Here is a 136,213-nt window from a genome sequence, read left to right as displayed (position 1 = left end):
CATTACTATAGATCCTGAGAACTCCGTTCTATTCCACTTTATTTAGGGATACACAGGATATCTGCTTTCACACAAACATTGCTGGTGTGTTCTCTTTGTGCACAGCATAGCCTGCTGGACACGACAGCGAAAAACCCAGACTTGCTCTGTGCAGAAACTGCACGTGGTGATTACCGCAAGGGCAAAAAACTTGGCTTAAATTCCAACTTAAAAAAAAAAGGTATCTTAAGCTCCTATGCAGTGCCAGATGGCCCTGAGTTTTGCTAGACATACTTGAGATGGTCAAAGTATCCAACAGTTTCATAACAGGAATAGAGATGCTGGGACTGTGGGGGTTTTGGAACTACCAGGAGAGAGGACTCAAGAACCCTTTTGCCCCACCCCGACTGTTTTATCCAATAGACCATGGCATAATTTACTTTTTGGCTTCTTCAAAGCCGTTATTCAAGTATTAATTGAGTTCCAGCTCTGTGGATGGTATTATTTTTGATGCTGAAATAATTTTTTGAGTATGTCATAGTCCCTGGCTTTAGGAGCATACACTGAGGCTGGAAAAATATGTTTTGGGAAGCCACCAACTCACAATATGAGGGAAAAAACAAGAAGACAAAATGAGTGACAAAAATATAGAAAAAGAGATGACTAGATATGCAGTTAGTTAAGAAAAGGAAGGGTTTGAGCTGGGTCCAGTAGGATGGTTGAGACTTGGATTGGTATTTTGGAAAAGGAAAAAAATAAGTTGGATTTGGTCATGTGGGGTCTGCCTTAGCAAAGTATTAAACACCAGAACTTGAACTTTATTTATCCTGATACTTGCTTAGCTCAGGAGGGCCCAGGAAGACACACATCATTCTACAGCGAGGTCTTGGTCACAACTCAGCTACGGGTTACCCACAGCAGTACCCTCCATGGAGTTATCTGCCCCAGAACTTCCTGCCTACCCATCAAGGATTCCTACAACTCCTCTTCCCAACTCTTCTCTTCCCATTAGAGAATCATGGGTAGAACTTTTTGCTTATTTTTAAAACTTTCCATTATGGGAAATTTTAAACATATAGAAAAGTTGGGAAAATATCTAATGAACTTTAATGAATAGTGATCACTCACCTTCAATAGTAACATCTGGTCCATCTTGTTTCACCTACAACCAACCCCTCCCCCTTCAAAAGCAACAAAAACCTGGATTATTTTCAAGCAAATTCCAGATACAATATTACTTTATCCATAAATAGTTCTATAAGCATTTAAGAATCCTCTGTTGGGGGGCGCCTGGGGTGGCTCAGTCAGTTGAGCACCTGACTCTTGGTTTCCCCTCAGGTTATGATCTCACGATTTGGTGAGTTTGAGCCTGGCATCAGGCTCTGTGCTGACAGCATGGAGCCTGCTTGGGATTCTCTCCTTCTCTCTCTGCCTCTCCCCTGCTCACGCTGTCTCTGTATCTCTCAAAAATAAATAAATACACTTAAAAAAAAAAGAATCCTTTTTTTGGTAAAGTCTTATCACTACATAATGATGATAGGCAGTTGAGTATATAAATATAAAAGATAAATTTTTTGTTATATGATCATAATATTATCATAAGGAGACAATAATTCCTTAATATCAAATATCCATTCATTGTTTAAATTTTCCTGATCATCTCATAACTTTTTGAGGCTCATTTGTTCAAATCAGAAAATAAAAATACACAATAAAAACATTAAAAATTTCTTAATGTTATTGTCTCCCCTGAAAAAGTTAGCAATTCCTTCATCTAACTTGTTAAAATACCCGGTTACTTATTAATATCATCTAATAACTGTTCAGTGTTCAATTTTCCCTAATTATTCCCAAAGAGTCTCATACGTAGTTGGTTTGTTTGAACCAGGATTCAAAAAAAATGTTTATACTGCATTTAGTGTGAGTTTCTAAAGTTTCTGTTAAACTTTGATGGTTTCTTTTCCCTCTCCTTTCTTCTTGCCATTTATTTGTGGAAGAAATTGGGTCGCTTATACTCTAGAGTTTCCGAAATTCTGGACTTGGCTGATTCCATCTCCATGTAACATGTTTCTCTATCCCATGCATTTCCTATCACATGGGAGTTAGATCTAGAGGCTTGTTCTAGGCCTTTTAGTGGGCAGAGCTAATAAATACATATTTTTAAAAGTAAAATAAATCGGGGCACCCGGGTGGCTCAGTTGGTTGAGCATCAGACTTCAGCTCAGGTCATGACCTCACGGTCTGTGAGTTCAAGCCCCGCATCAGGCTCTGTGCCAACAGCTCAGAGCCTGGAGCCCGCTTCGGATGCTCTATCTCTCTCTCTCTGTCAAAAATAAATAAACATTAAAAAAAAGTTTAAAATAAATCATGAATTCATACTGATTTTTTCAATTCAGTTACAAGATTACAGAGTTTTTACTTAATTTGTTTAGTTTTATACTGATGTCACTTAAATAAAAAATCTTGTTTCCTTGGGACCCCTGGGTGGCTCAGTCAGTTGAACATCTGGCTCTTGATTTCAGCTCAGGTCATAATTTCATGGTCATGAGATTGAGCCCTGCATGGGGCTCTGAGCTGGACGTGGAGCCTGTTTAAGATTCTCTCTCTTTCTTCCTCTGCCTTTCTCCAACTCACATGAGCGCTCTCTCTTGCTTGCTCTCTCTCAAAAAAAAAAAAAAAAAAAATCTTGGTTCCTAGTGACATTAACATAATTTGATTTGGCTCCAGGAGAGTAACTTTAACAAACCACTGTATATATCACAGTAGGTATATACAGTCAAAAACCTATTTTTAGGTTTCTTAAGAATTGTTTTTTTCAGGGCACCTTGGTGGCTCATTTGGTTAAGCCTCTGACTTTGGCTTAGGTCTTGGTCTCATAGTTTGTGAGTTTAAGCCCCAAGTTGGGCTCTATGCTGACAGATCGGAGCCTGGAACCTGCTTCAGATTCTGTGTCTCCCCCTCTCTCTGCTCCTCCCCAGCTCACACTCTGTCCCTCTGTCTCTCTCAAAAATAAATATTTAGAAAAAAGAAAAAAGAATTATTTTTTCCATGTTGTTATGCCACCAACCTGATATACAGTTAGATTTTTTACTTATTTTCCATTTTTAGGTACTGCTTTTTAAAATTTGTTTTAAATTATGTACATTACTTACACGGGTTCCAAAGTCAAAATCATATTCAGAAAAATATTCCTTCCTTCCATAGGTGACACTTTACTTTAAAAAATATTTTTAATATATTTTCTTAATATTTTATTCATTTTTGAGAGAGAGGGAGAGAGAGAGCGTGGGAGGGGCAGAGACAGAGGGAGACACAGAATCCAAAGCAGGCTCCAGGCTCTGAGCTGTCAGTACAGAGCCCAACACAGGGCTTGAACCCACAAACTGTGAGGTCATGACCTGAGCCTAAGTCGGGCACTCAACTGACCGAGTCACCCAAGCGCCTTGACGCTTTACTTTTTTAAATTTATTTTTTATTTTTGTAAATGGGGGGTGGGGCAGAGGGACAGGGAGAGAGAATCTTAAGCAGGCTCTATGACCAGTGCAGAGCCCAATGTGGGACTCCATCCCACAACCCTGGGATGACCTGAACCGAAATCAACAGTCAGATGCTCAACCAACTGAGCCACCCAGGTGCCCTGGTGACACTTTATTAAAATTAGTTTTAGAGGAACTTCTAGTATGACAGCATGAGGTGCCTATGGGCCCATTCCCCAGGAAAACTGGTTAAAATGATAAAAACAAAATCACTTCAAGTCTCTGGAAATAGTCCTAAGGACATTCAGCAAATGAAGAAACATTTATTCAAAAATTCTACCAAAATTCAGCAGAAACAGTGAGAGTTTATAGTATTTGAACTGAGACCTGTTTCCCCCCTTTTCTCTCCCAAATCAGTGAGACTGAACCTCTGCGCCAGACTGGCACAACCAATAACACAAGACTCCTTGTCCTCCCAGCTCACAGTCAGGGGGCTGTCTTCCAGGAAGGGCTAGCATATCGGTGTTTCTCATGCTGCCCCCAGCTACTGGTTGGTGAAGCTAAATTCTAGGCAAGTGTAGCGAAGAGGCAGGATGGAGGCTTTGGCTTAGATGTGGCTTAGCAAGAGTACAAGGGTCCTGATTGCCCTTGGCCTGGCTCATAAAGTGGTGGTTCCATGAGGGAGAGGCCAACCAAGACCTGAGGTCTCTACTCCACTCCTCAAGGGCCCAGTTCCTAAATTGGGGATGTCACTGAGTGAGTAGCATGCCATTGTCTCCAGTTCCAGAGCCTTGGCAAAGATGCTTTGCCTGGGGGGAGAAGCAGACCTAAAATCTACCTGTTAGGGGAATTAGGTGGCTCAATAGGTTGAGCATCCAACTCTTGATATGGGCTCAGGTCAGAATCTTACGGTCATGGGATGGAGCCCTGTGTTGGGTTCCATGCTCAGCATGGAGCCTGCTTGAGATTCTTTCTCCCCCTCTCTCTCTGCCCCTCCCCTGCTTACACTCGCTGTAAGAAAAAAAATAATAAAACGTGTATTTTGGGGCACCTGGGTGGCTTAGTTGTTTAATGTCTGACTTTGGCTCAGGTCGTGATCTCAGTTTGTGAGTTCGAGCCCCACATCAGGCTCTCTGCTGTCAGCACAGAGCCCACTTCACATCCTCTGTCCCCGTCTCTGTGCCCCTCACCCAGTCATTCTCTCTCTCTCTAAATAAACTTTTTAAAAAATGCATCTTTTAATCTCTTCCACCGTGTTAGTTTCACTTGCAATAGAGTGTGGAGACATTCAAGCTTAAGGGCACTTACAAAATGAATGGAAATGATGGTGAAAGGGAACTGGGAGGATATTGGTAGAATCATTAGACATACAGGCTAAATTGTCAGCAGCTAGTTTTCCTAATAAGGGACAGTGGGCACAAGACAATGGAAGGAGCCTACCTGAGGTCAGAACAAAATTCAAATAGTAAGAGAAACTGTCCCTTCAAAGGAACTCAAATTTGATTGCTTTAGTCTGTGGGGCAATCTATGCCCTGGATATTGTTGAAAATAATAAAGCAATCAGCTGGCAATCAGAAAGCTTAACAGATTGGTATAGTTAGGGAAAGAGACAAAGAGAGCCCTGTCAAAACACTGTCAGCCCAGGATGACAGTGGGCCTAAAAAGACTGTGTCTCCGAAGGGCAAATATCAGAGGCTTAACTCTGTAGGCAGACGGGGTTAGGGGAAATAGGCTCCAATAAAGGAATCCAGCAGTCATTAAACAAATAAGCAAGCAAATAACAATAACAAGTTTCAGAAGTGGTAGGTGGGCAATACCCAGACTTGCTACAATATATTATCTAAAATGTGCATTCTCCAACAACAAAAAAAACAATGTGAGAAATATAAAGAAAGTGGAAACTATGACCTGTATAATAGAAAGCAGGCAACAGAAACCGCCTGTGAGAGTGACCCAGGTGTTAGATTTATCAGACGAAGCTATCCAAGTAGCCGTTACAAATATGTTCAAAGAACTAAAAGAAATCATGATTAAAGAAGCAAAGGGGGCACCTGGGTGGCTCAGTCAGTTAAGCATCTGACTTCGGCTCAGGTCACGACCTCATGGTTCCTGGGTTTGAACCCCACATCGGGCTCTGTGGTGACAGCTCAGAGCCTGGAGCCTGCTTCAGAGTGTGTGTCTCCTTCTCTTTCTGCCCCTCCCCCACTCACATTGTCTGTCTGTCTGTCTTTCTCTCTCTCTCAAGAAGCAAATACATTGAAGCAAATACATGTGAAAAAGCAAAAAGCATCAGTAAAGATGCACTCCTTGCAGCAAGTTATTTTTGGAAGGAAGTTCCAAATAGCACATCTCCTTGGCTACCACAACCCTGTATCGGGATACAAATTTCTTCCTCATTCCTTTTTACAGTTATCTAATACTGAATGGATTATACTATAGTTTATTCAGCCAGTCTTCTGGGTTGTTTACAGTCTTTTGCTATAATATGTGTATAAGTTATTTATTTTTTTTATTTTTGCAAGTGTATCTTTGACATAGATTCCTACAAGTGGGATGGCTCAACTAGTAACTACATGTATAATTTTGCTAGACAATGCCAGCATTACTGCTCTGGGTGTTGTGTCATTTGCCTCGCATTAGCAACGTATCAGAGTACCTTTATCCTCAGAGCCTCACCACCATTAATGTTATCAAAGTTTGGGGTTTTTGCCAATCTCACATCTTAGTGTAGTTGAAATTTGCATTTATCTTTCAACTCATGCTATGTTGGGTATGTTTTCATAAGTTTAAGGGTCATTTGCATTTTTTTCTGTGAACATTTTGTGCATATCTTCTGTTCAGTTTTTTTTTATTTTAATGGTCTTTTTCTTCTGAATTTTTAGGTGCTTTCTATATATTAGGGATACTAACTCTTTAACTATGATATACGGTGCAAATATTTTCCAAATTTGTCATTTGTCTTTTTACATCGCTTAACAGCATGAACTTTTGAGTCAAAAGACAGTTTGAGTCTGGATTTTTTGTGTCTGCTCTTGCCTCAAACCTTTGTTACAAAGACTAAATGGCATTTGTTGAAAATGCTTTGTAAAGTGTTATTCAAATGTGAGTCATTCCAAAGTGATACCTAGCACATCTAATAATATGATTTATACAGGTAGGAGAAAGGTGCCTTCTCTTTTTTCTCTCATTCTCTGGTTAGAGGTAACCTTGATGTAATATAATAGTGGTCTTCTCAAATCAGTAAACTAACCTACCTATCATTACATCTACAACTGTAACTGACCTGAAATTAAGGGGGAAGGTTAATGACTCTAATCACAAATTCGTAAAAGCAGTGGGCAAGTTTCAGAGGCCACAAAGTGATAACATGGCAGACTCTGTGACTTTATTTTTATCATTCAAATTATATTTAGAAACTTTTTTGCTCATCATTCAATTATTTGAAATCAAGCACTGCTTAAACCTATATAGAGAAGGAGCCCCGAACTGGGTGAGAAAGAGATTTTGAGACTGCAAAATACATACAAGACATGACCCAGCTCTTGACTTGCTCAAAGTATTGTTGGATGGGCAAATATGAACATACTTATAAGTAGTTGACATCTTAATTGGATGTCAATCAGAATTATTGGTTATAAGCATAGAACCAATTTTGGCTAATTTAAATTACAGAATGAAAGCAGAGTGGAGAGCCCACAAAATTGACAGAAACCATGAACTAATGGAAGCAGCAGAAACCACATGCAAGGTCTTGCCTCAGTATCCTCTTAGGGCACTGCCATTGACCAACCATCACTTGATACTTGACCACTGTTCTTGGCAGCCATGAGGTAGGGCAATGGAAGATCTTCCCCCACCGGCTTTGGCTTCCATAGAGGAAGAAAGCACATTCTATCTACCCTGCAACACTATACATACAGGGGAGGTGATAAGTTCCGTGGAGAAAAATAGGGAGGAGAGAGAATGCTGGGGAGTTTGGGCTGCAATTTTTAAAAGGGTAAGTTAGAGGGGTGCCTGGGAGGCTCAGTTGGTTAAGTGTCTGACTTCGGCTCAGGTCATTATCTTGTGGCTCATGAGTTCAAGCCCTGCGTCGGGCTCTGTGCTGACAACTGGGAGCCTGGAGCCTGCTTCGGATTCTGTATCTCCCTCTCCTGCTCCTCCTCCACCCACACTCTGTCTCTGTCTCTCAAAAATGAATAAACATTAAAAAGAAAAAAAAGGTGAGTTAGAGAAAGCCTCACTGAGAAGTGACATCTGAGCAAAGACCTAAAGAAGCAAGGAGAGCAAGTAGAGAAGAAGCAAGAAGAAGCAAGTAGAGAAGATGATGTCAAGAATGTTCTTGCAGAGGATGCAGCAAATGCCAAGTTCTGTCTGGAGTTTGCTTGGGTGCTCAAGACAAGTATGGCTGAATTAGAGCAAGAGAGCAGGGAGGGTAGCAGGTGAGGTCAGAGAAGTAGGAAGTGGTGGTGGAGGCAGTGGTGGGTGATCACGTGGGACCTTTTGTGGCACCATAAGGACTTCAGTTTTGCTGTTTAGGGTTTTGAACAGAGAAGTGACTCCATTTTATGTTTAAAAGGGTCCCTCGGGGGCGCCTGGGTGGCTCAGTCGGTTGAACGTCCGACTCTTGATTTTGGTTCAGGTCATAATCTCAAGGTTCATGAGTTTGAGCCCCGCATTGGGCTCTGTGCTCACAGCACGGAGTCTGCTTTGGATCCTCTGTCTCCCTCTCTCTCTCAAAAATAAACAAATGTTTAAAAAAAAATTAAAAACAACCACCACAGAAAAAGAATATATTTAAGGATAGAGCCAACAAGAATCGCTGATGGATTTGATGTAAGGTATGAGAGAAAGAGATGGGAGTCCAGGATAACTCCAGGGCTTTTGGCTTGAGACACTTAGGTAAAATTGGAGACGGGGAAGAGAAGGCTTGGGGGAGGAAGAACAGAAGTTCTTGGCCTGACCATTGTGGTCAGAGTGGCCCTGCCTGACGCTGACGTCCTGTGAGCTGGGTAACGTTCAACAGGAGAAGACGGAGGCCTAGCCATGAGCTCCTAGCCACAGCGAGGCCAGCCAACGAGGTGGGGCCAGCTTCTGGATGTCAGGAGCTGCTGTTTCTCTCACCTTCTCAAGGTACCTGGGGAGATGGAGGAAGGGGAACTTGGGACATTCCCTTCTGTTGGGTTTTTCTATGAGACAGGAAGCAAGGCTGTCTGCCACGAGTGGGGATGCAGGAAGATGTCCGAGGTCTGATGCAGGGAAGGTGTCAGCCACTGGATGCCCATCTTAAAGTTAGTGATGATGACTGAGTGAGACAGCCAGCATGACTGTAATTTTCTGCAGCCACGTTCTGCTGTGTGGGCTGTGCTCAGAGTAGATGAAGAGTAGTTGACATAGTGTCAGATGCAAGAGGTCTGAATCCTAGCTTTGCCATTTTGGTAGCTACGTGACCTGCAGGGCTCTGTACCTGAGAGTCTACATCTGCAAAACAGGAAAAATAGTAGTACCTACACCTCGGAAGGTTGTTTTGAAGGTTAAATGAGTAAATAGATATCAGGTACTTAGAACAGTGCCTGGCTTAAGGTAAGCACTCAGTACGTATTAGCTGTTCCACCATTTCTGCCCTTTATCACAAAATCAATGTACAATCTTTCCTGACTTGGTGTTCTAACATTTGGGTCTTGCAATGTGTATGTAGTGGGGGAGAAGGGATAAGGAACAATTCCGTTAGTGCTATGATTAAATAAGGAGATAAAGTAGGAAGCTGAACAAAAGGAAAAGTTGGTGAACATGAGTAGTGCTCCACGTGTGAATCTAGAGCTAGGCCCAGAGCGCTCCCAAGGGAGCAGGTGTTCTGGGGTGTGTGTGTTTTAAGGTTTAAGATAATACCGAGTTTTGAAAGTGCCTCTAAAAACAAGGTCATAACACATTTTTTATGCATGGGAAGTTTTACTAAGAAAATACACACATCTCATTACAATTTATGTACCTCAAAAGAGAAAAAACAATTCACATCATTATGGAGTGTTTACAGATTCCTGAAACCATCTGTAATAAGTCAGTCTGGTATAACACTCTACACAAGGCTTTCCCCTTAAACTGGTAATTCCCTTAAGCAATTACCACAAGATTATCCCATCCTTTTATCTTAAATGCACAGGTGGGAAAGGCTAAGCGGTCACTTTTGTAATGCATGATTCCCTTGAAATTAGTAATTCATGCTTGGGAGGTTATCAAAGGGAACACAGTATCAATTGCAAAAATATGGTTTTAATTTCAGTTAATTTTAAAGGTCATTAGGCAAAGTATAATAAAACATTAGGCAGAAATGCTACTTTGTCAAATATTTAGCTAAAATAGGCCTAAGAAATTACTTATTCCACACATACATTTTTATATTTCTACTTTTTAACTCTTAGCTTTTTCTCCCCGTCACTTTTTTTTTTTTTTTTAAGCAAGCTCCACACCCAATTCTGGACTTGAACTCATGACCCAAGATCAAGAGTCACATGCTCTACTGACGGAGCCAGCCAAGCACCCCAACTGTTCTCAGTTTTTAATGGAAGAAGTTACGCATATTATTGGCATATATACATGCCTATAATACAATAGTTATCAGTGTATCAAAATATCATTGCCTCAAGATATGGAAATATATCTCACAATTCAAATTCACATTGGCAGAGGCACCAAGTGTATAAGCATTATTGAAACTGTTTGGATAGCAGTGATAGCAATTGGTGGTTCTGGAAAGATTATCAAATCAAAAGTGTTAGTGAACTAGCTCTTGAGAATCTTTGATATAAGTTATCAAATTCAAAACCAAATCTTTTATGGTTACATCCAGTACTTAAAATGCTGAAGACTAACACAACAGTGTTATATTGTATTTGAGTTATATACGGGAACAAAGTAAAAATCAAGTGAACTGATAAAACACATTTAAAAGGACCTAAGTCTAATCTTAGAAGAACATGTGAGTTTTCATCTGAAATAACAGTTCTTGGAGACAACGTATTTAAGATCCAGATAAAATCACCCGTCACAGAGGCCCTTCTTCCTTGAGAGGGGCTGAGGTTAAGAGCCCTGACTCTGCTACTCACCAGCTAGGACCTTGCACAAGGCATTGAACCTCCCTGTGCCTGTGGCCTTTCTAAAACAGGTGCAGTGACAGGAGGTGATTTGCAAATGAAGTATGCTGATGCCTATTAGATGCTTATGAGGAGACCAGGTACTATCCATAAAATTGGCTTTAGCATTATTTGTTAACTGTACATACCTAACATGTTGGTGACATTCAATGACTCTGTAGGAATCAATGACTTATTAGGATATACACTTAAAATCAGAAAAATGTACACTTAAAACGTACTGGGGAATATTTGTACATAAATATACAAAGCATCCGAAAGTCATCTGGCTTAATTTGTATGTTTTATGCAACTAAATTATGAACACATTTCCTCATCATGTATCATAATATATCGTGTTACTTTTCTGAGAGGCACCATTTTCCTTATCCAAGAAGGGAAATAATTATTGTTTTAAAATCTAATCACCAGTTTACCTGAGTAACTCCTGGCAAGAATCATGCACGAAGAGTCATGTCCTAATCAGGTCCGGCTGAATGTATTAAAATTTGAAACAAAGCATTGAGCTTTTACTCTGCTTCCATTAAAACATTCTCATTTCAGGGGCGCCTGGGTGGCGCAGTCGGTTAAGCGTCCGACATCAGCCAGGTCACGATCTCACGGTCCGTGAGTTCGAGCCCCGCGTCGGGCTCTGGGCTGATGGCTCAGAGCCTGGAGCCTGTTTCCGATTCTGTGTCTCCCTCTCTCTCTGCCCCTCCCCCGTTCATGCTCTGTCTCTCTCTGTCCCAAAAATAAATAAACGTTGAAAAAAAAAATTAAAAAAAAAAAAAAAATTCTCATTTCAGATGAGGGGGAAGTTGTCTATAGTCAAATTATCTTGGCTATTTTAAATATTAAATATGTTACTTTATTTAAGCTTGGCTGTAGAGGACTTATTTCATCTTAACATTTAGATGCACATTAAAGTACAAATCACAAATCAGTTGAGAGCCAACGTAGATAATGATTCTGTGTTCTCTCCTATAAAGTCAGCAATGTGCCAGTCCCTGAATATGTGTGGTCGTGTTTTGGATGGAAACACGATATTGGTGCTATTTCACTGTTTAGGGTAGTCCCTCTAAATGGAATCCCAGCAGAGAGCTTTGAGATTTCTATCAGTGTCCTTAAGTGTTATTTACACTCAACAGAGAGGATTCCATTTTGGTGAATTCAACAGAACCCTGAAGCTGTTCAAGAGTATGAAGTTCTTTTTGAAAGCTACTGAGTGGCTTGGGGAAAAAAGCTACAGGAGTATTTGGATGAAGTGTTCTTTCTAAGGCAAGACTTTTCTCACTCCTCTACCACCCGTTTGAGTTTTCTCAGTTATCTGAGGGCAGTAAATATATTATGCTCTGTGCCCCTTAATAACTATGCTTTGGTCTTAATTCATTAGCAACTTCTTTGCAAAAAGGAGAATGCAGAATCTTATTTCTGCAGAAGCTGATAATTTAAGGAAAGAAAAGACAAAGGATAAGTCGTATCATAAGGCAACCAACAGAGAAGAAACAATTACCCATTTCATTGCTAATCTTAAAAAAAATTTTTTTTTAACATTTATTATTTTTGAGAGTGAGAGAGACAGAGCGTGAGCAGGGGAGGGGTAGAGAGAGAGGGAGACACAGAATCGGAAGCAGGTTCCAGGCTCTGAGCTGTCAGCACAGAGCCCGATGTGGGGCTCAAACTCACAAACTGTGAGATCATGACCTGAGCCGAAGTTGGATGCTTACCCGACTGAGCCACCTAGGCGCCCCAGATAGCTAATCTTTTCATAAGTGAAAACTGGCTGCTAGGTTTTACTTAACACGCGCATTTAAAAACTATACTTCAGGGTTACCTGGGTGGGTCAGTTGGTTAAGCGTCTGACTTCAGCTCAGGTCATGATCTAACAGTTTGTAAGTTCAAGCCCTGTGTCGGGCTTTGGGGTGACAACATTGAGCCTGCCTCACATTTTCTGTCTCCCTCTCTCTCTGCCCCTCCCCTGCTCACTCTCACTCTCTCTCAAAAATAAACAAACATTAGGACTTTTTCTAAAACTTAGAAAAATAAAAAAAAAACTATACTTCAGAATTGAACAGTATTCTACTTATATATTTTCAGAAAAATCTGTTTAAAAGTTCTATATTAATTCCTGTCCTTATAAACATCCCACAAAAACTCTACATAAGTGGATGAAAACAATTACATGGAAGGACATAATTCCAGTTATCTTTTTTTATATAAAGTATGTACTATATGAGCACTAAACAAACTGCACATCACACTCAAAACTCTGGAAGAAAGCCACTCAATGCCTTCTCTGTGCCAGCAGCCTAGACATCACCTGGGAGATGGCAAGAAATACAGACTCTCAGGCCCCACCCCAGAGCCACTGCATCAGCGGGAGCCATCAGTTACCTCTCCAGATAATTCAGATGTACACTTGAAGACAACGGTTGGGAGGCAGGGCACATGTGTGCCAGAATCCCCTGGGGACCTGCTGAAAATACACCTGCCAAGGCTGTCCCTGGTGGTCCAGGGGACCTGGAAGGAAGGGGCAGAGGCATATGTATTGTAAAGAAGCTTCAGGGTGGAGGTGCCTGGCTGGCTCGGTCGGAGGAGTGTGCCACTCTTGATCTCAGGGCCCTTAGTTCAAGCCCCACGTTGGGTGTAGCGATTACTTAAAAACTTAAACAAACACACAAACAAACAAACAAAAAAGCTTCAGGGTAATTCTGAAGCAGCTTCCTGGTTAAGACATCATCCTTTAAAAAGATTTTAACCAAATCTCGAACATGTTCATCATTATACCCCTACTACTTACGCAGGCTGTTTCATACCATGGGTGCTGGTGCCAGATTAGACTGTGTTCTCACTTTCCCTACTGGGTAGTGTCTGACAGACTAAGCTTACAGAATTTCTTCTCTATTCAAAAGAATGAGGTTTTAAAAATAATTACCTTCTTGTTAGGTAACAGATTCCATAGAAGGTCTGAATGTTTGTTTCTTTTCCAATTTGATGCCATAATGCCACCAACCCCCTTCCACTATCCTAATAGCTCCTGGCTAGATTCTTAAAATTTTTTCTTCAAAGCACATCCAGTAATTGTTACTTTGTTGGTAAATACTACATGAGAATAGGTTGCTTTTAATATATATTCCAACGTGTATTTATTAAAAGCAACCTGTTCTCATGTGTTACCAACCACTATTTTACTGGTTATATGTATATAATTTCTCTTTTAAATAAGCAGGCTATATACCAGTTGGCCTTGTTTTTTCCTTGAAGTATAATTTCCATGAAGACTATACTAGAAAAAAAAAAGACTATACTAGACATATTTACTAAGCTTCGTAAAATTACTTTAATTCGGCATATGGTCCTGCCTTCAATAAGCACTAGGCAAAAAACAGGATTTGTAATTATTATGCTTGTAATGTTAAACTCAAGAATAGTATTTTGGGGGGTGATTTTGTTTTGACAAAGGTAACAAGAAAAACATAAACCTTTCATCTTTAACTAACAGAAACAAATTGTGACCTGGTTGCTTATTTTAGAAAACAGATTTATTTAACACACTTCTGACTTCACTCACCTGTTAAATGGATTAATCAATTGCATTTTTCCATACTCCAAATGGCAATGCCATTTCAAGCATTCTTAAAATGTTGAATTATATTCAAAATTAGTATCAATCAATCTCTACCTATAGATAGAAGGAAATATGAGCATAATAATTAAGCCCTTTTTTCCAAGGACCGTGGAGAGAAATACCAAATAATGTCCACCCTCATATGAAGCTAATTTGTAGTTAATATTCTAGAATGAGCATTTAAAAGTTCCTTCAAAGCAACTATGTTAGGCACACATAAAGTAATACTACTAATTCTCAAAATGCTTTTGGGTTTTGCTTTAGATCTCTCCAATACAGGGGCACCTGGGTGGCTCAGTTGGTTAAGTGTCCAACTCTTGATTTCCACTCAGGTCATGATCTCAGGCTTCGTGAGTTCAAGTCCCATGTCCGCACTGACAAAGCGGAGTCTGCTTGGAATTCCCTCTTTCTCCCTCCCTCTCTGACCCTACCCTGCTCACTGTCTCTGAAAATAAACAAACAAATTTAAAAACCCAAAAAACAACAAATACCTCTCCAATACACCACGTAAGAAAACTGGCTTCACTAGCCAATTGTTACCCATTTTAATTGGGATTAAAAATGGCATTTCCTGGTAAGAACACCAACCTTATTTATCCCCACTTAGATCTAAACTAATTAAATTAATTAAAAAATTAATTCCATCTTCAGTAGAGAGAGCTGTCACTAATGGTATTCAAAGGAATGTATCACAGAAACATTCCAAAATTATCTAAGTGATAAAAAGCACCATACTGGAATAGGGGATACAGCTTCTCCAGTTAAGTATGCTTCTTTGGTTGTGAAACATATGACTAATTTGTTAAGGGTTACATGATGTCACTTATAATTTATGCATTATATCCCTTCCTTTCAATCATCTAGAAATAAATAAAATGAAAATAGGTATTTTTCATCATAAGCAAACCTAAATTTCTAGTGGGCAATAAAATCGCATCACTGAAGCAAATTAAATTTAGGGTATTACCTTTATTAAATAAAAAAGTTACACTATGATTTTTATACACTATTGAAAACAATGACTATTTTGTTTATTTGTCTAAAGGCAGCAATACTTCCCACTTCTCTCTCATGATGTTAAAGCTTCAAATTAGGTCCAGAAAATAAATAACAGGGTAGATTTTTCACATTTCTCTAGATTTATCAACTCGAAAGGGATTTCAGAGCATAAAGATAAAATGAGGCAGACAAAAAGAAGACTTGCAGATACTGACAGTTTGTCCTCAGAATTTGGTTAAATTTGGCTTCTTAAAATTCTATACTCCTATCCACAGAAGTAAATTTCGATTCTAGGACTGGGGAGAGAAGATCATTACTATAATAGTAAATAGCGAATACTTTGGCAAGCAGGAATAAGAGCACAAGTGAAGACATTGATAAATACATTTGGAACATCTCTTTGATGTGGTATGAGCTACAAATCAGAATGAAAGCATTATGGTTATTTGATTGCAGGGTCCTGGTGGGCGTTAACAATATAGCCAACACATCTACCCTCTACAGAAGTATAAATTCATGAAAAGAATAAGTCAAGCAGAGCAGTGGGGGAAAATAAAACACAGGAAAAAACCATAAATTTGAGAACATTCTCTCTTTTTGTCTGAAAAAAACGGGTTCCCTGAAGCATGGAAAGTATTTCTCAGTGGGTATGCTTCTATTCTGTTATCAGGGGAGGGCTTAATGCAGATTCTGGCCAATCATAAACATCTGGCAGCAACGAATCATATTCACTTCGCCATATTCTTTCTCTAATGTACTTGGCCTTGTCCTCAGGTTCTGGGTATCGAAAAGCCATTTTGTTAGCATACAGGTATTCTGTAACCTGAAAAATAAGTAAGATTACTGTGTAGGCTCTGAATATCAACCTGATTGAGAGAAAAGGTACTATTCAAACACAGAGAAATGAATTTAGAAGAGTGACGTTTTTCTTTTTTCAAAGTACAAAACAACATTACTTTGACTCATTTCAAACATTTGGAAACTATTAAAAGCTTAAAAGATGAAATAAAAATTATCTCCAATCTCACTGTAAGTCTGATGTGTTTTAAAGTCACCCCTCCCCCCCCAATATTGGCATTTCCTTCATACTTCAATCTAACAAATAATTTTAAGCTCTACTCTGTGTCAGTCAAGTAGACCTACTTGGGTAGCCTGCCCAGCCCATGTCCTTCTCCCTATTTTCAAATGGGGTGTAGGAGACTCTACTTCCTACCCACAGGTGACTGGACTCCGGTGAAAACCTAACCCACAATGAGCCAGGTAGTTTTTGCTCTAGAATCTGGATTAAGAGACACAGAAATTATTATAAATCAGGTGTTGGGCACTGAACTGTAAGGTCAAGTAAAGTTAGGGCTGAAACTACACATGGAAACTCACTACCACCATCATGGAGTGCCAACCATGTTCTATGTGCTTTACATGGACATTTCATTTAATCCTCACAAGAATCCTATGAGGTAAGTACTGATAGTATTATTTTCATTTTACATATGAGGACACTGAAGTATGAGGAGTTTAAGTAACTTGCCCAAGACAGTTAAAAGAGAGCTGAGTTTTAAACCCAAAGCATTCTGATTATAGATCCCAGGCCCTATACGGTTAAGCTAGATTACCTCCCACGTCACTTGGCTTGAATGGATTTCTGGTATTTGTAACCAAGTCACACACCATGACTGGTGATGAGGATAAACGCTCTGAGCCTCAATTTTGATGTAAAATGAGGTAGTACAAAAAGCTTCCTCACAGGATATAGCTCAGTGCCTGTGAAATAGTCAATTCTCAAGTCACGGTTTCATTTTAACTTAAAAAACAATGTAGTGGCAAAGAGTAAAAAAATACTTAAACAATTATGCCTTCCTCCTCCTAGTCTAGTTCCCATTCTAAATGGTGATCATTATTGAAGTTTATTTCAGCTCTCTAAGAAAAAAAACTTAACAAAAACGGAAGGTTATTAAAAATAAGCTTTCATCCCAGGGGCTCAACCTTCCTGTATTTTGCGATGAAAATATGTTTCAATTATTTTCTGGTCTATTGTAAGAAACATATTTGTACCCACGGAAAAGACCGGGGCAAGGCAGGAGATCAGAGTGAGTTCTCCTTGGTCAGGTAGGAATGCAGTAGGTGACTGGTAGCTATAGAGAGATGCTCAGTGGCTGTGGGTTGGGGTGGGGGACAGAAACAAAGCACTGCCTAGTCTCCTGATCCCTTGCTCTTAAAAAGGAAAGCCTCAGTGAAGGACAAAATTCTCTACTCTAGGGAAGGGGAAGAGACATGATATGGGGGCTGTACTCCTGTGCCAACTCCTAAACACAGGTATCTCCTATTTCATACGACCTTCCATCTGGGCACGACGGTAACCTCTTGACTGACTGATACGTTCCCAAATCTTTCCCACGTGTAATATCATTCTATAAATTCTAAAGCTGAACTCTTTCCATCCTAGTTCTGGGCTCTAAAATCCTCAGTTGTTTTGCAACAGTAAGGTATTCAGACTCTTTAGCCTGGCATTCATGTATGTGTACAAGCTGGCCTTAAGATAACTTTCAAATCCTGTCTTATGCCATTTTCCTACCTATACTTTAGATTCCAGCTCAACTGGAGTGGCTGTTTTTATTTTTTAGAATTTTATTTTTAAATAATTTCTACACACAACCATGGGGCTTGAACTCATGACTCTGAGACCAAGAGTCGCACACTCTACCGAATGAGCCAGCCAGGTGCCCCTGGATTGGCTGTTATTTCTTAAACATATCATCCTTTACTCTAATGCCCAACCTTTGTTTAGTTTATGAGTACTAAAATAATGCAAAAATAACATTTATAGTCAAAGGGGTAAAAATCTTAGGATCATCAGTATACAGTAAAAAATGTGGTTGATAAATTCCGCATCTAATCTTGATGTTTAAGAAAATTTTAGTAATCTGGGAATGAAGCCTACTTCTTTAAAAAGATGAAAGAATATTTATTTCAACCAAAAGCTAGTATCACATTCAATATTAAAATATAAGGATGTTCTTATCAACTGAGTTGCTTAGAACTGATCTTAAGGGTAAAAAAAAAAAAGAGCAATACATATAAATTAAGAATACAATTGCTTGCAATTGATTTAAAACTCAAAATTCCAAAAGAGTTAATTAAGAGACCATTAAAAGAATAAAAACTGGGGACGCCTGGGTGGCTTGGTAGGTTAAACTTCTGACTCTTGATTTCAGCTCAAGTCATGATCTCCAGTTCGTGAGATGGAGCAGCACAGGGCCCATTTGGGATTCTCTCTCTTCCTCTCTCTGCCCTTCCCCGACTCAGGCTCTCTCTCTCAGAATAAATAAACTTTAAAAAAAAAAAGAATTAAGATTGTTCAACCAACTAGTTATCAAGTAAATTCATAAAAATTAATACCTCCCCTATATGGCAGAAATGACTAGCAAGGAAACAGATATGGAAAGAAAAACTTTGTTCGTTATAAAGAACCCAAAATTTTAAATATCCAGGAAAATAAGTATTCAGCAATGTACCACATTTATAGAAGAAAACAACAAAATGATATTGAAAGACTTAAAAAAAAAGAAAAAGATTGTGGTGAGTGAAAAGAGACACTGATGGGGAAGAAGAGTCAATACTAAAAGACAACTGTACCAATTTAATTTATAATATGATAGTTTCCTATGTAGTTGCAGGGTTTTCTTTGAACTCAAAAACTGATCGAAAAATTCATCCAAAAAAATGCACAGTTTAAACAAATCCTAAAAAACCATAATGATGGGAAGGAACTATATAGTATAAAATAATACATATTATAGGGGCGCCTGGGTGGCACAGTCGGTTAAGCGTCCGACTTCAGCCAGGTCACGATCTCGCGGTCCGTGAGTTCGAGCCCCGCGTCAGGCTCTGGACTGATGGCTGGGAGCCTGGAGCCTGTTTCCGATTCTGTGTCTCCCTCTCTCTCTGCCCCTCCCCCGTTCATGCTCTGTCTCTCTCTGTCCCAAAAATAAATAAAAAACGTTGAAAAAAAAATTAAAAAAAAAATAATACATATTATATATGCCACAATAACAATTATTTTTCTTAAGGTTTTAAGACTGTTTTTAAGTAATCTCTACGCCCAACTCACAACTGCCATATCAAGAGTCTGTGGGGCTCAAACTCACAACCGCCAGATCAGGAGTCACATGCTCTACCGACTGAGCCAGCCAGGCACCCCACATACCACAATAATTTTAACAGTGCCTAGTAATAGGCCAATATAGTTAGCAACAGACTCTCAAGATATGAGGACTGTATGTTAATAAAAGGACCATTCTCCATTAATTGGTGCTGGGGCAACTGGTTAACTACTCCGAAAAAAATGTTTCTCTATCTCACATCATATTCTAAAATAATTCTGAGGGGTTAAAAAGTTTTATGTTATTAAAACATGCAGGTAGATATTTATATGATTTTGGGAGTGGGGGAAGGCATTAACATCCATAAAGGGTGAAGAAACAATCCACAGAGTAGACACATCATTCCATAAAAAAAACTTTTGAAATATGGCATTCCACAAGTTAAAATAAATGGCAAACGGGAAAATACCTGCACCACAGCCAAGAGGAGGATCACGACACTTAATATATACAGAGCCTTTATAAGTTAGTATTAGAAAGAAAACAACCAGTACAATATAAAAACAAGCAAAAGTCGAGGTGACTAGGTGGCTGAGTTGGTTAAGCGTCTGACTTTGGCTCAGGTTATGATCTCACAGTTCATGAGTTCGAGCCCTGTGTCAGGCTCTGTGCTGACAGCTTGGAGCCTGGAATCTGCTTCAGATTTTGTGTCTCCCTCTCTCTGCCTCTTCCTCCCTCCCTCCCTCCCTCCCTCCCTCTCTCAAAAATAAATAAACGTTAAAAAAGATTTTTAAAAACGAGATATAATTCTCCACCTATTAAGTATCTATGATTAAAAAAACACTAAGTATTGGCAAAAGTGTGGGAAAACAGATGTATTTCATATGTAATATGTACAATGTAAACTGATACTTTTTTCCTGAAGATATATGATGGTAATTCATATCAGAAGCCTTAGCATAGTAATACTTTTTGTTCTTATGATTAGACATTTATCTTACACAATCACAAATGTGTGCAAAAATTTATCTAAGGATGTTCATTACAATATTTCTAACAAAATGAGAAATGCTTAAAGTCCAAAAATACAGAAATGGTTAAACAAATTATGATATACCAACAAAGAGAACACCATGCAGCATTATTAACAGTCATACAGGAGAATTACTACTGATTTACATGGGAAAAGCTTTACAATATACTTAATGGAGAAAGTGCAGTGAAGAACCAATTATAAAAACAGTCACAGGTGACTGCATGTGTGTGCAGATGTATGCATGTGTTTGGGAAGAAGAAAGACTAGAAGATAACAAATCCAGAATAATAATGTGGGTTACATCCTGGCAGAAAGAATATGGGTCACCTAAAATTTCTTCTTTGTACTCTTGAAATGTTTCAAACTTGTCTCTGTAAACTTGTGCTACTTGCGGGGCGCCTGGGTGGCGCAGTCGGTTAAACGTCCGACTTCAGCCAGGTCACGATCTCGTGGTCCGGGAGTTCGAGCCCCGCGTCGGGCTCTGGGCTGATGGCTCAGAGCCTGGAGCCTGTTTCCGATTCTGTGTCTCCCTCTCTCTCTGCCCCTCCCCCGTTCAAGCTCTGTCTCTCTCTGTCCCCAAAATAAATAAACGTTGAAAAAAAAAATTTTTTAAAAACTTGTGCTACTTGCATAAGAATACACCATTAAAATTTATGTGAGGACGTATAAATTAATACTTACCTTAATAGCAATGTTAATAGAAACTTCCTGAATATCAGCAAGTGGTGGGTAAAGTCTCCCTTGAGCTAGCTCTTTATCTGTCAATTGATTTGCCAGTGCCTGAAGAGAAAGACAGCATTTTATTTTTGTTTAAATAACACAGAATAAGGATCTAATAAAATGGGAAAGGGGTTTGGGGAGCAGTAAATCATACAGGTATCATAATTCTCCTTACTTTTATCAGGAATATGCTTAAAGCACTGCAGAAATTAAAACTGTTCACCACTAAACAATAAATAACCAGATTTAAAGGCTTATTGACAAATTCTTCTTAACACAAAGTTTGGCATAATTACAACAGCTGCTATGAAAACAGACATTAAGGGGCGCCTGGGTGGCTCAGTCGGTTAAGCGTCCGACTTCAGCTCAGGTCACGATCTCACGGTCCGTGAGTTCAAGCCCCGCGTCAGGCTCTGGGCTAATGATGGCCCAGAGCCTGGAGCCTGCTTCCGATTCTGTGTCTCCCTCTCTCTCTGACCCTCCCCCGTTCATGCTGTCTCTGTCTCAAAAATAAATAAACGTTAAAAAAAAAAAAATTAAAAAAAAAAAAAAAAAAAAAGAAAACAGACATTAAAATTTGTATTAACACGAGTTCTTCAAAACTCATATTGCAGTCTGGCACTCCAAAAGGCCAGCACACTCCAAATAAACCAGTATTTGTCCATTAAAAAAATGAAGGTGCCATAGTATATCACTTTCAGATGTATATACTACATATATATGTATATTCACTACACACACACACACACACACACATATACATACTATACATATACTATACAGGTACAGTACATGTCATAAGTATGAAAGGATTCGTAACTTGCAATCAAACATCTAAAACATCATGATAAAAATGAATTTTATGCAAACGTAGATGGGCAAGTCACAAAATCAACAGATGAAGAACTTCCTTTCCATTCATAAGGCGGATTTGACCCATTCTCTATCTCTCTGATTTTAATTAGGATCCATTCATCTTTATAACTCATCCTTTATAAAACAGCCAAACAATATTTAGTATGTGTGCTGCCAAAGTGAGCACTGCCAAACACTATTTAAAGCATTTACCTTTGCAGCTTCTAGGAAAACATGGTCACTAATATGCCGGGTATTACAGAGAATAACAGCTAAAGCCACACCTAGAAAACATTATAAATAGTTTATTTAGTAAGGTCACTTTTCAAATTACGAAAGGAGCCAAATAAATTCCCACACTTAAAGCAAATTAATGGTAACCCACTTCCCCCAGACGGACCCCCAAAACAAAGCAGCCAAGAGAAAACAGAAATCTGAGAGTTAAAAATCAAGTGATCTTTGTTAACTGTTACAATTCTTATTTACCAGAACAATTTTAGAAATAGCAAATGGCTTTTCTCAATTTAACAGTTAGCAAAATTACAACGCATACAATTCATCAACACTTGTTACAAGAAACATCAATCCCAGCCCACCTCTAAACACCTTTCCACTTCTTAGACGTTACTATGGACTTCTATAGAGGCAATTACTTTCCATTCTTTTAGTTGATTATTTTAATGTTTCTCTCTCTCACTCTTCAACAGCTTGCTTGAATTTCTCCTGACTGACTTCTGAGTTTTAGAGATCACTGATTCCTTCCTGCAGGAAATAAGTGTGTTGGCTTTCCTTCACATTTCCAGCCTCCTCCCTTCTTCCCACATGGTTAGGGCACAACTTTGGCTGAACCAATATTGTTTATGTTATTAGGACTTCATAAGTGTTACTTGCAGCTGAGCCATTATTAACACCCTGTCATGATTATTTCTCCTCTCCTGCATAACCTTTTGTTTTCCCTGAAGTTACTGTCCGGCTGTTCTCCTTGTTTTAGATTTTCTGTACTTAAAATCACTTCATCCTGAAACACTCATTCAACTGCCTAAATCATGAAGTGTTTCAGCTCCCGGACATAGTCTCTTCTTTCATCCTCTAGAAGAAACCTGTGCTGAAGCTCCCATCTGGTATGGCTGCTATGCATCCCAGACGCAGAGTTGGCATCTTGGAAAAACCCCGATTTTCATGGGGACTCCCTTTGCTTCTGAGTTCACTTCCTAAATCCCTCTTCTTCCTAGTTGTTTGTTACTTCCCTTTTTGGTAGGATACATTCTCCTGTAGTTTTCTGAAGATGCTCCCTCTCCTCTCCCCTCCTTTTTTCTGCTACTTTCTACTTATTTGATAGCTTCTTTGGGTTTACAATTCTAGTTTGGAAATAATTTCCTATCAGAATTGTAAGCATTATTCCAACACCTTCTAGCTGCCAGCTAGATTGAGCTGATTGAGAAATCAGTGCCAATTTGATTCTCGATCCTTTTCAGTAATTATCTTTTAGCTGCATCTCAGGAAGTATTAGGATCTTTTTTCATACCGAATGCTCTGTAATTTCCCAGCGATGTGCCTTGAGGTTCATGACTTTCACACACCACGTTTGGCACTCAGTGGGAGGGCCTTCCTATCTAGAAACTTGGATCTTTCAGTTTGGGGAACTGTTCATGAAGTTTTTCATAATTTTCTTCCCTCCATTTATCTGTTGTCTTTCTAAAATTTCTATTTTCTGATATTGTACTTCCGGGACTAGTCTGCTAATTATCCTTCTTTTATTTTCTACCCCTTGTTCTTTGCTCTATTTCTAAGTGACTTCCTCAGCTTTTTCTTTCTTTCTTTATTTTAATGTTTATTTATTTTTGAGAGCAAGTGGGAGAGAGGCAGAGAGAGACAGAGACCCAGAATCCTGAGCTGGTTCTGTCCTATCAGCACAGAGCCCAAAATGGGGCTTGAACTCATGAACTGTAAGATCATGACCTGAGCCGAAATCAAGAGTCAAACGCTTAACCAACTGAGCCACCCAGGAGCCCCCTTAGCTTTTTCTTATAATCCTTCTGCTATCAAACTTTTCATTTTCAAGCACTCATTTTTGTTTCTAATTAAAAAAAAATAAAATTTTGTCTTGTTTCTGGAACATAATATTTTTGTCTCCATTGATAGTTTTTTAACTTTCCTTCTCCCCACCTAATCCCTGCTTCTTTCTAAAAGGCTTTTTTTTTTCTTGTTTATTTGGTCTCTTTTATGAAATACATTGTTCATATAAGAGATTTTCCTCAGCTGATTAGTAATCTTTGAGTGTTTCTCATATGAGGGTTAGGCACTAGAATGATGGTAGCTCTGAGGCGAGGATGGGGTTTGCCCACTCCGAGAATCACTGCGGTGGCTTGGCTTTTAATCACCCTACTTTCTGGCACCTCTGTCCTCAACTGTGTCTGGCGTCTTCCAGTCTAGAAATTCTCAGTTTTACACTATTCAAAAGGTATCCCAACAGTCTTCACCAGAGTGGGGAAGCACAGTTATCTAATTACCCAAGGATGAGAAGAAAATCAGGTGGTTAATAGCTTCCTTATTTAATCCAGCCTCTAGATAATATATATATTTTAGAAAGTAGAGCATTTGTTCTATCTACAGTTAATGTTGTTACTTAAATATCTGGGGCAACATCTATACTCTTCTTATATTTTTCTTTTCGATTCCACATTCCTTTTTTTCCTCTTTATTCTTGACTTTCAGATTTTTAAAAAAAATTTTTAAATATATTTTATTTTTGAGAGGGAGAGTGCAAGCGGGGGAGGAACAGAGAGAGAGGGAGACTCAGAATCCGAAGCAGGCTCCAGGCTCTGAGCTGTCAGCACAGAGCCCCACGCGGAGCTCAAACTCATGAACTGCGAGATCATGACCTGAGCCAAAGTTGGACGCTTAACTGACTAAGCCACCTAGGCTCCCCTCAGATTTTTAAAAATCATTTCATTTCCTCCTCAAAGGTTCTCTCACCATAGCTGGGAAGTTTTTCTAGTCTTCTAGTGATTATCCTAAAATTTATAACATGCACCCGTATGAAAATTCTACGTCAATCTCTAATTTACCCTCCTGACACAAGGCAAGTCCCTCATAACAGTTTAACTCTACTTAACCGACAAGTTATGTATTACTGTTGCTCCTTTCAAGTAAATCTTTTTCCTCTGGCTGCATTCAGTCTTCACTTTGTTGTTGTCTGCTAAAGCCTCACAATGATGTTCCCGGATGTGGCCGCCTTTTTTATTTATCCCACATGGGTTTCACTGAGCATCCTGAATATGTGTATTGACATCATTCATCAGGTTCTAAGAAATTCTCAGCCATGAAGCCTACCAATATTGCCTCTGATTCATTCTCATGCCCATCTTCTAGGGCTTCAATAAACCACATCAATTAAAGATATGCATCTGTTTTTCTATATTTTCCTCTTTGTTTGGTCTCTGGATCATTTCTTCTGGCCTATCTTACCATTTAATTCTCTTTGCTCTAATCTGCTATAAGCCCCATTCACTGAGTTCTTAAAATTTATTTTTCAATGCTAGAATTTAGTGTTACTTGGCTCAATTTTTCGAATTTGGTTTTATCTCCATAAACTAATACTAAGCATATTTGCTTCAGAGCACCTGTTTGATATCTAGAATTCCAGAGTTTTCCTGTTGTTTCTGCTCCTTTTGCCTTGTGCTGTCTTATCTCTTTACATGAATTTTTAACTGGGAGTGTATTTCAAAATTTGTGAAAGGAACTTGAAGACTAGGGTGGTGTTATCTTGTTCCACAGAAGATTTCTGTTTGCTTCTGCCAGGCACGTGTAGATGCCGGTAGGCCAGAATAAAGGCCTGAGGTTTTCTAGATCATCCATGTGATAGTGCAAATATACCCCTATTCCAAGGTACAGCTTTAGGGTTTCAGCCCACTAGTGGTTCACTAGAATCCCTTCCTTGGCAGGTGCCGGATGCGAACACTGGTCTTCCCTTTATGGAAAGTACTGCTTTACTGCTCAGCCCCTTCTTGCTGATCAGAGAGTGCTTCCAGCGTAAGACTCCTTCACATGCTGGTTTTCTGAGCTCTAGTTCTCTCCCTAATCTTGACCCAGAATTCCCCTGAGATCAAGAGTTGCATGTTCTACTGACTGAGCTAGCCCGGTGCCCCACAAAAAAACAAAAACAAAAAACAAAAAACTTTTGAATGAATGAATGCCACAGAAATCCCCCACATTACAGTCAACATTTTGTTAGCCTTTTGACTATTTTCAGGTTTTATTTTTGTTGTTATTTCATCCAGTTATAATTACTGGACTAGGTAATTCAAATATTATTGGAGCCTTACATGTTTACTTGCTTTATAAACAGACTTTTGTCTTCTTGTTTTGTTTTTTTTTTTAAATCATTTTATTTCTCATCCGTCCTCACCACTTCAAGTTTTTTTTTTTTTAATGTTTGTTTATTATTTAGAGACAGAGATAGAGCATGAGCATGGGAAGGGCAGAGAGAGAGGGAGACAGAGAATCCAAAGCAGGTTCCAGGCTCTGAGTGGTCTGCACAGAGCCCAACATGGGGCTCGAACTCACAAACCTTGAGATCGTGACCTGAGCCAAAGTCGGACGCTTAACCAACTGAGCCACCCAGGCTCCCCTGTCTTGTTGTTTTAAAGCCCGTTTTTACCACCACTACCAATTTATTTTTACATCTATATTTATAGTGCTAATAATGGTTATTAATAAAGTTAGGACTTTGTAGTGCTGTATAAAATAATCAATTGCCAAATTCCTTACTAGTTAAATAAGATACAGAAAATGACTTTGTTAAAATGAACAGAAAGGTATTCTTTTCCATGTTCTTATGCTTTTATGCCACAGAAATATTGTTGGATAGAACAGATTGATTTTGAATATTATCAAGTTTGAGAAAGAGATCACTGGTGATGGGAGAGTTTCTACTACAGATACTAGGTCTCCAGAGATAAGCAGGGTAGACCTCTAGACATAAAACTGCCACATGGAAGGAAAAGGAGGAAAAGCGCTGGGATATTCACAGGCTAAAAGTCTTTGACAACAGTTGTAACATGATTGCTTGACGCCAGCCCATGTACACTAAAAACCTACCTGTCATGAAATCTTAGAGTCTGCTCTCAGCTCTTCAGGGAGAGGCCCACAAGGAGAAAGACACACGTACAAGGGAAATTCAGATCAAATCCCTATCATAGTCTCTCATTAAAATGAATGAACTAAGGATCACCAGAAATTTATAGAAAATGAACAGCACAAAAGAAGAAATATTTAAAAGAATCTTAGCCCTTAGGAGATATTTGAAGGGATACTGCAACCTTTAAAAAAAAAATAAAAGTGGATATTAAAAAAAAGAGTGATTTTAGGACAAGAAAAAGGTATTGGGAATAAAAAAGGTATTTGAACCTACTAAACTGATGACATGTGATATTAAACACTGTTAATTTCATGTGGTTATGATACTAGTACTATGGTGATATTTAAATTAAAAAATTACTTTTTCAGAGATATATAGTGAAGTAGTTATGAACAAAATTATATAACATCTCTGATTTGCTTTAAAATAACCCAGTGAGGAAGGCACGGGTGGGAATATATGGTTACCTGTTGATAACTGCTGAGGTGTGGGAGACTAGAGCATGGAACTTTGTTCTTCCCTCTGCTTTTGTGTATGTTTGAAAATTCTTATAATAAAAAAGATTTTGGGGTTTTTTGGTTATTTTTATTTTGTTATATTTACATTTGGTTATTTTTATTTTGTTATATATTTGGTTATATATAACATTTATTTTATATTGTTATTGTGTTATTTTATCTTAAGCAGGCTCCACACCCCATGTGGGGCTTGGACTCACGACCCTGAGATCAAGAGGTGCATGCTCTACTGATTGAGCCAGCCAGGTACCCCACAAAAAAAGACTTGAAACATACACTAAAAGTGCTAAAAACAGATGAATGAATGAATGCCACAGAAATCCCCCACATTACGGAATAAAAAAGGCAGAGGTGAATATGTGAAATAAAATTTACAACTCAAGAACAATAGAGGGATTTGACCGCGGTCTAACATAAGCTCTGTAAGAGGAAAACAGCAACAATGGAAGGGAAAAATGAGAAAAACAAAAAGTTACAAAAAATCCTCTGGAAAAGATATAGTGAACTGGCCCACACACATACATGTATAATAAATGGAAATTAAGCCTAAACCTGGATGCATCCTGGTAAGCTTTCAGAAATCTAAAGAGAAAATTTTAAATATTTTTAGGAAGAAAAAGCTAGTATGCATGAAGAAATGAGAATCTTAATGACATCAAATTTCTCAACAGCAACACTGGCCACTAAAAGGAGAAATATTTTCAAAGATCTGAGAGAATGGACTTTCAGTCTACAAATCTCTACCCAACCAAACTATCAAGTGAGAAGACAAAATAAAGACATTTTAAGATACGTAAAAACTCGGGAACATTTCATCCATGCTCAACAAAAACACTTACTCAAAAATGCATTCCAAAAAGTGAGACCAAGACAGAAATAGGACATATGCGTGTGAGAGAGGACAATAACATGGGGCACAAGAAGTAGTCAACTGTGGAGCACAATCTAGGAGAAACGAAGAAAGCTAACAGGAAATTAAAGAAAGATTCCCTATACTTGACACCTGAAAGACTTTTGAGTTTCAAACATTTTGTAATATAGAATTATGTATTCACATCATACTTGTTTAGACATAAATGATCCATAATCATGTAATTTTAAAATCAATCCATAGACAAAGCACAGAAAACAACAGAACATAATGTAAATGTCCAAAAACCCTCTCTACAGTGTAGAAATACTAACTGACCAAAATTGAGAGATGGAATAAGAACAGATAAGAAAGCTAAGTACCAGATTTTTCAACTGTGGCAAACTAATAAAAACGGTCTTGGGGTGGCTGGGTGGCTGTCAGTTAAAGTTAAATGTCCGACTTTGACTCAGGTCATGATCTAGTGATTCTTGAGTTCAAGCCCTACGTCAGGCTCTGTGCTGACAGCTCAGAGCCTGGAGCCTGCTTCAGATTCTCTGTCTCCTTCTCTCTCTGCCCCTCTCCCACCCACACTCCTATCTCTCTCTCTCTAAGATAAACATTAAAAAATTAAAAAAAAAAAAGTCTTAAGTTGTTATCAAAAGGTCTTTAAATATGTTCTATAAAAATAAAGGTAACTACTCTAAAAACTAAAAATAGTAATACAAATTCAGAGGTATAGAGAAGCAGCAAGGTATTAGGAGGTATGTGGACACTACTATATTTTACAGTTGGGAAGTTCATACATACTGTCTATAGCTGGAATCAAGATAAGGGAAGAGAAGTGTATCAGTGACGATGGTAACCATCAGAAAAACTCAAAGCAAACCACTGACAATGGTTATAGCTGAGAAGTATGATAACGAGGCACCAAGAGAACACATGGGCTCTTTCCATAATTTGGCTGTTGTTGACAATGCTGTTATAAACACCGGGGTGCACGAATCCCTTTGAATTAGTATTTTTGCATTCTTTGGGTAAATACTAGTAGTACAATTGCTGGACCGTAGGGTAGTTTGATTTTCTACTTTTTGAGGAACCTCCACAGTGCTTTCCAGAGTGGCTCTACCAGTTTGCATTCCTACCAATAGTGCAATGGGGTTCCCTTTTCTCCATATTCTCACCAACATCTATTGTTTCTTGTGTTGTTGATTTTAGCCATTCTGACAGGTGTGAGGTGATATCTCATTGTGGTTTTGACTTGTCTTTTCCTGATGATCAGTGATGTTGAGCATCTTTTCATGTATCTATTGGCCATCTTCTTTTGAAAAGTATCTATTCATGTCCATTTTTAAATTGGGTTGTTTTTTGGGTGTTGGGTTTTATACATTCTTTACATATTTTGGATTCTAACCCTTTATCAGATATGTCATTTGCAAATATCTTCTCCTATTCCATAAGTTGCCTATTGACTGATGAATGGATAAAGATGATGTGAAACACACACACACACACACACACACACACACACACACACACACACACAGGAATATTACTCAGCCATAAAAAAGAAATGAAATCTTGCCATTTGCCAACAACATGGATGGAACTAGAATTATGCTAAGCAAAATAAGTCAGTTAGAGAAAGACAAACACCATATGATTTCACTCATCTGTGGAATTCAAGAAACAAAACAAATGAGCAAAGGGGAAAAAAGAGAGAGATAGAGGCAAACCAAGAAACAGACTCTTAACCATAGAGAACAAACTGATGGTTACCAGAAGGGAGGTGAGTAGAGGGATGGGTTAAATAGGTGATGGGGATTAGGGAGGGCACATGTCATGATGGGTACCCAGTGTTGTATGGAAGTGTTCAATCACTATATTGCACACCTGAAACTAGTATTACACTGCATGTTAAGTGCAATTTAGATAAAAACTTAAAAAAAAAAAAGGAGGTACCAAAGGGAGACAAAGAGGCTTAAATAATTTTAAAACATTCTGTTCCTTCTGCATTTTTATATACCATGTAGTACATGATTTCTGTAATAAAAACAAATGTAATGAACAATATGAATACATTTATAGGGTAAATAAAGCAAGTTGGATTTGCTGAATTCCTTGAGTTTACCTGTACAAACATACCAAAATTCTGTAAACACTATCGTTCATTTTATTCTTAAATTCTAAGGAATTTGGAGAACTAGTTAATGTAATTAACTATTGATCTTTAACATAAATAACGGTGGCATTTACCTGGAAAAATATATACATTGTTTCCTTGGCCTGGTGTAAATACTTGCCCGTCATTGAGTTTCACTGGCTCAAATGGACTGCCACTGGCAAACAAACACCTTCCCTGTTAAGAAATGAAACAACTTAAATTTGTAACTTCATTTGGACTAAAATATTGAGGTGAATCAAAACAAAGTTAAATCCTGTACTAAAACAGACCAATATATTCTTTGTGAACAGACATAATTTATTATATAACATAATACTTCCACTAAAATTCTTATTAGATGGGTGCCTGGGTGGCTCAGCTGGTTAAGCGTCTGACTCTTGATTTTGGTTCAGGTCATGATCTCATAGTTCACGGGATCGCGCCCCGTATAGGGGTCTGTGATGACAGTGCAGAGGCTGCTTGGGATTGTCTCTTTCCCTTTCTCTCTGCCCCTCCTCCTGCTTGCTCGCGCGCGCTCTCTCTCTCTCTCTCTCTCTCTCAAAATAAATAAATAAATAAATATTTAAAAAATTCTTATTAGAATGATGTGTGGTTTTTTTTTTTTTAATGTTAGAGAGAGGCAGAGAGAGAAAGAGCACAAGTAGGGGAGAGGGCAGAGGGAGAGAGGGAATCTGAAGCAGTCTCGACATTGGGGTTTGATCCCATGACTCTGGGATCATGACCTGAGACAAAATTGAGAGTCAGACACCAACCGACTGAGCCACCCAGGCACCCCTAGAATGAGGTTTCATGCATCACACACATTCAAATAAAGTTGAAAACTGCCCATTAATAAACTAAAAATCCTGACACTTCTTTTTCCTTTTAAAATGTAGATGGGCCAACAAATGCTATCCTGAATAATAAAGATTGCTGTAAACACCTGTGAATGAAGTGGAACACATCAAAAATTAAATTGTGACCACTGACTGTCCATCTGCTGTTTTTTGGCTCTGTTCCAGGTGCTTTCTATGAGTTAACTCAGTATAGCCTGTGTAAGAAACCTTCTGGGATTATCATCTCCATCTTACTGATATATAAAAAAAAAATCTCATAAAACTATGGCTTAGATGTCCAAGTGCTTTGTAAAAAGTCATGCATCACAACTGCAGCAGTTACATTTGAATCCAGACTTTTTTTTTTTTATAACTCTAAAGCCCATGGTCTTTCCATTCTGCTATAATGCCCGAATATTCAGTTCACACAAAGGTGTATGGTATACCCACACTATTACCCCAGAAAAATATGGCATGTTGCCTTGTTGAAGAAAAATAAATCTCCAAATTTGTTGTGTCACTTCTAGTACTATGCTCAACAATGGTATACAATGTTACCAGCATACTCAATATTTCTTTAAAAAATTTTTTTAAATGTTTGTTTATTTTTGAGGGGGTGGGGAGGAGAAGGGGCAGGGAGCGAAAGGGAGACACAGAATCTGAAGCAGGCTCCAGGCTCTGAGCTGTCAGCACTCTGACGCAGGGCTCAAACCCACAAACCGTGAGATCATGACCTGAGCCAACATCAGACGCTCAACTGACTGGGCCACCCAAGCACCCTGAATATTCACTATTTCTAAGAGAGAATTAGATGCCCATGAAATTGAAGAGCACCTGAAAGTGAATTTGTAAATCCTTTAAATATCATTTCCCTGTGCCAAATCTTACCTGCCCCACTCCTCCTTGGCAAAACAAAACAAAACAAAACAAAACAAACAACTTGGAATACTTGAGGTATGACTAAAGTAGATCATGTTTAATTAGCTACTTGGATTAAAGAAAAGGAGATTTATAGAAAGCTAAACTATCTCCACACAGTAGGATGGACAAACTGACATGGCACCTGAACACTGGGCAGAATAAGAAGCGTTTAGACAACGCTATTGTCTTCTTTTCTCCAGATCTAAAAGTGTGTATTATACCGTTATACCAATGGTGTAATGATTATTCTTTGAAGTATAGTGGATCCTCAGATTTAACACTCAAGAATTTGACCCTTTGGATCATATGAGCAGATACTTGTAACTGGGAATATAACCCTGTGGCAGTGTTAAAGAATTCAAAAGAACTAAATCTTAAACAATTTGGATGAAAGTAAAAATGTGTTCCCGACAGCTGTCAGATGACTGAGAACAATGGCCCTCATAAAGACAAACACTGACAGTGAAGATGCGTTTGAAGAGGGTAAAAAGAATTGTTTTATGAAACATGAGGGCAGGAAAGCAGAATTTATTTATGAATTGACTATTTCTATAATACACCTTTGTACGTCTGTGTCACTAAATAATTAGAAAAATAATCAAACAGAAATTCTACAAAGAAAAATACAATAAAATTAAGAATCTAACTGCAGATTAGCATAGCTAAAAAAAGAATATGCCAACTGGAAGATAAAGTCAAAGAAAATCACCAGATTAAAACACAGTATGCAGACAGGATGGTGTATATATAAACTAATGTAGTAGATATAAGAGATATGGTGAAAAGGTCTGACAATCACACAACTGGAGTCCCACAAGAAGAGAGAGAGAAGGCAGCCAAATCAGAGATACTGCCAAGAGACCACAAGAGAGGGCAGCATCAAGATAAAGAGCTCATAGTCCCAGGCGGAATAAATACAAAGAAAAACACACCCATGCCCAATGTGGTAAAACCCAAGACAAAATGGTATATCAAAAGGAAAACAAATCAGAAAACAAGAGAATAATATCTTCAAAGTGCTAAAATAAAGTCCCTGTCAACTTTTACTTCTATGCACAGTGAAAATATCCTTCAAAATGAAGGCAAAATAAAGCAATTATCAAGAGAATTCATCAGACCCACACTCAAGGAAAGTTCTTCTGGTAGAAGGAAAATGATCCAAGATAAAAGCACACACATACAGGAAGGACAAAATGGCAACAGAAGATATCAAAATGTATCGAAATGAATATTTTGTGTTTAGAATCATAATGTCTTTTGGGGTTTAAAACATAGAGTTAAAATGCACAACAATGGGGCCCCTGAATGGCTCAGTTCATTAAGCATCTGACTCTTAATATCCGCTCAGGTTGTGTACTCGCCATTTTGAGATTGAGCCCTGCAACAGGCTCTGCATTCAGTTGGGCTCTGCACCTGCTTGGGATTCTCTTACTCCCTCTCTCTCAAAATAAATAAATAAACATTAAAAAATAATAATAAATAAAACACACAAGACCCACAAGACATGAGGGTATTAAAATGGAAATATAAGGTAACTGCTTTCAAGAATTCAAACAAGCAATAATATAAGAATTTGACAATTCATGGGTGCATACTGGAATCTCTAGAGTAACCATGAAAAGAATTATACAAGAATGTATAACTAACAGGCTACTAGAGGGAAAATAACAGACCAGACCAATTCATGTAGTTGTCATCAGTACCTCTGTAAGTGTATATGCTTCTTCAGCTGTGCATTCAGCCTTTGCTGTAGGATTGCTCAATGCAAATATTACAGGCCTTTCGTTGATATCAGCCATGGCTTTGATTACATCAGGGGTGAAAAGCCGGCCAGCTCCTGCAACTCCTATGACATATAAAGGGGGGGGGGGGGGGAAGCAATTTCATTATAGTTAAAATAAAACAATTCTTATCAACATCATTTCTACAATAGGTTTAATACGACAAAAGCACAGGTAAACTCCCATCACAAAGACAGATTTTGTATAGCTGAGAAAATGCCATGGGAACAAAATCTTGAATCTGAAAACAACAATAAAATTCTAAAAGCTTTCACTGAAATACTCAGTTTGCCCCAAAAATAGTGAATTGCAGGAAATAAGAGTATGAGAGTACCTCCAACTCTAATTAAGAAGATAAAACTTGCTACAACATGGAGGAACCCTGAGGACATTATGCTAAGTAAAATAAGCCAGTCACAAAAGGACAAACGCTGTAGGATTCCACTTACATGAGGTACCTAGAGTAGTCAAATTCATCAAAACAAAAAGTAGAACGGTGATTGCCAGGGGCCGGGGGCAAGTATTTGTTTAATGGGTATGGAGTTTCAGTTTTGCAAGACGCGGAGTTCTGGAGCCTGGCTGCACAGCAACGTGAATGCACCTAACATATCCAACTGTACGTTTAAAAATCGTTATGATGGCAAATTTTACATTATGTGTATTTTACCGCAGTTACAAATGAATTTTAAAAAGATAAAAACTTGCATCTCAAATGTTAAACTTTCAAACTCCGGTATTCATTACAAAATACCAGAAATCCAGAAGGGATACCAAATCATCTTGACTAAAGCAATCTATTTTCTTGATGGAATTTAATGGCCTTTTTATTAAGCTCCTATACTGTATTAGGCCTCTGGGATATAAAAATGAGTATAACGCTGCTTATAATTGAGAAAAAAAACAAGTAAAGAGAAAATGAGAAAACCTGTAACAGGTGCCAACAAGTACGCACTGTTAAGAGGAGGACCCGGCCCATGACAGGACGCTGGGGATGACCAAGCAGTGCCTCAGCTGAGTACTCTTCCAGTTCATCCAGTAAAGAGACTTCAATAGTCAAAATAATTAATTTTCAATTCTGTTTTATAAACTGATATGTAATAAAGAGAAATACTGATCTGGAGACCAAAGTTTTAGCACCTGCTCTGTCACTCCTGGATATATGAAATATTCACAAATCTTGGGCAGGTTGTTTAACATCTCTGTGCTTGTTTTTCCTATGTACAATAGGAATTTATATTCAGTGTTTCTCCATGTGGAGGTGTGTGAACATATTTTTAGGAGTCCGTGAGTTCTAAAATAATTAAACCTTTAAAATTTTTGTTTTCTTGACCCTCCAGAGATAGACTGAATGGACAGATTCTTAGGTTTCCATATAGGGTTTTGAGAGAAGTTGGATGATCGTCAAGATGTCCTCTTGCTCTAAAACAATTATGAGTTCTAATCAATGAAGAAGCTAATGGCCATAGAAACTTACTGTTTGTGACTGGTTTACTATTTAAAATTCTACAGGGCCTCTTCAAGAAAGTGATAAAATTATTTAAAAATTATAGATTCAAATATTACAGCTGTAAACGAAATGAAATTGCTCCTCTTTTAAAAACTTTTACATTTTCGGGGCACCTGGGTGGTTCAGTCAGTTAAGCATCCCACTCTTGATCTTGGCTCAGGCCACGATCTCACAGTTCATGAGTTTGAGCCCCAAGTCAGGCTCTGCACAGATGGCGTGGAGCCTGCTTGGGATACTGTCAATCTCTCTCTCTCTCTGCCCCAACCCCTCGTGTTTTTTCTCTCTGCCTCTCTCTCAAAATAAATAAATAAACTTAAAAAAAAAAAAAAGACTTTTACATTGTCTGCTATGAACTCAGTGCCATTCTGGCATAGTCGGATGTCAGCTATGCAATGCCTGACTTTCAAAACATACCAAAGCTTTCTGCTTTGTTGCCAATGCAAAGCTTTGACTCTGCATAGGACTTTCTTGGTTCAGTCTGTCAGGTGACCTTGGTCTTTTTTCAGGTTTTGAGTGCAGCGGTCAGTCACACCAACTCTAAAAGCAAAGCATGATAAATCGCACAGCTTCGAGCACTTAAAAGTACAAGCAACATCTGTTAACTGAACTTTACACACTATGACCAAAAGGCTACCACAGAAAAAAAACATTATATGCTGAAAGCTAAATAAAATGGGTCATTTCATTTTTAGTGCTCTTGCGTGATAGTTATGACCAGCAACATAGAGTTAAGTGATACAATGATTTGTCAACAACTCCACTTACCAATTATAGCTGAAGGCTTGAGTATGTTTACTGCATCTTCAAAAGTATCAGGTATATGCTCTGGGGCTGAGTGAGCAAAGGGCTCCTGATGACTCTCGATTTTAGCTTTTCGTCCCTGAATTTTTGGGAAAAATACAGTATTTTTTAGTAAATGCTTACCGAGAATTAATCGAAAAGACATCATTATGAGTCACATATTGTTTCTATAATACGAATGTCTTTTCATTCTCATTTACTTTCCTCTTCAACCTCTATCTTGCAATTCTATCTTTGCAGTGTCCACAAAACCCACATATAAAACATAAATCCAATCTTGTCATAATCAAAAACTTCCTAGTCCCTCTCAAAAACTCATTTACTTTGTTAAGTGCTTCTAAATCCAATATGGCACAAAGGCTTATAATACCCTATCCAGGTTAGATGCATTTTGGAATTCAGAATTTTTCACATTTTAGAAACGTATTATGGTAATATAGCAAATATTACAAATCTTCCCACCGTGGACACCCCAAAGTGAACAACACTTATGAACAGTACTACCAATACCCTCTCTGGTTTTGCTACCAGGTAAGTTCAAGTCAGTCAGATCTGTTACCAATTTCAGAAAAAACTTTGGGGTTTCAGAGCTTTTAGGAATCTAGACATCATGGACTAGTTGTACTGACAAGAGTTCTGAAGCAAGAGGAACAGGGAATTCTGGCTCAGGACGGCTGAATTAAGAACATGCTTTCCTCCACGAATCCCAGGCCAAAAACTAGAACAATGAAATCCTTAGTAGTATTACAAGGCCACCAGAGGTACCACTGACAAACCAGAACAATGAAGAATTTCTCAGTATTGAAAGCAGGCAAAAACACATAGAATGCAAAAACCAACCAGGCTGAGAAATCCATACCCTTATTTTGGCAAAAGAGAAGACCCTGACGCAGAGGTGAAACTTTGCATCAGAATTCCAGAATAGCCCCAGAGAAGAACTAGCAAGGTTTGGGAAAAGCAACACACCGCCATCGGTTGGCTGGGAAGTTAATTAAAGGACTGACATCTAGCCTCAACAGATCCAGGTTTTCAGAACAGTGGCCTCCTGTGCTCGCTCTCCACTATGGGGGTTCAACAGGAAACTCTCAAAGTCTCAATAAGGAGGGCAGTGTTTGGGTCACCAAGAGAGACTGGACACCTATGAGTTTTACACATAGGTCAAGCTATCCACACACCCTAAAAGAAAAATAGACTTTGAACTTGTGGATACAGAGGGATTCTCACTGGTGCTAACCAATACCATATTCATTCTTGAGCTGACTTGTTTATTAAAGAGAATCACAAAACATCTGTGAAAACCAACACCACAAAAAGAAGCATCAAACTGGGTACCAGTAAAAATATGTATTCTGCCAACAGCTTTCTAAAAGCACAAGGTTTATAATCCTTGTATTTGACATGTAAGCAAATACGGTGGCTATAGCTCACTTGGGAGGCAGCACAGTCCAATGGTTAAGAGCACAGGCCTCACAGGCTGCTCGGATGTGACTCTTACACACAACTTAAATTGATGACCTTGGAAAAGTCACCTGCCCTTTCAAACCGCAGTTTCCTCATCTGTAAAATTTCACAGAATTTTTCAGAAGATTAAATGACATAATACCTGTAGAGTCTTACCACAATGTCTGCTGCATTTTAACCTACTATTTAAAATTATGTATAATTTAAGCACTCAAAACTTTTCATTCATACACTTCTTCATTTTATTTTTTGTACGAATAGTTGTGAGCACTAATTAAGAAGGCAAGATTTTTTTTTTTTTAATTTTTTTTTTCAACGTTTATTTATTTTTGGGACAGAGAGAGACAGAGCATGAACGGGGGAGGGGCAGAGAGAGAGGGAGACACAGAATCGGAAACAGGCTCCAGGCTCCGAGCCATCAGCCCAGAGCCGGACGCGGGGCTCGAACTCACGGACCGCGAGATCGTGACCTGGCTGAAGTCGGACGCTTAACCGACTGCGCCACCCAGGCGCCCCAAGAAGGCAAGATTTCATACGATAGTTGTGAGCACTAATTAAGTAGGCAAGATTTCAGAACTGAAACAAAGCACACGGAAATAAACTTGCTCCAAAGATATGTATTTCAAGTAACTGAGGTATGTCATTATATATAACAAAAATACAATAGCATTGTGTACTGGACACAATGTACTGTGTTGTGTACTGGACAGCATTGTGTACTGGACACAAAGGTTCAACTATGAAACAGTTTACCTACATTATAATGTGTTACACAGTATAAGATACAAGGCATTTCTTAAGCTACTAAAAATGGCAATCAATGTTAGGAAGGCAGGCAGGTCCAAAGGATACTAAATTAATCTGGGATAGAAGCTTCTTATTATCCATGAACGGGCTTCAAGAAAACGTCCGTGGACATGTTAGACTGCTACAAGGGATTATGATCTCCAAATGGTTAAAGAATTTCTGCTCAAATGTCAGATGTCCTGCTAACAATTTAATTAGAAACTTCTGAGTTCCCATATAAAGCCTAGTTTTAGAAAGGTCAAGTACAATCTTATTTGTATGGCTACTTGCTTTCTTAAGACTCAGAGAACAAAGCAAGAAAGAAAATGTCCATGCCAACATGGAGATTATGATTTAAATAAAAAGCAAGAGTCTTTATAAAAGACAAAAAGTAGACTGGAGGCACCTGGGTGGCTCAGTCAAACATCCAAATCTTGATTTCAGCTTAGGTCACAATCTCACAGTTCCTGGGATCAAGCCCCACGTTGGGCTCCATGCTGACAGTGTAGAGCCTGCTTGGGATTCTCTCCCTCTCCCTCTCTCTCTCTCTGTACTCCCCCTACTCACGAGCATGCACTCTCTTTCCCTCTCTCAAAATAAATAAACTTAAAAACAAAAAAACATGGGAGGATTTCTGTTGAGAATATACTGGAAGGTCCCCAACTGGTACAATCTGGACAGTTCAGTGCAATACAGTATTTTAAGAATTGGTAATATTTTAAAAATCAAACTAAAAACACCATTGTAACAACATTCTTTTGCTTCTCCAAGATTTAATTGCCTTACCTTAAATAATAAACCAAACTTGTCAACCATCCAAATTTTCTTTTGTGCCTCTTCTTCTGAGAGGCCATTTTCTACCATGGCCATAACGATGAGATTTGCAATTCCAAGAGCAGCCTGTCCAACAAAATATAAATTTTAAAATTAAAGATGAGGGTAAGGCACAATGCTTGAGTTACTTTATATATGAGGATTATGTGTTATGAGGAATATTTGTTTTATTCTTCTCTAATAAACCACACAAAAGTAGATTTGCTATAATATTCTCTCTAATCATATTTTATTATTTTTTTTTTAATTTTTTTTTCAACGTTTATTTATTTTTGGGACAGAGAGAGACAGAGTATGAACCGGGGAGGGGCAGAGAGAGAGGGAGACACAGAATCGGAAACAGGCTCCAGGCTCTGAGCCATCAGCCCAGAGCCCGACGCGGGGCTCGAACTCCCGGACCGCGAGATGGTGACCTGGCTGAAGTCGGACGCTTAACCGACTGCGCCACCCAGGCGCCCCTCTCTAATCATATTTTAAATGATCTACTTTATAATAGAGATCTTCAATTCACACAAGATCTCAACAAAATGAAAAGTTCATTATGCCCCATTTGCCAATTCTAAAGGATGATGTTGATTTTAAACTCTAAAAGCTTACAAAAACTTACCTCTCCTGCTCCAAGAAATAAGATTTTGTGTTCTGAGAACGACTTCCCAATAACTTTTTGTGCTGCGAGAAGACCTGCTAAAGCTACTGCAGCCGTCCCTGTGTGGAAAAGAAAGATTTCTTAGAATAAAAAAGGGGCATGTTAAAAACCTTTAAAGAAAGTAGGGGGTCAAAAACCTAAGGTTTTCTTTTTTGCTTTACCTTGAATATCATCATTGAAGGTGCAATACTTCTCTCGATATTTTCTCAAGAATCTGAATGCATTATGATTTCCAAAGTCTTCAAACTGAATAAGTGTGTTCTGTCCATATCTAAAAACAGCGAAACCCATAATGGCTGTGTTGAAAATACCACCATTAGATAGCTTTTCTAATATTCTTTATCATCCCATTTAAAAATAATGTATCCCTTAAATGGGCAACTGGCAAATTTCAGAGAGCCTGTGAAAAACTGGAGTCGAAATGTAGAAATCTACTACTCATTCAGAAAAATTTATGAGGTGGACCTATGGGATAGTCACTGGCATAAACTATATCCAAGTGTTACCAAGCACATACAAGCATGAAATAACTTCCTAAAAAGAAAGGGATTTTACCTCTGAGTCTCATAAAGTAATTATTTGACATGTATATTCTCACTGTACTAGCAGTTAAACAGCAACACAGGAGAGTATATTAAGGAAGAGTTTATATTAAATAAGAAATTAAAAAATAATTTCTGTACGAGTTCACTGGCATTCAAAAAAAAAGACATCAATCATCTTGGTGAGGTGGGGTAAGGGAAGGCTTGAAGAGGCGAGGAGACTTCATTTGGGCCCTGAAAGAACAAAAAGTAAAGAAGCAGGAAGAAAAACAAGGTGCGTTTTGGTGAACCTGAATTGTCAACAATCAGGCTATATATTTCAGGGTTTATATGAAAGAATAAGGAGAAGTTGGTTAAGGTAGGCTGGGGCCAGATAAGGGAGAATCCTAAATGCACAATCAGAGAATGGGACTTTGTTGTGGATCCAAGGTAAAATCACTGAAGGCTGCAGGGAAGGGAAGACCCGTTAGGAAGGACAGACCTGCCAGTGACGTGTAACACACACTGGTGTGTGGAGAAGCAGGAAGCAGCCAGGAGGCTACTATGGTATAAGGACAAGAGAATCTGAAGGAAAAACCACGGGAAGTTAAAGGGACAATTTTAAGACATTAGAATGAGCAAAATGAACTTGATAAGGGCCACCTGGGAAGTCAGGGAAACGCCATTAAAATGCCAAAGCAATCTGGATGACTACGAAGGTACTATTTATTGTCCAAGGTAGGGAAGTGAGGAGACGGGGAGGAGGTGGCAATTTCCGGGAAGATGAAACGTTTAGTTTTAGGTATGTCAACTTTGACTAGGGAAAGGCATTAATTTTTAGTATCTTCTATGTACTAGCAATTTAAAAGGTAGGGCAGGGCTAGTATCATAAAGAGTTTGAACTTTACCCCCAAACAACAGGAAACTACTGAGAGATTTCAAGCAAAAGAATGACATGATGAAGTGCACATTTTTAAAAGATTAGCAGAGGGAGCCTGGGTGGCTCAGTCAGTTAAGCGGCCAACTTCGGCTCAGGTTATGATCTCCAGGCTGGTGGGTTCGAGTCCCACGTTGGGCCCTATGCTGACAGCTCGGAGCCTGGAGCCTGCTTCAGATTCTGTGTCTCCCTCTCTCTCTGCCCCTCCCCTCCTTGTACTCTGTCTTTCTCTCTCTCAAAAATTAAAAAAAAAAAAATTAAAAAAAAAATAATAAAAGAGTAGCAGAGAGATAAGGTGGAGATGAAATGAAGAGGAGAGAAACTGAAGGAAGGCTTAGAAGCCTCCCGGAGAAAGATGAGGATGTGCAGAAAGGCTGTGGCAATGGAAAAGAGGAGACGTATCTCTGAGGCATTTACATGGTAGTACCACCTGGGTCTGAGGACTGACAGACACTATAGAGGGCTGATGGAGAAGGAGGGAAGAGTCAAAGATAAGAGCAAAAGCTAAGTTTTGGCCAGAGGGTAAACGTTGCTGCCATTAATAGAAGCTGGCTAAAGAGAAGACAGGCAGCTTGCTAGGGGAAGGAGTGGTTTTGGACACAAATATGAAGTAGCAACAAAATGTCTAGATGGGATGTTAGAAATGCAGGCCTCAGAGAGAGGTGGGACTAGAGGTAAGTTCAGGAGTCACATGCCTGAAGGTCATGGCTTACATGACTCAAAGAGAAAAGAACTATGAATGTATCCCCACTTAATAGAAGAGAGCAAGAAGAACCAGTACAGATGACAAAAGACAGAAAGAGGTGAGAGAAAGACCAAGTTAGGAAAGCCTTTCAGTAATTGAGAGAAGAGAGAATTTCAAAGATGAAGCAGTAGAAAACCTGGTCAGATGCTGCAGAGGTGGAGAGACAGGAGGAGCAATGGTCAGCAAATTTATTACTCTTTTTTTAATGTTTATTTATTTGAGAGGGAAAGAGAGGGAGAGAGAGAGCGCAAGTAGGGGAGGGGCAGAGAGAGAGGCAGACAGAAGGTCTGACAGCAGAGAGCCAGATGCTGGGCCCGAACTCATGAACCATGAGATCATGACTTGCGCTGAAGTCAAGTGCTTAACGGACTGAGCCACCCAGGAGCCCCAATTATCAGCAAATAATTTTTAAAAATTTTTTAACGTTTATTTATTTTTGAGAGAGAGAATGAGCAGGGTTGGGGCAGAGAGAGAGGGAGACACAGAATCTGAAGCAGGCTCCAGGTTCTGAGTTGTCAGCACAGAGCCCGACCCAGGGCTCAAACTTGTCAACCACGAGATCATGACCTGAGCTGAAGTCTGATGCTCAACTGGCTGAGCCACCCGCACCCCAGATCAGCAAGTTTAAAACACAAAAGCTGCACGAGAGTCCCAGGAACGATGCAAGTGAGCCCGGAGGCCAAGGGGTGGGAGAACTGGACAGGAGGGTCTGGCAGAAGCAGGGAATACAGACTTCCTACAGCAGGTCCAATAACTCAGGAAAGCAAGGCAGAGTATAAAGGGTGTCACCAGCATCAGAATCTAAGCAGACAGAACAGAACCCAAATTCTCAAATATTTAATCTCCTTGTACCCATCTTCAAAAGAGATAAAGGAAAAGAAAACTGTGGTTCCTTTCTTTTATTAATTAAAGATTCTTCCATTTACTCAACCTTTTAAAAAATACCTGTCAGTAATGGCTTTCATAAACTCATCAATCAGGTCATCATAGCGCTGTGATCGATCTCTTTTCTGATATAAGCCCATGTAAAACGGATCTTTTAAGAGTGCCTACAAAATAGACCAAATGTAAACATAAAATCATTTTGTTACATCACCAGTTTAAACATACTCTATAAAGCAAAAATTGCAAAATAAAAAAATTACTATCGTAATTTTTAAAAATTCATTACATTTTCTTCAAGAATCTCTTAATAGGCTTAATTTACTGTTATCTGTATAAATATCAAAAGCACAGTTCAAGACAGACTAGCTTTAATCACAACATTTTCCCATCTTATATTATCTTCAAAAGAAGAATATAATAAAACTTTTGTTTTTTAAATATGAGAGAAAGATCAAAGGGGAAAAATTGTTTTACTCACTGGATTATCAGTTCCTACATCAATACACACAGGCAGGCATCTATCAGGCCGTATTCCAGCACAAGCTGTATACAAACAGAGTTTTCCTACTGGGATCCCCATTCCATACACACCCAGATCTCCAAGACCCAGAATTCTCTCTCCATCAGTCACCACAACGGCCTTAATTACAAAAAATACATATAAATTAAAAGTTGCCAAAAATGGGGTACTAAAGCATTTGAAAAAAAGAGTCTCTTCGTATATTTTCACTCTTTTAAAAACAAAATTGTTTCTTGATTAACTTCCAACATAAACCAACCAAGCATACTTAAAACTGTAGGACTTTAGAATCTAGGTATAAAAATGAGAATGAACTAGGTCTGATTTTCCTCTGTCTTTGGTTTAGGAACAGAATGCTTCTGACTGGAGAGTCAACTTATATATCTTCACAAAGACTAAACCAGGGACAGGCAGGCAAACTTCGGACAGAGATTAACCAGAAGAGAAAATCAAGTTTAGAAATGAACAACATGCTACTCCCACATAATAACGTAGGCCAAACAAGAAAAACCTTAGCAACAGTGTGTGGGGGGCTGAGGGGAGATCCAGAATACAAAATATACCTACCAAGTTTTAAGATGATACTGTGAGTAATTATCTGACCAAATTTTTTCTAGATTACTACAACTAATAATTATTCATTAAAGATTATTTTGGTGAGGAAGACATGTTATAAAGGCAAGTAAGGTTACTGCCTATAATAAGCACTAAAGCCTACCAAAAGATCTTAATAAGTCATCAGATTTTGTTTTATGAAAGACAGCCAGACTGATGAAAATTTATATCTATTACAATTGAAACTCAAAGAGTTTTATATTTGCTACGGATCTAAATCTACCTGGGATTTAGAAGAAAACAGGTGTAATAAATCCTCTCACCACCCACCAAAATGAAAGTTTTTTATGGCATTTAATGTATTTTCTCTACCGGCAATAACATTAATTGAAACAGAAAAGGAATAAAAAGAAGGCAAGAAACACCAGTGGTAGTGACAGGTTCACAGTGTGAACTAGTTCCAATTTCTTTCCCAGGGTAAACTCCGTACTGGTCACCCATTTTGTAAGTATTACTATCCTGATCTCCTCAGGGCACTAAATCTGCATGTATGTAAATGCAAAGTAAATCAGAGCAACAATGAAAACTGTTCTTGGAAATTCAGATAACTTACAAAGAAAGAAAATACATTGTGAAGAGGAAGGTTGTGCTATTAGTACCTTAACATGATTTTCTGGCCAGTTATCCACAATTGATCTAACATGACCTCTGTCTGAGATTGAAATAAATAATCCCCTGCAACAGAACAAAAACACCTTTGCATTTCACAACAGTTTTTTGCTTTCTACTAAGTTTTTGTTCATAATTGGAATATTTAGATATTGTAATAAAACATCAAGACACAGTATCATTTCCAAGCAGATTTTGCTAAATCACACTGGATTATTTTCAAATATTTTCAACTATTTCAAACTATAATTGCATTGCTCACACAGTAGCTGCAACAAAGATGATTATTATACGATGTGATGGTGTTACCCAAGAAGGAATGTTTCCACATCTCATATTCAAATAAACTCCAGACACCTCCAGTAAAAGGCAGTACAAAAATAAACCACTAATGCAGGAGAGCATAATAAAGCTACATACACTCTGATTCAAACTCACTAAAACTGAAAATTTGAAATATGAAGCAGCAGGAAGGGAGAGAAGAAAACTACAGTAAATAACTTCACACAAAAGAGGATGTCCTTGAAGCATTAGGAAAAAGTGAAGTTATTTTAAACACTCAGCGTATTGTTATCCAATTGAGATAAATAATCCAGATTTTTAAAAAGGAAGAGAGGTAGGGAGAAGGGGATGGGGGAGAAACATAGGTTGTAGAAAATGAGTCAGGCAGATGTGAGGGTCAACAGGTCCCCAGTGCCTTCAAACTGGTTCTTACACTTAACTTTCTCATTGGTACCTATCTCAGCTTTGGCATTATTATCCCATCTCAAATCAGTTTAAACAGTTTCTCAACTACAGCTGCTTAACAGAGTTGTCTGATGAACTTTTTAAAAAAATGCCAGGGGTCCCACCTCCAGAGATCCTGATTTAACTGGCCTGGAGTTTAGGTCAGTTAAACAACCAAGATTTACTGATGATCTTCAATGCAAAAACAAAAAACAAAAAAACACCCCTGCAGCACTATACTGCATAATGGACACACAGTACCTGTCCTCACCCAAAAACCATGCTCTTTATGCTTCGAGTCCATTCTGAGTGCTGGGTACACATCAGAACCACAGCAAGAGCTTTTATGAAATACCTACACAGAGGCCCAACTCCAGATTGAATGAATCAGAATCTCTAGGTGGGGCCTAGGCATCAGTATTTTTTAACTTTATCTTAATCCTTTAATCTGGATTGAGAAACACTATTCTAAATGAAAAAGAAATGTAAAAGAGCTGAACAGCTGGGTTAACATAAGAAATGCTTAAGACTTGGGGCGCCTGGATGGCTCAGTCAGTTAAGCATCTGACTTCAGCTCGGGTCATGATCTCACGGTTTGTGAGTTTGAGCCCCGCGTTGGGCTCTGTGCTGACGGCTCAGAGCCTGGAGCCTGCTTCGGATTCTGTGTCTCCCTCTCTCTCTGTCCCTCCCTGACTAGTGCTCTGTCTCTCTCGGTCTCTCAAAAATAATAAATGTAAAAAGAAAAAGAAAAAAAAGAAATGCTTAAGACTCATTAACTGATGGCAGCACATAGGACAGAACAAGACAATGTGTTTGTTCTCCAAGGGTCTTCCAGGGAATACCTGCAGCACCATCGCCAACCACGGTCATTAAAATCCAGACCTTCAGACCTTTCTCTTTGTCAGCAGAATCTTGGGAACGGGAAGGAGAGGAAGGTTGGCATGGATCAACATTTTAAGTCCCACAGGTGTTCTGTATGCACATTAAGGTCTGAACGCCACCAGGCTAGATGAGGGGAGAGTGAAGGTCAATGCTATCCTGCACTGTCTGAATTTGTACATTTGTATCAACGTGTAAGCAGGACATGGGAAAGGTGTGAGGACTGAAGAAAAGGACAGGTTAGAGGAACATGACAAGAAAACACAAATTAATCAAAAATTTGTAAAGAATTGTCCCATCAGTTCCTCATCTGACCTTCTCAGCTGCTCTCTGAGAGGTGCTAGGATCCCTATTTCATATGAAAACAGATTCAGAAGGAGAAAGTGACTTATTGAAAGACTTAAGTAGATGCCCATTCCAGTACTCTTTCTACTTAAAATAGCTGAGGTGTCACAACTATTTGAAATTAAAATTCGTACAAATTCTAAAAGAAAAAACAAACAACACAAATTAAAAAAAAAAAAAAAGAGAGAGAGAGAAAGAATCTCTTAATTTGGGCAGATCATCAAAATGATATTCATGATAATTCTGGAGAATCTGCCACGAAAATTAAGATTACATCCCCCTTTTTTGGTACAGAAATGCACAGTTCTAACAACCAAAATAAGTTACAGAAGGTTAGAAATGAATGTTGCTATTTCTACAAAAACAAAAGATATCAACATGCTGGATTTTTATTAATCCCTTTTTGTCCAAATTAAGCTTTTGTGAGGTGGGAAGGTGGTTGACCTAAGACTGCATATATAAAAGAGAAATGTAAGAGGGGTTGGGGGTGCAATTTTCCCTATACAATAATCTTTGCAAATATAGTTATAAAAATAAGCCTTACTTAGGTCTTCTAAAGATGTGTCCATATTGGGAGCAGGCAAGACCGACTGTTGGTGTGTATACAATTGGCATCAGACTTTCGATATCATCTTGCAAAATTCTATAAAACAATTTTTCATTTCTTTCCTGTATTCCCATTATGTAGATGTATCTGAAATTAAGCACAGTAAATAAGGTCTACATCAGTCAGCATTTATACTTAGAGTTCTGGCCTTTGAAAGTCATATGCAAACATCAAAAACTGAGGACTCCCTTCCCTGCCAGAAAACAAAACCCTGAATTATCACTGTTGAACACCCAGGACAAAGATTAACAAAAGTAAAAATGCACTTAAATTATAGATGCTGATGATGACAAAGGAGAAGAGGAGGAGGAGAACAGCAGAAACAACAGCTAACATCTACTGAACCCTTACTGAGAGTCAGGCTCTATACCAGGAACTAGAAATGCAAAGACTATCCTTATGGAACTAATGTTCAAAGTGACTAACATGTAAATACGGAAGCAAAATAAAGTGGCATTCATTCAAATATTTACTAAGTACTATGTGCCAGGCACTATTTTGGACTCCCAGGATGTAAAAAGTGACCTCTGTCCTTGTGGAGTTATAATCCAATAGGCTTAATGGCATTATCAGGTCTATATAAAGCATAGAGGTAGCATAAAGGCAATGGTCAACTCATATACACATATAAACAGTGGCTTTTCAAGAATAAAGTTTAAAAACTGGAAAATGTTGGCCTGAAAAAAAAAAAAACCAGCGATGGGGCATCTCGCTCAGTCAGAAGAGCATGCAACTCTTGATCTTGGGGTCATGAATTTGAGCCCCATGTTGGGTGTAGAGATTACTATAAAAAATAAACTTAAAAACATTAAGTCATAGATGCTTTTATTATTAAAAAAAACAGTGGTCACCCTGAATTAAATATGTGTAAAACAGACGCATTACTTTTTACTCAAACTTGTTCCTCTTCCTGTTATCACCTGACCAAATGGAATCCAAGATCCCATTCTTGATTTCTCCCTCTCTCACTCTACCTTACCCTAGTCTAATAAAGCAACAGCCCTCCAGAGTCCACCTACTAAATAATTTTCAAATATATCTATTTCCCCCTCTCCACCCTCACCCCATCCAAGCTAGCATCATTTCTCACCTGGGCTACCTCAAGAACTTTCTTAACTGGTCTGTATACACACGGTTTTGCTCCCCTGCTCCAATCTAGTCTTCTCTTAAAAAAAAAAATAACTCTTATTATTTCTATTCTCTTTGAATGCTTTCCAAACACCCATTAAATAGGCTAATGCTTCTAAACTAGTTAGCAACACCTGCGCCTACTTTCCAGCCACATGTTCATACTGAACTTACTTCAGTTTCTCAAATACACCCATGTCTTACTTTGGTGTTGCTACATACAACGCAACTTCTGAACATCCCCTATGCATGCAAAGTCCCTACTTACTCTCCCCGAATGCAGCTCAGGTGGCACACTCTCCCTTGGTGCCCGTTCCCCTCCCCCACCACACAGACACAGATTTTCCTCTTTTCAGATCCCTTAATACCCTACTCCCTCCTCTGCAACTCTCACTCTACTTCCTGACTCTGTCTTCCCTCCAGCCTGGATGGTATCATGAGTTAGGGACTATTGCTTTATATACCTCTGTATCTCCAGTAACTAGCAAAGTAAGTGGAATATAACTGGTGTGCAAATATTTGGTGAATAATCAGGGAGAAGTGATTCTATTTAGAAGAGAAATAGTATTTTCTATGCAGCTACCACAGGCAGAAATAATACCAATAGGTAGAAGTTAAAGGGACGGAGATTGCTCCTCAGTCCAGGGGAGAAAACAGACAAGACTGAGTAGCTCTGTGAAACAGACAGCAGAGACCTATCAGGCACTTGTGATTCACTTTCACCTCCATCTAAGTTTGGTCCCTCCTCTGAGTGCTCCATGCTGGATCTTGTCCTCACCTAGGACTACTACAGCTCAGAAATTCTGATTACCACTAAGGCAACCCTCTCCCCTGTGGCTAGCTATCCGTTGCCCCTACTTCCCAGTTCTTTGAGAGATCTCTGGCTCCTGGATCCCTCTGTTTTCTCCCGCTCTATTAGCTCCTCCCTGGCTCCTCTTCTTTCCCCACTCTGGATCCCATGATCAAGCCTCTCACTCTGAACAAATCTTCACCATTTTGGAACACCCCTGTACCTTTATCACTGCACTCCCCTTCCACAGTGTCTGTCTTTTCCAGCCATGGACTCCCTGAAGGAAAGGGTGGAATTTCTCATTCCTGTAGTTCTAGAGCTTAAAACAATGCCTGACACATAACAGCCCTGAATGAATACTAGCTGAATAAATTAATGTAGTATCTTTGCCAGCCCAGCAAACCCCAAACCTGAATTAAGCTACATTTCACCTTTTCCATGTAAAAATAACACTGCTGGGCAGAATGACATCAATACAAACAAGATTAAGCCACTAAGTCTTCAGGGCTTTCCCATCCCTTTAATATGTCCTTGTTCAGCTACACTCTTTGGCTAAATGGCTATTCTAAACATATATCTCTTTCCTCACCAATTCTATTCAACCTTGGCCCTTTTAAATCTTAGCCACAACCTCCATATTCGACATCATAGCGAAAATCAAGGTCAACAAGGCAGGATGAGATCTCACAACCTCTGCCCTACCACCTGCATAGCTTATCCATATTGTACCTGTATTTATCTTTGCTCTTGCCCCAGAAAATGACCTGTTCTTTTTTCTTGTCCAAGGCCAGCCTCTACCTCTGCCCTCGACCCTACACCCTCTACCTCTGCACTCAACGCACTGTTCTCGCTTTGTACTTGACCCTATTCCCTCTACCTCTGTACTTTTCTTGTGCAAGGTCAGCCTCCACCTCTGTCCTCGACCTTATGCCTTCTACCTCTGCACTCAGCCCCATCCTCTCCATCTTTGCACTTGACTCTATGTCCCTTCCAGTTCTCTGGGATCTTGTTCTATCAGTTACCCTTTCTTCTGGGCTCACTCCTCACAGCATGAGCACCTTCAACTTCCTTCTAGCTTGAAATATACCTCCTTAACCCCGAGTCCTGCTTTACTTACTGGTGAGAAACCACTCTCACCAGTCACCAAACAATAATATCCTGTATTTAACAAACCCAGAAGATATTTTTAATTCTGCATTCAGACTGATCCCTCTACCCATAATATTTTGCCTTTCTTTCTCATTTTGCCTGCCACGTGTAATATACTATTTAAAACACAGCTCAGGAATCACTTCTTCCAGGAAACTTTAATGGATTCCCCAAATCCGGCTAGGAGTCCCTATTTTGTGCTTTCAGAATGTTCTCTGCATGTACGTTTTTCTCACTGTCCTGCACACAGTAGTATAGAGTACAATGACCATCACAGTATAATATCTATTGATGAGCTCCTAGAAGGCAGGGCTGTGTATTACTGGGGTGACAATACATTCTAGTTTTCCTGGGACAGTTTCAGTTACTCCTCTTTTTCACTCCTCTGGATTGGATGATATATTATATGGTCACCTACCTTTTACCTACTTTACACTCTCAGTGGCCAGTACAGTGGCAAACACAAAGTAGATGATTAATAAAAGATGTTGGATAGAAAGGATACAAGTCAGATAATAGCTTTTGTTTCTAACATTCCATTCAAGTCTGAAATGCTCTGTGATTTTAAGCTTAAAAATAGATTTCTGCTAAATTTTACAATAGCAAACACAAACATTCAATGAAATAAAGGAAACATAATCATTATAAAAATAATAGTTAACTGACTAAAATGCAAACTTCATCTTGAGACTACATATATTCCATATGCAATAATAACCATAATGCTCCCAATTTTTCTGATCAGGACATCAATAAAAAAAACCAAACATCTCAGGCACCTGGGTGGCTCAGTCAGTTAAGCATCTGACTTTGGCTCAGGTCATGATCTCACAGTTCGTGGGTTTGAGCCCCACATCAGGCTCAGCACTGATAGTGTGGAACCTGCTTGGGATTCTCGCTCTCTCCTGGCTTTCTGCCCCTCCCCTGCTTGTGCTTTCTCTCATAATAAAATAAACTTAAAACAATTATCTCCTTTAAAAAAAAAAAACAATGAAACATCTAATCAACTCTTACTTTTCCAAAGGGCTATTCAATTTTTTCACGTTTTTATGAAATCGTAAAGCTTGAATATCTTGTGTCTCTATTTTGGGAGGTAGAAGTCCTTGGAGACCAAGCATTTGTCGTTCTTGTAATGTAAACGCCATTCCCTACAAAGGAGAAAAGAATTAAAAATTATTGCTTACTGAGGTTGCAATGGTGCTATCTATCCAACAAAATGTAATTTCAATGTAAATTTTTAAAAAATAAGTAAGATACCATTTTGCCCAGACTGTCATAAGTATTTAAGATTGATCATCTCTAGTATCAGTGAGGGTGTGGTAAAAGAGTTATTCTCACATACCATTGCTAGAAATGTAAACAGGTTTAAGCTTTTTAGAAGACAACTTAAAAACATTCTTAAATTTTAATGCACATACTCTACAAGAGAGCAATTCTACTTTCAGACAGCCATCATAGAGAAATAGTCATACATAAAGAAACATATAAAAAAGATTAGTTATAGTACTGTTTCTAGTTCTCTTGACTATTACAAACTAACTAAAAGCCCATGAATTATGGAACAGTTTAAGGAACCTATGGTATTTCCTGGTATGGAAAACACAGATCTCCAATTATGTAGTACAAGTATCTCCCAGACCCATAGTTAAGAAAAAAAAAAAAGCAAGTTTCAAATCAAACACACTCACTGTTAACTGTTATATTCAGAAACTCCCCATAAAATAAATCATATACACAGATCCATACATACATTAGAAATGAAATTAACAGAATACAGCTTAAAAGAACACAAACCAAACTGATAACAGAAGCTCCTTCCACTAGAAAGCAGTGAGGCTGAGCTGACAAAGAGCAAGCAGGGAATGATACTTAGGAAAAAATTAACCTATGTCATATGAAAATCTTTTTCAATTTCTGATATTCAGCTGTGTGTTAACTTCTTTTTATCAAAGTGATGTCTGTAAAAACGCCAGAGTAAGGACTTCCAAAAATCTTTTCCTCCATAAAAGCAACAAGAATACTGGCCAAATGACCAGAATAAACTTTTTCAGAATTCTGGAAACTAACCAAAGGCCTCAGCAATCAGGGAACATTTTATTCAAGAGAAGCAGCTGAATTTTCATAAGAAAAGCAGGATTCATGACATTTTTATTTGCCTTATTCCTATGTTTCCCTCCCCAGCTCCACAGAAGCCTAGAAAACAGCAATCACTATGAAATAATCACTTTGAAAAATAGAGTCTAGCGGTTGGAGATTTTTCTACAGCCCCATCCCCAGGAAAGCTGCCATTATTTCAGTGGAAGACCCCACTTGCAAATCTGTCTTTATTTAACCTTATATGGAGCTCACCCAGTGTGAACAGCTTTTTCTCCAGAAGAGTGTCCTGAAAACAATCTGAGGCAATTATTTAACATGGCAGCTGCCTAAGGCAGTAGATAACAGCTGAGGAAACAACAGGCTAACCAAAAAACTGAAAAGGAGAAGCTGAAGAACAAAATGTCCATGGAGTGGGAGTGGGGGCAGTGGTTGAAAAGCTTGACATATTCCTAAGAATCTAGAAGGTCATCATGCACAAACTGTAGGCAAGTCCAGGAAGGATCTGAGAAGGCCCTTAGCTCCCACCTCTGGCTAACCTGGAGGCTCCATGTAAGCAGGAAATAAAGGCTAATGTGTAGTTGTAACCTGCTTGAACACTAAAGACACACTCCAACATGTACACTGAACCCTTAGGTATTTAAGTCTCTGTCTAATCATGAGTTGACTACTTAGCTAATGATGCAGACTTTAGTGGGCCTAGCAAACAAGAATAAGGACTTTAAAGAAGTAGTTCAATTATATTTCACACGCAGAAAAAAAATTAGTTCAGAAATGTCACTAAATAGACAACAGCAACATAACAAGCCCTGGGAGGAATATCTGGTTTCCAGAGCAGCCACATTCTTTAATATGTCCAGTTTTCAACAAAAATTATAAGGCATACACAAAGACTAAGTCTGGCTCATATACAGGAAAAAGGGTACCTAATAGAAACTGTCCCTGAGGAAGCTCAAACATTGTACTAAACAAAGACTCTAGTTATTTTGAATATATTCAAAGAACTAAAGGACACCACATCTAAAGAAGTAAAGGGAAGTAAGAGAATGATACCTCACTAACTACAGAATATCACTGAAAAAATAGAAACTATAAAAAAGAACCAAACATAGAAGTTCTGGAATTGGAAGTACAATAACTAAAATAAAGTTCAGAGGGGTTAAGCAGCAGATTTGAGCAGGTGGAAGAAAGAATCAGTCAACTTAAAGATAAGTCAATTGAGATTCTCCAGTTGAGAAACAAAGAAAAATCAATGAGTAAATATGAACAGAGCTTCAGAGACTGGTGGGACACTAGTAAGTGTGCCAACATATGTATAACAGGAGTCCCAGAAGGCAAGGAAAGAAAAGGACAAAAGGATATTTGAAGAAATAATGGCCAAAAGCTTCTCAAATTTGATGAGAAACACGAACCCTAGAAGAAACACATATCCTAGAAACTCAACAGTTCCAATCAGAAAAAACTCAAAGAGATCTATACCTAGCCACACATATTCAAACTGTTGAAAGACAAGGACAAAAGAAGAAACCTGAAAGCACAGAGAAGTGACTCATCATGTACCGGGGATCCTTAAAAAGAGGAACAGCTAATTTCTTATCAGAATCCACAGAGGCCATAAGGCAGTAGGATGACATATTCAAAGTGCTGAAAGAAAAAATACAAAACAAAAACGTGTCAACCGAGAATTTCTAAGTCTTTACAAAATTATCCAAAACTGAAGGAAAAATTAAGATATTTTCAAATAAAAATAGAGAACTCATTGCTAGCAGGCCTGTCTCACAAGAAATACCAAAGACAGTCCTTTAAGCTAAAATGAAGACACTAGACAGTAACTTAAATCTACTCGAAGAAATAAGGAACATGGGTAAGATAATCATACAGGTAAATATAAAAGTCAACATAGGGGCTCCTGGGTGGCTCAGTCAGTTGACCATCCAACTCTTGATTTCGGTTCAGGTCCTGATCTCATGGTCGTGGGACTGAGCCCCACACTGGGCTCTGCACTGAACTTGGAGCCTGCTTAGGACTCTCTCTCTCTCTCTCTCTCTCTCTCTCTCTCCCTCTCTGCCCCTCTTCCTCGTGCTCTCTAAAATAAAATTTTAAAAATGTTTTAAAAAAAGAAATAAATATAAATCTGTATTGATGATCACACAATGCATAAGCACATGCTTTGTATGACAGACCAGCACTGAAGGAAAGGACAGAACTATACAGCAACAGCTTTTGTGTACTATTAAAATTAAGTTGGAATCAAACTGAACTAAGTTGTTATAAAGATGATAATTGTGATCCCCAGGGCAAACCACTAAGAAAACAACTCAGGAAAAGGCAGTGGAAGAAATGACAAGGGAATTAGATTGGTATACTTGAAAATATCAATTTACCACAAAGGAAGGGAACAATGGCAGAATAGAGGAACAAAAAAGACATTTAGAAAACAAATGGCAAAATGGCAGACTAAACTGTATCTTATCAACCATTAGATAATGTAAATGGATTAAAATCTACAATAAGAAGGCAGGGATTGGCAACTTTATGCTGTCTATAGCAAAAATACAATTAGGTAGAAAGTAAAAAGATGGAACACGATATACCATGTAAACAATAACCCAAACAGATTTTGAAATAAACACTGTTACTAGAGAAGGACATTTTATAATGACAAAAGGGTCAATCCATTAAGAAGATATAACAATTACAAACATATATACATTTGTAAAAGAGGTCCAGAATACTTGAAGGAAAAACTGACAGGATCCAAGAAAGAAAGACAAGTTGGAGACTTTAATACCTCGCTTCCAATAATGGAGAAAACACCTACACAGAAAATCGGCCAAGAAAATATAAGACCTGAATAGCACTATAAAGCAACTAGACCTGACAGACATGTATGGAACCCTCCACACAACAGCAGCAAGATACACATTCTTCAAAACAAGTGCACATGGAATATTCTCCAGGACTGTATGTTAAACTATAAGTCTCCATAAATTTTAAAGGATTTATGAAATCATCCAAAGTCTGATCTCCAACCATAATGCAATGAGATTAAAAATCAATAATCAAAGGAAATTTGGGGAATTCACAAATATTTGGATTTTAAACAACAAACTCATAAATGACTAACTGATCAAAGAAGAAATCACAAAGGAAATTAGAAGATATTCTGAGATGAATTAAAACACATATACCAAAGCAAACCAAACAACCACACACACCAAAACTTAGGACTTAGGGAATGCAGCAAAAGCAATGTTTACAGGGAAATTTAGAGCTGTAAACACCCACATTAAAAAGGCAGAAAGAGGGGCGCCTGGGTGGCGCAGTCGGTTAAGCGTCCGACTTCAGCCAGGTCACGATCTCACGGTCCGTGAGTTCGAGCCCCGCATCTGGCTCTGGGCTGATGGCTCAGAGCCTGGAGCCTGTTTCCGATTCTGTGTCTCCCTCTCTCTCTGCCCCTCCCTCGTTCATGCTCTGTCTCTCTCTGTCCCAAAAATAAATAAACGTTGAAAAAAAAAAATTAAAAAAAAAAAAAAGGCAGAAAGATCTCAAATCAATCATCTAAGCTTCTACCTTAAAAAACTAGGGGGGAGAGAAAGAGCAAACTAAACCTGAAGCAAGGAGGAAGGAAGTATTAAAGATTAGAGCCAAAATAAGTGAAATAGAAAATAGAAAAAACAACTGGAAAAATAAATCAGTTAACCCAAAGGTTGGCTCTTTAAAAAGATCTATAAAACTGACAAAGCTTCACCTATATTGGAAAAAGAGAAAAGAGACAAGACTTAAATCACTAAATCCTTTGCAACTCATGTTTCTCCTTATAAGATTTCACCTAAGGCTGGGAAATATAAAAGATGTAAAACCCAAACTATCACTCTTACTTTCTTTTCCAACTCTAGTACAAGACAAAAGTGGAAAAGCTAAACTTTATTTATTTTGAAAATTATTTATTTATTTAAGTAAGTAATCTCTGCACCCAGCGTGAAGCTCTAACTCATGATCCCAAGATCAAGAGTCACATGCTCCGCCGACTGAGCCAGCTAGTCGGCTCCCCTAAACTTTAGCCGACCCTAAACTTTAGATTTAAATGAATTAATGAGTTCACTTAGAAGTGCCTATCCTAGTGCCAAAGACAAATGAGTTGGCTATACAAGGTGTCCCTGCCTATCTCCTATCTAGGTTTAAGGGACACTCAAAAGCATTTTATTTATAATGCAAGGTCGAAGTTAAAATGATTTAAAACATTTTTATATGTTGAGTATTTACGTTAGTAGTTGATCAAATGCCTTAATTTTCTAGCCTGGTATTAATAAGTGAAGCAAGTCTGCAAAGATGACATTAGCTTAAAATGAATGCCTTGATTAGTTCTTTAACAGTCAGCCTCTCCCTCTCCATTTCTCAATGCCACCTGTTCCACCAAGTCTGCCCTTTTCTCATCTATGCAACAGCAATACCCTGCCATTAACACAGTAGAAGTGTACCTCCTTTGACCAATCCTGAAAGATCCCCTGAGCTTTTTCCTGTAGACACACCTAGTTTTCTCACATAAGTCAATATTGATAAAAATCTGTTAACTAGACTTGAGTGTTACAAGTAAACACTGGGGAGACATAAAAGGCCCCTTCTATATCTTTCCTTCCAAATACAATCAGAATAATCTGTTAGGGATTAGGAAATTACCAAATACGTACTTATAAAACTGATAACTAGTAACTAATGATTCATAATGTCAAAATTGAAAATTATATTCAATAATAGGGTCATGGCTAACTAAATTACAAAACATCCCCTGGAGGGGGTAACTCACATTTATAAAGCATTTACAGTGCCTAAAGTAGCTTTAGAATTTTCCTTTTTCTCCATGGCAGTCTAGATAAAGAAACTGTAGGTATAACCTTACACCGAAGATAACACAGCATGTAAGAGTCAAGGGGGTCTCTCTTTAGTCTTAATGATTCCAAACCTATCTACTAAATTATGATGCAGCCATATATAAAAGGCTTACGAAGCATCATGGAGATTATTTATAATACACTCTTCCCAGTAGTAAAATGGCATATAAAATTGTATACTACAATCTCAAAGGTAAATATACTTTTAAGGGGATTTGGCAAAATAAAAACAGATGATGTACTGGGGTAGTAGGAATGCAATTTTTCATTAGTCATAATATGATTATTATTTACACAAACAATAAAAATTTGAATTAGTTTACCTATTAGACATATAGCCAGGGGAAGTTAAAATAAAAACAAACAAAAACCCCCACAGAACTAATAACCATAAAGCCAGAGCTCCAGGTACAAAACTGGGAAGTGCAAACTTCCTACAACAAAGGATACAGAGATGAGTTTCAAAAAATTATCTAGAAAGTTAGGCAATCAGTCAGTTAAGCATCTGACTCTTGCTTTTGGCTCAGATCATGAATTTGCAGTCCGTGGAATGAGCCGCCTGTCAGGCTCTGAGCTCACAGCATGGAATCTGCTTGGGATTCTCTCTCCTTCTCCCTCTGCTCCTCCCCTGCTTTCTCTCTCTCTCTCTCTCTCAAGTAAAATTTAAAAAATAAGTTAAGTAAATAAATAGCCAAATGAGCATGAGGACGGAAGGAGAAATCCAATCTTAAACTTGCACAGCCTTTTGAACATTTCAGGATATTGAACCAGCCCTGCATCCCAGGTATAAATCCCACTTGGTCATGGTGAAAAAAATTTGTAATGCTTTCTGAACATTTCAAAATGCTATATTACCTAATGATTTAAGGGTGAAGACTCGGGTCTGGAGAGGTTAAGTGAAGAGCCAAAGTTTCATGGCTACCAAATTCAAATTAACACCTAAAGTCCTGCTTATAACCTAGCACAGTGACGTTCACTGTCCTTTAAAGTATAAGGACTTTGGGGCGCCCGGGTGGCTCAGTTGGTTGGGCTTCCAACTTCAGCTCAGGTCATGATCTCACAGCTTGTGAGTTCAAGCCCCACGTCGGGCTCTGTGCTGACAGCTCAGAGCCTGGAGCCTGCTTCCGATTCTGTGTCTCCCTCTTTCTCTCTACCCCTCCCCTGCTCATGCTCTGTCTCTCTCTTCTCAAAAATAAATAAAAACATAAAAAAATTTTTTTAAGTATAAGGACTTTAAAAAATTTCATAAAGAATTTCATATTCATACCAGAATAGGCAAATCTATAGGAAGAGAAAACAGATTAGTGGCTGCCAGGGGCTGAGGAGGGGAAAGGGGAAATGGGGAGTGACTGCTGAATGGGTTCTGGGTTTCCATTTCCGGTGAAGGATGCATGACTCTGAACGTACTTAATGTGACTGACCTGTCAATTTTAAATGGTTAAAACTGTAAATTGTATACTATTTACCACAATGAAAAAGTCTTACAGACATAATAACAGGTATGCTTTTAGTAGACAGTGATTCCAGACATCTTAAAAGATTACAATCTTTTTTGATTTATTTTTTTAATTGTTCAATTCATCCTTTCAATTTCTGGGATGTGTTTTTTTTTTTAAGTTTATTTATTTATTTTGAGAGAGAGAGAGATAGAGACAGAGAGAGAGAGAGAGAGAGAGAGAGAGAGAGAGAGAGAGAGAATTCAAAGCAGGCTCTGGACTTAGTGCAGGGCCCAATGCAGGGTTCAAACCCATGAACCCTGATTTTGTGACCTGAGCTGAAGTTTGATGGTTAACTGAGTCACTCAGGCGCCCCGCTGGGATGTGTTAAAAGATTACAATCTTAAAAGAATTCAGTACTGCCTTATATTACTATTTTATTAATCGCAGCAGCAACATACTCTTAAGACATTTAGTCTACAATGTTTGAAGCACATACCTGATTTCTTTTAAGTCCCCAAGGACTTCATGACCCTCAAATTGGGAATCACAGTCTATGTTCCTTCTTAAACACACACGACAAAATAACTCTTTCTGATGCTTACAGGGCTTCCAAAAGTGATCTTTCAATGAGATAACCACACAGATGCTATCCAACCTTAGAGATTTCAGAGGGCCAGAGCATTAGATTTTATTTTCTGTACAGAAGTACCGTAATGCATTTTAGACTACCCTCCTCCTTAAAATTAATTTGCCACTTAATGTATTTTATAAATTTCTTATAATCTCCTCACAGTACATTTTAAATAGTTTCTGTAAGGATAAAAATAAAATAAAACCAACATACTTAGCAACTGTTTACTGTACTCATGGCATTGTAAAAAATTTAAGAAATTTTGAATGGTCCCTATCCCCAAAGGAACCTGAAATATAGTTAGGAATATAAATTCATGAAAACGCAACGACCATCAACTACTTCAAGGACAGCTTAAGACATGAAAGGAAGCACGCAGCAAGATACATTGATTACTTGCCACAGGAACAGGAAGATAAAAACCGCTACAGGGTTTCAGAGAAAGGAGAGATTATTCCAGTCTATGGTGGTATGAAAAGGCTCTACAGGAGAACTGGATTTGAGTGAGTTGCATCTTGGAGAGCAAGCAAGATTTGGGGAAGTGAGGCCAAAAAAAAAAAAAAAAAAGAGAGAGAATCAGAACATCCCTCATTAAGCTTCATTTAATTCACCACTGCCTACAGAATTCTCATTTCTGTGCAAGGTACCAAAAATGCAAAGATAAGGCGCTCTGCGTGACCCTTGATCAAACTTCCTCTTGCAGGCCTGAAATCCTTCAAAACATATACTGTACAATTAATTATGCCTAACCCCCACCAGAGGAAATAAACGGGACTGGCAAATTTCTGATGACCATTGTTTTAAAATAAATCACAACTTAATCTGCATGCACCCTTCCCAAGAGGTAACTCTCCATATTACAATAAATCCAATGTATCCTCTTACAAGCTTTCTGTAAGAAATCTTTTTTCAGAACTATGTGTATTTCCTAATTAATATCACCACTAAAAAATAGAGAGGGACTTGCCCACTGAACACACTTTGGGTACAGAATTAAGGCAAGACTAGGTATCAATAATGCCTGCCACTTCTGCCCCAAGAGTTGTAAAGAGGGTCAGAAGTCTCCCCACTTTGAAGTAGCACTATGAGGGGCGCCTGGGTGGCGCAGTCGGTTAAGCGTCCGACTTCAGCCAGGTCACGATCTCACGGTCCGTGAGTTCGAGTCCCGCGTCAGGCTCTGGGCTGATGGCTCAGAGCCTGGAGCCTGCTTCAGATTCTGTGTCTCCCTCTCTCTCTGCCCCTCCCCCGTTCATGCTCTGTCTCTCTCTGTCCCAAAAATAAATAAACGTTGAAGTAGCACTATGAGATTACGGGGCAAAAGCACTTGTACACAATGATTTTTGTCCAAAAAGCTGGTTGGAGGTACGGTAGGGGTGGACATTAGATGAAATTTTATTTTACAATTTTGACTCCATCTTCCAAGGGCTCAATTAGATTGGTCCAGGGTAAGTACCTGATTTGAGCTGGGTAAATCTAAATATCCCACCCTGGCTAAAAATCCTGGCTAACTGCTATTCTAGGGATTTTTTTGAGCTGAAACTAAGAAATAAAGTCAATCTTTTTCTGGTGGTAGAAGTTGTGAGGGGTGAAACTGGGAGCCATAATGCAGCCACAATTCTTGCCACATGGAGAAAAGGGAAAAGTCATGCAGAAAAAGCAAATACCTCTGAATACTTTTAGGATAAAGCTACAAAATACAAAAAGTTCATGCTTTATCAGTCTGAAATATATCAAACTTTTTCCAGGAAGAGAGAAAATGTTATGTTAGTATTAAAGTTACTAGCCTTGTTTGTTCTTGGGTTCAACATGAGTGGCTTGCCTTTCTCTTTTATGTGCAAATGACGACGTGCCAGAGTACAAGGAGCAGCAACTACTCTGATCCGGGACAACATCTTTCCTTTCACCTGGGAAAAAAGAAGCAAATAAACTTTTCAGAGAACTGCATGCACATCAGGTATCAGTTTTCAAAAGCAGATATAGAAAGCCTAATTTTCCACACTTGATAAAGCTTTTTCAAAGTACATTTATGTTTCTACAGGTTGCAACGGTTGTAAAAGAGTAATAGTTGGGTGAAGGCAAAGACTGACCCTGGTTACTCATCATTGCCATTTCGTATATATGGTACACTACAAAATGTGCTAAACACTTATTCTTTTTCTAATCTACCCAAGTGTGACAAGGAATGTATCTCCCATTTATGGGACCAAAAAATGGAGAGATTAAGAAACAAGGTAACATCTAGTAAACATGTAAATGGGTGTGGGAGTCTAGGCTGAAGGTGGAAAAGTTAAGTAACAGAAAAGCCTGGAGCGTAAACATTTAGAGGAAGAGAAGCTATTCAAATTCTTAACCTAGGGGCACCTGGGTGGCTCTGTCGGTTATGAGGCCTACTTCTGCTAGGCTCAGGTCGTGATCTTGCAGTACATGAGTTTGAGCCCCTCCTCGGGCTCTGTGCTGAAAGCTCAGAGCCTGGAGTCTGCTTCGGATTCTGTGCCTCCCTTTCTCTCTGCCCCTCCCCTGCTCACACACACTCTCTCTCTAAAAAATAAACATTTAAAAAAACAAAAAAAAATAAAAAACAAATTCTTAACCTAGATGTAGGACTTTAATGTACTAATATAATATTAGTATAATACTATACTTATTTTTATGTAATAATTATATATTATGTGTTATGGATTATGTAATGTACTAAATATTTTGTTTTCAAAAACCCTGTTATTTAACATAGAAAAACATGCAAATTGGCTAGAAAACATGCTTTTACCCTTTCCTGTCCATCACAAACACATAGGAATTTTTCAAAATGGAAAATTCTACATAATACATTAAACATTAAATGACAGGAATGTAATAGATTCTTCTGCATATCAATTCTCCCACCAAAAATCAACCTGCAATGCCCATGTATCGTAATTATTACAAATCATTGCAATGATCCCGCAATAAGTTCTTAGTGGAATTTGTAGTTTTTGAGAAATCAAGGGTTTGTATGGGGGGTGCAGCAAACCGTTTATATTGGGATTATTTTTTAAGTGAAGTGAAATTCACATAACAAAACTTGCCATTTTCAAGTGAATAATTTGGAGGGATTTAGAAAAGCTATAATGTTGTGCAACCCCACATCTAGTTCCAAAATATCATCACTATCCCAGCAGAAAACACTGTACCCATTAAGCAGCTTTTCCCCTCCCCCAGTGCCCATAAACCACCAATCTGCTTACTGTCTTTATGGATTTACCTATTCTGGGTATTTCATATAAATGTAGTGTATAAGTACGGCCACAAAAACAAGAAATCTATATGATTATAAGAACATCAAAAATCATGAGAGATGGGGATGGGGGGATGGGAGGATAGGACAGATGTTTAAAGGTACAAACCTGCAGTGAGAGCCTTAAGAGATAGTAACTCCTAGAGATCTAATACATGATATAGTGAATATAGACAACAATGCTGTATTATAATCATCAAACTTGCTAGGAGACTACATCTTAATTGTTTCAACCACCAAAGAGAAATGATATAACGTTAGAAGCAATAAATATCACTACAATGGCAATCATACTACAATATATAAATATATCAAATTAACATGTTGTACATCTTAACTTTATACAGTGTTTTATGTCAAATATACTTCAATAATAATAGTAATAAAGAATTACAAGAGATATACAACAAAATAATTGGGCCACTTTAAAAAGTTAATGTCCTGAAAGACAAACACTAAGGATCTACTGCAATTTAAAGAAGACTAAACATATGACAACTAGATGCAAAACCTAAATCCAAAAAAAATGCTATAAAGGACATTTATTGGGACAACTGGCAAAACTGAAACATGTACCATAGCTTACATAAAAGTTTTGTAAAATTTTAAATTTCCTGAATTTGATAACCATATGTAAGAGACACCTGTGTTTCAAAAACACACAGTGAACTATTAAGGGGCCAAGAAGTATGATGTATGCAACTAAAGCCTTTCAAGTTATTTCAAATTAAATTTTAAAAAGACAGAAATTGAAATGGTAGCATTGATCATGTGTTTGTGTGGCTCTTCCAGGAGAGACAGCATTATGTGTCACGATTAAAACTTTAGTACCAGAAGACTGAACTAGTATTTGCAGTATATTGGTGAGGTAGGCACATCTAAAATAATATGGAATACTTTTTACTTTAAATCAAAGAAAATCTGAAAAAAAAAAAGCATTTTGTAATCAGCACTTGTTGTATAATAAGAAATGTATTTGGTTTTGTCCCCAGTTTCTGGAACAGAGTTCCTAAAAATCTTTGGAATTTTCTGCATGATAGGAGTATTTTCTGTTATTCATAAGCCACCCATTTTGAGGTGACCCAGGGTGGACCACTACAAAGCCTCAGGGAAGAGCTGGTCACCAGAAACACCAAGCGATTAGAGAGCAGGAATTTTCAGCCCCACTCCGGAACCTCCAGAAAAGGGAAGTGGGCAGGGGCTAGAGACTCGTGAAGAAGGAGATCTGCCAAGCTTTCAGGTTGAACACACCTAGGTGCTGGGGGTTGGCACACTCAGGGAAGGCAGGGAAGCCCCACATCCTCCCCCGACTCCCATCGATACCCAGTTCTACGGATCTCTTCCATCTGTTCCTGAGTTGCATCCTTCTATAATAAACCGGTAAAGGCAAATAAAGTATCTCTCTGAGTTCAATGTGCCATTATAAAATCATCCAATTTGAGGAGGGGTTTGTGGGAAGCCTCAGTTTATAGGTCAGAAGTATAGGTCACAATCTGGACTTCCAATTGGCATCTGAAGTAGGGACATCTTTTGCGACTGAACTCTTAACCTGTGGGATGTGACGCTATCTGCATTTGGACAGCGTCAGAATGAGGTTAAATTAAAGGACACCCAGTCAGCATCTGCTGAGAACTGGTGAATTGCTGGGTGTGGGGGGAAAAAATCCCATGTTTGGTGGCCAGAAGAATTGAGTCTGCAAGTAAGGAGAATTAGTTTCTCCTTTCAGAAGTTAAGATCAGCACTCTAATACATGACATCTACTTTCAACTCCTGGTTAAAGTTTTGCTATCAAACACTGAATTTAGTCTGTTTAATAAAGATAATACCACCTGTCAAATCTACCTTACAGATAATTTTGATGATCAAATGAGAGAATATATCCAAAAAATATATAGATGTTATATCACTTACTTTATTAGTAAGTGATAGTAAAATAAAATATAAAAGTAATTTTAACAGTGTCTTTAAAACAGCAGGCATGAGGGGCGCCTGGGTGGCGCAGTCGGTTAAGCGTCCGACTTCAGCCAGGTCACGATCTTGCGGTCCGGGAGTTCGAGCCCCGCGTCGGGCTCTGGGCTGATGGCTCGGAGCCTGGAGCCTGTTTCCGATTCTGTGTCTCCCTCTCTCTCTGCCCCTCCCCCGTTCATGCTCTGCCAAAATTAGAACCAAGGACTAAGAGACAGGTAGCCTTAATATCATCTGGGGAGGCAACAAGATAAAATGTTACGTTATGCAGATGTGATGGAAGGAGAGTGAAGTAAAAAAAGGAACCAAAAGGCAGGGCTTCCAATTTTTAATCAACATGCAAAATCAAGCTGCCTGCTTATGTGAGTTTCTGGGATACTGAGATATGCCTGTGGTTTCTCCCCTGGTGTGTCATTCACATGGCCTTGCCCCGGAACTTACTCTCTGCTGTTTACAAACTGGACTGGGACAGAAACTGCTAGGTCACTGGCTGCGGGAGACTACTCACCTTAGCCTCTTACTTGGGGTCAAAGGAAGCAATGCAAAGGAGACCGAAATTAGACAGAGGTCATGACTGGGGGCAACGAGGACAAGTTTTGTAGTCAGACCCAAGTCTGAATCTGGACTCAGCTCATCACCATTTTGCAATCAGTGGTGTCACCCAGGCATTCCCAAATGGTCTCTGAATTGGTGTTCATCTGGGACACGTTTTTCACGGGTCTGTGGCCAAATGAGAAAAATTGGGACAATGCAATATAGTCGTTCATAAAACAAAACTTATGGTCTTTGTTTTTGTGTTCTAATCATGATCTTCATACCTTTTTAGTGATAAAAAAAATGTTCTTTCTTTTATGAAAAGATGGGCATTGTAGACTATGGTAGTTTTTAAAAAGGTCCTTAACCTTGACAGAATTAAAAGTTGGCAGTCTATGTCTGGTCCCAACTGTCCCCCTGTGCATGCTTGCCCAAGAAGTCCCAAAGCCTGGGAACCACCACCTTACAAGTCTTACTTCTCTTATCAATGAACTAGCGGAGGGCAAACTCTATTGGGCAGAGCTGTGTGTAGTAATCAGGTATTTATAAAGTGTCAAGCAATTAGATCTTTATCATCATCATTAAGAGCCTGACTACTTGACGTGAAGGTTTATTTAATAAAATCCATATCCAGGCAGGTCAGCAGTAGTCAAAGACAAGCTCTGGGTTCAACTACCAGATTTAAATCCAGGGTTGGCCAGTGCTAGCTCTGTGATTTTGAATAAGTCTGTTGCAGTCTTCTCATCACTCAAGTGGGGATGATAAACAAAAGGACCTACTAAACAGTACCATTTTAAGATTTAAATTAGGTAATCCATGTAAGATGCTTATCACAGTGCCCTCCAAGTGCTTCAATGTTAGTTACCTAAGCACTACTAGTGGTAGTAAGAGACTAAGGTGGTCAGAAGGTGCCTCCCGAATGCCTGTGAGTTTCTGCATCAACATCTTCTGGTGTGAAATCCTTACTAAGAGGCTGTAAGGATGATCATGGTTAGCATTTATTTATACGACTTCAAATGAAATCTCTAGGTCAATAATAAGAATGTGGATGGCATACACGTCCAGGCAACATCAAATGTCATCCTAAACAACATCTACAGAATCAATATAGTATTTTTCATTACTTTTGAAATTTGTACATGTTGATCAACAGAAATGATATGCAGCCATACAATCAAAATGGTGACTTTAAAATAAAAGTTAACTTTTAATAAAATAGGTTTTTAGAAAATCATATGTTAGAGTGATTTTGACATTTAGTACGAATTTTGTCCTCCCTCTAAAATTAATCCTCAGTAAACTATTACAGGTTTCAACATTACTTGTTTTAAAATATTATTAAGTTTGTCAAAAAATTCGCCAACATAAATTAGAATTTTAGTTTAACTTAATATAAATTTTAATATAGTTGAGAAGAGCTTATTTTTATAGGAAATTAAATATAGTTTATGGCATTATAGAAATTGATTTACAAAAGAAATTCTCAAATGGTAAATGAGTTTTTCTTTTATGAATTTTTTAACGTGTTTTCATAACAAATGTATGAAAGAAAAAACATTACACATAAACACCTTCTAAGGGTGAAATCTGTAAATGCTTCTTTCTCAGGAATAACTACTGAGCAAGGGTATATTTAATTCTCAAGAGAATGAAGAACTTCTACAAAAGCATAGCCCAATATTCCCTATTAACCTATGATAAAGGTTATAGCAGCATATCTGGCCGTTATGCCTAACTTCTCATTAAGTCTTTATAACTACCATAAAAGAGTCAGATATAGGTTACAAGTCAGAGTTCAAACCTAATTAAAGGTTCAATATTAGAAGCCAAGAGTTAAACTGTTTTTTTCTCTATATTTCTGCAAACCATGTAACATAGTAACATGTAACTCAATTAGTTTTAGTAATTACACAGTAGATTCTATACTTATCTATATTTTGTATAACTACTAGAATTAGTATACACACACACACACACACACACACACGCTCATACAATACAAGGACAGCTGAGGAGGGGTAAATGTGGGCAACCATTTCTTCTCTAACTTCCAGGATGCCTGGAAACTAAAGAATAAATTTATGAGTGAAGAATAAATTTTAAAATTAAAATTCATGAGTACAACTTTGCAACTAGCTCAACAACATGAACAATGCTTAAGAAGCATACAAGGCAAGGTTAAGAGGGGGCTGGAGCTGTTATGGTAAATTGCCTGATTCTGCTTGAGTTCAAATCCAGGCTTTGCTACCTAAAACTCGGGATCTTGCGCAAGTTACTTAACCTTCTTAAGCCTGAGTTTATTCATTTGTAAAGGGGAAATAACAGTACCAACCTCAAAGTTATTTTGAAATGACTCACGTAGAGAGTAGTGTCCAGACCGTAAATGACAATCAATAGTGCTTCCATTGCTACCAATAGCAACACTAAAAGAAACAACAATGCTATTATTTTGCCAGAAGTGATTGCCACAAGCATCAGGAAGGTAAATCTGATAGGAGGTAACACTACGTTTTGTAAGGAAGCACTACTGTTAAGATTTTTATTTTGAAAAAAAAAATGTATTGTTTTGATTATGCTTCTCATTAAAAGGCAACAAGCTTTCTGGAATTATTTTCGTAAGAAAGAAAGTCAATTCCAGGATCGAAAATGTAACACCACCACACGAGCAGAAGTGGTTACCACCAGCGTCAAAGGAACACCTGCCAGTCCTGGTCTACTTATGACATTTTGCCTGACAGAACTGTTCCAATCTTAGAACTTTCTAGCTCCTAACAAACTTCCTTTAAAGCGAGGAACGAACTAACACACACACACACACACACACACACACACACACACACACACGAACGAGCGCGCGCGCGCACACACACACACACACACACACACACACAGCGCCTAACTCCTGTCATTAATTCATCCCTGCAGAAAGACATTGGTAATAGGTGTCTAGCCACAAAATCGGGTGTTCAAAGGGCGCGGAAGGGAGCGATGCTCGGGTTCTGGAGGCCACAGGATCTCACTCCGGGGCGGGAAGGGGGCCACCCTGGGACCAGCGAGTCTAGAAACGGGGAAGTCGCGCCCCAAAACCGTGTCCGGGGAAGAGCCGCGGACGCTGGAACTGGGGACCGCTTCAACCTGACCACTCCCCCGCCCTCAGCCCCGACCCCAAGAACCCCTTCCCATTGCCTCGCCCCGCCCATCCGCTAAACGGGTCCATGCCGGCCGCACCCACGGAAGCCGGCCGCAGGTCCGCAAACGGCTTCACTGGCCGGACAGGAGGAGGCCGGCGCCCGCTCCCCTCTAGGAACTCCCGCCCTGGCCCCGCAGTGCCAAGCCTCCCGCGACGGCGCGCCACGCGAAGCCTTACCCCAAGTCTCGCCCCGCGACAGGTGGTGCTGCCGGCGGAGAGGCCGCGGCCCTGCTGCCCACCCAGGCGATGCTCAGCTGCGGCCGAGTCTGGCCCTCCCCTTCCCGAGCTTCGCGGAGCCGGCGCTAGCTCAGGCTCGGACTGGCATGGGCGGCCAACAGCCGGCAAGGCAGCCTAAGTACGGCGGCGTAATGAGCAAGGGAGTCGGGAGGCCGGCTGGCGCGGTCTGGGGCGGAAACTGACGGGCGCGCGGACCAATGCGGAGGCAGAAAGCCGGCCCGGAGGGCGGTGCTGTGGCTGAGGCTTCGCGGCCCGCGCGCCGGGGTTCCTTCCCCTGGGCGCTTTCCTCCGTCTGTTTCTTTGAGGTTTCTGTTTTGAGGCCGGGCGCGCACCCGTGTGCACTCGATCCCGAGGAATGCGAGAGGGGCGGTGTGGAGTAGGAGTCCGGAGATACAGGCGACGCCCGTCGTTCCACGAAAGGAACGGAGGCTGGTTTACGGCGGACCTCGCATCCCTGGGGCTGCGGGGATACTCGAGTTGATGGCTGCGCGGATACTCGAGTTGATGGCTGCGCGTTCGCGCGAGACGAGGCTTTGCGCAGGCGCGGGCGGGCCGGGGGATGTCGGCCGGTACCAGTCTTCCCAGTCCCCAGGAGGCGAGAGAAAGGCTGGGAGTTTGGGTCCATCCTGAACAGCCCATGGAGGCAGGCAGAGGATGAAGGAGAGATTAAGAGCTGGATACAGGTCAGGAGACTAGAGAAGCAGAAGAAGGGGAACCCAGGAAATGCGAGGCCTCCGCACTTTAGGGGCGACTTCTGTTTCTGAGCTATTTTTGTGTCTCCTCGCTCTTTTGCAGAATTCTTTGCTGCTCTCCACGCCTGTTAGCACAGTTACTGGCCCGCGAGGAATTTACCAATCCCTACCGTCACAGTCACCATAAATAGTTCAATGTTCTCAGAAGAGCACTGGAACCCTACATTGTCATCTTGAAAGCGGCAGGGACTGCACCTTAATACATGTTCACTCACGGTTATGACATTGGAGGCTATTTCTTCACTTTTTTTCAGAAAGTCTTATAACCAAAACTTCTTGGCTGTAACTGAGTTTACTTTTGAAGTATGGTAATGATAATTTTAAAGTGAAAGTATGAAGGGTAAAAAAAGTCAAGGAAGATGGAATAAGAAAACTGAGTGATGGAAATGTAAGGTAGAGAAAATTGAGCGGAAGTTGAGAAAAGTGAGTTATCCATTCTTAAACTTACAATTACGTGAAATCTGGAGCAGCCGGCCACTATGAGATGGAAGGGTGGGGCATGCTTGGAAACACCGTAGTTAGTTGATAAATGATAGATATGGCTGCTATAGTAACCATCTCAGTAAAAGAAGGACTATAAGTAACCATCACCTAAAAATAACCCTGCTCGCAAGGAATTGTCAAGAATATCAATCGGAATGAGAGAAACTTCAAAAATTACAAAAGTCATAAATGCCCCATTAATAGAGGTAAAATTGTTTTGTCTTTGAAAGACAGTTCGTCCTACATTAGAATAACCCATGGATGGGACTTGTTTTTGTTAAATTGAGGTCATTTCATTCCTTAAATGAAATACTTGTTAATGTCAATGAGGCATACACTACTGTTTCGTGGCCCACCCCAATACTTTTTTCCTCCCGAGTCCCTTTGGTGACTGGTCTGAGGCTTCTTATTCAAGACAGCATATGGCTATTGAGTACCTGAAATGTGGCTAGTCTAAATTGAGATACACACTGAGTATGAAAACAATACAAAAAAAAAATGTAAACCATGTATGTTGATTTTTTTTAATGTTTATTTCTTCTGAGGGAGATGAGGGATAGAGAGAAAGAGACGGTGTGAGAGAGAATCCCAAGCAGACTCTGTGCTGACAGCACATGGGCCTGGAACCCACGAACCACGAGATCATGACATGAGCTGAAACCAAGAGTCAGACGCTTAACTGACTGAGCCACCCAGGCACCCCTCTTGATTTTTTAAAATATTAATCACACGTCAAAATCTTTGGAGAATTTTGGTTAAATGAATTTATTATTAAAATTACTTTCCTCTCTTTTTACCTTTTTCATGTGACTACTAGAAAATGTAAAATTATATATGTAGGTCCCATTTGTGACCTGCATATATTTCTGTTGTATAGTACTAGTCCAAGAGGACCCTGTTAGAGTCACATACATGGAAGCTGCTGGGTGAGACTTCTGGAAAGCCGTTTAAAAAATAAGCTCGACTGGTATATGCCTTTGGCTTTTTTGCTTCATTCCACTTCTTACCAGAAATGTTTGGAGGCGTGGCAGTCATCATTGCACCATAAGATGACAAACGAATGGATGAAGGCTTACCCTCTAAGGGTATTGGCAGGATTAAAGAACTTGGATCCCTGAGAGTATTATTGAGCCACATTCCACCATGGTTCCTAGCCCCATATTTCTTACTTTGTGAAAAATAAGCCTCTGTTTGTATAAATCAACTCAAATAGGGTTTTCTGTTGTTTGGAGCTAAAAATAATTACTAACAATTACTATTAACATGCACGAAAATCGTGTTCCTTGCCATAGTATCTTAGTTATATACTTCTTTCTTTAGAATAGTTCATAAATCAAAAAAAGATAGCTCATAACTCAAATTGAGGATATCAAATCTAAAGTAGTAGGAGCAGTAGTAGTAGTAATGATAATAATAGATTTTCCACATATCTGTTTTCAGTCATATGGACTGAGTGCCCCAGATCTCACTGAAGGTAATATAGAACTTATAGGATATGTTCCTTTAATGTCTTCTCAAATCCAGGATTTTCTAAGTTCTCAAGTTGGCTCCAAGGGCTTCATCTGTTTGTATGATCCAGAAGTGCAATCCTTATGGTACAATAAATTAGGGGAAGGCTATGTATAGTCCTCAATTTCATTTTTGCTGGAATTAAGCAGATAATTTATTACTTAAATATTGCTTATTATAATACTCAAGCTAAATTTTACTTGGCGCTGTGAGCACAGAAATGACTGATAGGGTAAGTTATAAGAACTTAGCTTTTAAGGAGAAATTTTTGATGCTAGAAGTCAATCAAGTGGTTAGCTTTAATGGGGGGTTGGCTGAAAAGAGACAAGGGAACATTCTATATCTCAGTCTGGACGATGACTACATATGTGTACATATGTTAAAATTCATCACACCTGAGTGAGGTACTTATACACTTCAATGCATGAATTTTATCTCTACCCCAACCAATACAAAATAAACCTTTTGCATTGTGCATTGCTGTTTCTTTTGGAGTAAATGCCCCCTGTTGAAGATCCAGTACCTTCATTTTAGGCTTCTTCCTTGGTAACCTCCACTGGACCTCTTAGAAAAAGTGAGGGACCATTCCTGACTGTCCAGAGTATAGCTCACTGGGCCCTGTAGAGTTGTCAAAATGACCGTGCAGACAATACAAGCCTAGAAAGAAGGTACAAGCTCTTCCAGAAAGGATGGATTACAAAGCAGGACATCTGGTAAAACAAAGTGCCAAGGCCCAAATTAACAGGGAAGTAGGAGGAAGAAATAGGTATAGGGTTTGGTCACTAAACTAAGGGAAGGGCATAGGTATGGATAAGTTTGTATAAGTCTTGCACTGTTGTGAGCTGAAGCTGCTATTTCAGTTTGTCTTCATGTTAGCTAGTCCACTTGTGAAGTAGGAGGAGCCTTAAAGGGGCAGGCTTCCAGGACACACTTGACCAGGCGACTTCCCTAAAAACCCTTCAATAGGCAGCTTAAAGTGGAAGGTATGCCAGTTATCTCAAGATGGGCACACTCTTGCCCATCTTCCTAAAAATTAAAGGAAGATGCTTAGAGAAACTTCTGTACCAGTTGCCATGAAAATAGAGTAGCTTTATTTCATCTAAGCACCAAGTGTGTTTCCTTAAGGAAAATCCATATTATTGAGTTTTCAGAGAATTATGGAAGGTTATTCTCCTTATAATGAGAATATATGTAGTAGGGTCATTGGTTTTAGGTTGGCACATCATCTATACCAAAAGTAGATAGATTGTGCTAATCATGTGTTTAGATTTACACAACTCCATCTGCCTTAGAATAGAAAACATTAATAATGAATGCTGACTGCACCACTGGGAATTATCCTTCAATAAATTAGGGTCATTAAAAATGCAAACTCTTTAAAAATAAAAGAGAAAGTAAACTGTATATCTAAAGGCATTTGTGTCCAGTCAGCCTGGTTTGGAAGTGAGACATAAAAGCATTTGATGTTAAAAAGAAAGAAAAGAAATAAAGAAGGAAAGAAAGAAAGAAAGAAAGAAGAAAGAAAGAAAGAAAGAAGAAAGAAAGAAAGGCATTTGGTGTAGGTACTATCATTAAAAAAAAATGTGGGTTTTTTTTTAAATGTTTATTGATTCCTGAGAGAGAGAGAGAGCATGAGCAGGGGAGGGGCAAAGAGTGAGGGAGACACAGAATCCAAAGCAGGCTCCAGGCTCTGAGCTGTCAGCACACAGCCCGATGCAGGGCTCGAAACCATGAGCCATGAGATATAACCTGAGCTGAAGTCAAAGGCTTAACTGACTGAGCTACCCAAGAGCCCCCAAAACAATGTGTTTTAAAGTACAATGAAGTACTAGGGCACCTGGGTGGCTCATTCTGTTGGACATCCTACAGATCAGGTCATGATCTTGCAGTTCACAGCTTGTGAGTTCCAGCCCCGCATTGGTGCCCACTTCAGATCTTCTGCTGTCTCCCTCTTTGCCCCTTCCCTGCACATGTTCTCTCTCTCTCAAAAATAAACATTAAATGTTTTTTAAATAAAATACAATGAAGTGCCAATGATGGTAATTGCCACTTAAAAAAGTACTAACCATTTTTTATATAATTAAAATAATGTAACTTTTCAGCATATCTAAAAGACTAAACTACTACTGTAACTAAGCAGTAATTAATACCATAATAAGCCATACCTTCATTACCAAAATATTCTTAAGGAGAGTTCTAGAAACCTTTGTGAAGCACAAAGAAGGTAATATCATAGGCTTATTAACAATAGAAGAACCTCTACTCCTTAAAGAAAAATAACACTTTGGTGTTTGTGGATAATATTTTACCTCTTGATTTTTATCTAGAACTTAGGTAACCTGAAGAGAGTAAAGTTAAATTTGCTAGCATCACGTCATTGTGGCACAACCTTCTTTCTTTCTCTTTCTTTCTTTCTTTCTTTCTTCCTTCCGTCAGCACAGAGCCTGACACGGGACTCAAACTCATGAACCACAAGATCATGACCTGAACTGAAGTCAGACACTTAACCGACTGAGCCACCCAGGTGCCCCAATATCTTCCTTCTTTTATGAAGGTGATTCAGTCTTACTAATGCCACCTCTAAAATTCTCCTGGTTGTTTGGTGTTATTCATTCTAAATCCTAGTCTCTCTTCATGATTATCTAATAAGCCCTTAAGAGAGGACTGGAGGAGCGGCTAGATTGGCATCGAAAGATTGTTAGAAAAATGAAATCTATATCCCCACCCCAGACCTACTGCATCAGAATCCAACATGGTCATGCACATTAGCATTTGGGAAGCATGGAGGACCCCTGAAGTTCTAGATTCTGTGAACTCATGCTGCTGTGAATGAATTTTTATATCTAGATATGGGATAATGAGAAACCCATGACACTTTCTTTACCTTCAAGAAGTTGCTGTGCCAAGGCAAAAGCAGTTCTTTCCTTCCCACAATGAGAATATGTTATGCTTAAACCACAAGCAGTACGATTTTATTGTTCATTCATCAGATGTGTAGTTATGATCTAGGCACCAGGTAGAACATTTGCACCAAATAGAATGTATGCAAAGTCTCTGGCTGATGTCAGGGAAAAAAATCCCAGAAATGTTTGCCTTTATTATTAAAAAAATGTTCCCGGTATCTTGAGCATAACTTTACATGCAGTCCTTAATAGACCCCACATGCTTCATGGTTCTTAGACTACAGGGGATGAAAAGGTACCTCTGAGATTCTATCTCTTGGAGGCATTACAGGGACACTTTTCTATAAAGTTTTCAAGATTTCTGTGGCCAAAAGAGTAGCTATAATAGATAATAGTAATTTAAGAAAAAACATGAATTAATAACTTGGGCTTAAGTTATTTTACTCCTAATCCTAGTCAATATAGGTTACTACTAAGCAATAAATGGTGGGTTCTTTGGCACAAGAGATATCAGAATCCTAAAAACAGCTTTGATGTTGTTAAATTAAATATGTCATATCTGTTAGATCAATAAGATGTGGTCTAACCATAAAAGAAATCTCCTAGGCATGCCTTTCCTTCCATTACTGTTTGCTTTAGACTTGTTAGCATTCTGAAATGTTTCTCAAAAGTGAGTCACCCTCCACACCAAGCTGCACTCCTGGGCTGGGAATTCTTCCAGATAGCCTTACCATGGTCACTGGCTATCTCATGAATGTCTGGGGAACCCAACACCTCCCCGGAGGTTTGACTCAATACTGATGGTTCATATTAGAATTTGATCATCTTGGGGTCTGCACCAATTTCAGCAATTAATTGGAGCATTCTGGGTTTTTTTTAATTAATTAGTTTATTTATTTTGAGAAAGAGTGACAGAGAGAGTGTGTGTGCGCGTAAGCAGGAGAGGGGCAGAAAGAGAGGGAGAGAGAGAGAATCCCAAGCAGGATCCACGTTGGCCCAGGGCCCGACTCAGGGCTAGATTTCATGAACTGTGAGATTGCGACCTGAGCTGAAATCAAGAGTCAGACATTTAACCACCCAGACGCCCTAGAGCATTCTGCTTTAATAGGCATCCAAAGTGAAGTAGAATGTCTTTCCTTCATTATACTTGAACCAAAATTATATCACACAGAAGAATATAGAATAAGAGGTTAGTCCAGAATGACACAACCTTCCAAAAATTATACCTGGATTTTTTTAGAAATATTTATTTCTTTTTTAAAAAACATTTATTTTGAGAGAGAGCGAGCGAGGGAGGGGCAGAGAGGGAGAGAGAGAATCCCAAGCAGGTTCCATGCTATCAGTGCAGAGCCTGAATTGGGTCTCAATGTCACCATGAGATCATGACCTGAGCCAGAATCAAGAGTCAGATACTTAACTGAGTCACCTAAGTACCCCTCAAAATACTTTTTATCCCCAAATTTCTGGTATAATAATACATATGCTACTTTATAATACATTAAATAAAAATCTAAAGGTGGGTCTAATAACTAGTAATGATGAATATAAATGATATTTCAAAGTATCTGCAACAGCTGTAAGGTGATATGAGAAATCTGTGGTTTCTGTTAATCCTGGCAGTTTGTCGTCTTCATCCACAAACAAAATGCTAAATTCCAGTGAAGAGATAGCGAAGATAAGTATACTTTTCTCAATCCAAGTTCACCTACCACGTGTGGCTAAGAACCCTGTGTACTGGGCTGTTTTGATCTCAGTTTAGCTCAGAACTTCCTTCTATCAGTCAGCAATTTATGAGTTCAACTTCTGATACCGGGAAACAGTTTCCTGTAGCAGTTTCTTTTGTCAGATCTCCAGTTTCAAGGATATGTGGAGACATTCCCTGTCAACAGGTCTTTTGTGACTTTCAGTAAATTCTACTGCCTTTCAATTTATTGAGTGTTCCTTGGGACAGTGTTACCCGGGCATTCTGGTGGCCTGGTGAAACAAATGTGGGTTTGCCTGGTCAGTATTGCAGAGGGTGCCTTCAAGTTGAAAACTGGCCACATTTCCAGTTGGATTTCACAGAATCCAGTTTGGATTTCAGCATCCAAAGTTGATGACTTAGAAAACTCCCCTTATCATCTACTATCCCTTGTTAAGAGGAATTTGTTCACGTCTTTCCTTGTGCTAGAGGCACACATTGTGAGACACATTAAGGAAGTAATTTTATTACTGACATTCTTACTCTTGGAGTAATTGCTCTAGAATATATTTTTGAAAGCCTACCGTGATGACTTTTTTAAATGCATTTTACAATTTTTTTCTTGGTAGAAGAATGTATCCGAGTTCCTTTTGTGAAGAAAAATGACTTGTTCATTTTTTTAAACAAAAACACAAGAGAACAACTCTGCACCCTTATTAATTTATTTTTCAGTTAGTTTAAATCCTTGAGGTGTACAGCATCACACGGATTCTGTGGCCAGTGGCTTTAGCAGGAAGGTTGCTTCAGAACTGGGCTGGGACCATCCCACTGTTTCCATGAGCACTAGCTACTTTTCTCCAGATTACTCTGGTTTTATTCAGTTCACCACCAGGAGTCACTGTGCTGTTCTTTGCTTTGTACACACAAGCCCATCTCTTGCCTAGATAGAATCCAGTGTCATTTAGAACATAAACACCTTCAATTTTAAGAAGAGCTGTGTGCTCCCTCTGGTTCCAGAGACTCCAATTTATAGCCAGCAAAAATGGCTTTGGACCACAGCCTTCCAGACATATTTGTCATTTCAGGAGTCCTGCCCCCCGCACACCTCCACAGGTTCCAAGATGGCGGAGAGAGCGACGTGTCGTATTTTTATATTTCACTCACATTTTCTGAAGAAAATATGAAAAGCAACTGTCATCCTTACGTAAGTGTGGAAAAGGAATAGAATTTTATTTCATGCCAGCTGTGAAAATAACATTCAAAAAACATGCCAACAATGAGAAAAGGGAAATCAAACTGTTCAGTCATGAATTCAGCCCAGTGTGTACTTATTAGGGAGGAAAGGAGAAGTGAGAAGAAAATGTGAGAAGGAACATTCTGGAGCTCATTTTACTCTGTCCAAATGGGAGAGCTTGACTTGCCTCCAAGGTGGTAAGCCCTTTAACAAACAGCCTGCAGCTCTGCTCTCTCCTGTGAAACCAGTCCCTTCCTTATAGCCTATAGTCTGGCTTCCTTCTCCATAACTTTATTAAAACTGTGCAAAACATCCTCTTTTTTTTTTCGGTGAAATTCAAACTTTTTTTTTTTTTTTTAGTCCTCAACTTCCTTATTGTTTCGGCAAAATTTGACCCAACTGGCCTTCCCTTCCTTCTTGAAACACTTCCTTTGACTTCTTGGGCATAATACTCTGGATCGTTGGCCTCACCTTTGCTGTCTCTTCTTCCTGCTGCCGCGTTATGAAGGGTGATCCCTGAGGTTCAAAGCTAAACCAATCCACTGTGATGGTATCTGTGTCCTCTGCTGTGAATTTTCACCTTTGATCCTAGCCTTTCTTCCCCAAGCTTCCATTCACTCAGGAAACACTTTTAGAGGGCCTACTTGCTTTCAAATGAACACTTGATTAATTAATTGTCTCTACCCTGAGGGAGTGTTCAGGAGGCCGAGTGGGTAACAGGTGAAAGACTGAAGAATGAAGAGAGGTGGGAGCAGACACCTGTACAGATACTTATGTCAGTGCAATAATAGAAATGCGCATTACAGTGTATAACGGGGTTGCAGAGAAGAGACACCTACCCCATCTGGGATTGGGGTGAGGGAACTTATTCATTTTAATTCAGCAAACATTCACATTCATTAAATCAACAAATAGTAGCAAGGGCCTACTATGCATCAGTAATAAAGCCAGGTACTAAGACTGTAAGAATGAGCAAGGCAAGCCTGGTCCTTGTCTTCATGGAGCCTACAGTCTTACCAAGTGGGAGAAAGAGACATTAAATGGGTCATGCAATTTTACAATTGCGACAGGTGCTACTAAGAGGTAAGCACAAAATGCCAGAGAGCGTTTAATAGAGAGATCTAGTAAACTGAGAAATTGACGAGGGCTTTCCTGAGCTGACACTTAAGCTAGACTTCAATGAGGCTTGAAGCTGAGTAGAAAATAGGCAAAGTGAGGAAAGAGTAGTCAGGTATATGATGACTCAGAGGAAGGAGAATTTGCCAAAGGGCTGATTGAATTTGCCAAAGGGCTTTGCCAAAGGGCTAAGATGATGCGCTGAGAGGGGTAGACACACGGTGATTTGCAGGGCCTTGCAGTTAAATAGTTTAGTCTTTATCTTAAAAAAAAAAAGGCCAATAATCCAACAGTTTTTAAATTGGTAGCTGACAAGATCAAATTTCCATTCAGAAAAGGTCAGTTTGGCTACAGAGGAATAATAGACTGGAGAGGGGGCAGGAGCCAATGAGGAGAGAATCTATAGCCACGTCCTAGATGGAAGTTAGGGATGGCTTGGTCTCAGGGGCCACAATAGAGATGGGGAGAAGCAGACGTATTTGAGAAATGTGTAGGAGGCAGAAACTATGGGGCCTGGTGATTGGATGTCGGTGGTGAGGGAGAGGTATAGATAGAAACTTCACAGGAGGAGCTGCTTTTACAAGAAGGTAGAGGGACAATGGCCTAGAAGTGCTGGGATGTTGGGGGCCTAAGTGGCATGTGGCCAGGAAGCAGGACCGGGCCATTAAGGAGTCTAGTGGTAGCTGTGGCTATGACCCTGGTGCTGTCTGGAGATACCACTCTGCATGCCTCACAGCTTGCCATATCTTGTGACATAAGTATTTTTTATCTCCATGTTGGGGAGGATTATCAGGGCAGGAGGGGTGCATCTGACCTGGGTTTGAAAGGATGAGTAGGGTTAGCTCAGAGGTAGTGTGGAGGAGGAAAGCTTTTCCAGGCAGAGGGAACAGAATGGGAGAAATAGCATAGCGCAGGCAATTCAGAATTGCTAGAGTGGGCGACAGGGTTGAGAGGGGCAAGAGATGATGCTGGAGAGAAGGCAAGGCCAGACCAGGGAAGGACTATAGTGAGTTAACAAACAGTTTTATTTAAGAAAGGGAGAGACGTGGCCATTTTGGGCTTTTGAAGCCATCACTTAGGCAGCTGTGTGTATGTCAGCCAAGCAAGAAGAAAGCCCAGCCGAACACTGGGGAGGTTGTGGAGTGAACAGGTGGACTGAGTGAAGGCCTGAGCTGGGACAGTGGTACAGATGGAGCAGAGGGCAGGGGGGCTAAGGAGCCAGCCAATTGAGAGGGACCCCCCCCCCCCAGGCTTCTGGAGAAGCTCACTGGCATAGGTGGGGCCACCAGCTGAGACAGAGAACAGAGGAGTAGAAGCAGACCGAGGAGGAAAGACAATAAGTCCAGTTTTTAGCCTGTTTAATTCAAAAGCCACAAGGGTGGAGATTTCTGGAAGGCCACTGAAGAAGCAATGCATCTGAAGTTCTGTACAGTATAGAGGTGAGCATCGGATGGGTGGGTCTGGATGTCCCTACACGCAAGTAGCCATGGCAACTGGGAGAGCTTACACCTAGAAAGCTTAGGCCACTTAGGAAGTATACTTAGTGAGTACAATGGACCCAGGTTAGAGCCCCAGGCTAGTCATTTATTTGTGCACCGTCTCTCAGCTCCCCGTTCACCCTTCTACTGTGCTTCCGGGCTACGGCCAGCCTTCCTTGCCAGATGAATTCCCACTGACTTCTGCCTGTAGAGCCACTAAAGGGAAAAGGAAGGCATGAAGAAGCAGAATGGACTTTCTTCCTGCTTCTAATTGTTATCGCAGTCACCCAAGTCACAAAAGTCCCAGAGGACGGCCACAGTGCCAGTTTCAGCCTTCTTCATTCACTCCCAGCCCCAGCCGAGGTGCCTCACTCAGAGCTACTAGCATCAGTCAGCTGAGCAGCACAGACAAGGGTCTGAGTACCACGCCACAGAGCAGGGGTTTCCGAGAACTTCTGGCCCCCAGCCTTGGTGGTGAAGGACAACCTCACCTCTTCCTTTGTTCCTCAGCCATTTGGTGCAAGTGGGAATTACTGATCCCTCTGTTGCTGACTTGGGCAGAATGCTGGACCCCACCATTCCCCTTCTTATTCTTTCAGCTTTCCAGTGTTTGTGGAACCAACAATCTCTATCGAACACTCTGTCTTTGAAAGGTGGTTTTTGTTTTTCTAAATGGATACAGGGAGACCCTGAAAGGGTCTCAAAGGAGATGGGGAAGGAAGGAGAAGGAAGGCCACAAAAAGAATGGAGAGTGAGAGTGAGGACAGTGTCTCATGGAAACAGTGTAGCAGAGAGCTTCAGGAAGGAAGAAATGATAAACTTTAAAAAATGGAGGAGATGATATGATCCAGCAATACTGCTCCTGTGCAGGTATGTGAAAGAGACGAAAACAGGGTCCCAAAGAGGTATTTGTACACCTATGTCCATAGCACACAATTAGTTAAAGGTGGAAGCAACCCAGATGTCCATTAACATATGAATGGATAAACAAAATGTGGTCTGTCCATACAGTGGAATACAATTCAGTTTAGCAAGGAAGGAAATTCGGACACATGCGACAGCATGGATGAACCTTGAGGACATTATGCTAAGTGAAATAAGCTAGTCACAAAAAGACAAGAGGCATCTAGAGTAGTCAAACTCATGGAAAGTGGAAGGTGTCTTCTAGGGACGGAGGAGATTGTAGACTTGTTCAGTGGGTACAGAGGTTCAATTTTGTAAGATGGTTACCTAACAATGTGAATATACTTAACACTCTTGAACTTACCCTTAAAAATGGTTAAGACAGGGGCACCTGGGTGGCTCAGTTGAGCAGAGAGGTCCAGGAAAATTAAAATTATATGTACCAATTAGGAGGGCATTTAAGCTCTATAGGAATGTAGTTTTATTAGCTAGTTGGATGTGGAAGTCAGAATCCAGTGGGTTGAGGAGCAAGTGCGAGGTAAGGATGTAGAGACTGACTCCTCTGAGAAGTTTGGACAAGCAGGGGAAGAGAAGTTGGACAAAGGCTAAGACGATGGTGAGGTCAAGGAGGTCAAGGAGGAGATTGGGAGAAGGTTTAGAAGCTGAAAGGGGCCAGCAGAGTTGGAGAAGTGACATATGGTGCTGTGAAGAAGCAGAGTCCTGAGGGAGCAGCAGAGGCTGGGACCTGGCCTTGGGCAGAAGGGATGGCTGATTTTCTGTTGTGGGAGGGCAAGCAGGGAGGAGGGGTATGTACTGATACATTTACAGATAGCAGGGCGATGGGGAGAGCATGCGTGGTGATCTGGGGGTTTTCTCTATGAGGTAGGAGGCAACAGAGAGGGGCCTAGGCAGGGAAAGGATTGAGCGGGGTACTGAGGGCCCAGTTGACGTTGGAGATCACAGTATTCTCTGCAAGACCGAGAAATTGTTTTCCGGCAATTAGGTCAGCATGAAGGTGGATTACAACATTAAGCTAAGCTTGGGCTGTTGTCAGAGAGATGCTACAGAGGGATGGGGTGCAAGGGAATCAAAGGTGCTGGTAAGAGCAGGATCTAGAGGATCGGCCATGGAGTCTAGGGTCATTTGGGGAGATGGAGAAACCTGGAGGAAGTAATAAAAGGTTGGAAGAAAAGAAACAGATCAAGAGGCCGATGTTTCCAAAAAGTCAAAGGCATTTGTAATGGGAGTAAGAGAACTGGAAACCTGGGGGACTGGGGAGTCACAGGCAGAAAGTGGGATGTGGAGTGGAGCATTTGTCAGAGACAGTAGGATCAGCGCGATCCAGGAGGAGAAACGCACTGAAGGTCACAGGCCCGTGGAGAGACTGTGTTTATGAGTTAGGGTGGAAGGCAAGACTGAGCCAGGTCAGTACAGAACATCTCCAACTGGATGGATGTCTCACTATGACTCCTATTTGTGGGTCCAAAAATCAAACCCTCTGTGAGCCACTCCTTCCAACTGCAAATGCCACATCTCTAGTGCTGGCTTCAGCAGCACACATACTAAAATTGGAATGATACAGAGATTAGCACGGCCCCTGTGCAAATGTGACACACAGATGTAAATGCCACGTCTCTAGATCCATAATGTCATGAAGAAAACATGGGACTGGGAGTTAGGACAGCTAGATTCAAATTCCACACTAGCACCTGTTAGCCAGAGACCACAGGTGGTTCTCTCAATGACTCTTATAAAACGTACCTCTGCATGGTTGTTCTAAAGTCCATATTCAATGGGCGTGTCAAAGCACCCAAGTATACAATTAGAAATCTAATAAATGCTCAATAGATAACAATGGAATCTGAATATGATTTCTTCCTTCATCCTCTGTATTGAATGTATCACCAAGACCCTTCCCTGGCCCTTATGAATTGCTGCCCCTGCTAACTGGTCACATTTTTGTCTCCCTCCTCTTCCCAGTGCTCATCATTCTTACCAATGGCAGCCTGACTTCTCTTTCAAAAACAGCATTGTTATCATATCATGCCCCTGTGTCAGGGTAGTGGAAAGAAGCAATGAACTTCAGGAACGCCTGGGTGACTCAGGCAGTTGAGTGTCTGACTCTTGATTTCGGTTCAGGTCATGACCTCACACTGCGCTGACAGCTCTGAGCCTCCTTGGGATTCTCCCTCTCCCTCTGTGCTCATGCACATGCTCTCTTGCTCCTACCCTCTCAAAAATAAAATAGAACTTAAAAAATAAAGAGTCTAACAAGCATTTAATTCTCTCATTTTAGGTTCTTGATCTGCTGGAATCTGGGGAGGTGCAGTGTGAAACCAGCACTAGTGAAAAGTCAGGATGAGTTTCAGGATGGTCCAGAATGTCTAATGGTCCAGAAAGGGACGTAGAATCTATCCCCTATCAAGATTTGTAGCCAGGACATTATTGTTAGGGGCGAGGGGGGGGTCCTAAAATATTTTATTCATGTCTAGATGAGCCTGCTCTGTCCCTGTATCTCATACAACTCTCAGGGTACTACGAGGCTCAGATGACAAAAGGGAGGTTCTATAAAATCCAAAGTCCAGGGGCGCCTGGGTGGCGCAGTCGGTTAAGCGTCTGACTTCAGCCAGGTCACGATCTCGCGGTCCGTGAGTTCGAGCCCCGCGTCGGGCTCTGGGCTGATGGCTCAGAGCCTGGAGCCTGTTTCCGATTCTGTGTCTCCCTCTCTCTCTGCCCCTCCCCCGTTCATGCTCTGTCTCTCCCTGTCCCAAAAATAAATAAACGTTGAAAAAAAATTAAAAAAAAATAAAAAAAAATCCAAAGTCCAATATTCTCTGTTCTTTCTCCTTCCTCTTCTCCCTCTCCTGTGTCAAGGTGGGATTTCACAGCCTGACTCCCCAGACTCTCCATGAGTTGGCCTTATTTTATTCCTTCCCTATTCTACTCCCAACTTGGATGTTAATTTTTATTTTCAGATGTGTTAGTTTTTCCCTTCCCATTTGGGCTTCAGGCTCTTTTTTACTTCCTAGGGGTGCAACAAAGGCACTTGCTCAGAAGGTCTACTCATTGAGTGAATGAATTTCTCCAAATCACAGCTTTAGAGCTAGAAAGGGCCTTATGGTTCCCTAAGTTTGATGTGCTTATCACTATTCGGAGGTGGCAATGAGGCTTAAACAGATGAGTGGATGAGTCCCTTGAGGATGCACAGTGGGCAGGACCAGCTAAAACCCAGCCATCCTGGCTGCTGGGCCAGAACTCACCCTTCTGCATACCATACTAACAGGCCGGCCATCTGTCCACAAGATGGCTTTCTTTGGCATTGCGTGTGCGATGCTGGTCAAATCTCATTGTGTATTAATCAGCACCTTCATGGATGACTCACCAACTGCTCAGAGAACCATACCCCAGGGACTGAATACAAACATTTCCCTAAACCTTGCAATGTTCTAAATCTAATCTCTGCCCTCATTTGCTAGGGACCTTGAATACGTTCCTCACCCACCCAGTTTCCTTTCCTCCCCTGACTCACAAGGAATACAAAAGAGTCGGTTCTTATGTACAGTGTTGAGTAGGCATTACACAGTTTTCTGGAATAGAACTCACTTGGATTTGTAACTAAAGTTCATCCCCATATGGATTAACCTCTGGACTGAGAGCATGATTGTGTAAGAAATGATTCACATAATTTCCTGGCAGAACGTATATAAATTCAAAAAGGTTGCAAGTTGAAGTTGAAGCTATCTACCTGTAAAAAGTTGTTGACTAACATCACCACTAGCATATCAATGGATTTAACAAATATTTTATTAAGTAAGTTTATGTAAGGGAATGTGTGAGGCACTGAAAAGGGTATAAAAATCAATGGCACTTTTCTTGACCTTATAGAGTTTTATTGCGTTTGAAAGAGGAGATGGAATGCGTGCACCAGTTACTAAGTGAGAGGTAAAAAGTGCCCAGGGACATGTGTATGGAAGTGTGGTGGACCCAGAGTCCAGGGAAACATTTCAGGCAGGGAAAAGTTAGGAAGGTAGCAGGTGTAGCAGGTATCATTTTATCTGAGCCTTGAAAGATAGCTGGAGGGTTTTTTTTTTTTTTCCTTGTTTCTTTTCACAGACTATTTTTTTAAGAGCAGAGTTAGGCTCACGGCAAAATTGAAAGGAAGGTACAAGGAGTTCCTATATATGCCTATGCCTTCACATGCACAGCTTCTCCCATCATCAACAGTGCACCCCAGTGTGGTGCATTTGTTACAGTCAATGAATCTGCGTGTACATCGACACATCACAATCACCCGAAGTCCATAGTTTGCATTAGGGTTCATGCTTCGTGTGCACATTCTGTGGACTAGGAAACATGTGTAACATGTATCCACCATTATAGTGCCACAGAGTACTTTTGCTGCCCTAAAAATCCTCCGTGCTCTGCCCATTCATCCCTCTCCTTCCCCGGCCACCTCGGCAACCACTGATCTTTTTATGGTTTCCAAAGTTTTGCCTTTTTGAGGATGCCGTATAATTGGAATCATACAGGGTGTAGTCTTTTCAGATTGGCTTCTTTCACTTAGTAACATGCATTTGAGTTTCTTCCATGCTATTCATGGCTTGATAGCTTGTTTATTTTTAGTGCTGGATAATATTCCATTGTCTGGATGCACCAGTTTATTTATCCAGTCACCCACCGAAGAACGTCTTAGTTGCTTCTAAGTTTGGGCAATTATGAATAAAACTGCCAAAAGCATCTGTGTGCAGATTTTTGTGTGGATGACTGCCAGGATTTTAACAGGTAGACATGCATTGCAGACAGAGGTGAGTTTGAAATCTTAGAGCCTGTTGCACTGGCAGGAATTTAGAGTCTGAGAATGTAAGACCAGACTGGCAGGTTGGGGAGCAAACGTGGAAGTCTTGAATACCATGCTAAGTAATTTTGTCTTTGTTCTGTGAGCAATAGAGAGTTATTAAAAATGTTGAGGGTAGGGGAGTAAGAGGGAACAGTAGTGACATGATCAAAATGTGCTTTACAAGTATCATTTATTTATTTTTTATTTTTTATTTTTTGATGTCTGATCTTATTTATTTGTTCCTCTTACAACCCTCTCATTTTTGACTGGACTCAGACTTTGAGGTAGAAGCTCTCAGAGAAGACAGCCTCTGTCTCTTGGCAATCTGTCCCTGGCGCTTTTCTTTGGCCTCCTTCATTCTCTTGGCCAAAAGCTTCGCATCTTCTGCAGCCTCTTCCTTTTCTTCATGTGCTGTTTCTTCAAAGCAATGCGCCAACGAAGTTTGTGTTGGAGGACACGTGGAGTAACTAGATGCTGAATCTTGGGGCTTTGGTTCGAGGTTTCTTACCTTCTTTGTTTAGGGGCTTTCCCACAACATGCTGGTGGACATCATCTTCCTCCGAGAGACTGAAAAGCTTGCGGATTCTGCTAGCTCTTTGGAGCCCCAGGCGACGAGGCACAGTAGTATCAGTGAGTCCAAGAATATCCTTCTCCCCTTTTTTCACGATGACCAAGTTGAGAACACTGAGACTGGCATCCACAATGCAACCTGGAACAGATTTGCACTTTCTTTCTCCAGTCCTCCGTGGTCGGTAGCAGGAATGCCCCTTACTCCGCAGTAAGCGGACACGGCCATGGGTCAAGACACCGCTTCATGGGGAAGACTTGTCATTGCCACCACTGATGCAGACCCCGTAACCCTTCCATTCTTCCCCTAAAGCATCAGCAGCAACTTCTGTGGCCATTCGCTTCTCATAATGGCATGAAGTTTGCATTCATCGTCCATTGCAATGAGTTTCTGGCAGCCAGTAGCTGGGAAAGAGATGTTCAGCTTCATCGTGAGGCTGCCTACTGCCTCCGAGGCACCACAAAAAAGAGCTAGAGGTAAGTATCATTTAGAGTGATATCAGAAACTGGGTGACCAGTTAAGAGGGTAGAGCAATAGCCTAGACTAATTAAACTATTAAGAGGGCCTAACCCAGGACAATGAGCTGGGAATGGAAAGGAAAGGGTAGAGGATAGAGTCTTGCAATTCTGAGAGGAAGAGGGAGGAGTTATTATAAAGTTTTAAGACTAGTTGGTTTTTTAAAAAAAAAAAAGATGTTAAGAAAAAGGAAAGTTATCATTTTGTTTTTTGTTTTTTGTTTTTTGTTTTTTGTTGTTGGTTTTTTTTTTGGTTTTTTTTTGGTTTTTTTTTTGTCAAACAGAGTCCCGGAAACAAGAGAGTCTTAGAAATACAAACCACCAGCTTGATGGAGAGCAGCTTAGCTGTTCTGTGAGCATTGCATGCTCCTGAGCTGAAGGCCAGGCCAGAAGGAAGGGAAGAGGTAAGGTGTGGGGAGCTCTGCCTTTGGAAACAGAGGCTGGAAGCCCCTTCAGTCTATGACCTTTTGAATTCTATAAACTATACGTTGTTTATTTATAGTGAACTAATGTTTCCTGTGCCATGGGAGTCACTATAAAACCCTTCCTCGGGGGGGTGCCTGGTGGCTTAGTTGGTTAAGCGACCGACTTCAGCTCAGGTCACGATCTCACAGTTTGTGGGTTCAAGCCCCACATCAGGCTCTGTGTTGACAGCTTGGAGCCTGGAGCCTGCTTCGGATTCTGCGTCTCCCTTTCTCTCTACCTCTCCCCTGCTACATTCTGTCTCTCTCTCTCTCAAAAGAAAAAAAAAGAACCAGAAACGTTAAAAAAAAATTAAAAACAAAAACCAAAAAACCCTACCTAGGAAAACGGATTCAGTTTTCTTTGAACCCTGGGATGAAGAGGGGACACGTGGCTTCATCTCTGGAGTTTGCAGCAACGATGGAAGGAGATTCCAGCATCAGAGTTGGCTCAGAAAAGAAAGAGCCTTGGGGGCTGGGTAGTAGAAAGTTCTGTGAGGCTTCCTGACCTGGGAGGTAGGTATGTTTAGCAAGCATTGATGAAACCGTGAGGAAAAGCATACTTGGTGTGTGAAGAGGTGAAGGGTTCCATTATGGACGACTTGAGTTTGAGGTGCTGGCTCTGTGAGGCCAGTCTAGTCTTTGCGGGGGGCAGACCTGGACTGTTGGGCTCAGTGGTTGAAATCAAGCTAGGGACAAAGGAAAATAAGCGCGGAGTTGGGAGGGGTAGTCTGAGTGTGAGAATGACATGACCTCTCATCCAATCAGAGACAGAGGGTTTGCCCAACGCCCTTGCTGACTCAGGCTAAGTTGATTTGTCAAGATGGCGTCCTGGGTTAGGGAGGAATAGCCTGGCATCCCGAGCACTGGCATAGGTTTCCTTGAAGAAGAAATGCTTTGGCTGAACAAGATGTTCCAGTGATTTAGTTGTAGGAACAAATCTCCACATTTGCAGTGGAGAAAAGCTTCAGAGTCAGTCAGTTGATTGCTCTCAGAGAGGTAGTGCTTACATTCTAGGGAAGGAATTAATCTGTCTTGTTAGAGTTTAAGCTTGCCTGTGGCCATTGCATATGTCTACCTCTGACTTCTCTAAGGGTAGCAAATACTCATTCAGAAAGTGGACTTGAAAGCAACAGGTGAGGGAAGAGGCAAAGCCAGCTTATGAAGTATCACTCATAAAGATAAACATGTTCCCAGGCACCCCACCCCTCACCCCCTTCCCTGCCACTCCTTACTTGTTTAGACATAATCCCTTTCGTTGATGGGTTGGCTTTTAATTCAGGTTACTCTTCTTTCCTGCTTCCTCCCGTTCTCTTGAATACTCCCTTAAAGGTCTTTTCTATGCAGGAAGGCCTCTCCTGTATGCAATAGACTTCTTTTTTCTCCTGTTGCTTCATTCTTCCCTCAATTTACCAAAAATCTGTTCCCTGCAGAACACTCTGCTAAATGCATTTGGCTTTACGTGAACGTTTAAAGACATAATTCTTGACACCAAGGACTTTGCAGTCAAATAAAGGAAACAAGATTTTCACATAGTTTACCCTACCACAAGTGTGGAAGAAACTGGAAAGTACCATCATATATGGGGGAACAATATGGAGGAAGTTCAAAAGATTGCTTCTGCAGTAGAGATGGGGAAGACTTCCTGGAGGAGGGGGCATTTGCATCGAGTCTTGGAAAGTGGAGACAATTTAAAATAAAATGGAGCATTTTATTTGTATTATGTCAAATGTACACACTTAACAACGATCCTGTTTCTCAGTCTCATTTCAGAGGACATAAATCACAGGAAAGGGATTTGTAAAAGGAAAGCTAGTGGTAAATAAGCAGACCACAGAGAACTGCCCAGTTGTCAGCTGTCCGTTTAGATAACTATCTGGTGGTGGTGTAAGAGAAAGAATATAAATATCACTCTGAGGGATGGATGGACCCAATTACCCTTACTTTTATTTAATATACCTTCCAAAGCTGAAATTTTAGATTTTGTCATACTTATGGATGATAAAATGGTGGATTTACTCCTATCCCTATGGTGCAGAGGAGGAAGCTGGATTTATTATAACCGAGGTCACACAGAGGAATGAAAGTGGTAAGTCTGGATGACAACAGATAATCAATCCGTGACAAAGTTTTCACTGTCTGTGATGGAACGAGAAAGATAAGGAGGCTGCGATGAATTTTTTAATAAACTGAATGTATTAAGCACAAGGATTATCTTTTCTCCAGAGATTAAATTCCTGGTCTTAAAATGGCTTGTTAAAATGACGTGATGGTGATAGTTGGAAGGATGGGGGTATTAAGAATAAAAAACTCCTTCCTTGTCAAAATAAAAGGCTTCTAACTTTATGAAGATTCCACAGAAACACACTGGAGACACGGGAATTTTACTGGCCTAGGAAATCTTAAAACTAAGTGCTCAAACTGATAACCTTGCTGCTTTAAGGAGCAGAAGATGGTTTTTTTGTTGTTGTTGTTTGTTTTGTATACAGAATAAAATAAGAATGGAAAGGAACACAGAGATCATCTCCTTTGTGCAAGCTCCTCATTTACACATGAGGAATCTGCAGCCCAGAAACATCAAGCAGTTTGCCCAAAGTCACTTGTCCTTGTATTTTTATATTTTCAACTGGCCCTATTTATAGTGTTTCTGATTTGTAAGTGCTCATGATAAAAAAAAAAAAAAAGTCAATGAGCTCTTATCAGACAGGGTATTTATAATAATCTCAAATTACATATAGTAAATTTTAGGAAATTTTTGACACTGATTCCTCTGAATCTGTGCTACTATTTATAAGTACTCATGAAATAATTGTGTTTTATTGTTCTGCACTCAAGAAGGATCTTGAGAGCTTATAAGACTAGGCAAAGCATTGACCTGTCAAAATGCCCTCCCTGTGCTTTCTCACCTGTAGAAAAGCAAAGCATTCATGCCACTCATTAACTACTCTGCCCTCATAATTATTACACAAAGGGCGATATGACCTGCCCTATGGGCTTCAAAGTTTGTTGATTCATTTGGTTGGAATTTACTCACTGCCCACCCTGTGTTACACACAGTGCCAGTTTACAATGGGGATCAGTAAGACCATTCTTGTCATCCAGGAGGTGAAAATCTAATGGAGGAGTCTCAGTAGCAGATCATAGATGATGTGGGATCATAGATGATAGAGGCTGCCATTCTATGTGTTTGCACTGAGGAATGTGACTCCATGAAGATGACATTTCAGGGACATCTGTCAAAGGTGCACAAAGCAGATGGGATGGAGAGGACCCAAGAGTAAGGGTTGTCATAATCAGCATGTGATTACTGAACACCTGCCCTGGCTAAGCACAGAAGAAGGGAGGACGTGAGACTTTTCAAGGAAATGGTGTCTAGAAATTGATGACTTCTGGGATAAGGGAGACAAAGAAGAAGAGTAAGTCAAAGATGCCCCAAGTTTTGGAATTTTGAGTGCCTTTGAAACTGGTGACAGCATTAGACAAGGCAGGAGTTAGGAAGGAAGCTTCTACCTTGAGGGTAGAGGGGAGGAAACTCTTTGGGTCCCAGTATTGCTTGCTTCTTCTTAATGTGAATGTGTCTGTACTTTCAGGATTCTGTATGTCAGTGAATTCTTCCACTAGGCAATGCATGATGTTAACAGTAGCTTCTTATCTTATTAGTAATAGATCATTATATCATAGAGAAACAAAATAATCTGTTGTAAATTCTGCATTTTTCTTTTTTGACTGCCTGCATCAGGAATAGGCAAGGTGTGCATTTGTTTTGGCTAGTGGGAGAGACATACAGCCTGAGTGGAGGCAGAAACCTTTGCAGCATCCCTGTCTTCTAGAATGAGGGTAGTTCATGTCTCTAGTTCTATTCTTGGACATGAACAGCTGGAAATTTGGGTGAGGACTGCCTCGTCAAGCCGGAAGGCACATGAATTGGAACAGACCTCTAACGACAACTTTGACCGTGCTCTGACTTTTGACTGAAGAGGTATTGGGCCTGTTCCCAGATTTTAGGCCTGGAATATCAACACCCTGCAAAGTAAAGCCAAAATGTGACTATACTTCTGTCTCACCAGCAGGTATTTGATCCTGATAATCAGGCTACATTCAGGCTTTAAACCACAGGCAATTCCTAGTTCACTATGCAATTCTATAACTCTTTTATGTGTCTTCAGTGTTCTAATATATAGAGAGGACGAACAATATATACCTGCATTTATGACAATGCAGAATATATTGTTCCTAATTTTTGAGGCCCTTAAACCTAGTAAACAAGGTTCCACAAAAAATACATTAGCTAAGCTGAAAGGTATTTGCTTTCACTTTTACCAGCATCTACCCCACTGCACTGAGCTGTGAACAGTGTTTTCAATATATTGTAACTTTTGTCTCCTATAATGCTTTCTTTTATGGGAAACCCTACCCCCAGGGAATAACTCTACGAATTTGTTCTGTCTGTTTTATAAAACAGTGGTATACTGGATGTGTATCTTCAAACTGCACAGTGATAATGCTTGAAATTTATGGGGTGAGAAGTTTGAAGGTATCTGCTGAACCCTGCTTGAAGTCACCGTAGGAAAAGTGAATGTCAGTGAAAAGTAAATGTCAAAAGCAACCAGCAACTTAGGGACCCACATAACTAGAAAAGAACCCCCACCTCTTTATGTTTTTGTTTTTCAACCCAAGAACCACATAACCCATGACATAATTTGTCTTGACATTTCACGTTGCTTTTCTAAATAGTGTGTCAAAACAAATTGGTTTGTCTCTTCCAAGTTGGGGATATTGTAGAATCATTTCAGAACAATTAATACTGTAGTTATTTGGGGACATTCATGTTAGGAGCTAAACCTTCGGTATGTAGGTGAAAAGCTAATGTTTTTGACTTGGATAGGATCTTTAATCTCTGAGAAGGACATTCTGCACCTAGTACTTATGGGTAATAAACAGGATGCTAACTTACAAAGTAACATGCTGATAAACTAGAGTGGAAGAAGCAAATATCCAGCACCATGATCATACTGTTGGTATAGCCACAAGATTTACGGACAGATGGAAAAAATCTTGGGACTATTATTTTGGCACTTAAAAAATTAGTATAATGGAGGGGTAGCTGGGAGGCTCAGTTGGTTAAGCATCTGACTTGATGCTCAGGTCATGATCTCCCAGTTTGTGAGTTCAAGCCCTGCGTTGGGCTTTGTGCTGACAGCTCAGAGCCTGGAGCCTGCTTCAGATTCTGTGTCTCCTTCTCTCTCTGCCGCTCCCCTGCTCACACTCTGTCTCTTTTCTCTCTCAAAAATAAATAAACATTATAAAAAATTTTTTAATTAGTATAACTTAGCAAGTGACTGTCTAGCAGTATCTCAAATTCCTACCTGGAGGAAGCCCTTTGGTTTTTCTCAGCTACCTTCTAGCTTTGGACTAATCTCTGGGTCTCAATTTTCTTAATTATGAATAGAACTTTAGATCTTCCCTCTGCTGGAGAGTGGGAAGTGACTGTTAATGGTATGGGATGTCTTTTGGGGGTAATGAAAACGTTCTAAATTTGATTTTGGTGATGGCTTAGACTGTATTTAGAGATAGGACCTTTTTTTAAAAATATAATTTATTATCATGTTGGTTTTTTAAAATTTTTTTAATGTTTATTTATTTTTGAGAAAGAGAGAGAGAGGAGAGACACAGCGTGAGCAGGGGAGGGGCAGAGAAAATCTGTGGTACCTTGTTATGTATTGCAGCCTGCGATGCTCACTTTGATGTATCAAGTTTGTTGACCACAACACCCTTATATTTGGTTAAACGTTATTTTGAACATTCCTGCGAAGGCGTTTTTTGGATGAGATTGCGCTCAAATCAGTAGACTTTGAGTACTCTCCCTAATGTGAATGGGCCTCATCCAATCAAGAGAAGGCTTGAGTATGACAAAGCCTGACCTCCCCGCCCACGGAGGGAGAAGGAATTCTGCCAGACGACTGCCTTTTGGTTGTAATTCTTCCCTGGGTCTCCAGCCTGCTTGCCCACTCTGCAGATTTTCCACCTGCCCCTCCACGATCATGTACGCTGATTCCCTAAACTTAATCAATAAATCAGTCTCTCTGTCTCTCTCCCCTTCCTCTCCTCCACTCTTCACACACATGCGCGCGCGCGCGCGCACACACACACACACACACACACACTGTTGTTTCTTTGGAGAATCCTAATACATTGCCCTAGCAAACTCGTACCATATGTTTATTGTATCTCAATAAGGCTATTAAAAAAAACTTAGAAGGCTACATCCAAAATATTAAGAATTATTTGGTGGTAGGATTTGGAGTGTTTTAGGTTTATTTTTTGTTTAGCTTATTCGGACCTGTGATTTTTTTGTGACCATGTTGTAGAGGCCACTTTTAGGCAACAGGCTTGAGTAATGGAAACTTGAGCAAGGTGGTAGGGGCCATAGTGATCACTGTGCTGAATACCAATAGACTCATTAAGCTACCCACCTTGAAATAGCCATAGGCCCTAACTAACCAGTGGGCTACTTACGATTAGGCGCAGTTTCCAAAAAAGGGAAAATTTGATACATTCCTATACTTCCCTCATCCTGCCCGATAACTATGGCCCCTCACCCCTGCCTCCCTGCAGACAGTCTCTGCTTAGCTGTCCTGTCATGGCTGTCCTGTCTGCTGCTCCCTGGCAGTGTATTCAATTAACTTTTATCTCTTTTGTTCTGCCTTGGGTGAATTCTTTCACTGCCTGCACCGCAGGCCCCCATACAATCGGAGCCCCCCACACATGTTATGTGTATAATAATTTAAGAAAAGATTTCCATTAAGAAGAATGTTTAGAAGTAAGGTTAGGGGTGTCTGGGTGGCTCAGTTGGTTAAGCTCCCAACTTCGACTCAGGTCATGGTCTGGCAGTCCGTGAGTTTGAGCAAGGTTAGATAACACAGAACCCTGAGAACATAAGGATATGGTGGGATGCATCATAATATCACTTACTATGAAGACTTGGTTAAGAGCAAATCAAATTACATCTACTACAGTGAGAAAACCTCAGCATACAACAGAGTTAGCTTGCAATACAGCCACTAAGGTTGCTCCCTGGAGTATGAGTAATAAAGGAATTGTATTTTTCCTACCAACTCTCTTTTTCTGTCTCTTTCGGTTATTCTTTCATTCAATCAGCTAGCAAGCCTTTACTGAAGACCAACTGTGTCCAAAGAGTGCATGAAAAACCAGAGATTGAAAACAAACAAAATAGACTCGTTCTGCACTACTGTGGAGGAGACGACATGGTACAATGTGATAAGGGCTTCAATGGGGTTGGAGTCTGTGCACATGGGAGGGGCTGCTGGCTCCAGAGAGATGGGGACGAGATGAGGCCTTTCAATGTTAATTATTATTATTATTTAATACTTATTTATTTTCAAGAGAGAGAGAGAATGGAGGAGGGGCAGAGAGAAGGAGGCACAGAATCCAAAGCAGGCTCCAGGCTCTGAGCTATCAGCTCAGAGCCTGACGCAGGGCTCGAACTCACAAACCGTGACATCATGATCCGAGCTGAAGTCAGAGGCTTAACCGACTGAACCACCCAGGCTCCCCTAAGGTTAATTATTCTTATTCCATTTTTTCGTTGAATGAATGCAGGTCTGATGAGGTTAAATAATTGGCCCACATCTCTCAGGAAGGAGAAGAAAGGGATATGAAGTCCATGTTCTTTCCACTGTGCAGTGTTCTGTGTCTCTAATGCGTTGTCATGTGGGCAAGGAACCAAGCAGAATACATTGGAATATAATCAATTTGTTTTTTACTTTGAAGGACCCAGCTTTATACATTTTAATGAGTCTCAGTCTTACTTACCCTGTCCTCCTCTTCCATCAATTCTCATAATTGCTAATAATGGGAACAACAACAGCTAACATATATTGTTTCCTATGTGTCAGATGCTATCGTCAGTGCTTAGCATAGGTTCTCTTAATCACTCTGCATTACAGCCTGATGAGGTGGGCTGTGGTATTGTCCCTATTTAATAGACAGAGGAACTGAGGCTTTGATGTGAAGTGGCAAAGCTGGGATGTGATCCCAGATCTGATTCTAAGGACAAGTTTTTAACCGTTTTCATGCAGTTCTCAAAACCAGACAACTGACAGCTTAAAAACTCCTTGCCAGTTGCCAAATTTTTGAATTAGAAGAAAATCCTGGAATGTAATTGATCTTCCAGATCACATAAGAATGATGGAGAATTTGTCTTCAGTTTCTGAAGAGGAGTTCCTGAAGGGAGTTTCAGTGATTCTATTTCATCTAGAATATTATTGTGTTGCTGTATTCATCACTGGTCCACACTGAGGTTCTGGACTCTGGGTTCTCTGAGAGACAGACATTGCTCTGCTATGGTGTTTGGATTTGGGACCAAGGGGACCAAAACGGACCCTTCTGCAGATTCTTTCCGGGCAGCAGCTCGGGGGTTCCACTCCACATAAGCCACCGCTGCTCTCACTCTCTGCTCTCTTCCCTTGAAGGCCTGGACTCTCTATGAAACAAACCAGGCAAGATCCACAAGGAGCCTCTGGAGGGAATTTGTAAGGGATGGAAGAAAAGACAAGCTGCACTTCCTTGGACAGTTCTGCCCTGGCTGCCTGTTGACTGGGATGCTCTTTTCCTGACTCAAGATGGAAGTGAGCTCATGTGAGAGGGAGGCACAGAGGTCCCTGTGGCTCTGGGGGGTGGAGAAGTCAAGTCAGAGATGACTTTTGGAGTGGTGATTGCTTACTGTGAAAGCCTTCACCCCCTCACCTGTGTGCCAGGGTGCCAGGGAACTCAGGAATGCAAGCCCAGGTGGACTGGGGCTAACTGACCCAAGCTTCAGAGCTCAAGATGATATGACCTCCAGAAGCAGGGTGGGGATGCGACGAGCCCTCCAAGAAGCACTCGCACAGGCTGCAACAGAAGCCGTGGTAGAAGCTCCTTAGAGCCCTGGTCCCTTCTGGTGGAGCATGGGTATGTACCTCTTAGAGTGGGAACGGTGAGTGAGGAAGGGACCTCCTCTCTCAACCCCCTGGTTGTTCACATGTCTATGGATCATCATGGTACCATGCCCTCTGCCATGATTTGGCGCCCTTATCTAAGGGCAGGCAGAGGACTCAGGAATCCGTGGGAGGATTTATCACATGCTGGCAGGGAGATGGAAGGGTGGATGGTGCCGGGCCCAGATCTAGCAAGCTGCAGTCGCCTGGGCACAGCATGGGACACTTGGGAACTCATATTGAGCACCGAGAACTGTGATGGCTCTGGACAGTGGGGGCTCCACCCACAGAGGGACAGTGAGGATGTGGCTTGCAGGACGACCAAAGCCTCTGGTGGGGGAGGTCATTATAACAAGAGAAGGTAAGTGCTCATCACCCAAGGCCTGAAAAAGGAGCACTTGAGAGAGCAGCTTATGACGTCATCTGTGCCTGGGGCAAGGACACGGTGTAGACTTGCTCTGATTTGACTGTGAGAGAAGGGTTTGGACTGATAAGGATCTGAAGGTTCTGTTTGCTAATGACCCATGGCACCTCAGGCTTTCAAAAGACCTTTTTTGGCTATCATTTGGAGACTTTAGTGTCTAATACAGCAGGTGGAGTTTAAACCAGATGAAAGATTATGAGGCAGTCCCAATAAATGGAATGATTTATCCCTAAAAAAGAGCATTTATGGAATCTGATTAACCTTTGAGAGTCTACTGCATTTTCACAAAATTTAAATGAGGGTTTGCAGTGGTCAGTGTAGTGGACACATGGAGTCTTGGTACGCATTTGTTCAGTGAATCACCAATCAGTTCAATCCAAATCCAAATCCATACAAATCAGTTCAATTCAACAAATATTTGTTAGAGGGCTAACAAGTGCCTCCATGGGGATTAGAGCCTAGTTCTTTAACTTTCTCACTGTGACACAGTAAGATAATATTTTTTATGTTGTGACTCAATACACTCAATATAGCCCCCCAACAACTGCAACAAAAACTTGTCTTAACTGGGTGAAATGCATTCTGATATTTTCTATTATGTATATATATATATATATATATATATATTTGTTTGTTTTGTTCTGTTGTTGTTGTTTTCCTATCCTACTTCTTTTAAAAAAGCTGTTTAAGACCCACTGAGTCGATTTTGTGACCTATTAATGAGTCACAATCTGCAGTTTGGAAAAACATTAGTTGCTACATCAAGTTACTGAATTTCTAATTTCATGGTCATTGAGCTAAAAGTTGAGAGGGGGAATTCAGAAGCTGGTGATTATAAGAAGATGCCTCCTCACCTCCTAGTGTCACATAAAAGTGTTTGTCAGGGGAGACAAGTGGCCAACAGGCAAAAAAGTGAGTGATTTCCCAGGAAATTGGGAAATAAGATTTCTTTCCTTTGGCTATCTTCCCTTAAACTAGAGATCATGATAGGATGAACAAATCTGTCATCCTTGAAAACAGAAAGATTTCCCCCTACTAACAAATCTTTAATTAAAAAGTTTATAACAGGGGCGCCTGTGTGGCTCAATTGGTTAGGCTTAGGCATCTGACTCATGATTTCAGCTCAGGTCCTGATCTCATGGCTCTTGAGACTGAGCCCCGTGTGGGCTTGCCCTTCTCTCTCTTCCTCGCTCTCTGCCTCCCCACTAAAATAAATAAAGTTAGAAAAAAAAAAAGCTTATAACCTATGCAGTTTTTGACATCTGAACTAACCCCCTGAAAATATTTCCAATCCAGAAAATGCTGGTTCTGGACAAGGTCCCTGATTGATGTTAATGACTCATAGTCATAGAATTTTGACTCTACCCCACCAAGAGCTGACTATTCCTGCCTTTCTCTCCTCTTCACGTCTATCATTTCTTTTATAGAACCTGAGAAATCCTCTTCTTCTACATTATTGGCTTACAAATCTGTCTCTGTCCCAGATTATTCACTCTTGGTAGACAAAGATGGCTTCTTCTCCATCTTCATATTCTCAGAATGGGGCACAAAGTAAGTGCTCTGCGTATGTTTGTGGAATGATTGTAGATGCTGGTTCAAAGTGGTTGAAAAGGTATTGATAGGGAAAAATACAGATTAGTTAATTTATTGAAGAAAAATAAGCTACAAAAAGAGACAGAGTGGACTTTCTGAAAAACAACTTGAAATTCTAAGTGATCAGGACCCAAATAAGGTCAGGATGAGGGCATGGGACAAGGATTCCTACATAAGAAGCATACACAGTACCCTTACACGTTCTCATTTGGAATTTTGAATCATAGGCCTCAGATCTGTGAGCAATCCCAAGCAATCATCTAATCCAGCTTTCTACCTTTAAGGAGTTGTGGGTTTTTTTTTAATAGATAAAGCAAACATAGCAAAAATTTGAGATTGATACAAGTTTCATCTTAATTATCATGATGTATCTGAGAGTTCTGTAACTGACGAAAGATAACGGGCAACAAAGGACAGAGAGCAGTGCTTCACAGCCCTACAGATTACTTTTATCAAGTAGAAGGTCCATGGATCAGACCCTGTTACCAATGGCACATCCACTCCTCTCTTTACTTGCTAAAACAAATTCTTGATATTTTTCCTGGTAGTAACGTGCCTTGGTCCTGTTGATGATTCATTATTGGCCTAATCAGGTAATCCATCTTTCCTTTGCCAGATACTTGATTTTCTTGCCTCTCTTGCAATTGAAAGGAAGTGTTCATGTGGCTAGTTTGGGCCAAAGAGGAAGTGTGCTGAGGGACTTCTGGTAAGGATTTTGCTTCTCCAATAAAAGAGAAAGATGCGCGGCTGCTACTGCTCTTTCCCATTCATCCAGCCTTGAATGCGAATGATACCTGGAGATGTGGTCACAGTCCCAGACAAGCAGATGAGGCACCCGTGTGATGACAATGGCAGAGTAAGTACAGAGGTTAAAGAGGACTGAGGTCCCTGGTGGCAGGCCAGAGCAGCTGAACCAATGCTAATAACCTCAATGTGAATGTTTGTGTTATGCAAACAAATGAAACAAACCAAAAATAACTCTTGTTTGTTTCCCACAAGTGGGTTGAATATCTTGTTACTTCAAGCTGAAAGCACTCCTAATTTCTGTGGCCTATTGATATGGGGTACATCAATGACTAGACCTTTTTAGTCCTATCACAATAAATAACAAACAAACAAAAACTTAGAACAAATAGAAAAAAATTGTATTTATTTTAATGAAATGCTAATAAGGGATTTTGGGGTTTATAAAGGTCTTTCATTTATACTGATGGTGCCCACAGATCAATCTGAAAATATACACGGATCATCCTTTAAGGATCATTGAAGTGCACACTGAAAAAAATAAGAATCATGGAAAAAGGAACTGATGGTTACTGTGTTTGCCACTGGCCTGGCCCTGCACCACATGTCTTCACATTTAATCCTCACAAATCTCACAAGAGGTATTATTTTTTCCATTTTATGAATGATCTACCTGAGCTTTACCGATGTTAAAATAGCTCACCCAAGTTCACACAGTGAATCTTAGAGCCAGGAAATAGGCATAGGGAATTATTTTAATGATCTCCAAATGACTAAAATTTTCTTCATTTGCACTAAATTGAAGAGGGTCTGAGTTAGAGGAAAAAGTTAAATAATATGTAAAGAAAATGGATTTTGATTACTTAGAAGTATGTATAGTACCTCAATGAAGGTAATAAAAATCTTAGCAGATTACCTTATGAACCTTGCTTTAATAAATAGATTAAGAGGGGCGCCTGAGTGGCTCAGTTAGTTAAGCGTCTGATTTTGGCTCAGGTCATGATCTCACAGCTCTTGAGTTCGAGCCCTGCATCGGGTTCGGTGCTGACAGCTCAGAGCCTGGAACCTGCTTCGGATTCTGTGTCTCCCTCTCTCTGTGCCCCTCCCCTGCTTGTGCTCTGACCTTCTCTCTCTCTCAAAAATAAATAAGCATTAAAAAAATATATATTTAAAAAAATGAGTAGATTAAGACTTGTTTCTTAATAGTACCCCAGTTATTTTTTGGCAAAGGGTATACCTAACATACATGAAGGTGCTGAAAAAATATTTGAGCTTTTAAGATATTTAAAGTTTCCCCCCAGTTGGGGCACCTGGGTGGCTCAGTTAGTTGGGCATCTGACTTCGGCTCAGGTCATGATCTCATGGTTTGTGAGTTCAAGCCCCACGTCGGGCTCTGTGCTGACAGCTCGGAGCCAGGAGCCTGCTTCAGATTCTGTGTCTCCCTCTCTCTCTGTTCCTTCCCCGCTCACCCTCCGTCTCTTTCACTCAAAAATAAAGATTAAAAAATTTTTTTTAAAGTTTTCCCCCCATTAAATTTGCTTGTATGTTAATTGATGCTTATTTGTCAGTTGTAAAAGTTGAATTTCAGATTAAACCTTGTCTCCACAAGTTCCAATAGTGAGCGTCAATTAAAGTTTTACTACATGCAGAAATTTACTCTTTGGATAAAAATGAGCATGTATACCACATTTTCTTAATGCGTTCATCTATTGACGGACCCTTAGGTTGTTTCCAATATCTTGGGTATTGTAAATAAGGCTGCAATGAACGTGGGGTGTGGATATCTTATTGAGGTAGTGTTTCATTTCCTTCAGGTAAATCCTCAGATGTGAAATTGTTGAATCACATGGTAGCTCTATTTTTAAGTTTTTGAGGAAACTCCATCCTTTTAGAAAGCCCTGAAGTCAAAACTTGGAAGCAGATAAGATGGACGATTTTTCACTCATATTTCCTCTCAAACAACCACCTTCCAATTAACTAATTTTAAAATGTCATTGACGTGGCAGGATTTCTGTCTTTGCACAGCTGTCCCGAAGCATGTACACTGAGCAGTATGAGTTTCTCTTCATTTGGCCTCCGGCCACAACACTGCTGCCTTTCAAGACACATATCCTGAATGTGTGCGAGGACTCCTGAGTTTGAAACCTTTCCTGGTTGGTCGTGACTATTTTTTTTTAATGTTTTTATTTATTTTTGAGGCAGAGGGAGATAGAGCATGAGCAGGGGAGGGGCAGAGAGAGGGGGAGACACAGAATCTGAAGCAGGGTCCAGGCTCTGAGCTGTCAGCACAGAGCCTGACGTGGGGCTCCATCTCAAAGAGTGTGAGATCATGACCTCTGCTGAAGTCGGACGCTCAACCGACCGAGCCGCCCAGGCGCCCCAATCGTGACTATTTCGATTGCAGTAGTAAAGTCACCATGGACTAGAAAACCTTGCTCTGTTCCACCTTTAAGCATGTGGTGCTCATTCTGATTTTTACACGTTTTAGGTGGAGGAGGGTGATGCCTGGACGTGCAGGGAGGAGATAGGAGAAGCACATCACCAAAGGCTTTTTTGCTAAGCTCTCCCAAGAGAGATAAGGGCTCTCCACTCAGTATTTTGAATTTGCTTATTTGAGATATTTTATCAAAGCTGCTATAACTCTAAGCTGCTTGGTCAAGTCACACCATGAAGACAAACGTCTGATACGACAGGTCCTTGCGAGGCAACAGCAAGAAGAAGGAAAGGCTGCTTCCTGGTTCCAAAGGTCAGGCAGATTCAAGCTTTGGCCATTAAATCAATCCCAGGATGGATTTCACAAAAGCTCAGGGTGGGGTTGATACTGGGATAGTTTTGATAGATCATCCCCTTCATGGCCTTGTATAAAGCAAATGCCGTAAGGAAAATGATACTAAGGGTCCCAGGCCACTAACTCCTCCAGGACACTATCTCGGGAGGTATTCTAACTGTACGCTCAGACAGCCATCGTGTGTGTGTGAGGAGGGGTTGTGGCTTCCCACCATGATGAAGTGATGTGCCTTAGTAATACACAGGGAACACTGCTTATTACACATCCATCCACACTATCATCCTTGATAAAGAGAAGATCCTGCCAACATCAGGAGTTGCCCAACTTGAGCAGGGTCCCCAGTGTCATCCACTATTAGAAGCCATTCAGAAGTGCTGTTGCCCGAGAAGTGGCTGTGTAGATTTTTGCCCGGTAACCATCTTATACGGTGAAGGGAAAGCCTATTGTCGTAACACTTTAGTCCCCACCCGCACCCCCGCAACCTCCCTACACACAAATGAAACCAGTGCTAAATGAAATGTCTATTTACCTAAGCTACTATTGCGTTTAATTAGCTTCTGGGAAATACAAAAAATAAATACAAAAAAATTTGCCTTTTTTAGCAAGGTAACTCACTTAATTCCTGTTTTGCTTCTGTAGAGTTACATTTGAGTGTTGTGAATGCCTCAAACCAATGTTTGCTTTTGTTAAAGTGAAAGAAACACTGAAAATGTGCTGAAGATTGTAAAGATTCAGATTCAGATAAATGGGGGAGTCATTTGCTAAAAGCCCACTCTGTGGACTGTTTGTGTCCCCCCAGAATTCATATGTTGAGACCCTATGCCCAAATGCCTTTGGGAGGTGATGAGGTCATGAGAGCCCTCAGGAATAGGATTAGTGCCTTTACAAGCAGAGACAGGAGAGAGCATGCTCTCTCCCTGCCCTCAGCCATGCGAGCACATGGCAAGAAGACGGGGGTCTGCAAACCAGGAAGCAGGCCCTCACCAGACACTGTATCTGCTTGCACCTTGAGCTTGGACTTCCAGCCTCCAGAATTGTGAGAAATGTATGTTTCTTGGTAAGCCACTCCATCTATGGTAATTTGTTATGTCTGCTTGAAGGGATGAGGACACCCACTATTTGTAAAGCACTGTGCTGGGTGCCATGGGTTTGGAATGAGTTCCAGCAAAGACTGGAAGCAGGCCTTGCTTTCCACAGGCTCACAACTCAGGGTTGGGGAGGTGGGTTCCTATAATAATTTGAATACGAATTGGCTAGTGATAAAGGCCATCATAGGAATGCAAGTACATGGGGAGAAATGGATCAGGCTCTTAGGTCTGGGGCAGACTTTTGATATGATTTTTTTTAATCTTTATTTATTTTTGAGAAAGAGAGAGAGAGAACGAACAAGCAGGGCAGGTACAGAGAGAGAGAGAGAGAGAGAGAGAGAGAGAGGGAGACACAGGATCCAAAGCAGGCTGTCAGCACAGAGCCCGACGCGGGGCTCGATCCCACAAACCGTGAGATCATGAAACTGAGCCGAAGTCAGATGTTTGACTGAGCCACCCAGGCGCCCCAGTATGAAGTTTGATCAAGACCTGGAATTCGTTAGATGGGGTGGCTACAGGGAGGGTTGCATAGCCCTGGGCATGAGAAACAGACATTGAGTGTAGATATTTTCAGGGAAGTGAAAGGAGCTGAGTTGAGGTTGACTGTGTCACTGAGTTGGGAGAAAAGTGGCAGAAGAGAAGACGAGGCCACGTGGGAAGGTCAGACAGCCCGGTGGCCAGGTTATGATGCTGGCAAGCCAGGATGAGGGTGAAACCAGGAACCCTGGAGCTCAGAATGTGCTGAGACCCTTCCTCTCAGCCGCCCTTCTGCACCTGTGTACAGGTGCAAGGGGGAGTCTGCTAAAATGTTGTCCTATGTCTCTCTTGTCTTACTTTAGCCCTGGCCCTGATTGTACTGAACAAACATCAGAATGGACATTGGACATAAGAGCCCATGGCCTGCCAACCTGTGACCTCTCTGAGGGTAGGGATCATATATTTTTATCTGTATGGTCGTCTTTATATTCCCTATGCCCTAGTGTTGGGCTGAGTGCCTGGCACTGAGGAGACTCTCAATAAATGTTTATTGAATGAATAAATATTTGTTTAATGACACAGTGAGGGCAACCAAGGCAAACGAGGTAGCCGTTAAATACGGGAGCTCTAAATAATCAGTCTGCAAACAGAGATTCAGCAAGGTATAAAAGGGTATTTTTTTACAATAATATGAAAGAGAAGATCATGGAATGAATTCAGTATTTAAAATCTATGTCCCAATACGTAGAAGCACAGAACATGTGTAACTTATAATCAAAATATGTACAACTTGTAATCAGAATCAGGGTCCAGTAGCCTTCACACTGGAATAAATGCATGATTCAAATACGAAGCCCCAAAGTAGAAAACTATTCTGCAAAATCTGTAACATTCAGAGTGCTCTCCTCCTACATCCGTTCCTGAAAGGAATTTTCTTAAAGAACTAGAAATAATTCTTTTTTTTTTAAGATACAAAAGTCACTGTATTGTAAGATTTGGGATTGCTATGTTACTTAATTATACTAAGTTTTATTTCCACCCATCAAATAAACAAGTCTTTCTTTTCATCCTCTTTCTTTCTTTCTTTCTTTCTTTCTTTCTTTTGAATAATGTATGTGCAGTTTATTTTTTTTTAATGTTTATTTATTTTTGAGACAGAGAGAGACAGAGCATGAGCAGGGAAGGGACAGAGAGAGAGGGAGACATAGAATGTGAAGCAGGCTCCAGGCTCTGAGCTGTCAGCACAGAGCCCGACGCGGGGCTCGAACTCACGAACTCTGAGATCATGACCTGAGCTGAAGTCAGACGCTCAACCGACTGAGCCACCCAGGCGCCCCTGTGCAGTTTAAATAAATATTCATTTGGGGGAGTAAATTCTTGGCATAAAATCTGTAACAATGAATTCAGCTTTACTTTTATTCTAACAGAGGTTTAAATTTCAGGAACAAATAGAAAGCTAGAGTTCTCTTTCCTCTAGAGATCAAAACCAAAGAGAGAAAGACATGTAATCTCATTATTGTACACCCACTTAGGACCGTATGATGAAGGAGACACATAACGAGTAGCTTTCTAACAGATCCCTGGGTTTTTAAATAATGGGCAGGTCCGAGCACTGAGTTGACACTCAGCTAGACCTGGATCAATGAAAGACAGTGAGAGTCACGAGACTCTTGCTCTGTGATTGAACATATTAGTTGTCTGATAGAAACAAATTTCAAACAAGGACTCAGAAGGGAACATGTCCTTACAGAGCAGGGGCACAGACAGGGCCCTGCTTTCCTGACTCTCCACCAGCCTTCCTCCTTCCCCTCCTTAGTCCCTTTGTGATAAAAAACAAACAAACCAACAGAATCCAAAACACTGCAGTTTATTTTTTTTAATGTATTCTGTTGGGGAATGTGCACAGCAACTAAAAAACATTTCTTAGATTTTTCATGCTTAAAAATGCAAAGGAAAAAAAAAAGACTGAGGCATTTGTATTTTGATTATCCATGTGGATTTTGTTTTGTTTTTTTACAGAGAGAGAGAGAAAGAGAGTGTGGGGGGGAAGGGGCAGAGAAGAGAGGGAGAGAGAATGTTTTTTTTTTAAGTTTATTTATTTATTTATTTTGAGAGAGAGAGAGCATGCACATATGTGCAGGTGAGGGCAGAGAGAGAGGGAGAGAGAGAATCCCAAGCAGGCTCTGTGCTGCCATGGTGGAGCTGACCCAGGGCGTGATCCCATGAACTGTGAGATCATGACCTGAATCAAAATCAAGAGTCTGACACTTAACTGACTGAGCCACCCACGCACCCCTCCTTGTTGATTTTTTTTTCTAAAGTTTATTTATTTTGAGGGGGGAGTTGGGGGGAAGAGGAGCAGAGGAAGAAGGAGAGATTGAATCTCAAGCCTGCTCCTGTGCTGTCAGCGTGGAGCCCAAGGCAAGGCTCACTCTCACGAACCGGTGACATCTGACCTGAGCTGAAATCAAGAGTCCAACTTAACTGACTGAGCCATCCAGCCACCTCTCCCTGTTGATTTTTTAAATTGAAAGTAATAAACACTTTTGGTAATAAAATTCAAACAATGCAGAAAAGTATACAGTTGAACTAAAAGCTTTCTTTCTCGCCTATTACTCTCCTCCTAGAAGTCTCCTGTTAATGTTTTCTTGAGTGTCTTTTGAGGAAAAAAAATTGGCTTTGTCAGCATATATTTCATTTTAAAATTTACATACACTGAATTGTAATATATTCTCCTCCGTACCTTACTTTTTTCACTTAATAGTATACCTCAAACATTTCTTTGTATCAGCATACATACGTTTACTCTGTTCTTTTTATAATGTTCCCTAGTATTCCATTGTATAAAGGTACTCTAATTTATTTATTTAATCTATCCCCTGCTGATGGACATTTGCAACAATATTTTGCTATTGCAAATAATAGTAAATATCTGGCAGATAGCATAAATGTCTTAAGGAAGGGGTTCCTTTTTCTAATTTGCACAAAATCACCATAGTTCCCGGTGTAAGTGACCATCAACAGAAGTACTATGTCAAAGGGCATATGCAGAAAGACTTTTGATAGATATTGTCAACTTTCTCTCCAAAATGGTTGTACTCATAGGGACCAGTTTTGACAGATATAGTGGTGGATTCTAAGATCAAAAACTTGCTGCGTTGTTTTAAGCCATGGTCAAGGTTCATTGACCTGAAATTATAAGAAAGAGTGAGAACAGGCGTACTTAAAAGCTAGCAAAAAAAGAAAAAAAAAATCCCAGTGGGTAAGATTGGATGATTTGCTTGTTACCGACTTCCCTTTCCTTTCTGGGGACAATCCAATGTATAGTCTCTTGAAGGAACAAGGACCTAGAGCCCGCAGAGTTAATTCCTGAACATATACGTGTTGATAAAACCATCTTCTCTTGTTCTTTTCTGGAGGGCTTAAATGAGCAATATTAAGAAAGGCCCAGTAAGCTGTGATGGAGGCTGGGATTATGGGATCAAATATAGATGGTGGATGTGCCTCTGTCATGGGCTGTATAAAAGACATCCGATTACAACAGCTTCTCCAATCCCTCAAGGAAGAGTTAACTGTCCCAACAATAGACTGGATTTCTAATAACAGAAGCACAGCACATATTAAAGCACTTTTGGACATGGGTGTATTATTCTGTTAGTAAAATTGTGCCTGAAATTGTGTCATAAAATGCTTACACATTTGTCACTCAGTGGGATTCTGCCTTAAATGTACAATTGAAGGAAGAGGAAAGGCAATCTTAAGACTGTTTAAGAAGAAGGAATATACTGAGCAATGTCCGTGACAAAGAAAATGGAGACAAGGAAGGTGGGGGAGAGGGTGGAGAAGAAAGGGATGGGAGGAAGTAAGGCCTGTAGAGATGATCAGGCGAATCTACAGAACTACTGGCTGGTCAAAGCAGGAGAGGAAGCCATATATGGATACGCCAGTCCCACCAGCTAGCTTTGAGACTTTGGGCAAGCCCCCACTCACTCTGCCTGCCCCTCAGTTTCCCTACTTGTCGAGGAGGCACGAGAATGACCCCCTCCTAGGACTGAGGGGACAACCTGACAAACAGCATAAGAATGCTTTGGACTGTTAAAAGCAGGGCCAATGACGCACGGTCGAATCTGTGAGGTTGATCAGGCCTCCCAGAGTGCTGTCTATTGTCTTCAACAATAAAGTGCATGTAGCTTTCTCACTGGGCCCCTGTAAAATAGGAAACTAATGTGGGAGTCTTCAAAGTTTGCAAAACCGCATGAAATGTATCTCTAGCAATTATCAGGGGTAGATAGCCTACAAAGGTCTTATTATGTATTTCCCTCTTGTGATAAAACTGTAATTCATTCTATGTTTCATCTTCAAGGACAAAATGCAGTTTGGCCGGCCCCCGGCTCCTTTAAAGGACGGCGATGTTCCTGGGATTAGTTACATTCATCTCTTGTCAGGATGAGTGCTCTCCTCACTGCCTAGCTCAGGTAAGACAGCACAGAGCATTTTCTGCATTCAGCCGATTCTATCAAACACTGTAGTTCAACACAGTTCATTGATTGCTATAGATTTAACCAGTTAGATTGAAAGATGTTCATAGGCATTGATGATTAGTTTTTGGAAGTAGGGGCATGAGTGATGGTGTGGGCATAATTCATGTTCAGATAGGAAAAGTGTTAAGCTTGAACTTTTTAAAAAACCTTCATTGGCAGAGGGGCGCCTGGGTGGCTCAGTCAGTTAAACGTCTGACTTTGGCTGAGGTCGTGATCTCACAGTTTGTGAGTTTGAGCCCCACATTGGGTGAGCTCAAGCCCTGCCTCGGAGAGCACGAGCCCTGCTTCAGGTGAGCCCCACTTCTCTCTCTCTCTCTCCCTCTTTCTCTCTGCCCCTCACTCATTTGTTCTCTTTCAAAAAAGCCAAAAAACAAAAAAACCTTTGTTGACATTTATGCTGAATGGGCCATAAGTTGTTGTGGTTGTTGTTGTTTTTCCAGTTTCTTCTGGGAAGATGTTTCTTCAGTGCAATGATCTGTTCTTTTTTCAGTAAGGATCATCCCAGTATGGCAGGAGGAGTTTATATGGGGGTTAATCTGACCCTGAGCTCTGTAAATCCAGAGGCACATTTTTGGGGCCTTGTTCACCTGACTGAGCTCAATGACCGACGAATCAATATCTAAACTCTTTAAGTTCAGCATTACTCTCTGCACTTTTCAGCACACGCAGTACGATTTTGGGGCCACTGACCTGTGTCTAACTCCATTTTCTGGCCTGAGCCCCACACCGTAGTAATGATGGAGTGGCACGCATTGCTTCTATAAAGTGACATCTTTCAGGGACTCAGTGGCTTTTCGGATATATATACCTTTGATTGGGCTGTTTCATGGACGTTCTCAAAGTAAACACAGGGATTTTAACCTCTTGATTTGCATGATTGGTCAGGGTTTTCAGGTTCAAGAGAGTAGAGAACCATTTTCAGAGATCATCTCAGGCCACTTAAGGAGGAGTTTTAACTTATTCTTACACTGGGGCACTGATAATGACTGTCAAGTAATAAAGTCAGGAAAACAGAAGGCAGGACAGTCAGACAGTGAATTAGATGAGCAAATAACTGACAGCAACGTTCTGTCCTTAGAGGCTGCCCAGCTGGAGAGCCTGGGTATCACCTGGGTATCGCAAGGCTCCCACTTCCTTGGGCTGGAGGGTATTTGAAGCCAAGGAATAAACTCGGTGCTTCTCCCTCTGGCATTCACTTTATTCAAAGATGTGAGACAAAAAGACCATGGCTTTTATGAGAAAACAAGACAGAGATGTAGTAGAGACTGGGAAGCACACAGTGCTGAGGTTTGAGGAGAGCCGGCTCTGGGCTCTGCCATTGCTGCAGGTGGCTTCTGGAAGAGTCTGGGAAGCACAAGGCTCCCTCTCGCATTTGGGTCATCCACCTGCCTCCTGGAATGCTTTTCTTCTCTGTCTCCCTCTTCCGAACTCTGTTTCTGGTAAGTCCGGGTACAGATGCTCCTTCCTTTGCGAAGGATGTCCTGATGGACTGCCCTTTGACTCCATGCTCCTTGTCAGCTCCTCTCTACGGACACATGAGACCATGTCTCTGCTCCTCTCTCTCCTGGCTCCTGGCACAGTCTGAGTATTTTGTCACCTGGCGAGCACTGTGCCTTGTGGAAAGTAGGATCTCAATAAACATGTGAAGAATGAACAATGAATGGATGAGAAGTTGGTATTCCCAATCTGTGCCTGGGCAGGCAGCCGATTTTATTTCTTTTTGGAAGTGAAAATCAAGACAGGGTTTGGCCTGACCCAGAGGGATTTCTCAAAAGATGAGAGGGAGGAAACGAAAACCCTCCCTCTTAGGTAAGTTTCCTGCCGAGACAAGGCTCCATCACAGAAGGAGGGGCCTCTGGCGATGCTCACACTGGAGAAAAGCCATTTGATCGGTAACTATTTGTTGTAATTTCCCAAGTCTGAAGGGAGAGTGAACTGTTGATTGACTTAGTTCTGCCTGTTCCCCTTTTCGTCAGTAATGCAGACTAAGTAATTATCCTTTTTGATTTCTTTACTTACATCAGCCCCAATAATGTACTTTTGCATATAAGGAAATATTAATTAAGAATGAAAATAGGGTCATCAAACAATAAAATTAAATAATGATGGTGCATGAAGGACATCATGTCATCCGTGTATCAATATGTTGCAATCAAATTATCAAAGAAACTTCCTAATTCTCAGAAGAATTGTGCTGTGACCCAAGGCCACATTAGGAGAAGCTTAGCCCTGCTGGGCACCGTGTCCTAATGTCGCTGCTTCCCAAGTTTGTGCTGTGTCTGGAACTCTGTGGGGCCGTTGGCTGTGCCCATGCCCTTCTTGGGAAGTGTTTAACACAGCTGGAGTTGGGTCAGTAAGTTTCCCGGGCACGAGTTTGGGTTCTGCCCATTTGGCGAATGAGGAAGATGCTATTTCTCTGTCAAATATTTTAAAACCTGAATACAAAAGAAACTTTAAACATAGGGGTCGTATATAGTATCGGCTGTGTTCCTGTCCGTGCAGCGGGTAATTCAGTCCTGGTGCCCCAGTGAGATTTGGCAGGGATTTCCCTTTTCCAGCAGCCTCTGTTGCCTGATTTAATTTTATCTGCTTTTTGGTCATTCTAAGCACTATATGGATTCGTTCAGCATAAGAAAATGTCCTCCCAAGTCTTATTCCCACTTTTGGGAGCTAACTGAACTCTGGTTTTACAGAAAAGACGACGGCTAATTCGGAAGAATTAAACTTGCTCATCTTTCTCATGTGTGTGTTAATGTACCTCCAGCCCTGCGGCTGCCTCCCAGTTTCAGACAAAAGGGGGGCATCTCTCTCCCTCCTCCCCCTCCTCCTCTGTGCCCCGGGCTACCCTTCCCCGTGTTTTGTTCCGTTTTTGTTTTTGGTTTTGTTTTTTTGCCTCTTCCTCTTCGACTTTCTGCCACTTGCACGATCCAAGTCTCCCTTGCAACTGCTTTCAAACACGGCCAGGCTCAATTCTACTCTAAAAAGCACGCAAGAAAACCGGAACGCCTTTGCTTGACCTTGCTGTCTCTTCTAGTCTATTTACTGCCTTCCTTTTGCAGCAAGACATCTCAATTTCCTCTTTCCACATAGCCTCGTAGCTCTGTGGTCTGGCTTGCCTTCTCTGTCACTGTTGAAACTGCATTCTCAGAGGTCACCACGAGTGTGCAGTGGGCCCAGTCCAGAGAGGGTTTTGTATTAGCTTAATTATTCTTGTTTTCTCAAGAGCATTACTTCTCCTTCTCTCCGCTTTTTCTTTCACTCACTTTTTCTTTCACGTCCACTCTGACGTACTTCTTTAGTTATATCGTCTGCATATGTCCTAATTGGATTTCCCAAACTTGCCCGTTGCATTGCATGGTGGCTAAGAGTCTGAACTCTGCCTGCAGTGGAACTCTAACTCTGCCACCAATTAATTGCATGGCATTTGGCAAGGTTATCGCTCTGTGCCTCAGTTTCCCCATCCTTAATATGGGGGTCACAATAAAAGTTCTTAGGTTTGTTGTAAGAATCAAGTGAGATATTCTGTGTAATATTTATCTCAATGTTTGGCACAGAGAAATATCCAATAAACATTTATTAGCATAACAATAAACTCCTAGAGCTTTGAAAATGTAACTTTTTTCTTTTAGAACCTATTGCCCATCTTGCCAAACACAAGGCCAGACAATAAATAGTTACTGATAAGTAGATCTCTGGGAAGTCCAGGGAAGGAGGAAGTACTATTATTCCCAGTTTTTCGTTTTGTTTGTTTTACCAATAAATCAACAGTTTAAATCGGTCCTTTCAGGACCGATGGTGTCTGTTGAGCAGAGAGGGGCGTCAGCGTTAGAGCTCTAGCTGTTGGTGCACCAGTCACAAAGAAGCTGCTTGGCCTGGAACACAGTGTCCCATCCATAGCTTAAATGCGGCTCTAACAGGATTAGGGAAGGAAGGCCTGCGGCTGTGTCCCCAGCCTGGAACCCGTCCATTGAGTGATGCTGCCATCTGGTGGCGTCACGGGGGAAACCGCTCCGGGCAGAGCCCTTTGGTTTGGTGCAGGGGAAGAGCCCAGAATTGCAGTCCTTTCTTTACAAAGTGTGGGTGAGACTCGGAATGAGGGAAGAATACGGGGACAACACAGCAAGGGGAAGGGGGAACGACACCTCAGCACACTTTGGGAAAGTAAAGGACACAAGTAATGCTTGCAACCACTAGGAACAATCTCGCCGGTATTCGGGGGACGATTCCCTTCCCCACCCCAATACCATCATCAAAACTTTCCTTTTTCCCTATAATTCTCAATTTCCAACACTCTGTAGCTGACCCGTGATCCTGAACAGATCTGTTTCACCGTCCCATTTCCTTTCTTCTATATGTTAGGAATTCAGAACTGGGAAAATTGAGCCGAGTCATCCCAGCTGGCGACCCCCGACCCCCTCCCCCGGAAACAGCGGATATCGGAGTAGCCCGGGACACCAGGCTCCAGCCGCACCTGCTGCACTTGACCACGTGACCGCCACAGGTAAGGCCGGCTGCGCGCGGGGGGCGGGGACTCAGCCGCGGGAGGAGGTCTATCAGGGTTCCCCGGGCCTTTGTGGAATGCCATTCGGGTCCCTGGCATCTGGAGGAGTTGTTCTCTTCGTAAAACTGAAGTGGGCAACGCTGACCATGAAGCCAATCTTTTTTTCTTTTCACCAACTATGTCAATCCAGCTGTGACCAGTAGATAGATTATAGATCATTGTATCAAGTCATCAAAGAGTTTTAGGAAGGGAGGGGACTGAAGACGAGATATTGGTGCTTCAAACCGAAGTGTGGACACAGCGTGTCCTTGCCTGGTGAGCACGCCTGTCGCCACCTGGGAGCCGGACACAGGCTTAGCACACAGTGAAGGGTAGTACAGATGTGGTGCTGGGACTCTACTGTGCCACCTCGAGCTATTTGACAGGAGTCGTTTACATGACTCTAAGCTCCATTTCCCTCTTTTCTAAAGTGGACATAATTAAACCGACTTCTCAAGATGACTGTGGAAATTAAATCAAATGCGGGAAAAGCCTCTTATTTGAAAGATTGGGACTGAAGAGCTCAGGGAAGAAGCCTACTGAAGCAAAGATTCAGAAAAGATGATGCTTATCTCAAATATCTTACCTTAAAATATAGAATTTCCCGTCTTTGATGTAGGGCTATGGTCTTTTCTTTGACTATGGATCCACTAGCTGGCGGGTTTTGAGCTGTCTTGCATAAGGCACACGCATAATGCTTCTTCTGTGAATTCTGGTTTTGGTTTCTGTCGGTGGAATGAGAGCTTAAGGGCACCGGGGGAGACACACGTAAAGTCACTTCTGCAGAGTGATTCAAATTCCAACTGTTCCGCTAAGACTCTTTGCAAACGTTTACCGTCCGCACCGATTCTACGTGGCAGCTTTCCCGTTGTTGAATCTTTCCAAAACATTCCATTTTGCTTTCATGGAAACAACTTCCTTTCTTTGTGTATTCATATTGCATCGATGTCTACAACACTTAGCTGTCACGGTTACCATAACAAGCACAGCTGTCAGAAACTGGTTCTTGGTAAGCTTGTAAGGGCTAGTGAAACGGAAGTGAGGAGCAAACACCGTGGGCCACAAGCATTGGTTGGGCCTGGAGAATACAGGGAACCTGGCACGTTGGCTCAGCAGAGGTCCGCTGGAAAGCATCTCCTGCAGTGTATACAAAGTGCTAAATATAACGCCCAGCATACACAGTACCCAATAAATGGTAACTATTAATATTATTATTATCATTAATAAGGTCAGTGTTGGGAGGATTGGGAGAGATCTACCAGTTTCTTCCCCTTGTTTTACAGAAAAGATCAAAGTATTTTGTAATTTTGGCCTTTATAATATACCTTTTGGCTTCACTAAGTTAAAGGATTATTGACCATAAACCTTATATTTTGAGTCAGAATCTGGGAGTCAACCTAAAACACAAAGCAATTTTTTCTTTTTTCTTATTTTTAGAGTGTATTTCTTTATTTTTGAAAGGGAGAGAGAGCACGCAAGGGGAAGGGGCAGAGGAAGAGGGAGAGAGAGAGAATCCCAAGCAGGTTCCTCAACAGTGCAGAGCCCAGCACAGGGCTCAATCCCGTGAACCGAGACCTGATGGTGACCTGAGCCGAAACCAAGAGTTGGACCCTCAACCGACTGAGCCACCCAGGCGCCCCACAAAGCAGTTTTCTACATCACCCTAAATCCATGTCTGTTTCGGAAGACCAGGTGGAATCACAACATGGTGACGAAGACAAGCTCCGGGGTCTCAGAAAAGGCAAAAACCAGGGGGACAGGGCATTAGCACGCTCAGGAAGGACTTCCCGGAAGAGGAAGAGTGGGTTGAAGAATGCACACAGGGATGAATGAAACTATAAGCAGAGCCATGCCATTGGCTTCAAAGTGGCCAGGTGGCCTCCCAGACCCAGTCCCACTGGTCTAGGCGCCTGTGCTGACCAGGGCAACCGGCCCGAAAACCCTAATTCCTCATAGCAAAGCATGGGGGTGACTGGGCTTGCAGATGGAGTTAGAACAGAAATCTAAGAAATCTCTGAATCCAGGGTGCCTGGGTGGCTCAGTCAGTTGGGCATCTAGACGACTTCGGCTCAGGTCATGATCTCGGGGTTCGTGAGTGGGAGCCCCGCGTCCGGCTCCGTGCTGACAGCTCAGGGCCTGGAGCCTGCTTCGGATTCTGTGTCTGCCTCTCTTTCTGCCCCTCCCCTGCTGACACTCTCTCTCTCTCTCCTTCAAAAATAAATAAACAGTAAAAAAAAAAATCTCTGAATCCATATACATAATATGTTTATTCATAGTCTGTTTAAAATGCTCCTCTCTGAGACCCTGTATTGCAACAGATGGAAATTTTTCTTTTGTTTGACTGGATTGGGTCTAAAGGACTTAAATGTCAGAAAGGAGATGGGAAGGAGTGCACGTGGGCAGCGGCAGCTGTAGGCTCAAGAGTCACAGGGCTCCAGGTGGGGGTTTTGGGGACCCCCCCCAGTCACTTTTATGTTTGTTTTCTTTTCTAAGGAAACTTTTTAAGAAACATGTACGAATCATTGCCTGTGCAGCTCAGGGTGATTTTAATTCTATTGTGAACAAAATTCAGTGTGCTCCATGAACATATGCAGTCAATGCCTTGTTCTCTGCAAAGTCACCGACACTCTCCCCTCTCTTCTACCCTCTTGGCCCCAGCTGCTCCTCTGGCTTCTGGGGTCTCGCCTGATGTGTGAGTATGCCAACTCTGGAGTCATTTATGTTCTGTTGTAGAGAACCCATACCAGTGTGTGTGCCGTCACACAGCGTAGAAAATGCAGTGCTCGGGCCCTGCGCACTCTGGGATTCTGGTCCAGTAATTCTGGGCTAGGCCTGGGGTTTATAACAAGCCCTGCAGGGAGCTCTAACGTCGGAGGCCCAGCCAACACTGTGAGAAATACTTTGCTTTTCCTGCACCAGAGATCAAGATGAGCCCCGACAATCTGCAAGTTTGAGCTACATCACAGTTTTTTACCTTATGATGGGGAGGTAGGGAGGTAGGCAGGGCTTGCTAGCAGAGGTGGTGAGCTAGAGGTGGGGTCCTGCGTGTTTTTCTAGCCACATACTGAATATGCCATGAAGAGCACTCAACACTCACGAACTTGGCACTGCTTGAGAGCCTTCCGTGACCTTAAACTCTAGAGGTGCCTATTAAGAAGTGACAGGGGGGTGCCCACGTGGCTCAGTGGGGTAAGCATCCGACTCTTGACTTCGGCTCAGGTCATGATCTCACGGTTCCTGAGTTCAAGCCCCATGTCGGGCACTGGGCTGATAGCATGGAGATTCTGCTTGAGATTCTCTGTCTCCCTCTCTCTCTGCTTGGGATTCTCTGTCTCCCTCTCTCTCTGCTCCTCCCTCGCTTGTGCTGTCTCTTAATAAAATATATACATATAAAAAACGAAGTGACAGGGCTGGCTGCTTGGCTTCTGAAGCCTGGAGATGTTTTGGATGGCTAAAAGACTTACTTGCTATGCTAATCCTACAAGAGAATCTCTCTCAGTGGAGAGAAGCCTCAGGCATGATTTTCTTCTGCCCCGGAACCAGAGACAGTAGCCATTTTATCATGAGGCTTGTGCCACAACCCCCACCCCCCCCAAAGTGAGCAGCCCTCAGCTTGAGGAACTTTGCTTCTTTTAAGCTCCCCCTACCCACGGTCAGACGCTCGTCAACTCTGATCTGGAGCATTCAACCCAGGGAGTGGCAGGTTCTAGTGCAACAGCGGGTTGTGTGCAGAAAACCACCCAAGGGAGCAACCAAGCATGTTCTGTCACAGTGTGAATTTTTAAATCCTTTCATTCTGGAGAAGACTGGCATAGTAATACTCTAGTTTCTTTCTCTTAATGAAGTGTTTTCAAGGTATGGTCCCCAGGCCAGTAGCATCCCAGTATCACCTGGGAGCTTGTTAGAAACGTAGATTTGAGGTATGCCTGAGTGGCTCAGTTGGTTAAGCATCTGACTTGATGTCAGTTCAGGTCACGATCCCATAGTCCTTGAGATTAAGCCCCGTATCCAACTGTGCGCTGACAGCATGGAGCCTGCTTGGGATTATCTTTCTCTCTCCGCACCTCCCCCGCTCCTGCTCTCTCTCTCTCTCTCTCTCTCTCAGAATAAATAAACTTAAAAAAAAAAAAAAAGAAAGACATGTAGATTTGGGGTCATCCTTCAGATGTACAGAATCAAAAACTCTGGGGATCAGCTCTGGGACTCTGTTTTAAGAAGCCCTCCAGGCAATTCTAGTGCATGTTCAGGTGTGAGGACCGCTGGCTTCATGTCACATAAAGCTTATGGGAATGCCTTTATTCAAACACAGACGATATTGCTAATCGGTGGGGTGATTTTTTTCTGGGCTTTTATCTGAGATCCCCATTGTAGTAGTGAGGGGAGGTCTGCTGGCCAGAGATGTAGAAGAAATAGAGACTAGGGGCTGGAGATGAAGGCGTGTTTTCATGGATCTCTCCAGTGTCTTCTGACCAAGAGAGCATTACAGAAACCAGCAGGGATGGAGGGGCAAAGACAGTGGAGAAACCAAATCCTCCCGCGCTTCAGGTCAGAGTCAAATGTTCCAAAGCACAGCTGTTTAGCAGGGCTGGGTTTTGTCAGCCACCTGTGTTTAAATAAGTTTGCAACTCGAGTAGAGTAGATAGGGTGGCCAACATGTCCTGGTTTCCCCAGGACTTTCCTGGTCTTAGCTTTTAAAATCCCATGTCCCAGGGAACCCCCCAGGGCCAGGGTCAGTGTGTATTTTTACCATACCACCAATCAATTCTCCAGTTCTCAGCAGATACTGACTAGTTGTCCTAGAATTCAATTCAATTCTGACATTATCTCCTGTCACATCCACAGGTTAGGGGCTCAGCCCCACGAGGCAGTCCCCTCTCCCTTTACTTTAGATGCTAATGGCAAGTATGGGGTGTCACCTGTGCTTGTGACCAACCAGCTATATTGGATGTTCCCACATTCCCCTCCTTGGGTTTGATGAATTTGCTAGAACGGCTCACAAAACTCAAGAAAAACATTTTATTTACTGAGTCATCGGTTTATTATAAAAGGATGTAACTCAGGAAAAGCCAATGGGAGATACAGAGAGTAAGGTATGGGGCAAGGGCGGAAAGCTTCTGTGCCCCCTCTGAGCGTGCCACTCTCCCCAAATCTCCACTTGTTCAACAATCCAGAAGCTCTCTGAACGCCATGCTTTTGGGTTTTTGTGGAGGCTTCATTTTACCTTGGCACCATGATTAAATCATTGGCAGTTGGTTGTTGAATTCTATCTGCAGCCTCTCTGGCCTCCCAAGAGGAGGGGGTGGGACTGAAGTTTCCAACCCTCCAATTCCCCTGGCAACCAGCTTTATCCTTTGGTGAGAAAGGGCTTTCTGAAAGTAGCCTCATTAACATGACAAAAGATGCCTCGATCACTGTGACCACTTAGGAAATTCTAAGGGTTTTAGGAGCCCTGTGCCAGGAATGGGGACAAAGACCAAGTATATATTTACTATAGATCACAATACTGCAGGGCAAACCAAGGTGATTGGTCACTAGTCACGCTAGCTCAGTGACTGCCCATCGGAATTACTCGGTGAGTTTTAAAAATTACCGATGCGTGAGATGGTGACAGACTTGGTCTCTGGTACAGCCAGTGCATTAGGATATTAAAAGTTCCTCAGGTGATTTTATTGCAGCTGGGGTTGAAGAACCCCTGCAGCTCCTGAATATCATTTCTCCTACCAAAAAATTTTTTAAACCAAAACAAAAATCAATGGTTCTGATGAAGTTAGACTCCTACCACATACCGTATACAAAAATGGCCTCAAAATGGATCAACAATCTAAATATAAGAGCTGAAACTACAAAAATCTTGGAAGAAAACAGGGGTAAGTCTTCATGACTTTGGATCTGGCAGTGGATCCTCAGATCATTAAAAGCATGAGCGACAACAGCCATGAAAATAGATAAATTAGACTTCGTCAAAATTGAAAACGATTGTGCATCAAAAGACATTGTCAAGAACTCGAAGACAACCTACAGAGTGGCAAAAAATATTTGTAAATCGCATATTTGATGAGGGCCTAGGATCCAGAATATATTAAGAAATCTAGGGGCACCTGGGTGGCTCAGTGGGTTAAGTGTCCAACTTTAGCTCAGGTCATGATCTCACGGTTCATGGGTTCGAGTCCCACGTCGGGCAGCTCAGAGCCTGGAGCCTGCTTTGGATTCTGTGTCTCCCTCTCTCTCTGTGCCTCCCCCACACACTCTGTCTCTCTCTCTCAAAAAAAACAAAAAAACAAAAAAACAAGAAATCTACAACTCAAAAACAAGCGGCCCATTTAACAAACAGGCAAAGATTTGAATAGACATTTTTCTGGAAAAGATATTGAAATCACCAACAAGGGCACAAAACGATGCCATTAGTCACTAGGGAAGTGCTAATCAAACCCACATGGACATGCCACTTCACATGCACTAGGATGGAAATGATGATGATGATGATAATCGGTTGTTATTGGAAAATAACAACTGGTGATGTGGAGAAATTGGAACCCATGCACATCACTGGTAGAAATGTAAAATGGTGCAGCCACTTGGGGATTCCTCAAAAAGTTAAACATTGAATTACCACATGACTCAGCAATTCCACTCTTACGTATAGACCCAAAGGAATTGGGAGCACACCAGTGCTGACAGCAATGCTGTTCTTAATAGTTAGGAGGTGAATATAACCCAAGTATCTATCAACAATGAAATGAATGGATAAACAAATGTGGTATATCCATATCTAGGCCTACCTTGGAGATATTGTGGGTCAGGTTCCAGAACGCTCAATAAAGTGAATATTACAATAAAGTGAGTCAAATGAATTTTTGGTTTCCCAGTGCATATAAAAATTATGCTTACACTATACTATAGTCTGTTAAATGTGCAATAGCATTATGTCTAACAAAATATACATGTGAATTAAAAAGATACTTTATTGCTAAGAAACCGTCATCTGTGTTTTCAGCAAGTCATAATCACTGATCACAAATCATCATAAGAAATATAATAATAATGAAAACGTTTGGAATATTGCAAGAGTCACCCAATGTGACACAGAGACACGAAGTGAACAAATACTACTGGAAAAATGGCACCACTAGACTTCCTTGACACAGGGTTGTCACAAATCTTCAATTTATAGAAAACACAGTATCTGTGAACTGCAGTAAAGCAAAGTGTAATAAAATGAGGTTTGCCTGTCATGGAATATTATCCAGACATAAGAAGGAATGACATACCAATAAATGCTATTACATGGTTGAACCTCAGAAACATTATACCAAGAAAAAGGCTAGACACAAAAGGTTACAATATCATATGATTCTATATAAAATACCCAGAATAGGTAAATCCATAGGGACAGAAGGCATAAAAATGATTGCCAGGGACTGCAGTGAGGGCAGCATGGGGAGTGACTTCATCGTGGGTATGGGGTTTTCTTTTTGGGGTGATGAGAAAGTTTTAGGACCAGATAGACGTGGTAGTTGTGCAACATTGTGAAAATAGTTAGTTGCGTGGTACATGGATTTCACCTCTTTTAGAAAAAATCAACAGTTCACTCTTAGGTACAAAATAGAATTGAAACTGATCGCTTTAGCAGTCAAAAACCCGACACAGCCGGCCTTTAACTACTTTCTGTTGCCTTCTTTTTTACACTCTCCTATTGTAATTGTTACCGCTGCTACCAGGACACTAGCTACATGGAACCCCACTGGAATCCCAATGCGTCAAATATGCTCCTGCCTCTCCTTTATTTTTATTCTTGTATTTTTTGCTGTTAATTTTGGGCTTTGTTAACCAACTTGATTAAGTATTTTTTGCCAGATTCATTATTGTTATATTTGGGTTTTTTAAGTTTATTTATTTATTTTGAGAAAGAGAGTGGGGAAGGGGCAGAGAGAGAGGGAGAGAATCCCAAGCAGGCTTTGCACTGTCAGCACAGAACCTGATGCGGGGCTCAATCTCATGAACCGTGAGATCATGAACTGAGCCGAAATCAAGAGTTGGACACTTATCCGACTGAGCCACCCAGGTGGCTCATATATATATATATATATATATATATATGTATATATATATATATAATTTTATTTTATTATTTATTATATTTATTATTTTTATTAATTTATTAAATTTATTAAATTAATTTATCAAATTAATACATTTATTAATTTATTTTATTATTTAATTTATTAATTTATTAATATATTAATACATATACTTTTTATTTGTTTGCTTATTTTTTAAATATAATTTATTGTCAGGTTAGCTAACATACAGTGTATACAGTGTTCTCTTGGCTTTGGGAGTAGATTCCCATGATTCATCACTTACATACAACACCCAGTGCTCATCCCAGGAAGTGCCCTCCTCAGTGCCCATCACCCATTTTCCCCATTCCCTCTCCCCCCCATATTGTTTTTTAATTGAAATATAATTAACATACAATGTTATATTAGTTTCAGGTATGCAACACAGTCACTTGACAATTTATTGATTGTATTATTTATTGATATTATTGATTGTATTCCGTGTGCTGAATGCCTCTTCTCTAAAGTTCACCGACATGCAGGGTCTCTACCAGCTGTTTCAGCCCACAGTCCTCTCTTGACTCTTGTGGCTCTTAACTTTACACCTTGCCCTCAAAATGTGGTCCTCATACCAGCAACAATGGCGCCCCCCCCAGGAGATTAGAAGAAAGGCAGCATCTGAAACCTTCACTGAGTGAATCTGCATTTTAGCAAGATCCTCTCATGACTCAAGTGCACATTAAAGTCTGAGAAGCACTGGTTTATACTAGTTCAGACTGGTTTATACTGTTTATACTAGTGCACCTCAAATCAGGCTGTAGATCAGAATCACTTTGTGAGCTGTATTTATTTGTAATATATATTTTATTTTTTTAATGTTTATTTTTGAGAGAGAGAGAGAGAGAGAGAGAGAAAACGTGAATGGGGGGAGGAGCAGAGAGAGAGGGGGGCAGAGGATCCAAAACAGGCTCCATGCTAACAGTCGTGAGCCTGATGTGGGGCTCAAGCTCATGAACCATGAGGTCATGACCTGAGCTGAAGTCAGACGCCCAACTGACTGAGCCACCCAGATGCTCCTATAATGTATATTTTAAATAATATATACCCATGGTAAAATTACAAATACTGTAGATATACAAAAAAAGTATGAATAAGCAAGTCTTCTTCCTACCCCGGTTGCTCAGATTTCTACCCCCAAAGACAATTTTTGTTAAAGTTTCTTGGGTTTTCTTCCCTGTTCTCTTTACAGATGCAAGCATATGTGTGCATGTATATATTTCCCTTTCTGTTCTTTTTACACAAGCAGTAGCATACTGATTTCCAGCTTTCACTCAATAGCATGTTTTGGAGATCATTTTAGCATACGTAGGTCTGCCCAATATTCCTTTTTTCCTTCCAAAAAAGGATGTTTATTAACATATATCATCTATATAGATTTTTCTTTTTTTGAGTTTTTTTTAGTGTTTTTGCCCAATATCCTTTTTAATGACTGCGTAGTAATTATCCTGTAGCTGTATACTTGTAATATCTATGTGTAACTTGCTTGTATTAAATAGTAAGTTACAACTATTAAAGGACACTGCATTACAAAGATCATTCGTTACAAAGAGGTAGTGCCTATCCTGTATGTATGCGTTTGAGCATCTGAGCTACCAGTGTTATCTGTAGGATGCAAGGATCGCTGAAAGATATGCGCGTCTCAAAATTGTGAGATGATATCAAGATCCCCTCTAAAATGCAGTACCAGTAGACATTCGTGGGAAAACTTTAAAAAACAGAAAGTTTACTTTGTGTAAAAAAAGTTTACTTTTTACTTCCACTCGTGAGGATTTGTGTGGATGGGGTCCAGAGTCTTCATTTCATCTCTTTGGAGATTCTGATACAGGGAGGCTCTGGGATGGAATGGGAATCAGGGGACAGCCCACTGATGCCTCTGCTGCCTTTCCTCCTGCTCTTTATCTTTCCACAGGACTGTCCCATCTCCTCACCAAGGGGACTGGTTCCCAAGGACAAGCCTCAGGGATGTTGTTTCTTTGTGTCCTTACCCCAGCACAGTGCTTTGTATGACATTGCCTGTCGAGGACAAGGCTCGGAGGAGTGTTTGTGGCTCATATGACAATTCTGGTGGGTTTTTTGTTTGTTTGTTTTGTTTTTTAGTCCCATGGACCAAACACAAAGAAGAATCCTGGGCCAGCCCCTGCCGATCCCCACCACCCAGCCTAAGAAGAAAAGGACGTCAATGGTGTCTTTCTTTTCCAAGGTCTGTCACCACATGTTACAAACAGAGGTCCCTCCCTACCAGCCACTTTGTAAAGTGTGCTTGCCTGGTCTGCATTAGGTCTGGTGGCTCCTTTCGAAAAAAAACGCTTGGTGACACTTCTTATAACTCAGACAGAATGTTTACAGGAGAACGAGATGAGCTGGGAAGAATTTAGCTTGCTGCACACTTAATAATAATAAAAATATAGAATGAAGTGCAATGAATATTGAGAAATAGTGATGAGACTTGGTAATCAACCAGATACCCAATAGAGCCATGGGTCCAGCCTCTAGCCCCTCACTACTAAGGATAGTGAGGAGGTGGCTTTTTCTTGGATTTTGTCTGGATCGTGCATTGTCCTTGGTTCTGACTCCAGTACATGTGTGTGAAGCCTAGAACACTGGGGCCTTCCTGGAAGCATATGTTCACTACAGAGGTAACCCATCTCTTGCCCTGCAGTTAGAGTTTAGTCCTTAAAGTAGGTTCCTGTGTCAGCTGCACAGTGTTCCCCAATTTGCATTCTTTATACATTTCTTTTCCTAATCTTAATTGCTCAGATGCGTGCTTCCTGGGGTGGGACATCCTTCAGGTGCCCTGAAATGTTTGTAGATGTGCTTTGCTAGCTAGGTCAAGTGTTGCTGAGAAGTTGAGGAGGATGAGTGCCGGGAGTTAACCCTTGGATTTAGCCACATTAGTGGGGCCATCAACCTGATCCCAGAAGGTTCAAGAGATAATGGAGAGAGGAATTGGAGAAAACAAGTAGAGACACCTTTTTCAAAGCGTTCAGCTACAAAGTAGAGCAGAATAATGGGGAAGAGCTGGAGGGAAAAGAAGGGTCAGGGAAACTCTCTCCTTTGAGTTGGAAGCAGTACAGCATTCCTTGTCCTGTGGAGGGTCACTGTTCTCAGCTCACATCAACTGTCTAAAGCCCCCTTTCTTCTGAGCTCTAGCACACCCTCAGTGGTCCTCGGGCACCAGCCATAAGCCCCACCCAACCTATCTCAACACCAGCCCTGCATTATTTTTCTCTACCTATTTCCTCTTCCATCCATTTTCTTCATTATGTAGATCCACTAATGTATTTCCAGCAAAAATCAGGCGTCTTTGGGTGGACAAAGAAGGGCAGAATTGAGCAGGCAACACAGAAATTTTCTTTAGAGGGAGGGTTTGGGGTGGGGATAGGTATGACTCTGAACACTCCCCAGATCAATACATTTTTTACTTACTACCCAGATCTCTTGGACAGTGAGTCTCCAGAAGCAGGAGCCTCCGAAGAACGTGTTTTTCATCTTGGCAGAAAGAGCCCAGGACCCCAATGCTAAAAAGCGTCACATGGCAATGAGAGGCCTGGGAGCAATGGCCTCTGAGACCCCTGACAAGGTAGGAGGGGAAGGTGGCCTGAAGTCCCCAGCGCTGGCACCTCACGTACTGGTTTTCTACTGCTGGGTGACAGGTCATCGCACACCTGGCGGTCATCATCTTGCAGTTTCCTGGGGTCAGGACTTTAGGCACAGCTTAGCTGGGTCCTCCGCTCAGGATCTCACGAGGCTGCAGTCAAGATGGGCCAGACTGCATTCCTTTCTGACACCTGTCCCCTCACAGCCTGTGAGCTTACATCTTCAAGGCCGGCAGGAAAGCCTCTAGCACTCATGTCTGCTAAGATGGAATCCCATGTAATGTAATGTGACCGTGGGAATGATATCCCATCACCACTGTCATAGTCTGTAGGCTGGAAACAAGCCACTGGTTTCTTCCGCACTCAAGGGAAGGAGATTGTACAAGGGTGTGACTCATTTGCAGTTATACGATAGTTGTCGCACCTCAGTATTATCAGCCTTGGGAAACAGAGCTGCAGGTGGGATTAACACACACCTGGACGTCCTCCTCTTGGGTGAATTTGATTTATTTTTGAATAATTACGCTTGTTCGGTCAAAGGCGTTATCCCCACCTCTGCCTTCAGTATCCATCAGCTTCCGTGACCATTCCGTCTCATCTTCTATAAAAGTACCCACTACACCCCGGATGCCTAGATCATCCAGCCTTCCATACTCCTTGATGTGCCCTCGCTGCCCTCATCTGCTCAGAGGCCAAGCTCCAGATTGCTCTTTCGTTTCTTCTTCCAAGACCGAGCTGGCTCTTGGGTCAGGTTGATGGAAGCATTTGTACAGCAATAACGGTTGTTGTGGCAGTTCCTGAAGAAAGTCATGCTCTTCGTCCAGGTCCTTGCTTATTGGAAGATTAGAAGTGGGATTGCTTTTCAACTCACTGGGAGCAGTTCCTCAGTTGCTAGAATATTAATGCTTTTCACACCTTGTTAACAGGTGAAAAAGTATAAGAAAATTGTCCTAGACCTGCTGGTGCATGGCCTGTATGACCCTGTGAGTGCTGACGTCATCCACGAGAGCATGAAGACTCTGACCATCATCCTGAGCAAGATCCAGGGGAAAAGTCTGGGCTCCTTCTTCATAGACATCACTCTCCAGGCCAGGACTTTACTAGATGACGTAAGCGAGACGATTCAGAAGATTTCTGGGTTATTAAAGTTGAAGTGGGATTAGAAACATGAGCCCTGGCTGTGTTGCTCAGAGAACATGGTCTCTATTACTAACTTACTAATTAAGAAATCATACTGCGAGCCTAGTATTGTACCAGGGGGTTATGGAAAACATATAAAGAATAGCATTCCATCACTACCCCTTAAGGAGTTTTTGTTTTTATGGAGGAGTGACTATACGTCCAATGAGGATGGAGATGGTGATAGCATTGCCAACGTGCGTTCGGTGCTCTCTGGCGAATGTGACAATAACCATAGTCTGCCTTTAGCAAGCCCTGACTGTGTGCCAGGAGTGGGGCTGGGCAATTTTCGTGGGTTATCTCAGATAATAGCCCTGTGAGGTAGGCACTGTTAATATCTTCACTTTATAAATAAGGAAAGCACAGCACAGAGAGGTTAGGTAACTTGCCCAAGATTCACGGAGCCAGCAAGTGGATATGAAACCAGGCCGTCTGATCACAGGAACTGTGCTCTTCATGGCCAGGTGACCAGGCAGGTTAAGCAGAAAGTACACTGTTTAGTCTGGATCTGAGATACTGCAGTTACACACGTACACACTCTCTCTCTCTCTCTCTCTCTCTCTCTCTCTCTAACAGAAAGATAATATCTGTAGAACAGGAAACAGAACTTTTATTTACTCACAGAGCACTTTGCATGAGCTCTCCACACCTAATTCTCCAGATGAACCTGCACCCTACGAGAGGAAGAAAAATCTTGAAATTACAAAATCTGGAGTTTATATAGGAGCTTCTGGCACATTTGCCTCTCCTCCCACTAAGAGAGACAGAGAGACGGAGAGACCTTTGCTCTGGAATGTGAACCAGTCGTCTCTGGGGAGGGGAGAGGAAGGTGTCTACTTTGTCTCCCTGGAATGTAAACAGATATCTGCAGGGAGATGTCTCGAAATCTCTCTGGAGGTGTCATCTTAATTTCCAGGACTCATTTGCCGTGCAATCATTTTTTTAATACCTGGTGAGGATGGAGATGATGATAGTTGGCTGTAATTTTTTTAAAGTTTACTTATTTATTTTGCGAGAGAGTGAGTGCACAACCAGGGGAGGGGCAGAGAGAGAGGGAGAGAGAGAGAACCCCAAGTAGGCTCCACACTGGCAGCACAGAAGCCTGACGCGGGGCTCAAACTCACAAACTGTGAGATCCTGACCTGAGCCGAGATCCAGAATTAGACACTTAACCTTGCTAAAAGTCAAGGTACATAACAGTGGCATGGTGTGCTTCCATTTGTGTAAAAATGTGAGAAAGGACTACGTAATATATATTTTATTCTGTTTCTTCCTAATTTTCTGGAGGGCTACACAGAAAATTTATAGCTTTGTTCATTCATGGGAGGGAAAATTAGTGGCGGGCAGAAAGGGGTAGGAAGGAGACTTACATATATATATATATATATATATGTATATAGTTATATATATGTATATAGTTATATATGTATATGAATATACATATATATGTATTATATATATATATATATATATATAAACTATTTGATTACTTTGAATTTTGAACCATATAAATATATTCTATCTCCAAAACACTGTCTAATAAAGAAAAGAGCTGGGGAACTGGGATTAGCACAGAGGTCCCCCATTCTAGTCTTCTTGTCTGCTAGAGAAGACGTTCACTGAAGACTCAGCCCATCTCCTCTCTGTCCCCCATCTCAGCCAGCTAAGCGCTTTAGACTGGATCTGGTGACCCACCTCCTACCATGCAACAAAGATCGATGGCTGTGTTGTTTTCTGATGCCCTTGCATTTGGGCAATGACTTGGATTTTGTTGTTTTCTTTACTGGGGATCCACAGGAGAATGACAACCTGAGATATTCAGCCTTTGTCCTGTTTGGGCAATTGGCGGACTTTGCTGGGCGGAAATGGAAGAAATTTTTCACCAGTCAGGTTAAGCAGACTCAAGATTCCCTCCTGACACATTTACAGGACAGAAATCCCCAGGTGGCCAAGGTAAGTCTGGGATTCCCCAACTAACTGCATGAAAGCTCTGTGCCATTCATCAAGGGGGCTGTGGCGCTGCCCTGTTGGGATGCTGGACCCTCTGTTCCCGCCAGTTCAGTTATGCCGTACTTGCTTGTGCCAGTGCGTCCCTGTGAATCCTGAGAAAGGCGTCTACTCAGGGTGTCATCTCTCTCTGAGCCAGAGTGCTGGTTTCCAGGGTGCCTGGCTGGCTCAGTGAGTGGAGTGTGCAACTCTTGATCTCAGGGTCATGAGTTCAAGCCCCACATTGGGTGTAGAGACTACTTAAAAATAAAAAAAATTTTTTTTAAAGTGTTATCTTCCATTTGCTCCTCTCCCACCCGCCCAATCTCAGCATGTGTCAATGCTAGATAAACTCAGGTTAATGGAGAGTGGGGGCAGAGAGGCCCAGGTCTGGTCTCTGGGGCAGTAGCCCACATAACAATGATATTAATTCAGGCCAATTAGCTTCTCTCACTGTGCCTGGTATAGATTTCCCACCTTTGGCTTCTCAGTCCCCTGTAGAGCTTTTGTTTTATTCTTGGAGAAAACACATCCTAACGAGGTTGGATCAACTGCAGGCCTGCTTTGAAGTGGGGGAATATTTCAAAACCACTGAGAGCAAAAGTTTCCACTGAACACTTGTCTTCTTTAAGTTAGTGCACACGGGAGGGACAGAGACAGAGAGAGAGGTATCAAACTTAGGAATCAGAACTACTTTTGATGGGACAATAATAAGGGCTTTGGTAAACTATAAAGTTATTCTCTCGCCACCAGCCCCAAATTATAAACATGGCCACCTTATAAGCAAAATCCTTTAAGGTTGATGTCTCCCATCCAAGTACAAACCGGGCTCGACCCTGCTTAGCTTCTGAGAGCAGACGAGATCGGGCATGTTCTGGGTGCTATGTCCTGGTTAACAAGACAAGGTTGATGTCTTCAAAACTTCTGGAAGTTACTTTTATACCCTCAGTAGCCCCCAGACCACAGAATGGGTACAATGCTCTTCCTTGCTTGGATTATAGAACTCTCTTGACAATAAGATGGTAATACTATTTTTCTCAGGCTTGCAAAACAACATTTCGAGCCTGTTCTCCATATCTGAAAGAAAGAAAGGACTACAGCTTCCAGAGTGAAGCAGATCAAAGGAACCCTAAACTCTGCCGGCAGCTGGTGAGTGAAAGAGGGTAGGAGAGAATTCCTAGAGGCCCCTGCCCTCCTGGTGTCAACCCAGAAGGTGGACAGCCACACAAGGGAGTCACTCCCCATAAAATGACTCAGGCCAATTATATTTCCATTGTAACTGACCCATCATGCAATGTAAATGACAAAATGCCCCGAGGACTGTGCACAAAATCTATTGGCACTCCCAGTTTAGATCAGTAGGCAATGATCTCCTCCACCTCTGAGAATCTGAAGATTGATCATCCTCATGCTCTGTGCTTGACAACTATCTACACCTTCTAGAGTCAAGGAAGCGTATTGAATCCATCCCTCACGTGCACTTTTGCTGATTTCTTTCAGAGCTGCTATCATCCAGAGCTCCTGCAGTTCCTCTATGCAAATAGGATTCTGTAAACACAGAGCAGCAGGGAAATTGTTCCAGTGAGCACCTTGCAGGGGGCCGAGAGTCCCCCTCTTTTAACTCTTCTGGATGCTTCTGCTTGCCTCTTGTGTTTGTAATAGCAAACAGGATGCTGGGAGAACAGATGATGGCAGTTGCGTGGATTTGTATAATTATATCCCAAGCAAATTCTAAATTGCTTCTATATATATCATCTTCTCCCCATACAAATTTGATAAGAAGGTACACACTTTGTTTAAAACATTTAAAGTATGTGTAGATTCAGTGCTTATTTCTCAGCCTTTTCCTTCTTAAGTTCATCTCTGTCACCTCTCTTTTATTTTTAATGTTATTTTTAATTTCTGAGGCTTAGGAGAATATTATTTGAAGTATTTTTTTTTAATCTGCTATTGACACTTTGGTATTGATACCTTTTGCTGGCAAGATCTATTTAAAGTTGGCCAAGGGACCAAGAAGGGGGTTTAGAGGGTATCTTTAGCTTCTCCTAATCTTCAACAGTCATTGCCTTTTAGATCATTCCAAACATGAATTAATAAGAGAAAAAAATATCTATAAAGCACGGGGTTAAAAAAAACCCGTAGTAATGTATGGAATAATAAGGAACATTTATTGAGAATGTTTATTGGACGCTAAGCACTTTGCAAGTATTATTTACACCCTATGAGAAAAGTACTATTATTATCTTCATTTTATAGGTGGGAAAACTAAGGCACGGGGAAATTAAGTAGCTTGCCCAAGATGACCCAGTGAATGGATGGAGCCAGAATTCAAATCTGTATGGACGGACTGCTGGAACATTTAATTACAATGTGATTCTGCTTCAATGTGGAATAATTGACAGATGGTTAGAAATGTAAAAAACAAAACAAAAACACATTAAAAAACTGCCTAGCTGCTGCTCTATTTAACTCAGTTAACTTTTGCTTTTATATGTGCTAAGTACACATTTTTATTAATTAAATTTGTGATCTGAGTATATATTTGTATTTGTCACCTCTTGGCTAATTAGGTCAATTTTGGTGACCAATTCTAGTCCTATGAGGGATCACATGGCTCTTGTAAAAATTTCAGGAAAAATCTCTTCATCCCTCTGACCTTCTGTCCAACCAGTTTGCTTCCCAAGCTTCTCCTATAGAAATTCTGGTATTACCACTGAACTTGGCATTCAGACCATACTGGACAAGTCTGGGAAATGGAAAACATAAGAGGGTAATAAAGGCTGTAGAGGGATCTTAATGTCATTCTGAAAACCAGGAACTCAATCTTCTGCTCTAGCTCTCCAGAGACAGGGCCCTGTAACACAGATGAGGGCTGAGTTGTCTCCTAGGAGAGACAAGGATGTGGCAGTTGGCGGAAGGGGGAGTTGGAGCACGAATGGGTTTTCTTTCTTCCTATTTTGAAGCTGGGGTACATGACCTGGGGAGCTCTCGGGAGTGACACGGGCTCAGGAGCAGGAGGGATGGTTCTGAGCTGAGAGCCCTCTCCCTTCCCGATGCTGGCCTGTTTGAAACTATGTTCCAAGGTCCGTTTAGAATCTGATGCAGTTCGATTAAGTGATCAATAGTGGCTTGAGAACTGCATTTTGCTAGCATGCAAAAAGGTGGAGGTAGAGTGAGGCAGGCAGGTTATGTGCTGTAGAGCAGAAACATCTATGTACTTAACGCCCGTTAGCTGATTAAAATTGTGGAAGATGCTGTTGAATTGACTTTAAGATTTCTGGTAGACTGGTAACTCTGGTGGCCTCCAAAGAATCATGCCTCCTGATATTCATGCGCTTGTGTAGACCTCTCCCCTTGAATCTGGGCTGACTTTGTGACCCACTTTAACCATTAGAATATGCTGAAAATACCACCATGCCAATTATAAGCTACTTTTTAAGAGCTTCCTTTTTTGCGCTCCGGGTGAAGCCAGCTGCCACGTAAGAAGTCAGATTACCAGAAACAAAGAAGAATGTCTGAGACCACCATTTTGGAAGGAAAACCAAGCTAACCACATGCAATGCCTTGTGGAGGAGAGCTGAGGAACTCAACCTACAATGAAGTCTGAGGTCCAGATGTACGATACAAGTTGGCCGTTCCAGCCAGACCTCAGTTGTTCAAGCTACCCCAGCTGACACCCCGTGGCAAAGAGATGAGCTATCTCCATGAAGCCCATCCAAAATTGCAGAATCGTAAGCAGGTTAATCAAATCAAATCATTGTTGTTTTAAATCACTAATTTTTGGGCTAGTTTATTACTCAGCAATAAGTAGCCAAGAAAGATTCCTTATCATTAATTTGTCTTTTGGCCAGTTTCATTTTGCTCTTAATAAGTCCACTTTGAGTTTGAACTACATTTCTAGAAGGTTATCATGGAGCTCTGTGGTGAGAGCAGGGACACCTTGCTTTTGTACCGCAAGCCATGCCTTGTTTTCCTTTTTGTGTCTCACCGAATGTATCACAGCACCTAGCACGTAGCAGATGATCAAGAAATATTTGCTGAATGACTAAATAGTTCCAAATTGTAGTGGGAATAGAGTCCAAACTAGTTTGCTATTCCGGGCTCTCAGCCACGGGTTCACACTCTTCCTTTCCAGCTTTTTCTTCTGTTACTTTTTTGCTGTAGCCAAATTTGGCTTCGCTCTCTTCCGTAAACACTTCTTAGTCTCTTATGCTCCTTTGCCTTTGCTCAGTCTGTTCCTTTTGCTTCGAATTTCCTCCCTTGCCTAGCCATGCACACACACACACACACACACACACACACACACTTCATATGTATAACTTATGCCTGCTCGAAGACTGATCAATGCCTGATCCCCTCAATCAGATGCAAGTTCAGCTCACATCTCTGAACTCCCAGAACATTCTAACAATCTTAGGCCACTTAACATGTTTTATCTCATTTGCAAGGTTTTACCTACCTGCCTTTTTTCCTCCCGTTAGATTGAAGCTGCTGAAGGAAGGATCCTATCTTGTATAGCTTTGTAACTGTCACATGACTTCAAAGGTACTCAGGAGATGCCCACTAAATAAATGTTGTTTGGGGAGAAAAAAGTCAGAAAGTCATCCGAAGCTACTACTCCTTCAGAGAAGCCCATCTTGACCAATGAGGGCTGTCATTTCTCTCCTCATAACCAGACTGCAGGTTACCTTTATGCTCATGTCCTTAAAGTATTCCTTTTGCCATAAGATGCCTATTAATTTGCCATTCTAGAGGTAATGGTTTGGCATTTCTTACTTTTCAACACTAGATAAAGAACAGTGAGTGAATTAAAGAAAGAAAAGGAATATTCTCGTGCTATCATGCTAAGGGCTCAGGGTAGAGCCCTTTTTTGTCCCTGTTTTCAGGTTGTTCACAACACGGGTCTTTCTTAAAGGGACAGAGAAGGGAGAGGAAGGACAAGGAAGTTGGGAATCTCACAGGTGATCGGTACTCAGTGTCAACAGATTCCAGTGGAATGCCAGTCCATAGAGTAATGAATGCTTCAAATACTATAAAAAACACAAGCGTGTGTTTTATAAAGAGAGGAACAGCAGCTGTGTAGGACAGCTAGCAGATAGTGCTAGAAATAAGGCAGATACATATCTCTGCTTTTCTGTGTTTTCCAAGCTTTCTGCAATAAGCCATGTATTACTTTTGTAATCCTAGAACACATGCAAACATGCTGTTTAAAATAAAAATTAAATGTCTGCTGGTGTGTAAAGTGGTCTGCTTTGGAAAGACTGGGATGGTTATTGCTCATTCTCCATAGTATGTGTTTGCCTTTGTCCTTTCGTGACATTTTTGTTTTAGCCTATTGATAACAAATGGCTTATGGTTGATTATCATTGTATTTATGTTACCGAATTTACATTCTTTCAGTCTGACCATAGTAGAGTAAGTCTTTTGTTCCTGTATTTATTTATATGTTAAGTGTTCTTAGAAAAACCTTGGATTCTACATTTTTTTTTTTTACTGTTCATTAATTTTTGAGAGAGAAAGAGACAAAGCATGAACGGGGAGGGACAGAGAGAGAGTGGGAGACACAGAATCCAAAGCAGGTTCCAGGCTCTGAGCCGTCAGCACAGACATGGGGCTCGAACTCATGAACTGTGAAATCAAAACCTGGGCTGAAGTCAGACACTTAACCAACTGAGCCACCCAGGCGCCCTGAAATATGGATTCTAGAAAGACTCAATATGCATCCCTGTTTACTGAAGAGAGATGGTTTGATATTGCAAAGGTGCCTTTAATTTATCAAGTTAGGCAGACTCCCAAGCCTGACATATAAGATTCTTCGTAATGGACATCACCTTATGATTTCCCTTGGCCCTTCCTAAATTCCTACTTCCTGGAATGCTTCACTCTCTATTTGTTTGTTTCTATCCACCATTCCCTGGGTTGATTCCAAATGTTCTTCTTTTCCAGAGGTAGAACAGAGCAATTGAGGGGATGGGGCCTGGAATCAGGCCCTCCCAGATATGATCTGGCTTTGCCACTTACTGGGTGACCCTGGGTAAGACAGCCTGCCAAGCCTCAGTTTGCTTATCAGTGAAATGAACGTAATAATCCCACTCACAGAGTTGCTGTCCTACGAAGATTCAATTACATAACATTGAACACTTTGCACAGTACTTGACACATAGAAGATGCTCAGCAAATGTTAGCTGATTTTGCTCCTCATCCCAATCAGCTCTCGGGGTACCGTTTTTTCTCTTCATGATGCTGCTTGGGTCTTCAGCGAGGCCCCTTCTGGCTTTCGGTTGGGATTTGAGTGTCATCTGGATCCTCCCCAATGAATGATTGTAGTGCTAGGGTCAGCTCTGCCTCTTGCTCCTCACCAGGTCCCCAGGACGGTAGCTTTGAGCCTTGCCCACGCATGGGTGTTCAATGAAGAATGATCGAATTTATTGAGTTGTAAATACCGGTGCCTTGACCAAGCTTGAAACTGGCATCTCATGGTAGGCTTTAGAAAGGCTCAATGTATTTTAATAAGAATGAGAATCGTAACCAAGTGAGAATAGCAAGTTGTTCTCTCCCAGTGGGCTCTTGCAGAGCTGTTGTGAATGTTCAGAGCAGTGGCTTTTTATGCTCCAGAGCTGGTTAAATGGGCTCTGTTCATTCCATCCTAACAGTCCCACTGGCTCCGTTAATAATCCTGTGTTGTATCTTTTGGGTGATCTCTTGTTAATAATTAACGCCCCACCTTCTGTTTCTGAGTGTGATTACTGTAATCATGTTCCTTTCAAGCTAATGAATTTCCTGCAGCAGTTTGCAAATGTTAACCAGGTAATAGCCCAAATGTCTCCCCACAAGAAGAAAATGTTTTTCAGAAATGTAGATCAGAGAGTTAAAATGTCATTTCCTAAGCCATGCTGCTAGAGGCACATGCCTCTGCCTGGGCAAAAATGCGACCAGAAATCCGAAGCTTTTCGACATGCTTGTGTTGACTACATCGGCAGGTATAGTCTCCTTGGGGCTCAGCCCCAAATGTGACATTACGTGTGCTGGAAGGACATGTGATTTGGTGTCGAAAGACCTGGCTTTGTACTCTGACTCTATCACTTACTAGCCAGTTATCTTCATCAAGTCACATAACCTCTCAGAGCCTCAGTTTTTGCATCTGTAAAATGGGAGGCAGAACCTACCACCCAAGGTACTCTGATGATCAAATGAGACAGTCTGTGTAAACTGTAGAGTGTTACCCCAAGAAGGAGGGTGCTTATTTAAATGGTAGCACTCAGTAGTAGAGCTGATTTATACAAAGGACGGGATGGGAAGAATGAAATACAGTATTAATACAGACGCCAATTTAAAAGTAATAAACAAGGGGCGCCTGGGTGGCTCAGTCGGTTGATCATCCGACTTCGGCTCAGGTCATGATCTCATGGTCTGTGAGTTCGAGCCCTGCGTTGGGCTCTGTGCTGACGGCTCAGAGCGTGGAGCCTGCTTCCGATTCTATGTCTCCCCCTCTGTCTGCACCCCCCCCCCACCATTCGTGCTCTGTCTGTCTCTCTCAAAAACTAAATAAACATTAAAAAAAATTTAAGTAATAAACAATGTTAAAAATCTTAAAAATATAAAAACAGGAATATCAGGTATAATGTTCTACATCAGGATGCTTCTCCAGACAACAGGTACCCCTATTACAGTGTGAGATAGGATTAATTTATAAGTTTAACATGTGTCTATTTTGTATAATTTAGTTACACCTAAACTTAAAAAAAATTTTTTAATGCTTATTTATTTTTGAGAAGGGGGGAGAGGGAGAGGGAGAGCAGGGGAGAGGCAGACACAGAATCCAAAGCAGGTTCCAGGCTCTGAGCTGTCGGCACAGAGCCCGATGCAGGGCTCGAACATGCAAACCGCAAGATCATGACCTGAGTCAAAGTCTGATACTTAACCGACTGAGCCACCCAGGCACCCCTACATGTAAACTTTTTTGATAAGATATGATGAGTGACATTCAAAAATTGAGGAAAACCTGGCACTCTTGCTTTGGACTACTCTAATATTGGGATCGAATTCAACTCAAAATATTTATGACTCTGTTAGGAAAAAATGAAAATTTTGATCTGTTTGGGTTTAAAACTGCCAGAGTGACAGTTTATTTACTAGACCCTTACAAGCCTGAGAAGAGTAAACCCAGGGATCCAAGATTTTCTGACCGGGCAAGAAAATCTACACAACGTGCAAAGTCATGGATTAAATTAACTCAAAGCTAATAAGCTCATTTTATAACTTTGGTGAGCAGATTCAATTTCATACACAAAAATTGTATGACTTAAGAGAGCAAACACAATTTCCTGTATTAAGCAGGGGTTACTTGATTAGGTGGTTAACCTATTTTGTTTGCAAGTGTTGCTTCTCATTAACTATCAGTAAACAAAGAAAGGATTTTATCATGAAGATAATGGGATATGCAGGGTTCAATCTGTTTAATCTTAAAAGACCTTTGCCCTACTGTGGTTATAATACTTCAACAAAACTATTGGTTAACCTCCCTGCTCTTACCTTTCCCAAGAAAAGGAGAGGCAGGTTCAACATTTGGAATTTCACAAGATTTTTCATTAAATACGAATTAAACTTCCATGTTGATACATGAAGTCTGCCTGAGAAATCCAAGCCTGGTAACTTCTGGTCTCCCCAGTGTTGTTGCAAGACTGTCCCCACCTGGCTTCAGAGAAGGCACTTCTCTTCTCAGACTTGAATGGGGAAGTGTCTAAGGGGGATACACTCTAAGGCGCATCCAAATCTTACCTTCTATGCTTCTAAGCGTTTCTAGAGCCGGAGCCTGTGGCGTGGC

The 136,213-nt window shown here is 40.9% G+C and overlaps 2 protein-coding genes and 3 pseudogenes across 6 annotated transcripts; 2 read left to right on the top strand and 3 right to left on the bottom strand.

The window, feature by feature from the left end:
- Positions 1 to 15,159: 15,159 nt before the first annotated feature.
- On the bottom strand, positions 15,160 to 69,211 carry ME2 (malic enzyme 2). Of its 2 annotated transcripts, XM_047828159.1 has the most exons (16): positions 68,818 to 69,211; positions 61,462 to 61,581; positions 51,636 to 51,769; positions 47,492 to 47,641; positions 44,988 to 45,063; positions 43,732 to 43,893; positions 43,314 to 43,417; positions 40,327 to 40,436; positions 40,127 to 40,224; positions 39,472 to 39,585; positions 36,403 to 36,517; positions 34,053 to 34,195; positions 30,685 to 30,787; positions 22,134 to 22,204; positions 21,027 to 21,125; positions 15,160 to 16,032 (listed from the first exon to the last, which is right to left on the bottom strand). In XM_047828159.1, the coding sequence occupies exons 2-16, from the start codon at positions 61,567 to 61,569 to the stop codon at positions 15,865 to 15,867; spliced, it is 1,755 nt and encodes a 584-aa protein (XP_047684115.1). In that variant the 5' UTR covers positions 61,570 to 61,581; positions 68,818 to 69,211; the 3' UTR covers positions 15,160 to 15,864. The 2 variants fall into 2 exon arrangements, with proteins under 2 accessions (XP_047684115.1, XP_047684116.1); XM_047828160.1 differs by lacking the exons at positions 61,462 to 61,581; positions 68,818 to 69,211 and adding an exon at positions 59,543 to 59,668.
- A 7,731-nt stretch (positions 69,212 to 76,942) lies between these two features.
- LOC125149518 (60S ribosomal protein L35a-like) lies at positions 76,943 to 77,276 on the bottom strand (annotated as a pseudogene).
- A 5,198-nt stretch (positions 77,277 to 82,474) lies between these two features.
- Positions 82,475 to 82,573, top strand: LOC125149720 (uncharacterized; annotated as a pseudogene).
- Positions 82,574 to 85,984: 3,411 nt separating this feature from the next.
- LOC125149413 (40S ribosomal protein S6-like) lies at positions 85,985 to 86,770 on the bottom strand (annotated as a pseudogene).
- A 21,037-nt stretch (positions 86,771 to 107,807) lies between these two features.
- MRO (maestro) lies at positions 107,808 to 132,617 on the top strand. Of its 4 annotated transcripts, none has more exons than XM_047826568.1 (8): positions 107,808 to 107,902; positions 112,328 to 112,469; positions 122,726 to 122,828; positions 124,062 to 124,208; positions 125,151 to 125,333; positions 127,201 to 127,356; positions 128,431 to 128,538; positions 130,862 to 132,617. In XM_047826568.1, the coding sequence occupies exons 3-8, from the start codon at positions 122,730 to 122,732 to the stop codon at positions 130,937 to 130,939; spliced, it is 771 nt and encodes a 256-aa protein (XP_047682524.1). In that variant the 5' UTR covers positions 107,808 to 107,902; positions 112,328 to 112,469; positions 122,726 to 122,729; the 3' UTR covers positions 130,940 to 132,617. The 4 variants fall into 4 exon arrangements, with proteins under 4 accessions (XP_047682524.1, XP_047682527.1, XP_047682526.1 ...); XM_047826571.1 differs by having other exon boundaries at positions 130,858 to 132,617; XM_047826570.1 differs by having other exon boundaries at positions 129,646 to 132,617.
- The last annotated feature ends 3,596 nt before the right edge of the window (positions 132,618 to 136,213 follow it).

Source organism: Prionailurus viverrinus, chromosome D3, assembly GCF_022837055.1.
Source record: "Prionailurus viverrinus isolate Anna chromosome D3, UM_Priviv_1.0, whole genome shotgun sequence".
Classification (NCBI taxonomy): Eukaryota; Metazoa; Chordata; class Mammalia; order Carnivora; family Felidae; genus Prionailurus; species Prionailurus viverrinus.
The sequence above is the reverse complement of the archived record's forward strand: the minus strand, read 5'-3'. Positions and strand labels throughout refer to the sequence as shown.

Coding starts and splice junctions, on each gene's coding strand:
- ME2 (XM_047828159.1), bottom strand. CDS start 61,569: ATGTTGTCCCGGATCAGAGTAGTTGCTGCTCCTTGTACTCTGGCACGT. Junction 39,586..40,126: donor TATTTCTTGGAGCAGGAGAG/GTAAGTTTTTGT, acceptor TTTGTTGGACAG/GCTGCTCTTGGAATTGCAAA. Junction 30,788..34,052: donor AAGCATATACACTTACAGAG/GTACTGATGACA, acceptor ATTTCTTAACAG/GGAAGGTGTTTGTTTGCCAG.
- MRO (XM_047826568.1), top strand. CDS start 122,730: ATGGACCAAACACAAAGAAGAATCCTGGGCCAGCCCCTGCCGATCCCC. Junction 124,209..125,150: donor CCTCTGAGACCCCTGACAAG/GTAGGAGGGGAA, acceptor CCTTGTTAACAG/GTGAAAAAGTATAAGAAAAT. Junction 128,539..130,861: donor CTAAACTCTGCCGGCAGCTG/GTGAGTGAAAGA, acceptor GGGTGAAGCCAG/CTGCCACGTAAGAAGTCAGA.